This window comes from Citrus sinensis, chromosome 5, assembly GCF_022201045.2.
Source record: "Citrus sinensis cultivar Valencia sweet orange chromosome 5, DVS_A1.0, whole genome shotgun sequence".
Classification (NCBI taxonomy): Eukaryota; Viridiplantae; Streptophyta; class Magnoliopsida; order Sapindales; family Rutaceae; genus Citrus; species Citrus sinensis.
In genome coordinates this window covers 38,864,981-38,998,145 of record NC_068560.1, presented here as the reverse complement: position 1 = coordinate 38,998,145, position 133,165 = coordinate 38,864,981, and the positions used below count along the sequence as shown (strand labels likewise).

Genomic DNA, 133,165 nt, shown 5'->3' with positions numbered 1-133,165 from the left:
CCTAAACCCTAAACCCTAAACCCTAAACCCTAAACCCTAAACCCTAAACCCTAAAACCCTAAACCCTAAACCCTAAACCCTAAAACCCCTAACCCCAAAACCCCTCACCCCAAACCCCAAACCCCAAACCCCAAACCCCTAAAACCCTTAAACCCTAAACCCTAAACCCTAAACCCTAAGACCCTAAACCCTAAGAACCTAAGACCCTAAGTACCTAAACCCTAAACCCTAAACCCTAAACCCAAAACCCAAAACCCTAAACCCTAAAACCCTAAAACCCTAAACCCTAAACCCTGGCCCGGTGGGACCCGACGAAAACGGAATCGGAGGCCCGGATCATGAGTTATGGCCCCTTCTTTGCGGGCCCCGAGGCCGTGCGCTATAGCCCCCTAGGCTACCCCCCAGCCGGCCGCACCCACCCGAACCTCACCGAACGCGTCCGTCGCCTCCCGATCCCGCCCCGCGGTCCCCCCCGGTTCATTAACCGCCCCCCGGTCCCCCCGGGGGGCCAAAACCGGCCAAACCGGCACAACCGCCCCGATCATGCCCATTTTTCGGCGTTCAAACCGCCGCACGGCTACCCACCTATCCTGATGCCCCCGGACCCCTAGTCCCGTGGGACCTGACGGAAACGGAATCGGATGCCCGGATCATGAGATACGGCCAAAACCGTCAAAACCTACTGAGCGCACCTTGAACATGCCCATTTTTCGGCGTTCAAACCGCTCCACGGCTACCCCCCCATCCCGATGCCCCCGGAACCCTGGTCCCGTGAGACCCGACGGAAACGGAATCAGAGGCCCGGATCATGAGTTACGGCCCCTTCTTTGCGGGCCCCGAGGCCGTGCGCTATAGCCCCCTAGGCTACCCCCCAGCCGGCCGCACCCACCCGAACCTCACCGAACGCATCCGCCGCCTCCCGATCCCGCCCCGCGGTCCCCCACGGTTCATTAACCGCCCCCCGGTCCCCCCGGGGGGCCAAAACCGGCCAAACCGGCACAACCGCCCCGATCATGCCCATTTTTCGGCGTTCAAACCGCCGCACAGCTACCCACCTATCCTGATGCCCCCGGACCCCTAGTCCCGTGGGACCTGACGGAAACGGAATCGGATGCCCGGATCATGAGATACGGCCAAAACCGTCAAAACCTACTGAGCGCACCTTGAACATGCCCATTTTTCGGCGTTCAAACCGCTCCACGGCTACCCCCCCATCCCGATGCCCCCGGAACCCTGGTCCCGTGAGACCCGACGGAAACGGAATCAGAGGCCCGGATCATGAGTTACGGCCCCTTCTTTGCGGCCCCCGAGGCCGTGCGCTATAGCCCCCCGGGCCACCGCCCACCCGGCCGCACCAGCCCAAACCCCACCGAACGCGTCCGACGCCTCCCGATCCCGCCCCGCGGTTCCCCCCGGGGCATGAACCGCCCACCGGGGGGCCGAAACCGGCCAAACCGGCAAAACCGCCCCGATCATCCCCATTTTTCGGCGTTCAAACCGCCGCGCGGCTACCCCCCCATCCCGATGCCCCCGGACCCCTGGTCCCGTGGGAGCGGACAGAAATGGAATCGGATGCCCGGATCATGAGATACAGCCAAAACCGTCAAAACCTACTGAGCGCACGTCGAACATGCCAATTTTTTGGTGTTAAAACCGCCGCACGGCTACCCACCTATCCTGATGCCCCCGGACCCCTAGTCCCGTGGGACCTGACGGAAACGGAATCGGATGCCCGGATCATGAGATACGGCCAAAACCGTTAAAACCTACTGAGCGCACCTTGAACATGTCCATTTTTCGGCATTCAAACCGCTCCACGGCTACCCCCCCATCCCGATGCCCCCGGAACCCTGGTCCCGTGAGACCCGACGGAAACGGAATCGGAGGCCCGGATCATGAGTTACGGCCCCTTCTTTGCGGCCCCTGAGGCCGTGCGCTATAGCCCCCTGGGCCACCCCCCAGCCGGCCGCACCCGCCCGAACCCCACCGAACGCGTCCGCCGCCTCCCGATCCCGCCCCGCGGTCCCCCCCGGGGCATGAACCGCCCCCCGGGGGGTCGAAACCGGCCGAAACCAGCCAAACCGTCACAACCGCCCCGATTATGCCCCTTTTTCGGCGTTCAAACCGCCACGCGGCTACCCCACCATCCCGATGCCCCCGGACCCCTGGTCCCGTGGGACCTGACGGAAACGGAATCGGATCCCCGGATCATGAGATACGGCCAAAACCGTCAAAACCTACTGAGCGCACCCCAAACATGCCCATTTTTCGGCGTTCAAACCGCCGCGCGGCTACCCTCTTCTTCCCGATGCCCCCGGAACCCGGGTCCCGTGGGACCCGAAGGAAACGGAATCGGATGTAGCTAAAGCTATTCTCTTCAAATATTATCAGACTAATTTCCAAATTAGCATATTTGAATATTTTACCTTCAACTTAAAAGCTATTGGCGCCTCGACCTTTGGGCTCAATTTTTGGTATTTTGAAAACTATCAACTCCGCCCGACAGTTTTGGCCGTATCTCATGATCCGAGCATCCGATTCCGTTTCCGTCGGGTCCCACGGGACCAGGGGTCCGAGGGCATCGGGATGCGGGGGTAGCCGCGCGGCGGTTTGAACGCCGAAAAACGGGCATGATCGGGGCGATTCTGCCGGTTTGGCCAGTTTCGACCCCCCGGGGGGCAGTTCATGTACCGGGGGGGACCGCGGGGCAGGATAGGGAAGCGGCGGACGCGTTCGGTGGGGTTCGGGCGGGTGTGGCCGGCTAGGGGGTGGCCCGGGGGGCTATAGCGCACGGCCTCAGGGGCCGCAAAGAAGGGACCGTAACTCATGATCCGGGCCTCCGATTCCGTTTCCGTCGGATCCCACGGGACAAGGATTCCGGGGGCATCGGGATGGGGGGATAGCCGCGCGGCGGTTTGAACGCCGAAAAATGGGCATGTTCGGGGTGCGCTCAGTAGGTTTCGATGGTTTTGGCCGTATCTCATGATGCGGGCATCCGATTCCATTTCCATTAGGTCCCACGGGACCAGGGGTCCGGGGGAATCGGGATGGGGGGTAGCCGCGCGGCGGTTTGAACGCCGAAAATGGGCACGATCGGGGCGGTTGTGCCGGTTTGGCCGGGTTCGGCCCTCCGGGGGGCGGTTCATTCCCCGGGGGGGACCGCGGGGCGGGATCGGGAGGCGGCGGACGCGTTCGGTCGGGTTCGGGCGGGTGCGGCCGACTGGGGGGCGGCCCGGGGGGCTATAACGCACGGCCTTAGCGGCCGCAAAGATGGGGCCGTAACTCATGATCCGGGCCTCCGATTCCGTTTCCGTCGGGTCTCACGGGACCAGGGTTCCGGGGGCATCGGGATGGGGGGGTAGCCGTGGAGCGGTTTGAAGGCCGAAAAATGGGCATGTTCGGGGTGAGCTCAGTAAGTTTCGACGGTTTTGGCCGTATCTCATGATCCGGGCATCCGATTCCGTTTCTGTCATGTCCCACGGGACCAGGGGTCCGGGGGCATCGGGATGGGGGGGTAGCCGCGCGGCGGTTTGAACGTTGAAAAATGGGCACGATGGGGACGGTTGTGCCGGTTTGGCCGGTTTCGGCCCCCCGTGGGGCGGTTCATACCACGGGGGGGACCGCGGGGCGGGATCGGGAGGCGGTGGACGCGTTGGGTGGGGTTCGGGCGGGTGCGGCCGGCTAGGGGGTGGCCCGGGGGGCTATAGCGCACAGCCTCGGGGGCCGCAAAGAAGGGACCGTAACTCATGATCCGGGCCTCCGATTTCGTTTCCGTCGGGTCCCACGGGACAAGGATTCCGGGTGCATCGGGATGGGGGGATAGCCGCGCGGCGGTTTGAGCGCCAAAAAATGGGCATGTTCGGGGTGCGCTCAGTAGGTTTCGACGGTTTTGGCCGTATCTCATGATCCGGGCATCCGATTCCGTTTCCGTCAGGTCCTACGGGACCCGGGGTCCGGGGGCAACGGGATGGGGGGTATCCGCGCGGCGGTTTAAACGCCGAAAAATAGGCATGATCGGGGCGGTTGTGCCGTTTTGGCAGGGTTCGGTCCCCCGGGGCACCGCGGTGCGGGATCGGGAGGCAGCGGACGCGTTCGGCGGGGTTCGGGCGGGTGCGGTTGGCTGGGGGGTGGCCCGGGGGGTGGCCCGGGGGGCTATAGCGCACGGCTTTGGGGGCCGCAAAGAAGGGGCCGTAACTCATGATCCGGGCCTCCGATTCGGTTTCCGTCGGGTCCCACGGGACTAGGGTTCCAGGGGCATCGGGATGGGGGGGTAGCCGTGCGGCGGTTTGAACGACGAAAAATGGGCATGTTCGGGGTGCGCTCTGTAGGTTTCGACGGTTTTGGCCGTATCTCATGATCCAGGCATCCGATTCCGTTTCCGTCAGGTCCTACGGGACCAGGGGTCCGGGGGCATCGACATGAGAAGGTAGCCTCACGGCGGTTTGAACGCCAAAAAATGGGCATGTTCGAGGTGCGCTCAGTAGGTTTCGACGGTTTTGGCCGTATCTCATGATCCGGGCATCCGATTCCGTTTCCGTCAGGTCCCACGGGACCAGGGGTTCGTGGGCATCGGGATGGGGGAGTAGCCGCGCGTCGGTTTGAACGCCGAAAAATGGGCATGATCGGGGCGGTTTTGCCGGTTTGGCCAGTTTCGGCCCCCCGAGGGGCGGTTCATGCCCCGGGGGGGACCGCAGGGCGGGATTGGGAGAAGGCAGACGCGTTCGGTGGGTTTCGGGGGCATCGGGATGGTGGGATAGCCGCGCGGCGGTTTGAACGCCGAAAAATAGATATGTTCGGGGTGCGCTCAGTAGGTTTCGACGGTTTTGGCCGTATCTCATGATCCGGGCATCCGATTTTGTTTCCGTCGGGTCCCACGGGACCAGGGGTCCGGGGGCATCGGGATGGGGTGGTAGCCGCGCGGTGGTTTGAACGCTGAAAAATGGGCATGATCGGGGCGGTTGAGCCGGTTTGGCCGGTTTCGGCCCCCCGGGGGGCGATTCATGCCACGAGGGGGACCGCGGGGCGAGATCGGGAGGCGGCGGACACGTTCGGCGGGGTTCGGGCGGGTGCGGCCGGCTGGGGGGTGGCAAAGAAGGAGCCGTAACTCGTGATCCGGGCCTCCGATTCCGTTTCCGTCGGGTCCCACGGGACCAGGGTTCCGGGGGCATCGGGATGGGGGGGTAGCCGCGCGGCAGTTTGAACACCGAAAAATGGGCATGTTCGGGGTGCGCTCAGTAGGTTTCGATGGTTTTGGCCGTATCTCATGATCCGGGCATCCGATTCCGTTTCCGTCAGGTCCCACTGGACAAGGGGTTCGGGGGCATCGGGATGGGGGATAGCCGCGCGGCGGTTTGAACGCCGAAAAATGGGCATAATCGGGGCGGTTGTGCCGGTTTGGCCGGTTTCGGCCCCCCGGGGGGCGGTTCATGCCCCGGGGTGGACCGCGGGACGGGATCGGGAGGCGGTGGACACGTTTGGTGGGGTTCGGGTGGGTGCGGCCGGCTGGGGGTTGGCCCGGGGGGCTATAGCGCACGGCCTCGGGGGCCGCAAAGAAGGGGTCGTAACTCATGATCCGGGCCTCCGATTCCGTTTCCGTTGGGTCCCACGGGACTAAGGTTCTGGGGGCATCGGGATGGGGGGGTAGCCGCGCGGCGGTTTGAACGCCGAAAAATGGGCATGTTCGGGGTGCGCCTGAGTAGGTTTCGACGGTTTTGGCCGTATCTGATGATCCGGGCATCCGATTCCGTTTCCGTGAGGTCCCACGGGACCAGGGGTCCGGGGGCATCGGGATGGGAGGGTAGCCGCGCGGCGGTTTGAACGCTGAAAAATGGGCATGATCGGGGCGGTTGTGCCGGTTTGGCCGGTTTCGGCCCCCCGGTTCATGCCCCGGGGGGGACCGCGGGGCGGGATAGGGAGGCGGCGGACGCGTTCGGTGGGGTTCGGGCGGGTGCTGCCTGCTGGGGGGTGGCCCGAGGGGCTATAGCGCACAGCCTCGGGGGCCACGAAGAAGGGGTCGTAACTCATGATCCGGGCCTCCGGTTCCGTTTCCGTCGGGTCCCACGGGACCATGGTTCCGGGGGCATCGGGATGGTGGAGTAGCCGCGCGGCGGTTTGAACACCAAAAAATGGGCATGTTCGGGGTGCGCTCAGTAGGTTTCGACGGTTTTGGCCGTATCTCGTGATCCGGGCATCCGATTCCGTTTCCGTCAGAACCCACGGGACCAGGGGTCCGGGGGCATCGGGATGGGGGAGGGTATCCGCACGGCGGTTTGAACGCCGAAAAAGGGCATGTTCGGGGTGCGCTCAGTAGGTTTCGACAGTTTTGGCCGTATCTCATGATCCGGGCATCCGATTTTGTTTCCGTCAAGTCCCACGGGACCAGGGATCCGGGGGCATCGGGATGGGGTGGTAGCCGCGCGGTGGTTTGAACGCTGAAAAATGGGCATGATCGGGGCGGTTGAGCCGGCTTGGCCGGTTTCGGCCCCCCGGCGGGCGATTCATGCCACGGGGGGGACCGCGGGGCGGGATCGGGAGGCGGCGGACGCGTTCGGCGGGGTTCGGGCGGGTGCGGCCGGCTGGGGGGTGGCAAAGAAGGAGCCGTAACTCGTGATCCGGCCTCCGATTCCGTTTCCGTCGGGTCCCACGGGACCAGGGTTCCGGGGGCATCGGGATGGGGGGGTAGCCGCGCGGCAGTTTGAACGCCGAAAAATGGGCATGTTCGGGGTGCGCTCAGTAGGTTTCGATGGTTTTGGCCGTATCTAATGATCCGGGCATCCGATTCCGTTTCCGTCAGGTCCCACGGGACAAGGGGTTCGGGGGCATCGGGATGGGGGGTAGCCGCGCGGCGGTTTGAACGCCGAAAAATGGGCATAATCGGGGCGGTTGTGCCGGTTTGGCCGGTTTCGGCCCCCCGGGGGGCGTTTCATGCCCCGGGGGGGACCGCGGGACGGGATCGGGAGGCGGTGGACGCGTTTGGTGGGGTTCGGGTGGGTACGGCCGGCTGGGGGGTGGCCCGGGGGGGCTATAGCGCACGGCCTCGGGGGCCGCAAAGAAGGGGCCGTAACTCATGATCCGGGCCTCCGATTCCGTTTCCGTTGGGTCCCACGGGACTAAGGTTCTGGGGGCATCGGGATGGGGGGGTAGCCGCGCGGCGGTTTGAACGCCGAAAAATGGGCATGTTCTGGGTGCGCCTGCGTAGGTTTCGACGGTTTTGGCCGTATCTGATGATACGGGCATCCGATTCCGTTTCCATCAGGTCCTACGGGACCAGGGGTCCGGGGGCATCGGGATGAGAAGGTAGCCTCACGGCGGTTTGAACGCCAAAAAATGGGCATGTTCGAGGTGCGCTCAGTAGGTTTCGACGGTTTTGGCCGTATCTCATGATCCGGGCATCCGATTCCGTTTCCGTCAGGTCCCACGGGACCAGGGGTTCGTGGGCATCGGGATGGGGGAGTAGCCGCGCGTCGGTTTGAACGCCGAAAAATGGGCATGATCGGGGCGGTTTTGCCGGTTTGGCCAGTTTCGGCCCCCCGAGGGGCGGTTCATGCCCCGGGGGGGACCGCAGGGCGGGATTGGGAGAAGGCAGACGCGTTCGGTGGGTTTCGGGGGCATCGGGATGGTGGGATAGCCGCGCGGCGGTTTGAACGCCGAAAAATAGATATGTTCGGGGTGCGCTCAGTAGGTTTCGACGGTTTTGGCCGTATCTCATGATCCGGGCATCCGATTTTGTTTCCGTCGGGTCCCACGGGACCAGGGGTCCGGGGGCATCGGGATGGGGTGGTAGCCGCGCGGTGGTTTGAACGCTGAAAAATGGGCATGATCGGGGCGGTTGAGCCGGTTTGGCCGGTTTCGGCCCCCCAGGGGGCGGTTCATGCCCCGGGGGGGACCGCGGGGCGGGATCGGGAGGCGGCGGACGCGTTCGGTGGCGTTCGGGCGGGTCCGGCCGGCTAGGGGGTAGCCCGGGGGGCTATAGCGCACGGCCTCGGGGGCCGCAAAGAAGGGGCTGTAACTCATGATCCGGGTCTCCGATTCCGTTTCCGTCGGGTCCCACGGGACCAGGGTTCCGGGGGCATCGGAATGGGGGCGTAGCCGCGTGGCGGTTTGAACGCCGAAAAATGGGCATGATCGTGGCGATTGTGCCGGTTTGGCCGGTTTCGGCCCCCCTGGGGGCGGTTCATGCTACGGGGGGGACCGCTGGACGGGATCGGGAGGCGGTGGACGTGTTTGGTGGGGTTCGGGTGGGTGCGGCCGGCTGGGTGGTTGCCCGGGGGGCTATAGCGCACGGCCTCGGGGGCCGCAAAGAAGGGGCCGTAACTCATGATCCGGGCCTCCGATTCCGTTTCCGTTGGGTCCCACGGGACTGAGGTTCTGGGGGCATCGGGATGGGGGGGTAGCCGCGCGGCGGTTTGAACGCCGAAAAATGGGCATGTTCGGGGTGCGCCTGAGTAGGTTTCAACGGTTTTGGCCGTATCTCATGATCCGGGCATCCGATTCCGTTTCCGTGAGGTCCCACGGGACCAGGGGTCCGGGGGCATCGGGATGGGGGGGTAGCCGTGCGGCGGTTTGAACGCTGAAAAATGGGCATGATCGGGGCGGTTGTGCCGGTTTGGCCGGTTTCGGCCCCCCGGGGGGCGGTTCATGCCAAGGGGGGGACCGCGGGGCGGGATCGGGAGGCGGCTAACACGTTCGGTGGGGTTTGGGCGGGTGCGGCCGGCTCGGGGGTGGCCCGGGGGGATATAGTGCACGGCCTCGGGGGCCGCAAAGAAGGGGTTGTAACTCATGATCCGGGCCTCCGATTCCGTTTCCGTCGGGTCCCACGGGACCAGGGTTCCGGGGGCATCGGGATGGTTGGGTAGCCGCGCGGCGGTTTGAACGCCGAAAAATGGGTATGTTCGGGGTGCGCTCAGTAGGTTTCGACGGTTTTGGCCGTATCTCAGGATTCGGGCATCCGATTCCGTTTCCGTCAGGTCCCACGAGACCTGGGGTCCGGGGGCATCGGGATGGGTTGGCAGCCGCGCGGCGGTTTGAACGCCGAAAAATGGGCATGTTCGGGGCGGTTTTGCCGATTTGGCCGGTGTCGGCCCCCCGGAGGGGCCCGCGGGGCGGGATCGGGAGGCGGCGGTCGCGTTCGGTAGGGTTCAGACAACTTCGGCCGGCTGCGGGGTGGCCCGAGGAGCTATAGCGTATGGCCTCGAGGGCTACATAGAAGGGGCCGTAACTCATGATTCGGGCCTCCGATTCCGTTTCCGTCGGGTCCCACGGGACCAAGGTTCCTGGGGCATCGGGATGGGGGGGGTAGCCGCGCGGCGGTTTGAACGCCGAAAAATGGGCATGTTCGGGGTGCGTTCAGTAGGTTTTGACTGTTTTAGCCGTAACTCATGATCTGGGCATCCGATTCCGTTTCCGTCCGGTCCCATGGGACCAGGGGTCCGGGGGAATCGGGATGGGGGGATAGCCGCGCGGCGGTTTGAACGCCGAAAAATGGGCATGATCGTGGCGGTTTTCCCGGTTTGGCCGGTTTCGGCCCCCCGGGGGTCGGTTCATGCCCCGGGGGGATCGCGGGGCTGCATCGGGAGGCGGCGGACGCGTTCGGTGGGCTTCGGGCGTGTGCGGCCAGCTGGGGGGTGGCCCGAGGGACTATAGCGCACGGCCTCGGGGGCCACAAAGAAGGGGCCGTAACTCATGATCCGGGCCTCCGATTCCGTTTCCGTCGGGTCACACGGGACCAGGGTTCTGGCGGCATCGGGATGGGGGGTAGCCGCGCGGCGGTTTGAACGCCGAAAAATGGGCATGATCGGGGTGCGCTTAGTAGGTTTTGACGGTTTCGGCCGTATCTCATGATCCGGGCATCCGATTCCGTTTCCATCTGATCCCACGGGACCATCGGTCTGGGGGTAAAGGGATGGTGGATAACCACACGGCGGTTTGAACGCCGAAAAATGGGCATGATCGGGGTGCGCTCAGTAGGTTTTAACTGTTTCGGCCGTATCTCATGATCCGGGCATCCAATTCCGTTTGCATCTGATCCCACAGGACTAGCGGTCCGGGGGCAAAGGGATGGTGGATAACCACACGGCGGTTTGAACGCCGAAAAATGGGCATGTTCGGGGTGCGCTTAGTAGGTTTTGCCGGTTTTTGCCGAAACTCATGATCCGGGCCTCCGATTCCATTTCCGTTTGGTCGCACCAGACCAGAGTCCGAGGGCATCAGGATGGGGGGGTAGCCGCACGGTGGTTTGAACGCCGAAAAATGGGCATGAACGGGGTGCGCTTAGTAGGTTTTGCTGGTTTCAGCCGTAACTCATAAACCGGGCCTCCGATTCCATTTCTGTTTGGTCCCACGGGACCAGGAGTCCGGGGGCATCGGGATGGAGGGGTACCCGTGCGGCGGTTTGAATGCCGAAAAATGGGCATGATTAGGGCCATTTTGCCGGTTTTACAGGTTTCGGCCCCCCGGGGGCGGTTCATGCCCCGTGGGGGACCGCAGGGCGGGATCGGGAGGCGGCGGACGTGTTCGGTGGGGTTCAGGCAAGTGCGGCCGGCGGGTCGGCCCCCCGGGGGGCTATAGCGCATGGCCTCGGGGGCCGTAAAGAAGAGGTCGTAACTCATGATCGGGGCCTCCAATTCCGCTTCCGTTTCGACCCACGGGACCTGCTGTCCGGGGGCATCAGGATGGGGGGGTACCTGCTCGACGACTTGAACGCCGAAAAATGGGCATAATCGGGGTGCGCTTAGTAGGTTTTGTCGGTTTCGGCCGTAACTCATGATCCAGGCCTCCGATTCCGATTCCATTTGGTCCCACAGGACCAGGGGTCTGGGGGCATCGGGATGGGGAGATAGCCGCGCGGCGGTTTGAACGCCGAAAAATGGCCATGATCGGGGTGCGCTTAGTTGGTTTTGCCGGTTTCGGCCGTAACTCATGATCCGGGCGTCCGATTCCGTTTCCATTCGGTCGAATGGGACCAGGGTCCGGGGGCATCGAGATGGGGGATAGCTGCGCGGCGGTTTGAACGCCGAAAAATGGGCATGATCGGGGTGCGTTTAGTAAGTTTTGACGGTTTCGGCCGTAACTCATGACCCGAGCCTCCGATTCCGTTTCCGTTTGGTCCCACGGGACCAGGGGTCCGGGGGCATCGGAATGGGGGGGTAACCGCTCGGCGGTTTGAACGCCAAAAAATGGGCATGATCGGGGTGCGCTTAGTAGATTTTGACGGTTTCGGCCGAAACTCATGATCCGGGCCTCCGATTCCGTTTCCGTTTGGTCCCAAGGGACCAGAGTCCTGGGGCATCGGGATGGGGGGGTAGCTGCACAGTGGTTTGAACGCCGAAAAATGGGCATGATCGGGGTACGCTTAGTAGGTTTTGCCGGTTTCGGCCGTAATTCATGATCCGGGCCTCCGATTCCATTTCCGTTCCATCCCACGGGATCAGTGGTCCGGGGGCATTGGGATAGGGGGTAGCTGCGCTGCGGTTTGAATGCCAAAAAATGGGCAAGATCAAGGCTGTTTTGCCGGTTTCGGTCGTAACTCATGATCCGGACCTCCTATTCCATTTCCGTTTCGTCCCTCGGGACCAGCGGTTCGAGGGTATCGGGACGGAGGGTAGCCGCACGCCAATTTTAACGCCGAAAATGTGCATGATTGGGGCCTTTTTGCCGGTTTATCCGGTTTCGGCCGCCCGAGGGGCGGTTCATGGCCCGAGTATGGGCGCCGGCCACATCCGCTAGGGGCCGATCCTTCCCGGGGCATGAACAACCTCCCTGGGGGTCGAAAACGGCAAAATCCTTGGAACGGCCCTGAACTTGCCCCTTTTTTGGCATTCAAACCGGGGCACGGCTACCCCCCCCCCCATCCCGTTGTCCTTGCCCGGCGTGCCCCGTGGGACGAAGCGGAACCTGAATCAGAGACCCCGATCATGAGTTACGACCTCTTCTTTGCGAGTTTTAGGGTTTACAAATAAATAATCATACATTGAAAAATGAAAAGGAAAAAAACAAAACCATTCAAGAACAGTATGCTACATCCCGCTATTTACAAAAAAAAATCAAACACACAACTAAGCCAAGTAAAAAAATTCAAAGTCTCAAACACAAAATCATAGGAAGTTGTCACGAGATTAATTGATTACCATGAAGAAGTTACTGTCAGCTACTCGGGACTAGTGGATTATCAAATTCTTGTGTGCAACTAGCCAGCTGGACATGATAAAGAGTTCAAGATGCGGTTGGGTCTCAGATTCAGGCTCGGATTCAGCTGAAGGCAATCAAGACGCGGCGCTGGATTTCGATTGATTGGCGTCAACGGCAGTTGGGTTTCGTTCGCCTTGGTTTCACTCAGATTCAGTTGAACGTGATAAAGCCAAATTCGACTGTAGTGTGGTGGTTGACTTGCAGGTAGGCAGTGGGTGAATGGGTTTCGTTCGTTGGTAATGGGTTGTTTGGTTGTTTGCTACTTTGTTGCTAGTTTGAGTTGTTTCTGTGGGAAATTGAGAGTGTGAGTGGTGAGCTGGTTATGATTAGGTTTGGAAATTGGAATCGAAAATTATCCTTGCCCTAACTTAAGCCCCGAAAGAAATCCTAGAAAAAAACGGGCCGTTAAACTAATCTAAAACACATCGTTTAACTAATACAAAAATGCACCGTTTGGCGTTAAATTCCTTTTCTCTTTCACAGCCTCCATCGAACGCACCGTTTGGCGTCAAATCCCTTGAACTTCTTTCTTTATTCTTTCCTTCTTTCATTTTCCCTTTCACAGCCACCATCAATACACCATTTTCCCAGCCACCACCACAAGTTTCTTGAACTTCTTCCTTCTTCTTCTTCGCTAATTATAGGCTACTATTTGATGTGGAAAGCTATAGGTAAATTTGTGGGAAGAAATGGCAAATAAGGGCTTAATTTCTTCTTCTATCTATTAGACTGTTACAACCAAGGTGAATTATTGCTTAATGTCTTCTTCTATCATTAATACGAGCAAGGTGAATATATTTTATTCACTTTTCTCTGTGAATTTGGCAATAATTTCGATCCCTATTATTTAATTGAATTTGAATTCTGAAATCTTTCATTCGATTCAAATAATTAATTAACGGTTTGTCTGCTTTGTACATTGAAAATCTTCATATGTATAATTGTTTATTAATTAATATGGAAGCTATAGTTTGTTAATGACTATTATTAAAGAAGACAGTACCAATAAGGCTTGTTCCAAATTGCCAAAGATGACAGTACCTCACCTTACTCAAATCTTCTGTCAAAAAAATTTTGCAACCACTGTAAACCTGAAACTCATCTGCTAAAAACTCATCTTTATTTAAGTTTTTGCTTTTGTTTTATCTCGGCCAAATCTTGTCTCCTAGAAAGAAGATAACAGTTTAGGGTCCTGTAGTTGGGTTCTATCATTGGGTTCTGTAGAACGTGTTGTGCAAATTTTATTGAACTCGCAAGTGCACGAATCTATTGTAGAATAGATAAATGATGACCAATATCGATCCAACGAGGAGGTGGATTTTAATTGTGTAAAATTAATTTTTCTAAATGGGTGGTTGGATTTGTGGTGAAAGTGACTTAGATTATCCTAAAATTGAAATTGAAATGGCGAGAATAAATTGAAGAGAAATCTATTGAAATGACGTACTTTGGTATCTAGATCCGTATCAACATGTACCATAGGCTAAATATTCCTTATTAGTGCCAATTAAATCATGAGGGGAGAATCCACACCTCATGAACCATACTCTAATCAATATGGTGCTAATGGTTTATCATGCCAAATAATAATAACTTTGTACTAAGGAGCCGGTGAAATCAGGGCGGTATCTAGACAAGATTATTATTATTTATTGATGAAAAGTCAAAACATCCACAATAATTAGAGGGGAAGAGAAAGTAAATTTACCAAATAAAGCTCATGTCACATGTTGAGACTTCACCTTTAACCCAAGCTTGAAAGAAAATTAGTTACTCATAATTGAACTAGGGGTAAAATGGGAATTTATTAAAATACGTAGAAAATACAAGATGGAGAAGGAATTACAAAAAATGGAGCCCAAAAATAGATTCAGAGATATCAAATTATGGGGGCAGGCCCCCTTTTTATAAATACATTGAATAAATCATGGTCATCGGATTAAAAACATTTTGGACGCTCAGGATTGCGCCACATCATCAGTCAACAGTACGCGGTTTAACCACGCGGTTTGAACAGTCAACCGGCTTGAACAGTGACGCGGTTTGATTGAAAATAATCTTGTGTATGTGCATGTACCGTACGCATAATTTTTTGTCCTCTAACATGCTACCACGTCACCAATCAACAGTGCATAAGAATCTTTTCCAATGGAATCGTGACACCTCATCAGTCAATGTCACATCATCGGTCAATGCCACATCATCGATCCATCTATATGAACAGTATCGTGAACAATAACGTAGACAATACCGTACATGTGAATAGTACCGTACATGTGAACAGTTACATTTTTCCTTTTATGCTCCTCCTAAGGTTTTCGATTGTCCTGAGTTCAAAAGTGATGTCCATTTTGCCGTCTGATTTCTCGTTCATTGTGAAATAACCTTGATGCCCCCTAAAATATATAAAATACTTAATTAAAATAAAACATACATAATTAATCACAAAAAACTTAAATACATAAAATTAAGGGTGTTAGTAAAACTTGAAGTGTAAAATGACGATTTTCTCATTTATAAATATACATTTTCTAACACTCAATAGAAAGCTGAAGAGAAAGCCGGTCAAAGAAAATTGTAATACAAATCACAAAAAGGTGTTGTTTTACAGGATTGAAACGAAAAAAAAAATACAAAACGTCTTTTTATCCAAGTTTCGGGGTTTGTCTCGGGGCAAACATCATCGCCAAATTGAAATTATGTTTTGAGTTTTTTAATTTTCAACCTTTTTTTAACAATGCAGATCCGATCGGATGATTCAGATCTACCCGAATCCGATCCAATCCGAATTAAATATTTTTAATGCCATAGAGAGCTTGGGTTATGCGGGAAAAGAAACCTTAGGCGGCGTTTGTTTTTTTGTCTTATATCTGAATAAACCTGAATTAATCTGAATTCTGAATAGATCTGAATGTCTGAATCTGAATAATATATTTATTTTTTTGCCTGAATCTCAGAAAATAAGTATTAAATTATTTTTTTTCAACTTAAAAAGCTAAAAATATATATTTTTACATTTGTATCCTTATTAAATTTGAATGTCAAATAAATAATATATTAAATATCACAATATTTTAACATTTATAAGTAAAACTATATTCAAGTGAATATATAATTATTTTGAAATTTTAATATATAAAATACCATAAATTTCAAATTTTATCATATATAATATAAGAAAGAAAAAAACAAGAATATTTTTATGTGGGATAAATGTCTATGGGTGAATTTTGGAATAGATATGAAAAATGAATTATAAAGTATGGATATTTTTTACATTAGTAAGTAATTGACTTAATTCATATTTTTCTATTAAATAAAAAGCTTAAAAAATTAACTTATTTTATTAAGTCAAAATTATCTAATAAGTCTTATTAAATTATAAAAATAAACACTTCTAATTAACTTAATTAATTAAATTAAATAACTTTAAGTTATTAAGTTAAAAAATAAATACCACCTTTAGTGTGTTTACGTTTTAGTTCTCTGAATTCTCACTCACATAATGCAATTCGAACCATCATCTTACAAAGCACTTTTGACATGTCATTAACTGAAATGTTCGGTCCACCCCGTGAGCAACATGTCAAAGTACCATGCCTTAGATATCCATATTCCACAGCAACTAGCCAACTAGTACAAGGGTGTGCTCACTAAACGACAAAATCTGGGGTGCGCAGTCGACTAGTCTTGACCATAAAACAAACACAAATACCTTTTGAAGAAGAATACAAATGTACCTTTTGAAACTAATTTATATGGGTCCGTGCAAAATTCAATATTTCTGCCTTGATAACTCTTAAAAAGATCAGCATCCACGCCTTGACTGATGCCAGTCTTTGACTATCAAATATTCACAATAGGGTCTTACCACATCCTGTTGAATATAAGCTATAAATAATGTATAAATCAAAATGCAGATGAACATTGAGAATACTCCAAATGCCGCTTGAGCAAGAAACCACTTTATCTTTCTAAAACTTTCTGGCTCTTAACTGCCAGAGCCATGTAAGCTTTAACGAGCTCCTCCTTAACCATGAATAATATGGAAGCTGCAAAAACACTCTGTACTATCTTTGTACTCATCCCTTTGTAAAAGCCTGGCAATCCTTCATAATGGATCATTTTAATTATAGCATCAAGGGTACCTGTAGTGCACAAATATCAGTTACCATATTGATAATGAGCCATGGAAGAGTCATCAAAACTCAAAGCACATAAGAAAGCATGAATTCTTTTACTTAAGATGATGCAAACAAAAGTTTAACAGTGTCCCCCTCCAAGAAAAATTATTGCAGAATAACAAGGTCGAAACATAGCAACCAGATATACACAGCGGCAAAGCGCAAAAAAGTGGAAACCCAAAATGATGTGAGCAGTGCACAGAAGACGCAAGAAAAATAAAGATGTGTGAATTCATATAGTGACAGCTAGTCCCTCTATTTAGAAACACCATTTCACCACTTGCCATTAAATTTTTTTGTTAAGTTGGGATGTTGACTAGCACTCACAACTAGAAAGATAACATTGTTTTCAGTAATATTATCAATCCTATTTATTCTATTCTTAATCACTTCTAGAATACATATCCACTTAAACTGAGGCATTTGATATAGAAAGGAACATTGTGTGTGAACTAATTGACCAAACTTCATTAAGAAACTTGACAAGAACATCCTAAATTTTTCTTAATGCAAGCATGAGAAGAGATGACTAATTAGTCAAATTTACATGACAAAAAACAACATTTCATGTGCGTCTAAATTCTCTGGGTTAAAAAAAGCTGCCTCAGTCAACAGAGATTCCCCAACAGAACTTGTTGACAAGTGATCATAATTATAGTGCTACAATTCTCAAAAAAAAAAGAAATAGATGATCATCATCATCATCATGATGTTGAATGAAATGCTGTTGAATGCATTAAAAAAGCAAACCTGAGTATCTTAATGAGATATTCCGACCAATCTCCTGCTTTGCTTGAAGCCTTGACTGCATATTATTGAAGAAAAATGATTGAGATGATTTCAAATATACAATCGCATAACTGAGTGTTTCTGTTTTTGTGTTCAGTGAATGAACTAAACAAGATAGCTAAAGTAATATCCTTTTTTTCTCCCAACTGCCAAGAAGATAACTGCAGTAATATCTACTACAGATTATTACTGTGACATTGGGAAGTATGAAAAATAAACAAATAAAAGGCTACAAGTGAAAAAGCAAAAAACACTGCCCATTATCCCCATCTAAAATATCCCAGACCAGAGAACTTCACCATAGGAGAAGTGCAAAAAGGCGTTAGATTGACTTTAAATCATAAGTAGTCCAAGCACTTTCATGATCTACATCTCATGACAAAACAAAGTATTAGTATTTTTTGTTGAATGAATAAAGAGAGTTACTAAAAAACAAGACGGCTAAAAGAATATCATTTTCTGCCAAGAAGATACTAATATCGCTATTGATTAATGCATATTTAGTGCCAAAAAAAAATAAAGAATAAAAAATAAAGGCCTTTTTCTTTTTCATTATGTAAGAAAGACTACCCAATATCCCCATCTGAAATCTTCCAGGCCAGAGAGCTCCGTTGCAAAAGTGCTAGAATATCTTTATAGGTTTGGCTTTCAAATCATAAGCACTTTGAAGGTCAAAATCTTACTGACAGGGGATTTCAATAAGAAAGCTGTTTTTGGAGGAAAAAGATGCATTATATAGAAATGATGTGAGGCAGTTGTTTCATTGAGGCTAGAATATCAGAAACATCTAACGACATTTATTTCATCTGCAAAAATTCGAAAAGATGAGCGCGTGGAAACTTTCACAATGTGCTAAAGGCTCAAAAAATGAATGCCCAGGCCTAGAAATGCACTGAAGAATGACAGAGTTTGATTGATTTCTCTGGTAGTCTGACATCTTGACTATTACAGTAAGATTTGCAAAAATGTTTAGAATTGATTCAAGACCAATCGATTATGATTCCAGTCCTGAAAGAATAAGAATTATTTCTTTATGAAACTTTTACTGATAAGAGTTTCCTTAATGTGTTAGGGCATGCATTAACAAGGCCCATCACAATACAATAGAATGCTGAACAAATTGCAGGTTCATCCACACCATAACCTGGTCAGAATATGAAGCAAACTAGGAATGAATTTTACCTTGACAACCAACAAGGGGTATGTTGATACAGTTGCTCCCAGTTTGGCTAAGGCTCCTAGTAGGAAAACCTGTTCAAAAAATAATACCATAAGAAATATGAATTCCAGCAAGACCAGATTGATAAAAATTCTGGTCCTTTGATCACAACTGTATTCAAGGCCAGAAGGACATGGCAAATTATTAAGTCAAAGTTTTTATCCTAGTTCCCAGTGTAGGTCTCATATTGCCTTTACAAGAAATGAGAGTCCTATAAAGAAAAGGTGCTGCATATCTTATGAGTCTTATACCTCCAATGCAGATACATTTTTTAATCCATGCTTGTTAGCAGCTCGTTTAGACCTTAGATGCTTCAACGAGCCTTCATATATCATGAACTGGATTGAGGGATTGCACACCTACCAGAGGAAATCCTTACAATAGTAAAATAACAAAAAATAGCATTTTAGTCCACATAATTATCAATATGTGGCTAACCATAATAAGTGTAGGGATTATGCCTTTCCAGAAACCAGCAACTCCTGTTTCATTGTAAACCTCACGTGCCTACAAGCAAAGTAGAATATAAGAATCGACATTGAGAAAAACTAAAATCACCCATGTAATTCTGCAGTCGATAACCTAAGCCAATTAGTAAAATAGTATCTTGAGAGTCACAGCAACAAAGCTTCTGACCATTGAGAAAGATTTCAGAATGGCAATCAGTCAAAAGCCTATATTTATGTATACCATGTATAATAAAATAATATGCAAGTAAAATGCTATAAATCTTTTACACCAGTGTCATTGTCATGCAAAATGCTATGATCAGGCAAAAAGTAATTGGAACGAACCGCAGGGAAAGTTCCATACGGACGAGGTTTTATTAAATCAAGTTCAGCCAATTTGTCTTGCAAAGTTGAACCAGTTGAACTTTCTAAAGCTTCCTTCACAAGAGCTTCCCTCTTTCCCTCCATGATTTTTCTTTCTGCTTGAGTATGCGTCTTGAGTCAAACAAAGAAGGTCATGATTGACTGTTGTTAGATTTTGAAGCATGTACACAGAAAAGTATGTCTACTGGTCATGCTTGGGATATAATCTTAAATACAAAATTCAAAACCAGCAGAAGCACAAACCTTGAATGGTCAAAGTAACATGCCATTCACCAAATAAGAAAACTAAAGGAAGAAAAAAGTGTGTGTGGTTAGGACATCAAATTGCACCTGCATTCGGGTCACAAGAACCCATATTGGGTTTGTGAGCAATACATTCAATGACCTGCCAGTGTAAAGCAATTAAGTTAAGAAATTGATAACAACATATGTACAAAGGTAGCATTGTTATATTCTTTTAGTTCAAGTGAGATTTATGTTCAGGTGAAATAAAAAGTGTTTACCCAGCAAGGGCTGCAACAATAAGCCAAGAAAACATGCCAACAGAACCATCCCCGCGTCCTCTGGCTTCACGCGCAACCGCAAAGGCCTCAGCCTTATTTTTGAAAAGCTGATAAAAGTAGTAGTAAATACCCTGGGAGGCAGCAAACAAACAGTTAGTACTAAGACGGTTAATTTAAGAAAGGGACAAGGACGAGAGTACAGAACCTGAGAAGCAGCAGTTCCGACAAGAGAAGGTTTAAGACCGCTGTAAAGGCCCCCCCAACCTTCAGTTTTGATGACCTGACAGTGGCAATCCAATATCAAATATAAGTAAGATTGAACTAAGCTATCAATATAAGTAACAACGTAATTAGATAACTCTAACAGTAAGAGGAGTAAAATTACATTTACATACCTCAAGGATCTGACGAAGCGTGCTGCTAGGAGCAGCAGCAGGGCAATTCGGGAGGCCTTTCTTAGCAATTCTCTCTGTTTGTTGGCGAGTATTCACCTAAGCTTCAAAAATAAAATTAATTGGCAAAAGAGGTATAAAATTGAGTTTAGTTAGTTAGATAAAATTAAAGGCCGAAAGGTGTACGGGTACCGTTTGCAGAGGATAAGTGATTGTCTGAGCAATAATACCACCACCTGCTCCGGCCAGCCCATTTGCTATGGCGCTGGACATTCTTTCTTTCTTGTAGACTTTTCATACTAAAATTTGTCATAAGTCTCTAGTTATTATATTCTTCGATGTGAAAAGTACATTTTTAAGGGTGCAGTTATGTTACAATAGTGATATAATATTATTATTATTTTTAATTATTAAATTTTATTAATGTAACTGTATAATTATAAATTTAATTATTGATTGTATCTGTAGTATCATATTACGATTACAATATAATTTTATCCCATTTTTAACCCTTTAATGTGTGGGTATTTAACTGATATGATGGAGGCGACAACGAGTTAATTATCCGCGGTTGAAAATTTCCTATTTGTTTGTTAAAACTCGTAATTTTTTATTTTACACATGGAAACCGATTGTTATTGTTATAACTATTATTTAACTTAGAAAGCCATAGACTTTCAACTGCACAGTTATTTAATACTAACTATAATCTTGCACAGCGACTTATTTTATGCGACCCCAAATTGGCCCTCAGTTTGATTTAAATGCCAAGTTGTTGTTTATGTAAATAAAAATATGTGAAAAATATAATTTTTAAGTAGATAATGAGTTTAAAAAAATAATTTAAAAAGACAATCCATTAAGATTTAGGTCAAAAGTTATAAATGTCGGTTTTTTATTTTTTCCCTCAATAAAGATGAAATTGTGTTATGATGAACAGTTGTTAACATATTTTTTATTTGAAAAAAATCACAATGATGAAAAAACAAACAATTAATGAAATTTAAAACGAAGTGTACAATGCTGGAGAAGCAGGACAAATAAAGGGGGAACGCGGAATGTACACATACATAAATAGTATACACAAGGCGGATAGTCAACTTGAAGGAATCAGAGGTCAGCGCGTGGGAGAGTAAATCTGCTTTCATCCTTTTTGTATGCTCTATTCTATCTGTTATCTTTCTGAATCTGCTTCGTAACTAATCAGTTTGATTTAGATTGTAAATCGAAGAAAGCTAAGCTAGACTAGTAGTAATTTTCGGGTCTTGAGAATCAGTGATGGTTAAGGAGACGGAATATTACGACGTCCTAGGCGTCAGCCCAACGGCTTCGGAGGCCGAGATCAAGAAAGCTTACTACATCAAGGTTTCCTTCTTTTTTTCTTTTTTCTTTTTTCTTTTTTCTTTTATGGATTATATAGAATTATGAATTGCTTTGTGGTTCAAAAATCACCTAAAAACTTCTGTCTGCAGATCCCATGGCTGCTGCAGGGAATTAATTTTTATATTTTTAGTACACTTTTAATTTAGAAACTAAATTGTTGAGGGATTGTTTTGTTCATAGAATAGATTGATTGCTTATTCTTTAATTACGAAACAAGCAACTGATTATCCTTCCACATGGTACTTTGCCTCTCTCTCTTCTTCATGTTCATTTTCAGTGATGTCTGATTATTGTAGCCTACCGCTTCAATTCTAATGCTCCCACTAGCTTCAACTACTGCTGTTTTCTCTATGCTTATCTGAATCATAGAAATAATCTCAGTATCTGAACAATGTTATCTGAGGTAGAACCTTTACAAATCACCTTTGCTTGTGGCTTTCAGGCACGTAAGGTTCACCCTGATAAAAACCCAAATGATCCTCTTGCTGCTCAAAATTTTCAGGTAAGTTTTACCTTTTTTTTATTATCTGTCATGTTATTGAGCTTGTGCCTACCTTTTTTATATAAATTTGACGAACTTGTTTTAGGAGACCCATTATGACTATGACCCTTGGTAAATTTACCAAAGAGGAAAAAGATTTATTTGATGTTGTGGATGACTGGTTATGGAGGGACCAATTCGTTTTTGTAGGTTGGTCTGGTCTATTGCTCTTTCCTTGTGCCTACTCTGCTCATGTCCATTTTGATTGGGGAGAAACTCTTATAGACTATGCTACTTTCTCTTTCACCAATATGCATCTTTCATTTGACAGCTAGCTTTTTCAATTAGCACAATCATTACTTTAAGTGAAAATACATAATAGTTCATTGTTATTTCTGACCTGGGTGTTATTTTATCAAAATATGCAGTGCAGCCTGAAAATGGCTTTCTCGATTTTTAATGTTAGAACAGTTCCACTGGTCTGATTAATATCAATTGCATACTGATTATGTGGCTAAAAAAGAGAAAGAAAATCCCAAGAAAAAGTGATCATTTGAGAGTGCTAATAGGTTTTGGCTTTTGAAGTTTATGTTTTTTCTGTATCTGTCTATTTAGTTTTTTCATTATTTCTGGACAAATTGCTAAAAAAAAACTAGTTATGGGTGAATGTTTGTAGAAGTTCATGGAGGATCTTATAATTTAAAAACTTGAAAACATTTTAAACTCTCCTTCGTCTAAGGTCAACGAAACCTCACGAATTTCCTTCTTTGTCCTTGCTATTATTGGCATGATAAATGAGAATTTGGATCCTAGTATTGAGGTCTCTATGCTTCTTAGTTTTTTCAGATTTTAGGCTGTTGCACATATTTTGAAACCAAGAAGTTCAATATGGTTTGTTTCACGGGTCTTGACTCATTTAACTTTTTGTTTGCTTGGGCTTAGCCCATTAGACTTCAGTAATTCTGGTCGATAGTACATTCAAATATTTTCAACACCCAGTTGCAATTTCAGAACATTTTAATTTGTTATCTGTTGGAAACTTTTTCTTTTGCTATTCAATTTCTTTTTCCCTCTATACCATTGCATTTTAGCTTTGTAAGAATATCCTTTTTTGAAGTTGTTTCATCTAAATTCAGGTTTTGGGAGAGGCTTACCAGGTATTGAGTGATCCAGCCCAACGGCAAGCATATGATGCTTATGGGAAATCAGGAATCTCAACGTTAGTTTCTTCTTTTAACCTATGATAGATTAATTTCAAGGTTTATAGGCCGTCTGACTCTTCATGCATTACGTCCCCAGATCATTATATATTTGTTGTAGACTTGTTATATTTTTTATGCTATCATTTACATGATTTCCTTTCATTGCAGTGAAGCAATTATTGATCCTGCAGCAATCTTCGCGATGCTTTTTGGAAGTGAGCTTTTTGAGGATTATATAGGTCAGCTTGCCATGGCTTCAGTGGCTTCTCTAGACATTTTCACTGAAGGGGAAGAGTTTGATGCTAAAAAGTTGCAAGACAAAATGAAGGTAGATTCCTTTCATCATGCAATCAGATATTTATATCCTATCTTATAGTTGTGTGTGTGTGTGTGTGTGTGTCTGTTTCTTGTGTCACTAAATACTCTTTTTAACTGCAGGTTGTTCAGAAGGAAAGGGAGGAAAAACTTGCAGATATACTAAGAGGTCGACTCAACCAATATGTACAAGGGAACAAAGAGGATTTCATTAATTATGCTGAAGCTGAAGTTTCAAGGCTGTCTAATGCTGGTAATGATCTGTATTTCAAGGGCCATGATAATATGTTTGTCTAAAAACAAGAGATGAAAATCCAGACAAAAGATTCTCTCTCTCTCTCTCTTTCTATATCTTGTTTCTACGTTTTCAGCTATTTAATCATTCATGATAGTAGGTATGATGCAAATAATTTATGCAGCTTCAACATCCCCTAGCCTATGGAATTTTAAAAAATAGCTGCCATTATTGCTACCATTATCTTTTTGAACAAATAAAAGCAAAGAAAGAAATGTTTGTGCCCTCTGGTTCTATTTATCTGTTGCATGTTTGTACCTAGACTTATTCATGGGCAATTATTCTCTCTGACTAGTTTTATGTTCTGGTATCTACAGCGTATGGTGTTGATATGTTGAATACAATTGGCTATATATATGCAAGACAAGCGGCAAAAGAGCTTGGGAAGAAAGCTATATATCTGGGGGTGCCTTTTATTGCTGAATGGTTTAGAAACAAGGGCCATTTTATCAAATCTCAAGTAACAGCTGCAACAGGTTAGCAGATATTTCTGCATTCAGTGATCAACAATAGTTTTCATTGGGAAGTCTTTTTGGCCTCTGCTCTGGTCCAAGTGCGTGTTTGCCATTGGGTGTGAAGTAGCATTAACTCTTGTACTGTTTTCATTTTCTCAGGGGCCTGAACGTTTTCTCTCTCACTTTGTCTCTGATTTGCATGTTTGATTGAATTTTGTTTTTGCCTTTTTCAGTGACTGATGTGGTTCATAGAGACATGTCAGGGTTTGGAAGAAAATTTTAATGTGAGCTTTTAGTGGCCTCCTAGGCATGCAGTGTAAGGATGATGGTTTTTAATAAATTACCGGCTGATATTGGTAAAACTAATTCCCAGTAGTAAAGGGTTGGGGTGGCTTGATGTTTGTCTTTTAAATCCCTGATCTAATCTCTGTAAGAAATAAATTAACTGCGTCAGAAAGAATTCTTGAAAGCTAATGAAGTTTCCACTGTTTTTAATTTTCTTTTCCTCGTGCTATTAGGTGCCATTGCATTAATCCAGCTGCAGGAGGACATGAAAAAGCAGCTTAGTGCAGAAGGAAACTATACTGAGGAAGAGCTTGAGGAGTACATGCAATCGCACAAAAAATTGATGATAGATTCACTGTGGAAACTTAATGTAGCTGACATTGAAGCCACACTTTCCCGAGTTTGTCAGATGGTTGTCTTGCTAGTTTCTTATTATTTGTGGTTTTTGGCTTACATTTGATGAGATACTAGGTTGTTTTATTTGTTGTTAATCTATGATGATCTATTGTAGGTTCTTCAAGATAACAATGCCAAGAAAGAAGAGCTTCGTGCGCGAGCAAAAGCATTGAAAACCCTCGGCAAAATCTTCCAGGTATTGGTTCTGGCTCCTGTGATACTCATTTTTTCTGCATTTCCTTTTCCAGTTAAATTATCTACTAAATGCCTAACTGCTTTTGAAATCATGGCACAAATACAGAGAGCCAAGTCAAACAATGGGAGTGAGGGTGAAACTGTGCTAAGTGGTGGAGTGCATAAACTGAATGGAAGTGATTCATGCTATGATGCTTCTTCTCCCATTACATCGCCAAAATCTACAGAGCATCAAGAATCATCCCAGTCTGCTTTTGCATCTCAGGTACATTTTTTTTCCCCCGCTTCCTGCTGAGTTCATTAGTTGTATTTCTATATCACGTGGTAAACATTGGGTGAAAGGTTGTCAGTGAAGTACAATGGTTTTGACATTGTTTATGGGAAACAGATTTGAATTTTCCTTTCTTATCTTGTCTCATCCCTTGCCCAATCTCACTTCAGTTGTTACTGAATTTTATTAGTCTCTTGTTTCTTACTGAAAATCAAAATTAGAAAAGGGAAAAAAATTGAGAGTTCCAATATCTTTCTACATAACTACAGATGCAAGATAAATTTACATTTATCCTCTTTTTTATTTATTATTTTTTTCTTTTTCAAAAGGTAGGGGTGGGCAAATTAATTTTTTTGGTTCTAAACCTCCCTAAGATTCGAATTCAGTGGCCAGCTGAAGAAAGCTACTTGAAAACCACTTGATAAAGCTCTCGGGGGCAAGTTTAAATTTATCTATCAAGGAAGTGATTATAGGAAAATTATCTGGGATTGCAAGTGCACACGTTTTGATCTGTGCATAAAAGTGTTGTAAGAGTTACAATGGATTTATTTTTGTCTTAAGAAATGCCCATATACTTTATCTGTGCTTGGTGGGTTGGGACTCAGGGAGTTTTAGAGGCAATTAAAGAGCTTCTTGTATTTTAATTTTCTATTTATCATCTCATTTGCTCTTTATTTTCCCTCTATTTTCCCCTTATGCCAGAGCCCATATGTGGAAGCCCCCAACTTGTCAGATGCTCAGTTTGGTCGTGACTTCCCAATACCAACAGCACCACCTGGTGCTCAAGGACATTCTTCGACAGGCAAGGAATAAAGATGAAGAATTTGATCGATTGAGCCATGTTTGTCAAATATATCTATGATGTGTATGATGTTATGGATGCAGTAGGGAAAGCACTCAAGCTTGCATTTGTTGGATAAGTCTGTACCAGTAGACGATGTTGGAAGCACAACCCACTTCTAAGTGATAGGATTAGCGTATTTTATTCAATCTGTGGGTCATGCATATACATAAAATGGAAGGTATTGCAGAAGATAGTTCTTTCTATTGATTCAAAATAGGCTTCCATTGGCTGCCTACTCATCATTTGAATTGAGTAATGTATTCCATTGCATTGATTTTCCTGTGTGTGTGTGTGTGTGTTAATGAGTATGTTTCAGTCACGCTCACAGATGTACATTTATTTAGATTGAAGTTTTTGCTTAGTGTGTTATGTATCATTGCGATATATTGATGATATCGTAATGTAATTTGCCCACGGAGTGATATTCTGTTGCATGTCTAGTTAAAGCCTAAAAGGTTCGTTTGCTACAAAATGGAGGATGCCGTTAGAAATGTGATTAACTAAATGTCAAAGGGAATTTATAAAACCAAAATTGCATCTTTACAGTTTTAGTTGTGAATTAACCCTCCGCGGAATATCCCCTTCTTTAACTTTCATGATATATGTTAATGATATAAGGGATGTTTATTTTCTCACTTAAGTTTTTCTGACACGTTAAATGAGTACCATGATTTGGTGAAAATTATATTTTGTCACTTAACATTTACACTGTTAGTATTTTACCAGCATTTCGCTAAAAATAAATTAATATTAAACGAAATATGAATTAAAATTTATTTTGCTTTTAGACTGTAAAAGATGATTTTGTTCTTTGAAAGAAAAGAAATTATGAAAGATATATTTATCATTTGTCCACTAAAATTTTTTTGACATATCTATTCAGTATCAAGATTTTTTAAAAATTATATTTTACCATTTAATATTTAAGTTATTATCACTTTGCCACTAAAACATTAAAAATAATTAAATATTTAACCTAAAATGTAAAAAATGATTTTGTCATTTGAAAAGAAAGAAATTATAAAAGAGAAATTATACCAGAAAATTAACCATTATATTTTAAAAAAATAGCTACTTTTTTTTTATTGTATAAACATATTGCTGTGCATTCAAATACCAAATTTCAAGTAATATAAGTCGAACAATTTGGTTTTGATATTATCATTCAAAATCAGCAAATATCATACAAGCCATTTGAAACACTATAATGACAAACAAAAACTCCAAATTTAACACTTCATCAATAATTGTGTTAACATTTTGGCTTCAATGTAAAATTTCTCAAATGCTCTTATGATATCATCAAATTTTTGTTGTGTTAATGTTTTGATGGCAAAGTAATAATATCTTAAACATTAGGTGACAAAATGTAGCTTTTAGGAAACTTTAATACTGAATTGATATGTTAGCAAATTTTTTTGTGGACAAATGATAATATTTCTTTCATAATTGAATGATCCGATTTGGTTTTAACATGAGATTCCTTAAATACCCTTATGAAACAAATTTTTAACGGCATTAACAGAATAGTAGTAAATTGATAATAGTGTAAACATTTGGTGGTAAAATGCAATTTTCACAAACTATGATACAAACTTAATGTGTTAGAAAAACTTAGATGAAAAAATGATAATATCCCAGACTTAATATGATTAGGCAACGATAGAAAGAATCTTGTGTTAGCCTAAAAATGAATGGAGGGCCGTTGAATTTTATACTGTTACATACCACAAAAAAGAGTCTAATTGTCTAAGACTTACTTATAGGAGAAATTGTGGATTGATTGTCCTCATGTGGGGTATTTTACACAAGCGAATTAATAATTTATATTAATTTTAGGTTAAAATTACTTAAAAATAATATTATTATACTCATGGAGAATTAATAATATTAATATATATTATCTTTATTTGCAAATATAATATTATCATATTTGTTTAGTTTTAATAGTATTATATTTATTTAATATTAATAATCAATAATATTATATAGTTTATTCCAAGAAAATATTAACTTCGTCTTTTCCAATGACAGATGGCATCGGTGAGTGGCGACAAAAAAAAAATCATGTGAATTAGGCTCAATTTTAAATTAAGTTGGACAACTATAGATTAAAAATTACAATATTATATCAAAATGTGCCAACATGATTGGTGTAGTTATATCTAAGAATTTTCATAGAGCTTAATGAATTTTGCATATTTAAATTCACATAGAGATATAGTGGGTTAATATGTGAGATATTTTTGATATTACTCAAGAGAGTATATCAAATAGATTAGGAAAATTTACTATCAACATGAGTAATAATTCTTAATAGCATAGATGAAGGATTAAATTGGATTAGTTATGGTGAAGTCGAATGTTCTAGTGTCTTAATCTCTTGGTGATTTCATTATTATTTGTATATGTATTTAAATTTTAGTTATTTTATTTTATTTCAATATTTAGTCCAAATTATCTTAAACGATTGTTCAAATAAATTAGGGCTAGAATAATTTTAGTAGTTAATAGGATAGACAATCTTTCTCGAACAATACTCTATTTTACATTATATTACTTGCGCTGACTATTCACTTGCTAATTTACACTACATATTGTATTGTATTAGAAGTTTAGAACACTATTTTTATGCCAACTTATATTTGGCTGCAATTTCTAGTTGTATTTCATGGCATTAAAAGGGTGGATAATGCAATAAAAAAAGCATGAAATAATCTCATGTGGATAGGATTTAGGCTATATTCATTAAAATTTTGTTCATATTTTAAATTTTAATCATATTACTCTTATTATTCAATAATTTATAATATATATTTATATTTAAATAAATTTAATTTAAATAATAATATAAAAATATTAATAAACATAAAAAATTAATAAATAAATGATTATACATTATTTTACTTTTGTTACATAAAATCATTTTGATTATTATACTTGAATATATAAAACTATTTTAATTATTTAATCATTTATTATTTATTATAATACTAAATTTTAAAAATTAAATTAAACATTTATATTTGACATTAATAAAAAATTTAATTCATATAATTTAATATAATATATTATTGTAATATAATTTAAATTATATTATCATTTATTTTATAATAACAAAATATAAATGATATTATAATGTAATATTATAATAATATAATTCTTAGTATTTTATAATTTGATGGTAGTATATTGTTAAACTATTTTTATATTATAAAAATTAATATTTAAAAATAATTACTTAATAACTAATTTAAAAAATTCATAATATAACATTAAAATATTAATAATTTTAAATAATATTAATTAAATGTTAATATTAATATAAAATAATACTACAAATAATATTATATATACTACTGTCCTAAACATAATTTGATATTATAATTTAATACAGTATACCCTGAAATAATGCCCCATAATATAATACGATTAATGGTTTAGTACAACGTAATCACACTAGCTAAACTTGCAACGGCAGTTATTTATTGAGTTGTGTTGTAATTTTGGAATAGAGGGAGAAATGAGAAATATTAGTGTTTTAATATTTTTGTTTACAAGGTTATTAAACTGACGAGGTCAAGTGTTGTAAACTCTTATTAATTTAATAACAATTAATGGATAAAACTTACGTAATAAGAAAGAAAAATTTGGAAGTTACTACTTGGAACATGAACGAAAACGGTCAACTGCAAATTGGGGGAAAAAAAAAGGTTTTAATTGGTTAAGAAAAAAAAAAAGGATAAATAATATAAAATGGTAAAGGTGTGAAAAAGCGTCGAAGGAGAAAAGAAGGTGTAGATCTTAACACAAAACTACAACGGGAATTAGGGGTGTGAAGAATTGACTGATTAAGAGAGGCAGATGAGGGATATAACTATCTAAGATAGAGAGAGAACAACTGTCGGGGAAGAGAGAGAGCACAGTGAAGAAGAACGACGGCGGCATTTGGGATATAGAGCTGTAACTGTAACTTCCATCCTGCCTGTGCCTTCCTTCCTTCCTTCCGCAGCCAATCCAATCTAAACCATAAAACGTGTTGCACAACCCAAGAGTCCGGTCCAGATCTCCTTTTTTTTTTTTCTCCTCCTTCTCTGATTTTCGTAAGTACAGATAGCGACACAGATTTGAAATTTCTCCCAAAAATAATCACTGTACATCCACATTTACATCATATATTGTATACATCTTATTCAAGTGAGGTAGGCGGAACGAATCAAAAGAAGAAAATTTCAAAATCCATATTATAACCTAGCGTGAACTTGAGATCTCTGAAATTGAGTACAAGAATTACTGATGGAGACCGAGAAGAAATCGTCGGTGGTGTCGGATGTCGGAGCCTGGGCCATGAACGTCATAAGCTCCGTTGGGATTATTATGGCCAACAAGCAGCTTATGTCCTCCTCCGGCTATGCTTTCAGCTTTGGTCTGTGTCCGATCTGATCTGATCTTTTTTTTCAGTAATAGAATTAATTATTATGTCATTACTACGTAGTTTCTTTCATCTCTTCATGGATTCGCTAGATTCATGCACTTTGCCGCAAGTTTCTTTCAATGAAAATTGCAATATATACCAAGGATTTAAGATAAGGATAAACTCCAAACACTATGTATTAGTATTAATTAATACTTTTTTTCCTTCAATTTTCAGCCACAACTTTAACCGGGTTCCACTTTGCCGTAACGGCATTGGTTGGTTTGGTGTCTAATGCAACTGGATTATCCGCATCCAAGCACGTACCTTTGTGGGAGCTCCTCTGGTTCTCAATTGTTGCCAATATGTCTATTGCCGGCATGAACTTCAGTCTCATGCTCAATTCTGTTGGTTTCTACCAAGTATGTCTTTTTTTTTTTTTTTCAAATTTCATTTGTATTTTGGAGCCAATTCATATTTCAAATATTTCAGTAGGATTAATACAGACCCACAATCTGAATACAGGTTACCACTATTAACAATTTTCACTCTATTTGTTAATTAACACTTTCTGTTTTTCACAGATCTCCAAACTTAGCATGATCCCAGTGGTTTGCGTCATGGAATGGATCCTCCACAACAAGCACTATTCAAAAGAAGTGAAAATGGCTGTTGTGGTTGTGGTTATAGGTGTGGGTGTTTGCACAATAACCGATGTCAAAGTTAATGCCAAAGGTTTTCTGTGCGCCTGTGTAGCAGTCCTCTCTACGTCTTTGCAGCAAATTGTGAGTATTTTTGCTATTCTATCTGCTCACCGTCTAGTAGATCTCACCCAATTTCATGATCGTAGTCATTACTCTCATTGGTTTTTTTGTAATTCTTGTTCTGCCCTAAATCTTTTGTAGTCACGGTGAGGTATTACCATTTTTCATTCAATATAATAGTTATTAGTTAAATGATAGAAGATTAAATAATTGATTCTGTTATGTATCGAACTGTCAGAAGTATGTTAGTAGTTTTCTTGGTTTCTAGTGAGCTTATATAATAAGCCAATGACAACAGATGTTTGTTAATGCACAGTTCTGCTGAGTGAGAATCATTTATCATGGATCAACCACTGAACCACTGTGAATGTTTTATATTTGTGCTTGAAGATACAAAGTCTGTATTTCTTTCCTGTGTGTTGACAGTAATCTCAAACTAATTGGAGTTGTTTACAAGAATCAGTTTTTCTCTATTTTCCCTCCCTGCTGAAATCTCCTCCTCTGTAAAAGATGCATGGATAAATAGTACGTCATATTGGAAATTATTGGTGCTGTAAGTCTAATATTCAAACTTTTCTAGGTTGATATTGTTTAACTTACATAATAAGTGCTGTGATGGCAGTTTGAGGTTTCAAGAACCAAACTGGGATTCCTAATTGATTCTGAACTTTAAACAAAAAATAATCTAAAATAAGCTAGTATTTGTTCGGTTGAACGTGGAAGACTACTGGCCTATTTCGTAGATTTTACATGTGTGTGGCGAATAATCGGACTCAGATTTAGGATTGGAAAGAAACTACTACATATTGGAACTGGCTGCAATTATCCCCAAAGGATTTCTCAGTTGTTTTTGCCACTTGTTGTGGAGGCAAGATGTCATGGGTTCAAGTCCAAAGGAATACGTTTAATTTGGGACAGTGAGTCGGGGTGTCCAAGGTAAAATAGAAATACAAATCCCAATGTTATGTGTCACTCATCTATTGGATGATTAATTTCTTAACTTTTGAAATTACTATTCTACCATCCAATAGTGAATACCATATTAGTTGAGAGTCAAGTAGGGACTCAAATGTTGGGATCCTGCCATTACTCAAATAAAAAAAGTAACTGGCTACGTTTTACTATTTAGCACCATAACATGTATGATAAAATTTCTCTTAGCAGTTTTTTTTTTTTTTTTGGTTTGAATGTGGTTGTAGATATGTAGAATCGGGTAATCTTTAGATAATTCAAAATTCTTGTTGATGTGTTTATCTTATCATTTCCTGACTTGGTATGTTGGTCATGACCTCCAAAAATAAGTAATACCCTTTGGTGGGGGAAAACCTCTAAAATGAGAAAATGATATGATTGCAAGGAGTTCACTCTAAAATACCTGCAGAATACTAATCCTTGCATGTGTTTATTTTCAGCTTCCATAGCCCTAGGCAAAGTTAACATATTTCTGATTTTCTGATGTGCAGACAATAGGTTCCTTACAGAAGAAATATTCAATTGGCTCTTTTGAATTACTGAGTAAGACAGCTCCAATTCAAGCCGTCTCTCTACTTGTCCTTGGTCCATTTGTTGATTACTACCTTAATGGAAAATTCATAACAACCTATAAGATGACTTCTGGGGCCATTGTGAGTATTCCTTTTTTCTCTGACTTCAGTTGCTAGCCTTCTGGCTTCTGTCTGCATACATTTACTGATCCATATACAGGAAAAACTAATTTTAACCCTTATCTAATGACTGGTTTAAATGTGTGCAGCTTTTTATATTTCTATCATGTGCACTAGCTGTGTTCTGCAATGTGAGTCAGTACCTGTGCATTGGGCGATTTTCTGCAACTTCATTCCAGGTTTTAGGTCACATGAAAACGGTTTGTGTTCTCACATTGGGATGGCTGCTCTTTGATTCTGCACTGACTTTCAAGAATATAAGCGGGATGATTCTTGCTGTTGTTGGTATGGTAATATATAGTTGGGCTGTCGAGGCTGAAAAACAGAGAAATGCCAAGACTTCGCCCCAGTCAAAGAACAGCCTTACAGAAGAGGAAATCAGACTTCTGAAGGAGGGAGTAGAAAACACTCCCGTTAAAGATGTTGAACTTGGTGAGACAAAGGAGTAATATAATTTTTTTTAGCAGGTATTTCATTTGTTTTAATTCATCTTAGTCTGTATCTTTTACCTGATTTATGCAGCAGGACGACATTGATCCATATGGACTCCTCCACACATATTTATTTTAGAAATTGTGGTTATGATTAATTGAAAATTTTGTTTCATGTTTAATTTATCTCACTTTTCCCTGGAGTATGTGTGATGCTCTAAGAGATCGGCAAATGATTTTAGAATTGGACGATAAAATGTAAATTTCAGGTCATGTTGATGTTCAGATTGTGTTGATGGTTGTGTTAAGAAATGTACCAATGATTTTCATGTGATCTGACTCAAATGTGTCAATGGTTAGCAACCTCAAGTGAGCTCGAACTGTCTGTGGAGTTAATATTTTTGCGGAAATATGACCAACGAATATTGGGTTGGAAAGTGTTGTTTCAAACTTGTGAATGAATATTTTCTTTTCTTATTGAAGAGTGGCCTTCAATTTATGATTTTTGGCGACTTTGAAACATTGAAGTACTTAGCAATGACAATTTACCACCTTCTGTCTGTTTTGACCTCAAATGTCTCACGTTATCGCATTGTAGCGATATTTGTTGAGTTACCCAATCGAGTTTCACAACCTTTATATGATCGAACCTGCTTTTATATTAAACATTATGTTTCTCATTTTGATAATCTCTAACTTAGTAAACGATCATTTTGATTTCGATTTGACAATATGTCTTCGGTGTTCTTTCTGAAATCTACATGCATATTCTGTTTAGAAACTGGGTTAGGAATCAACAAAGTTTAGATACAAAAGTAACAACCTTTATGGTTTATTTATAAACTTTGTTAGTGATCCACTAACTTCGGTTAGGGAAAAAATAATAATCTTGATCCTTGATCAATGCTCAGGAAGGTAAAAACTATCTCAAGGGCACGGACTCTCAGCTTGTAATCATATATGTGCGCAATGCTTTGGCCAAAAAGGTCAAACAATTTCCTATTTATTTAGGAATGCCAAAATGTCAGCCTTGTCCTAGACTTGGCAAAACCTGAGCCTAATTGGAGCATGTCTTTTGTCGAATCGGGCCTAAAAGCCAGAATTTTCTATTTTTTATTTTTTTAAAAATTTTCATTATATTTATAAATTTATAGTTTATAAACTTTCGTTTTTATTATATTAACTTTTAAAATTTATACTAAATTTTAAATTTCAAATATAAGTTATGGGTAGGTTAAATAAACATTAAAATATACACTTTAATTAAAATTTAGTATAAATTTTCAATTAATCAAAGCTAGGAACATGAATCTCATATCCTAATTTTTAATGTGAAATTCTAACATATTCACAGCAAAGCCACATTGACAATATATTGATAGAAGAGAGATCGATCAACAAGAAATTTTTTCATGACAGAATGCGAATATAATACATAAAACTAATAGAGTGGACTTTATCATTTAGGATATATCGGTAAATGGGTCGAAACAAAAGTCTAGAACAAATAATAGAATGAAATAAATAATGATGATGATGAGGAGGAGGAGGAGGAGGAGGAGGAAGTGTTAAAAAATAATGTCATTGACGACGGGGATGATGAAGAAGAGCAGAAGCATTGTCATTGTCATGGTAAAACTTGGAAATGAGATCAGGAAGCTGCATGTAATGAGCGGAGGGATTGCCGGTCTTGAGGAGAAGAAGAAGATACTGAAAGACATCAATCTCGCAGGCAATCCTTAAGGCCCCGTCGTATGAAAAACCAAATTCTTCCTCTGAAAGTTTAAGCAAGTTCTCGAAGAGGTTTAGGTAATTGGCTTCCATTTCAAACTTGAACTGCATGTCTTTTCCCACGAACACACGTACATGACCTTCTTCTGCCTCTGAATCTGAAGGAAAACTCTTTGCTCCGCAGCACCACTGCTTCCTCACAATACCTCTCATATTATTAATTTATAAATATCATATCTACCTTCCTTCCTTCTTGTTTCAGTACTAGGTAGTAGCTTTTGTTTAGCTCTGGTTCGGAGATTGCTTTGGTTTAATCGTTGCCACCCTACCTCCTACGATACGACCTGATGATGATCGTCCTAGTAATTTTGATTGTATTATATATATTGACGAATGAATGTGTTGTACTACTAGCTAGACACACACATACAACAAAGTGGGAAGGGATTTTATAACTTCATGCATGTGATTAATTAATCATGTTATATAATGAACTATAACATGGAGGCGGAGGTGGACGTGAAGCCGCGGAGAGTGAGTTGCCTGGGGCCCTCAACAACTTAAAAAGAATACTAATTAATAGTTTTGAAGTTAATTAATAATTATTAGTCTATCAGAAGCAGCTGCATGCTGATTAATTATTGATTGCTATAAATTGTTAGTTAAATTAATTAACATCATGAAATTGTATAATTAACTCAAGATATATAAGTGGAGGTGAGGTTTAGCCGAGCAACGATACGCCAGGCTAGGCGCATGCTTTAAGTCAGAGCTCAGAAGGTTTGGAGGTGAATGAATTGCTGTCAACATTCGCATATCTATATCTATATATATATATATATAAAGCTCGAACTAAAAGAGGTGATGTGATATCATTATTTCTCATTTTTTTATATTTTCTATTATTTAATAAATTGGTTGAGATTAAAAAAAAAGATATTATCATTTTCACACCAAAATATTCTGACACATCATGTCAGTATCAGGGTTTGGTAAAACTATCAATTTACCACCAAATATTTAAACCGTTAGCATTTTCCCACCATTCCGTTAAAACCAAGTTAATATGTAACGGAAAATTTTTAAAAGGTCAATTTTACCCCTAGAGCATAAAAAACCATGTAATTAACCTTTCATGAATTTTGTAATTAAATCATCATTTGTTATTCTTCCTTCTTAAAAGACAAAAATTACCCTTTATAAATTTTGTAAAACTGACCGTGTGGTGTTAGGTACTTCATAAATTGATTTAATTTATTTAATTTTTAAAGGGCAAATTTATTTATTTAATTTTTTGTGTAAAATTATTATCATCATATCAAAGATTAAATTACTTCTTTTGCACATTCTTTTTTTCCCTTTCATAAATTGATTTTTAGTAGTATAATAAATTGTCTTTAGCTCGTCAATTTAATAAATAAATTTGCCCTTTAAAAATTAAATAAATTAAATCAATTTATGAAGTACCTAGCACCACACGGTCAATTTTATAAAATTTATAAAGGGTAATTTTTGTCCTTTAAGAAGGAAGAATAACAAATGATGATTTAATTACAAAATTCATAAAAGGTTAATTATATGGTCTTTTATGCTCCAGGGGTAAAATTGATATTTTAAAAATTTTCCGTTACATATTAACTGAGTTTTAACAGAATGGTGGGAAAATACTAACAATTTAAACGTTTGGTGGTAAATTGATAGTTTTACCAAACCGTGGTACTGACATGATGTGTCAGAATACCTTTAGTGGAAAAATGATAATATCCCATAAAAAAATAACTACATTATAAAATATTAAAAATAGAAAATAATTATTACATTACAAAAGATTACATGTCTCTTCCTCTTTTTATTTAAATTCAATAATATATAATCATTAATAATAATTAATTATAAGTCTTGAAACATTCATTTATTTTATTATGCCAACAATTAAACTTTAGTGGCTTAAATACATCAATTAATTAATATAAGAAGGAATGATCCTTCATCTTCCCTCAATAATGTCATTAGAGCCTAATTTTAATGTCATAATCTCATATTTAATTATGCAACCTTTTGTTTAGTGCCTTTTGGCTTCTTCAAACTCTATAAATATTAAGGCAGTGTTTACTTTCTGGAGTGGGAGTATAGAGTGTGGATTCCTTCCACTCCAATGTTTACTTACCTTAAAAAATGGGGGAGTGAGAGTGGGAATCTGTGGGTCCCACCCAATTTTGAAGTGGGTAGTGGGATTCCCACTCCCATGGGGGGAGGTGGGAGTGGGAATCCACTCCCCCTTCTTCCCATTTTATCCTTATAAAAATAAATAAATAAATAATATTTAATAAAATAAATAATATCATATTTAATAAAATAAATAATATTTAATAAAATAAATAATATCATATTTAATAAAATAAATAATATCATATTTATTAAAAATAATTATTATATCATATTTATTTAATTAAATTTAATAAAATAAAAATAAATAAATATTATATTATATTTAAATATTAAACATTAATTTTAATAAATATTAATTATTTATTTAATTAATAATAATAAATATTTTATTCTAAAAAAATATTAATTTTGTACTATATTATCAATAATAATATTTCATTTGTGTTGCTATTATTAATGATTTTTATTCACATAATTTAAATTAAAATTAATAAAAAAATTATGATTTACATAATTAAGAATATTAGTAATTATTATTAATTTATAAATATAATAAAATATTTATTTTATTTTCTAAATATATTTTTTATTATTTTTTTAATTACAAATTATAATTCTGTACATAAGGATAAAATTGTAATTTAAAACAATTTACTCCCAATCCAAGACAAAGTAAACAAATAATTAGGATTCTGATTGACAATCCATACTTTCATTTAGTCTAAGTAAACACCCTACTCCCACTCCCACTCCACACTCCTAATCCAACGATTCCCACTCCTCAAGATTCCCACTACAATCCAAAAAGTAAGCGCAACATAAGTAGTTAAGATTTGTGGCATCATTATTTCTTATCTTTTTATATTCTCTATTATCTAATATATTGGTTGAGATTAAAAAATAATTACATTACAAAATATTAAAATAGAAAATAAATAGAAAATAATTATTAGATTACAAAAGATTACTTGTCTCTTCCTTTTTCTATTTAAATGCAACAATATGTAACCATTAATAATAATTAATTATAAGTCTTGAAACATTCATTTATTTTATTAAGCCAACAACTAAACTTTAGTGGTTTAAAATACATCAACTAATTAATAAAGAAGGAAGGTTCCTTCATCTTCCCTCATTAATGCTACTAGAGCCTAATTTTAATGTCATAATCTCATATTTAATTATGCAAACTTTTGTTTAGTGTCTTTTGGCTTCTTCAAACTCTATAAACATTAAGTATTTAAGATTTTTTATGTTTGGATTTTTTATTATTATTTAACCCACATCCTTTTTAGAAATGTTCTTATGTTTTTATTTTTTGACTTATTTGAATTTTTAGTATTGTATACTTCATGGAGTGCTCTTTTCTTCATAAGTTGAACAATGATAAAAATAGTTGGATAATAAGAGTTAGGCTTTGTAGGATGTGGAAGTCTATTAATACCAAGAAGAATGGATAATTGATTAGTGTGAACATAATTTTTATTGATGAAAATGTTATGTACACTTAATTATACACATTAATATATATTTTTAAAGTTAACAAAAAAATAATTAACTTTCATAAATAACATTAGTTTTATAAAGCTGCGTCATCTTTAAAAAAAATCAATTTATATTTTTTATCAATTTTATCAAGTGCAAAGTAAAAAAAAATACTAAATTCTTTTTTTAAAGCTGCGCGAAGCGGTTCTATTTCCTAGTAAAGAATAAAGAAATGTTTGTTTAATTGATGGAGAAGAATTATAAATATAGAGAAAGAAACGCAGTGTGAAAAACTGAAAATAATGGAGGAGAGAGCTTGATATGGAAGTCAAGGCCAGCTAAGGAACCGCGTATAAAGCGAAAGATAGATAGCCATTTGCAGTTTGCAAACTCAATTATTGTATTTGTCATCAATAAGGCTGACCGACTCCCCATCCCAATCCCCAATTCCCATCCCATGAGACAGGCGGCGAGGTGAAGACACAAGCGAGGCTCATCCATCTTAAGTCATTAATAACAATAATAATAATGAGATGATGAAATAAGAAGAAGAATATGACAATCTCATCTTCCCATCCCACGATAAACACAAATGCTCACTAATTAATTTGTGTTACGTAATTTTACAAATCCAACTTAAAATGTTAAAAGGTTATCAATTATGATATCACGAATAGGGATGGCAAACAGTGGGTCTGGGCCGGGCTTTTTCAAGTCCATGTTCAGGCCTACTGTCAGTTAAGATTGCGGGTCTAGGCCGGGCTCGGGCTGGACTTGGGCTTTATTTATTTATTTAAAAAATTTTAAATTATTGTAAATTTGAAATAAATTAATGATCAACAAGTTATTACAATCATAGATAAATTAAAAGAAAATGAATATTTCAAATTAAAATAATAAATAAAGTAAATAAAAGCTCATAACTTTAATTTTCTTTAATACTGGATTTTCTAATTCAAACGCTCTCTTAATTAATTGACACAAAAGAGAGAATTTAGTATCATAATTTTAGTTTTTTTTAATCATAATTGATTTATAATTATAAGTTAAGAATTTAAGTTTTCTTTTTTATTTTTAAATTACTTTTCAATTTTAATTATATTATTCTAATTTATAAAATTATTTTTTAAAAAAAGTAGTGGCCCTGGGTTTTGTCCGAGCTTTTTTTTCATGGGTGTTGTGCAAATTTTAATGTACTCGCAAGCGCACGAATCTATTGTAGTATAGACTAATGGTGACGAGTGTCGATCCCACGAGGAGGTGGATTTTAATTGTGTATAGAATTAATTTTGTAAATGAGTGGTTGGATTTTTTGGTGGAAATGATTTGGAATATGCTAAAACTTAAATTAAAATGGCGATAATAAATTCTAAAATTGGTATTGAAATGGCGAGAAGAAATTGAAGAGAATTCTATTGAAATAACGTACTTGGGTATCTGGATCCGTATCAACATGCATCATGGGCTAAATAATTCGTATTAATGTCAATTAAATCATGAGGGGGGAATCCACACCTCATGAACCACGCTCTAATCAATATGGTGCTAAGGGCTTATCGTGCCAAATAATAATAACCTTATACTAGAAAGCCGGTGTAACCAAGGCGGTATCTAGACAAGACTATTATTATTTGTCGACGAGAAGTCAAAACATCCACAAAAATTAGAGGGGAAGAGAAAATAAATTTACCAAATTAAGCCCATGACACATGTTGAGACTTCACCTTCAACCCAAGCTTGAAAGAAAATTAGCCACTCATAGTTGAACTAGGGGCAAAATAGAAATTTATTAAAATACGAAGAAAATACAAGATGGAGAAGGAATTACAGAAAATGGATCCCAAAAATGGATTCAGAGATATCAAATTAGGGGGGGGGGGCCCCCTTTTTATAGATACATGGAGTAAATCATGGCCATCGGATTAAAAACAGTTTGGACGCTCAGGATTGCGCCACGTCATCAGTCAACAGTCCACGGTTTGACCACGCGGATGAACAGTAACACGGTTTGACCCGACTTTGAACAGTAACGCGGTTTGGTTGAAAATAATCCTGTGTGATGCATGCACCGTACGCGAGATTTTTCGTCCACTGATATGCTGCCATGTCACCATCAACAGTACATAAGAATTTTAGTCCAACAGGATCGTGACACCTCATCAGTCAATGCCACATCATCGGTCAATGCCACGTCATCATCCGTCTATGTGAACAGTGTCGTGAACAGTAACGTATACAGTACCGTACACGTGAATAGTACCGTACATGTGAATAGTGTCATTTTTCCTTTTATGCTCCTCCTAAGGTTTTCGACCGTCCTGAGTTCAAAAGTGATGTCCGTTTTGCCGTCTGATCTCTCCTTTATTGTGAAATGACTATAATGCCCCTAAAATACATAAAATACTTAATTAAAATAAAACACATGTAATTAAATCACAAGAAGGTTAAATATATAAAAGTAAGGGTTGTTAGTAAGACTTAAAATGTAAAATGACGGTTTTCTCCTTTATAAATATGCATTTTCTAACACTCAACACACCCCCCAACCAGCTTATTGCTAGTCCCTAGCAAATAAAGCGAAAACAAAATTCAAATTCAAAATAATTTTTTTTTTGTTTTAATAGAAACACTCGTATTTATTCCATCAGATTAATGATAGCAATCAAATAAAAGTATAAGCATTATCTCCAGTCTAAAGCAACATCACACCCACATCAACCATCCACATGAATTAGCCCAGTAGACTTTGTTTTAGCTACTCTCAAGAATGACATGTCAAACCCCAAAATCTCACTGGAAGTAGTGACACTCTCACAAATAAATTAATCCCAATAAAAATAGTCACTCCAATGAATGGTAATTGAGAGAGAAAATAATAAAGAAGTGATATCACATGCTCTCACCAAGATGAAATAAATATGCCCTCAGCTTAGAAATAATACGATCTCAAGTCAAATAAAATGTTAGTCAACCCACATTATTTATCTTTTTTTTTTTTAATTATGCATCACTACATCTTTTTAGCCCATATAACTAGCTTCTACTTCAAACTATAGTTCCCTAAAATCAAGAAGGACTTTTATTAGGACGAAACGTAGGCTAGGGACATGGCTAACAAAGAAGGAAAATAAGGAAAACAAAGTGTATGTTTGAGAAAAATGCAGAGAATTTTTTTTTTTTTTTTTTTGGAAGTTGCAAGGTGGATTTCACCTATTTTTATTCTTTTGAAACAACAACTTTTGTTTTTGTTTTTATTTTTGTTTTTTTTTTAATTTTTTTTTTGCTTTTATTTGGCATAACTTCACTGACCAAAATAATTATTTACATTTTCTCAAACATAAATAGGTGATGGAACTTATAAGATATCGGGTAATACTCCAAATCGAAGTGGGTCAAGATGATAAGTTGACAAAGAAAAGGTTTTTTTTTTTTTTTTTAAAGGCTCAAAAGGGTTAACTATGGATATTAAATAAAAGGGATGGCTTGAAAGGCTCAAACAGATCAAAGATGGCCTCTCCATCGTCTTTTAGGGCTCTAAATAATCTTCCATATCTACTAGTTAGATGGGCCTCCAAATGTAGCAACACACTCTTTTTTCTTTTTTTTTTATTTTACAATTTTTTTTTAAGGGTTAACTCAAAAGTAATTTAGAGATCGTGTATAAAATAATAAACTGCTAAGCTGTATAAAGAGTGGGCAAAAGGGTTATTCTCCAAGAAAAATAATAGGCTCAAAAACTCACTTGGTACTTATTATGACATGTTCATTCCTTCAAGCAACTCACATTTGTCTCCGACATCAACATGTAAAGTAGCAAACATAGCGTAACATCACTTAAGACCAAAGATAATACAAATACTAAAATTTGAAATTAATCATGTCATCCAATGTTAAAACAAATCACACATTTTTTTTTTAAACATCATTCTACCCCCCAACCTATTCTAAACATGAAAGGAAAATATGCATGCAGAAATGTGAAAATGATGCATAAAAACTAATTAGAAAAGTTACACGTAAAATGATAGAAAACGAAAATGATTTTTTTTTTTAAAAAAAAAGAAGATGCGTTTCTAGAGGAACTACACTCCATATTCAGCCATCTTCGACTCAAAAGTTGGAAAATGTATACTTATAGAGGAGAAATTAAAGAAGAAAAATAAACATAAACACATAATAAAGAAAAAGAAAATGTCTGAATTTTTTTTTTTTTTTTTATAAACGATGAAGATGCGTTTCTAGAGTAACTACACTCCATATTCAGCCATCTTCAACACAAAAAGTTAGCAACAGTTAGTTTCTACAACAAAAATTAGTAAAAACTTAACCAAAATTCCACAATTGTCGACTATTCCCTCCCCCCAACCAGAACGAAACATTGTCCTCAATGTTTGAAAGGAAAGAAGTAGAGTTTAGAAGACATCACCTGGGTGGTGCAACACAGAAGAAAATATTTATAGGCGGAGAGTTAAATCTAATTTGTACTTCTTACTGCTGCTACTGTTACCATCATTATTTGGACGCTCCAACACGAAGGTCCAGGGGTCTGGCTCCGATCTATAAGCTTGTAACAGATCAAGTAGCTCATTAGCAGTGTGAGCACAAATAAAAAGTTTTTTCACATTAGCGGGAATGAAATAGTTTTTTATTGCATGGTTAAGAAATGCGATAAAGCCATCATAAAAGTTATTGACATTTAACAAACCGATGGGTTTTTGGTGGATGTGCAGATGGGCCCAAGATGCTAGCGTGATAAGTGCCTCTAGTGTTGCAAGATCTCCTGGAAGGAAAATAAATGCATCAGCATGATTAAGCATTTCAGTTATTCTTTCTTGCATACCTGAGACGACTAACTCTTCTCCAGTTGATGAGTCAGACGAACTGCCCAATGGTTTTAAGACTCTTGGGATGATGCCTAACACTTGACTTCCTCTGATAAAAGCTGCTTCTGAGACCATTTTTGATAACCCTCGATTACCTCCTCCATACACCAAGTGTAATTTTCTCGCTGCTATGCTTCGACCAAGATCTATGGCTGCCTCAACGAACTCTTTATGTTTGCCATAGGTAAATCCAGAAAGCACACAAATGTTCTTGAATTGTCTATTGGGAGTAGCTGCCATTGTGATACTTCTCGAAAACAATTTGTGAGTGCTTGACAAAAAAGAAATCACATTTAAGAGTCTCGGTGATAGTGGGTCATGGTTGTGTATGAGGTAATATGTTAGTGTCAAATAACACGTAAAGCACGTGGCTCGCGAGTCAAAAAGAAAACAGTAAAAAGGAAAAAGCAAACAGTAATAAAATTATTAAAGACAATAATGCAAACAATAAAACAACAGTGAAATGAAATAAAATAACAGTAAAGTAAAAGGATATTTACACGTAGTTGCGACTGTGGCTCACATCTTCCTCTGGTTTTACGTCCAGAAACGGCTTGAACGCCCTCTATGGGTCGAGGATAGGCTTCCTATCCAGTTTTCTTATAAACTGGCAAACAGGGTCGTTTATAGTCAGATTCCCGAGACTATATCGTGCATGCTCTTTCTGGAATAATGGCCATAACTGGAGAATCGCTCCTTGCACATATCCACTAGGATGCGTTTCAAGAGACAAAAGGATATCATCCAATGACTCCTATTTCAAGTCATCCCTAATGAATTGAATCTTATCTTCCCTGTTATCAGACACCATTCCTAAAGAACATGGGTTTTTATTGCAACTCATTCTGGCACACTTATGACAAGCAACAGAAATTCTTCGAGCTCGTCGTTTTCTTGCATAATTTCCTTTACCACAACCAGGCATGTATGCAATAAATTTTGGAGGTAACTCACCTGCCGATCGTACTTTAGCCTCGATTAACCAACGGATGTCAGCAGGTATGTTATTCTTCATGAGTAATCGCATGCGTTCGGACCGAGCTTTATAGATCGTAAGGAGGGCATTCTGAGGAAGTGAAGGGAATCGCTTGTGAAGCTTCGCTAGAATCTCGTTTCTGTCCATACCTTCGCCTCAGAATATCAGTTATTATGGGAAACTGAAGTAACCGACTTGATTGTCACGGAGTACCGTTATCCGCCACTTCACAGGGGTAACAAACTAAAGCACATAAACAGAAAAAAAAATTAAAACACACAAAGAAAATTAAAATCGTCCTCTTATTGAATTTACCTCAAGCTCCAACTGGATGTCGTAAACACTTCTCTCAATGTCTCTGAGTTGGCTTTCTAAACCCTCAACATAGGCTACTAATTCTGGTGGTTGTAGAGCCCAAATGCGTTGTGTTTTACAAAATTGAATCTGCCTTTTGAGATGAGTTTTGACACGTTGAAGTGGTTTAAGAATGTTCAGGAGGAACGGTCTAAGTATGAGACTCATGATTAACAATGATAAGAGAAAACTTAATGGTAAAATAAACACACTTATGCAAAAACAATTTCAATTAGCAAAAGAATAATAATAAAAAGAAAGAAAGAAAAATCAAATCAACGAAAAGAAAAAAAATCAACTCAAATTTGGTGGGTCACTCAAATTTATTTCGGTGTCTTCTTCATGTGGTTGGTACTCTAGATATGGCTTTAATCTTTGACCATTAACTTTAAACGTGACACCATTCTTTGGGTCTTTAATTTCAATTGCCCCATGTGGAAAAACAGTATGAACAATAAATGGGCCAGACCAACGAGAGCGTAACTTACCTGGGAATAGGTGCAAGCGAGAATTGAATAAAAGCACTTTCTGACCTGGAGTGAACGATTTTCTCATAATTTGCTTATCATGGAAGACTTTCATTCGTTGCTTGTAAATCTTGGCATTTTCGTACGCGTCATTGCGAATTTCTTCAAGTTCTGCCAGCTGTAATCTTCTTTCTGAGCTGGCTTGCTGCATGTCAAAATTGAATTTCTTGATGGCCCAATATGCACGATGCTCGAGTTCCACAGGTAGGTGGCAAGCTTTTCCATACACTAGCCTGTAGGGTGACATCCCAATCGGGGTCTTGAAAGCCGTTCTATATGCCCATAATGCATCATCAAGTCTTAATGACCAATCTTTCCTGTCTGGCCTCACCGTCTTTTCTAATATGTGCTTTATTTCTCGATTGGAGATCTCAACTTGGCCACTGGTTTGTGGATGATACGGGGTCGCCACTTTGTGTGTGATTGAATACTTTGTCAAAAGAGCTTTGAATGCTTTGTTACAAAAGTGGGCACCACCATCACTGATTATTGCTCGAGGGAATCCAAAGCGTGAAACAATGTTGCTTTTCAAAAATGCTATCACCACCTTGTGATCATTGGTTCTACATGGAATTGCTTCTACCCATTTCGATACGTAGTCAACACCAACCAATATGTATTGATGGCCAAAAGAAGGGGGAAAGGGTCCCATGAAGTCGATACCCCATACGTCAAAAATTTCTACCACTAAAATTGGATTTAATGGCATCATGTTCCTTCGTGTAATGCTCCCCATTCGTTGACACCTATCACATGAAGAACAGAACGTGTAAGCGTCTCGAAATATAGTTGGCCAATAGAAACCACATTGTAAAACTTTAGTCGCTGTTTTCTTAGCACTGAAATGGCCTCCACAAGCTTGTTCATGGCAGAATGAAAGGATATTTTGAATTTCACTTTCTGGGACACATCGTCTAACAATTTGGTCTGCACAATACTTGAACAAATACGGGTCATCCCAAAAGAAATTCTTTATTTCCGCAAAGAATTTGATCTTGTCTTGCTTGGTCCAATGCTCTGGAAGTTTACCTGTAATAAGATAATTAACTATATCAGCATACCAAGGTAATACTTCCACACTCATTAATTGTTCATCTGGAAATGACTCATTCAATGGTAATGATTCTGTAATTGTGTCAAAATGGAGACGAGAGAGGTGGTCCGCCACAACATTTTCTGTCCCTTTTTTATCTTTGAATTCCAAGTCAAATTCCTGCAAAAGTAACACCCAACGAATTAGTCTGGCTTTTGCATCTTTCTTTGTGAGAAGATATTTAAGAGCAGCATGATCTGTGAATATAATTATTTTACAACCAATGAGATAAGATCGAAATTTTTCTAATGCAAACACTACTGCTAGCATTTCTTTTTCAGTAGTTGAATAGTTCAACTGTGCATCATTTAATGTCATACTAGCATAGTAAATAACATGGGGAATTCGATCAACTCTTTGTCCTAATACTGCTCCTACTGCATAATCAGATGCATCACACATTAGCTCAAATGGTAAGCTCCAGTTTGGGGCCTGAATGATGGGTGATGATGTCAACAATTGTTTTAATTTTTCAAACGCCATGAGACATGAATTATTAAAGATAAAAGGTACATCCTTAGCAAGTAAATTGCATAAGGGTCTAGAAACTTTGCTAAAATCTTTAATGAAACGTCTATAGAAACCAGCATGCCCAAGGAAAGATCTTACTTCTCTGACTGTTTTGGGTGGAGGAAGATTAGAAATGAGATCCACCTTGGCTTTGTCAACCTCAATACCTTTGCTCGAAATGATGTGACCGAGAACAATACCTTGTTTTACCATAAAATGACATTTCTCCCAATTTAAGATCAAGTTCTTCTCGATACATCTCTGCAGAACTAGTGTTAGATGATGTAAACATTGATCAAACGAGTTGCCAAAGACAGAAAAGTCATCCATAAAGACTTCAAGGAATCGTTCAACCATATCAGAAAAAATGCTCAACATGCATCGTTGAAATGTAGCAGGTGCATTGCATAATCCAAATGGCATTCTCCTATATGCAAATGTGCCAAAAGGGCAAGTGAAAGTAGTTTTCTCCTGATCTTTTGGTGCTATGGGGATCTGATTGTATCCTGAGTAGCCATCTAGAAAGCAATAAAATTCATGACCTGCTAATCTATCAAGCATTTGATCAATAAATGGTAAAGGGAAATGGTCTTTACGTGTGACAGAATTCAACTTCCTATAATCAATGCATACACGCCATCCTGACTTTTTGGGGACAACTTGTACAGGACTGACCCATGAACTATCAGAAATTGGGTAAATGATACCTGCATCTAATAGCTTAAGGACCTCAGTTCTAACAACTTCTTTCATGTTAGGATTTAACCGACGTTGCATCTCCCTAGTAGTTTTAGCATTTTCATCAAGGTGAATGTAATGCATGCAATCTACTGGGTTTATACCTTTAATATCTGCTATGGTCCATCCTAATGCTTCTTTGTGCTCTTTTAAAACATCCAACAACTTACCTTTTTGTTCGTCATTTAGGGATGATGAGATGATTACCGGCAGAGTACTTTCTTCTCCCAAAAACGCATATTCCAAAGTGTTAGGCAATGGTTTGAGCTCGAGTTTCGGTGGTGATTCTGATGATGGGATGAGTTTCTTCTCTGATGGTGCTAGTTGTTCAACTCTTGACTTCCATTTATTAGTGTCCATAGATGGTGCTGAGTCAAGTAGGGCATTGACCTCTTCGACCGATCTGTCAATATCAAAATCAAAACTAAAGTGAGTTAAACATGTTTGTAAAGGATCACTAAGGTTTGAAACAAAAGTATCATCAACTAATGCTTCAATTAAATCCACATCAACAATTCCATCATCTGCACTGTGAGGTTGTTTGGCAATGTTGAAAATGTTTAGCTCCATAGTCATGTTGCCGAATGACAACTGCATATTTCCAGTCCTGCATTGAATGTGAGCATCCGCAGTTGCCAAGAAAGGTCGGCCTAGAATAATGGGGATGTACTTCCTTGAATCCTGTATTAGTTGAGTGTCAATTACAATGAAGTCAACAGGAAAATAAAATTTGTCTACCTGGATAAGCACGTCCTCCACAATACCACGAGGTATTTTCGTGGACCGATCTGCAAGCTGTAACACCACTGGAGTTGGGTGTAATTCTCCCAGTCCAAGTTTCACGAATACAGAGTAAGGCAAAAGATTTACACTAGCTCCTAAATCCAACAAAGCATTCTCAATTGTGTGGTTCCCTATACTACATGAGATAGTGGGGGAGCCTGGGTCTTTGCATTTTAAAGGAATTTTATGTTGGAGTATAGAACTAACGTTTTCTGTTAAAAATGCCTTCTTTTGAACATGCATATTTCTCTTTTTAGTACAAAGGTCTTTAAGAAACTTGGCATAGGATGGAACTTGTTTAATAGCATCAAGCAAAGGGATGTTAACACTTACTTGTTTGAAGATTTCGAGAATCTCACCTGTGGATTTTCCCTTCTTGCCTTTCGCTAACCTCTGAGGAAATGGAGCTTTCGGAACGTATTCTCGTGGGTTGGTTTCTTCTTTCTCCTCCAGTGATGATTCCTCAACATTCACAGGTACAATTTGATTTTCTTTTGTCACCGGCATCTCCACTTTGTTGTCGACTTCTTTTCCTTTTCGCAAAGTCATTATTGCTTTGACCTCTCCATGCTGCTGTGGTGAACTGGTACTCGCTTCATGCACTCCTTTAGGATTAGGCACTGGTTGACTTGGAAATTTTCCTTTCTCAACAGTCATTGCCAAGGTCTGAACTGAAGAAGCGAGTTGTCCCACCATCTTCTCGAGGCTTGAAACTGATTGAGCTTGTGAATTGAAGCCTGCTCTCAACTCATTTCGTAGTCCATCAATGGTGCGATTCTGTTGCTCAATCGTGGAGTGAGTAAGATTCTTGAGATTCTGGAATGAATCCTCCCATGGTCTGGGCTGAGAGTAATTCTGGTTCTGATTGTATGGTCTAAATGGTGGCTGAGAGGCTTGAGGATTTTGTGGAATTGGTGGAGCTGGAGCTGTTGGTCCATTCTGTTGGAATCCTTGAGACCATGAAAAATTGGGGTGGTCTCTCCATCCAGGGTTATATGTGTTGGAGTATGGGTTGTAATTTGATGGCTTTCTCATTACACCTATGGCATTGGCTTGATCTGAGTATGAGTCATGGTCATGTGGTTCTGTTGATTTAGCAGTCGATAACGATGCTATTTGTCGAGCAAGACCTTCAACCATCTCCTTGACTTCTTTGATTCCCGAAGTTGACTCGCCAATTTGAACCTCATTTACTCCCTTAATTCGTCTAGTATTCCTGAGTGATCAACTCCGTTGTTGGGAATTATCCGCTTGTCGCTGGAAGAATTCCCAAATCTCTGATGCACTTTTTGACATTAGCTCTCCTCCACTTGTTGCCATTAGCCATTCTTGCACATTCGGCAATAATCCCTCCAAAAAGTATTGGCATTGGTGCCATTTCTCGTACCCATGATGTGGACACTTCAAGAGTAGCCCATTGAATCGCTCCCATGTTTCGAAAAACTGCTCGTCCTCTCTTTGGGTAAACTCCGAGATTTCCCTGCGAATAGCATTGGTTTTATGCACTGGGAAATATTTATTCAAAAATTTAGTTACCATTTGTTCCCATGATGAAATGCTATTAGCAGGCAACATATTTAACCATGAACGAGCTCTATCCTTTAAAGAAAATGGGAATAGTCTAAGTTTAACATCATCATCTGAAAAATTCTCATATTTGAATGTTTGACAAATGGCATGAAAATCATTCAAATGATTATATGGATCCTCATTTTCTAGGCCATAAAATGTAGGGAGACAATTTAACACACTAGGTTTTAATTCAAAACTCCTAGCAGCTACATTTGGGTATCTTATGCATGACGTGCTCAAATTAGCTAAGGGACTAAAATAGTCCTTAAATGGCCTCTCCTGTGGTGCTTGTAAATCCATTTTATTTTTAACGTGTTTGTGTGTGCGAAGTGTTTTTTCTAATTCAAGGTCTATAGGTTCAAGATTATGTAATAATGACCTACGACCATGCATGCAAAATAAATAAAATAAAAATAAAGATGCAAACAAAACAAAAAATAAAGATGGGAACAAAACAAATAAAAATAAAGAAGAGTGAGAATTACGATACTAACCTTATTGCGCTATTACAACCTTTTTATAAAAATACACAAAAATAAATACGTGAAAGAAATTAACTAAAAATTAAATTAATAAGATAAACAAAACAAAAAAAAAATTACAAAGAAAAATAAATGGAAAATTAAATTACAGAATTTTAAAGAAGAGAAAAAGAAAAGAAATACTAACCTTTAAATGTAGATTTACTTTTTTTTTTAATAATTAAAAAAAAATACAAGAAAACAAATAAAAGAAATTATTCACAAAAATTAATTCTATGAATTAAAATTACTTACCTCCCCGGCAACGGCGCCAAAAACTTGTTGTGCAAATTTTAATGTACTCGCAAGCGCACGAATCTATTGTAGTATAGACTAATGGTGACGAGTGTCGATCCCACGAGGAGGTGGATTTTAATTGTGTATAGAATTAATTTTGTAAATGAGTGGTTGGATTTTTTGGTGGAAATGATTTGGAATATGCTAAAACTTAAATTAAAATGGCGATAATAAATTCTAAAATTGGTATTAAAATGGCGAGAAGAAATTGAAGAGAATTCTATTGAAATAACGTACTTGGGTATCTGGATCCGTATCAACATGCATCATGGGCTAAATAATTCGTATTAATGTCAATTAAATCATGAGGGGGGAATCCACACCTCATGAACCACGCTCTAATCAATATGGTGCTAAGGGCTTATCGTGCCAAATAATAATAACCTTATACTAGAGAGCCGGTGTAACCAAGGCGGTATCTAGACAAGACTATTATTATTTGTCGACGAGAAGTCAAAACATCCACAAAAATTAGAGGGGAAGAGAAAATAAATTTACCAAATTAAGCCCATGACACATGTTGAGACTTCACCTTCAACCCAAGCTTGAAAGAAAATTAGCCACTCATAGTTGAACTAGGGGCAAAATAGAAATTTATTAAAATACGAAGAAAATACAAGATGGAGAAGGAATTACAGAAAATGGATCCCAAAAATGGATTCAGAGATATCAAATTAGGGGGGGGAGGCCCCCTTTTTATAGATACATGGAGTAAATCATGGCCATCGGATTAAAAACAGTTTGGACGCTCAGGATTGCGCCACGTCATCAGTCAACAGTCCACGGTTTGACCACGCGGATGAACAGTAACACGGTTTGACCCGACTTTGAACAGTAACGCGGTTTGGTTGAAAATAATCCTGTGTGATGCATGCACCGTACGCGAGATTTTTCGTCCACTGATATGCTGCCATGTCACCATCAACAGTACATAAGAATTTTAGTCCAACAGGATCGTGACACCTCATCAGTCAATGCCACATCATCGGTCAATGCCACGTCATCATCCGTCTATGTGAACAGTGTCGTGAACAGTAACGTATACAGTACCGTACACGTGAATAGTACCGTACATGTGAATAGTGTCATTTTTCCTTTTATGCTCCTCCTAAGGTTTTCGACCGTCCTGAGTTCAAAAGTGATGTCCGTTTTGCCGTCTGATCTCTCCTTTATTGTGAAATGACTATAATGCCCCTAAAATACATAAAATACTTAATTAAAATAAAACACATGTAATTAAATCACAAGAAGGTTAAATATATAAAAGTAAGGGTTGTTAGTAAGACTTAAAATGTAAAATGACGGTTTTCTCCTTTATAAATATGCATTTTCTAACACTCAACAATGGGCCCTTGTCCAGGCCCTCATGTGTGAGGGCCGAGCCTAAGCCCGCGGGCCTAGACTGGGCCCGAGCTTTTTTGCCACCCCTAATCACGAATAATGTTATCCTCCACTCACACTCTTTGATCCGTTAGAACCGTACTTTGCTCTTATGTATTTTGAAATGAATATGAAAAATTACCAACTGCCACTTACTGTACCTTTTCGAATAATTGATAATATCATTGTGATTGACTGACTGACATGCAATAGAATTTAAAATTGCTAAGTAGAGAGAAAGCTGTGAGAAATAATGAAGAAAATTGTTTAGAGAGAGAGAGAGAGAGAGAGAGTTAATTTCTCTCAGCTTTCTCTCAATTATCTCTCCATTTAGCACCACTTTTCGAATTATTTAAATGAACTAACACAAATTAATAGGTACATTTATTATTTTGAATGAAATTTTAATTATACACTTTGATAAATTATTCTTATAATAAATTTTTTACATTCACATTTCATAATATATATTTTTATTTTAAATTTTAATTAAAAAATTAAAAAAAATAAGAGTTAAGAATTACAGATAAAGAAATTATATAATAAGAAGAAAAAATTTTAAGAGAAATTTAATATTCTAGGATTTATTTTTTTGATATAATTTTTAAAAAGGATGGTTAATTTTATATATGAATTGGCATTTTATCAATTAAACTAAGGGAATTAAAAAAAAATTCAAAAGCCAAAAGGGGGTGTTATAAGCATTTTAGATGGATGTTAAAAATCTCCACTCTAAAGCAAATGGGTTTGTTTGTCATGCAATGATCATAGCCAAAGATTGAGAGTAGTGATATTCAACCCCACATATTATATCACAAGATCCCACTTTCTTTTATGAGTAATGATACAGCCACAAACTCTTGTACAAACTTATTTTGTACAAACTTATTTTGTACAAACTGACGTGGCATTAATTCATTGGTTGAATGAAAATATAAATTAATAAAAACAAATCATGTGGGCCAAGTAATATTTAATTCAACCAATCTTATCATGCCACATCAGTTTGTACAAAATAAGTTTGTACAAGAGTTTGTGGCTGTATCATTACTCTTCTTTTATACCCTATGAATTTTTAAAATACCCCTTTTATCTCATAAACCCTTTTTTTGCACCCTTTACTTCTAAATTTCTTTGTGTTTTGTCATAACTATCTTTTTCTTTTTAAAGAATCGTATCAACACATTTAAATGCAAGTGTATCATCCATTATTTATTTTTTTTTCCTTTTTTAAGATCAACTGCTAGATAAGTGTCTATTAGAGGCTCTTTAGACAAATAAGCTTTTAAAGTTTAACATTTTGGAGTGAAAAAGAAATAAATAAATAAAATAAAATAAAATAAAGCTAAGATTGTGTTGTACTGCTCATCAAATCACTATAGACTGAATGAAATATTTTGTTTCAAGTAATTAAAACATTTGGGGTATTGAATTATTTATCAATTAAAAGCATAACAATATAACAAGAGAAGGAGAGAAAGCAAATAAAAGACACAATATTTAAAGATGAATTTTATTCAATCTCAAGTCTATACATATAAGAAGATGAATCCTTCTTTTATAGTCTCATAACCATACAAATGAAGTAAATAAATATATCATTAGTCATAATTTCTTATAAGATAGTAAAAGTTATAGGAGATGAAAAGTTATTTGGTGAAGAGATAAATATTTCCTTTGATGAACATCCACATAATTATAATTATTTCATAATACTCCTCCTTGAATGTCCATCCTACAAAGAATGTCTTATTAAAACCTTTGCCAGTGAAAACCCTATTGGAAAAATATTAGCTAAAGAAAAAAAAATACATTATTCATCTATCTCTTATAGAGGTGCAAACAGCCTCATTATAATCTTATTAGAAAAAACCCAATCAAACAAAAGCCTAGTGAAGGAAAAAAAAAGTACAATGCATGTAGTCTCCCATATCAATAACTCCCATTGTTAAATATGTTCCCCCTCAAAATAACACGGGTACTTCAAAGATCAATTATAATTTGTTGTAACTAACAGTACTTTGGTGAAAATAATCTGTAGGAACAAAATCATCTTTTGAAAGTTTAAAAGTATATAAACATCATTTTAATTAAAGAATATCATCATTTGTAATTTTGTTGATCTTCTTCAATAAAACCGAGTTTTATAGTTGTCCTATAAAGGACAAACATGCAATTTAAGAAAGAGAGATCTTTAGCCCTCGTAGAGGCATATTTAGCAGAAGCTTTGAAAAATCTCATTTGGCCAATCATATAATTTTATTCAGGATTATGAAAATTTTATTATAACAACTAAATTTTTGTGGACAAAAGTCTTATGTCAATTTTAATTTTTCTCTTGCACCAAAAACTAATTTACTGTTGATGAAATATTGATGAGATGCTTATATTATTTCCAAAAGAATGAATAATCCCCTTAAGGATACTAAATAATTTTACTCTTATAGGGAGATGATAATAGAAGAGAATCATAATTTTTTTCCCATCCTTCAGGACACATGAAAAAACATTTTAACAATACGTTAATTAATCCTTCAAGTATTCTGAATATACTTTCAAAATATATTTTCAATATCCTGAATTTAAATTGGCATGATTATTGCTTTGTTACTTCAAGAGCATTTTGGAACCATACAATATTCTTTATGATTTCTTTTTATGAGCTTTCAAAGATATTTCTTCAACTCTTGATAATAATACTTTTCCTTCATATTGTTTTATGAAACAAATTTATAGTCATCTTTTCATAAAATTTATAATCTTTCCTCTCATAGGAAATGATATATGATGAAGGAAAATTATTATTTTAATTTTACTATCCTTCGAACACAAGATATTGAGTAATATCACCAATTTTAGTATAGCTCTTTAGGAACATATTTTATCTTAACTTATGCCTACAAAGTCATTGGAAAATTGTATAATTGTAAATTAAATTATATTTAGCATAAAAATGAAAATGTAAAAATCAGTGTGAAAAGTATAACACACTCTTAACATAACTTTAATTTCTATTTATATTTGCTACTGCAGGAGCATATTTGCACTATAATTTCAAAATTTCTCCTTGAGATAGTCCAATTCAAACCTTTATGATTAAGATGAAAGAAGAAAAATTTGTCACACTAACTTTCTAGTTAGAGACTGGTGCTGATAACTTGTTAAACTATTTATCAATTAGAAGGACAACAATATAACAAGAGCAAGAGAGAAAACAAATAAGAGACACAATATTTAGAGAGGAACTTTATTAAATCTCAAACCTATACGTATAAGTAGATGAACCCTCCTTTTATAGTCTTATAACCATACAAATAAAGTAAATAATTAATAAATGGATACATCATTAATCATACCTTCTCATAAGATAATAAAAATTATGAGAGATGAAGAGTTGTTTTGATGGACATCCACGTAATTACAATTATTTCATAACATGGGGCTTATAATACGCAAGTAAAAATATAAAGAGAAAAAATGCTGGGTTATTGAGTTTGATTGGAAAGTAAATACAGCACCGTAACCGTTGCTGTTTATGATCGTTTCAATAGTAGTGGGCTCTCATGAGATGAAATGCGGGGCCGAATAACTACGGCCGAGGACAGTTTTGTTAAGGCCCAACACAAACACTACAAGGCCCAGACATAAACCAATAAAAAAAAAAAAGGACGGCGGAAGCAAAGCTTTAGCAGTACAAAGATGGCAGAGACGAGACGACCTCAGTTTTGATTTGATTGTTTGATTGAATAAAGACAGAGCTGAGAGCGAGCGGGCGAGAAATGGAAGATGATGAGATGAATTCACTGTTTGAAGGAATGGTGTTGTTTACACCATCCCAATTGGCAGCAGAGCAAAGCTTAGAGGAAGATGATGTTCCTAAAGCAAATCCTAATCCTAATAAATCTGAATCACCAGCTAAATCTAATGATATTGATACTTGTATCGAAGCAGCAGTATCATCTGAGCCCCTTGAGGAAAACCTATTCTCCGACCTCACCCTACAGTTACAAACCCAACCACAATCTTCCCCTTCCATTACGTATACGAAAACAAAGAGTTCTAGAAAGAAAAAGAGAGCTGCTGGCTTACGGATCGGATACGGTAGAGATACGACTCCCCACTCTAGTAGTGCACCTGATGATGACGATGCTGGTGATGATGACGATGTTACTTGTACAATTGATGAGGCCGACGTCGATGCAGAGGCCTCCTCAAAGAATTCATATTCAAGCATATCTGTACCTGTAGTAGTAAACGAAATTAACAATAACGATCCCCATCAAAGATTTGAGTATCTAAGAAGCGTGATTTCCGATAAACTCAACCGTGCCCGTGAATTGGCTGCCTCGGTATCTGCTGCACGCAAGGATTCCATCCGCAGAAGGAGGAAAGCCGCCGATGATGTTGAATTGGCTTCCTTAAGGCACTCTCAACTTGAAAAGCAGTTAGATGAAGCCTGCGAGGCTGAAGATTTTGAAGCCGCCCAGAGGATCAGCGACCTCCTTGCTGCTGCTGAGACTCATCAACAATCTCTTCTCATTGCCCTCAGAGATGCCGAAGCTCACTGCGATGCTATTGATTCCAAGATGTACGACGTTCTTGTTTCCCAGATTGCTGCTGAGCAAGATTGTGCCTCCCTGCTCGACCATTTCTCTGCTGTCAGTACTCTTTATTCTTCAAGTCTCTCTCTTTTTTATTTACCGCCCATGTCCATTCTAGAAATTTATTTATTTTTTAATATTTTGATCTACCTGCCTGTCCATACATTCTGATCGCTGTATTCGGATCTTCAGAAACAGATTTAAGATTGTCAGAATAGCTTTTAGTTTCTGCAAAACAAAAATTGGAAAAAAAATTGACAATTTGGTTATCCTCGTTGCTCTTTTATCCCCCAGGATGCTTCAAATAGTGCGGATACATTTTTGAAGAAAGCAGAATCACTATCTTCAGAGGAAATGGAGAAATGGCTTGCATCAACTGAAGCCTTGGAGGGTAGGAAGATAGAACTAGAAATTGAATCGCATTTAGTTAATGAAGCTCGTGCTGTGTTGAATAATTCAATTGAGCATTCGGTTGAAGATGACTTGAGAGAAAAAGAAATTCTTTATAAGAAAAAGGATATTCTGACCAATGAACTGCAAAAACTACTTGCGTTAGTTAGAGATAAAGAGAAGGAGATAGCTGAAAATGACTCTAATATCCGAGCAGTTGAGGAAAGGATCTCCATTGTGGTCTCTGACTTTCAGGAGTACCAATCTAGCATTAATGCAAAGTATGATAGCTTGCAATCTATCATTTCTCAGTTGAACTTGGAGAGTGAAGCGATGTCAATGAAAAAGAAGGAAATCGATAAGTTCCTAAATGATGAAGTAGACAGGGGTACAAAACTGAAGGAACTTGCCAGAGTTTCCGCAGATGAGGCAAAAGAATATCGGGAAGTTGTGGAACTAAGAAGAAGTCTAATGTCATCCATTTTGAAGTCTAGGGAAGATAAAGTGAAGCTTGCCAAGACCGAGGAAAAGCTTTCAGCAGAAGTCCAGACTCTGCAACAGGAGGCTTCTGCCGCAAGAGCTTCTCTACAGGTTAACTTTACTTCCCAATTATTTTATGGAATTTAATCTATATCCTAAAATCTTGTAGCGGTGTTGGTATTAATTTTGATATTTAGGGTACTTTTGAGTTTGAGTTGTTGTGGCTTTTAATGCATCTGTTATGAAATGGAGCTACTAAGTAATCAAGTATAATTGAGTGGGTTGTTGCTGCACATTATTTGCCAAGTAAAACAGATGTTTACCAAACAGTTTTGCTGATATACCTTCAAAATTAAAGCAGAAACACACAGTTATAAAGTCGATGCTAGAATCCTCAAAATGGAGAACATTCAACCCAATATTCTTTGCAATTGTGTTCTTTGGATGCTAAAATGGTGAAAATGTGTCGATACCTTAGATGCATAAAACTATTGTGTGAAGATATGAAAGAGTTGCTTGCTCTTATCTGTTTTTGCTTATGTCTCCTTTTGCATTTGGGAAAGCATGAGAAGTTACTGATCAATTTGCAATTGCTGACATTAACTGATTTATATTGCCTTCATTCCACATTTCTGTCTTATCTGATGCTTTTTGCTGAATAGATGTCCTTCTTCACTTTTCTTAGGAACTATCTTCAACAAAATCAAACATCCAGCAAAATATAGCATCCTTCAAACAGAGAATTTTTTTCATAGACAAAAGAGTGCCAGACCTCGAGGCAGAAAAGAAAGTTGCTGCTGCTGCAAGAAATTTCAAGGAAGCTGCGCGACTAGCTGCTGAGGCAAAGTCATTGAGTGTTGAAAAAGATGGCTTGCAGCAAGAAATGGAGAAGGCCGTTTTGGAGCTTGAGAAGCTTGAAGAAAATATCGAAGACACTATTAACCGACTGCAGGAGATTGAAGGACTAATCTCATCCAAGGAAAAAGAGGTGGCTATGGCCAGATTCCAGAGGTTACGTATAGTTGCTGGTGCTGCCACAGCAGAAAGATCAGCAGCCTTAGAGTTGGGTGACCTTGAAGAAGCTAACCTTTTACTTGCCGAGGCTGAAGCAGCAGGTCAAGAAGCTAAAAAACTTGAAGAAGCTAACCTTAAAGAGGAGGAGTTTACAAACCTACCAGAACACTTCATCTCCATGGAACTTGTAACCAACTTTGGAAGGAAGCAGCTAGCAGAATTGGTGGCAGCCATCCATCTTTCAGCAGCCTAGTCGGCCTATTTTTGGACAATTGTGCAAAGCCTTTTGTGTGGCATTTGGGGCAGCCATTATTGGCAACATCATACTTCCTTCAGTATTTCTGCTACTCGATTCATCAATTTCTTGGATGCTATGAGAAGTGACTCCCCGTTGCACTCCCATTCAGGTCTGATTGTGGGTTTTGATTTTTGATCCTTGCTTTTCAGGTATCTTGTTATCTTGCCAGTTATCACTTTGGCATAGCCATTGGGCACACCATAAAAATAGGCTGAAAATGGAAATTTTTTAAAAGAAAAAATCTGAATCATCTTTTGTGTTCCTGTGTATCTACCAAGCAATTTTCAGTAACATTTTGTGTTTTCCATATTTGGTCTCCTTGTCCTATATTCCTATACAATAGGATCAATTTCAATTTGTTCAATCTTGTTAGCAATAACTATCATATAATTTGGTTCCAAAATCATTTGTACTGTGGCAATTAGAGCTTCATAAACTGTTCTTTTAAATGGATAATTTAATTGGTTGATTTACGTGCGGCGCTGCACCAATTCTCTGGAATGAATGACATTGTCGGTTATGAATGTATGCAAGTCTTAACCAATCTCCTGTCAGTCCATGAACCACTCATCGCAAATGCTGTAAGTTGGGCTTTCAATAAAACACAAAAATAAATAAATAAAGACTTGCTATTACTTTAGATACCCTTCCATCCAACAGAAAACCGTCAACCCAGTCACGTTTACGAATTTGTTTTTCATAAAACAGGACGAAGCCCACTTTTATTGCGAATCAAAAGGAATGAGAGAGAGGGACTCCTGAAAATAATCATAAATACAAAGCGGCCATATTTTCATTTCAACCCCTCTTCCCTGTGTGAATCAAACCAATAAACAATCAAGGAGGCCTTTTTTTGCAATTTCCTTAACAGCCTCAAACCACCGGAGTAAAGCTAGATCTACAGCCTGCAGAGTTCACCATACCAGACGCTAGATGTCAATTTGTCAACTTCACCGGCCAATTCTAATGACAATCCAATCCGCATTCCTCCAGGAGTGGACCATCTGGCTTGGCGAAGAATGGATCAATCCTAATCCACAACAGGGAGAAGATGGATGCAAGCAAAATTGACCACACTACAACGATGGTTGAAATCCTGTTATGTCGACCGATGAGACCCTTAAGGAATGGAAAGAGGTGAATTATAACCCACAAGGCAAAGAAGAGCTTTCCAAACAGAAGCCCCCATGACTCATGCCCATTATTGATAGCATTTGAAACTCCAGCAACCATTCCTACCAGGTTGATTATTAGCAATGTTGTTGGAGGAATTAGTAAAGTGGTCCATTTAAACGCATATAGCTCGGAGAAAGCTTCAACATCCCCTGCTTTTGATGTCACAGTGAAGTCTGTATCAACACCTGCAAGAACTTTTAATAGCCCCTGGAACACGGCAACTGGATGTGCTGAAATCCCCCCAATTACCCAAAATTGCTCATTTCTCCACCATTCATCAATACCAACCCCGCTCCACCTCATTTCGAGGATGCTCGTCGCAAAAATACACATGAAAAGTGACATAAAATACAAGCCAGCAACAGCGGTCAGCTGCAATATGAACAAAAAATTAAAGAAAAGTAACATTCATTAAGTCTATATCTCAAGCAAAATTTAGTAACTTAAAAAAGCGAAGCCATCCTTTCACCTCTGGAGTAATAAATTTTCCAGTCAGCAAGCATACGGCTGGAAGAGCACAATAGACCAGCAAAGGAATTGAAGTAAAGGGATACAGACAGGCATTTATATAAGAGAGACGCTCCAACCACTTCAAACCCCCTCCATAACCATACCAGACAGGACAATGTCTACTCAAAAAAACTTCAACTGATCCAAGGGCCCATCGCAATACCCAGTGCAGACAAACAGAAAGATTAATAGGCGCAGGTCCTTTAAAAGCAGGCCTATCAGGAATACAATATATGGACCTCCATCCATGACAGTGCATTATTAAACCGGTCAACATATCCTTTGTAACCGAACCATAGATCCAACCAACCTGCATTGTACGAAAAGTTAGCAAAGCTAAATTAGGATGTCAACATCAACATCTAAGTGAAACATCTTAGTACAAGATTTCAAACATTGATCTTACCTCTTTGCCCCATTCTGTCTTAACCTCATAGCCACAACTAATGACATGGATGGCTTCTTTCAGCAGAGATGCAAGGCTAGCACTTTTTGGTGTCCCACCATCCTCCAGCAGAGTAGATGCCACAAAAACAGGAGATTGCCCAAACTTCTTTTCCAACTCCTGATGAAGCAGCGTATCGGACTTTTCACCTTCAGCTCCTGCATTCAAAGCCTTCAAAGTTAGATGGCAAAATAATTGACTTTTGCCGGAGAAATAGTGTGTGTGTGTGTGTGTATTGGACTCGGTATATATTACTCGGCGCACACACACACACACAATTGAGAAGGTGAATATATTACAAGTGACTCTTTATAAGCATACAGAAATTTACCGACCAAAATTCACCAAGAGCCTAGAACAATAAAAGGACATAAAAATAAAAAACATAACCCTATTTACAGGCATAATTTCATCCTGACAAACATTAATATCCAGCTACTCCTATGTATAGGTTTTATCAAAATTATCCTGAAAGTCTACAGGATGATATCACACCTCATAGTCAAGTCCAAAATTCAAAACCAGCCTAATCAATAGACAGGTGGGAAACATCCAACTAATATTTACTAACAAAATAAGTCAATAGGAAAGCCTGAGTGAGTTTCCAGCCAAACTTTTTCAGTTGCTTAAGCAACGCATTCTAGAAATTGCGGCTCTGTCAATTCTTAAATATCATGGAGCAAAAAGGAAGGCTAAAAACAGCAGTAGGCAGTCATAACTGATTTAGATGTATTCCACATTGACAGGAATTACCTTCAATGCCCTCTTCAATACCCTCCCAAGCACACATAGGAGCTGTATCTTTCATTGCAAATTTTTTCTTTATTTCGGACTTTGGTCTGTTTATCTTCTTCTTCCTCCTCCTTCCAGAACAACAGTGTCCACTGCAGAACCACTTAGGCAAGCATTTGCTAGTTCTAGTTGGTGACTTTTTGGTTTTGGGAGCATCATAACCATAGAATGCTTGCCTTCTGAAAACACACCCCGTCCCAACATTTATGGGCCCTTGAATGCCATCCAAACCTTTCATGTTAATCTAAAGTGGGAGACAAACATTAGTTTTTCATAGTAGAAGAAGAACTTGCTAAAGAAATAAACCAATCAAGGTTTTTTTTTAAAAAAAAAAAAACCTGTAGATGCATGCTTACATCAAAGAACACAGTTTTCCGGTTGGCAAATCGATCATCCTGGTTAATACCATCAAACCTCCGTGGGAACTGTACATAGCATACTCTCTTTCCTAGCAATGGATCCATCATGAAGCACATGGCCTCTCTAAGAGCTTTACTGTTATTAATGTAATGATCACAGTCCAGATTCAACAAATAAGGGGAATTTGTGAGCACAGCAGACACTCTGACCTGTTTAGCAACAAGGCCGCGAGAAAACACAACAAATTATCAAGTTTCAGTGAAATGCACTATAATATGACAAAACTGATTCTTTTACCTTTAGATGCTTACCAAAGCATTCATTGCTCCAGCCTTTTTGTGGTTATTAAACCCAGGTCTCTTTTCTCTGGAAACATATACCAGGCGTGGTAATTCATTTCCATCGGTGTCAAGCCCAACACTTGGGCCAAGAAAAATCTACGAAGTCTTATGAAAAACATGTTACGCCAGAATGGGTTGTGATGGATTTCACATAAAAAGAAAACCAAGATACATGTACCTGAATCATGGCAGGATGGTCGCGGACATTATTGCCCGGTCATGGAGTCCCATCTTGCATCGTCCACCCTTCTTCTGGGACTATTTGTGCCTTCGCTACCAAAGCATTTATCCGAACCTTAAACTGTTCATATTCTCTCTGGAATTTTGATAAGCATAAGAGATACTGTAGAAGCACAGAGAATGACATCATGAACATGGTGTGATGGTGAGCAGAAAAGTATTTACCTTCATTGCTCTTCGTTCCCTCACAAATGATGCAAGAACCTTATCTTTGAGGTAATCTATCTTCTGAGCAAAATACCACTCTGGTGCCCTGGGCTCAACTTTAAAATTTTTACAGAAAGGAACCCATTTCCTTGCAAATTCAGACGTTTCTGATAGTGCCTCGAATGTGAGCATGGCAGCACCGTCATCAGAAACATAACATGATACCTTGTCAACCGGATAGTCCACTGCAAGAATGGATAAAACTGTGTTTGCAGTCACCAATGACGGTTCTTTTATTGGGTCAACCGTACTTACAAAAATATCAACTGGCATTAGTTTAGAAGGCTGGCCTGGTTTCTCATACCTAACAGACACATAGAGGCAAGAGGTGTAAATTTATTCAAAAGCAGGATAGTTAGCTCTCGAAAACACGAATAATGAACAGATTGCTCACCGCAGAGACAATCTGTCCAGATAAGTTTCCCTGTCAATAGGGAGCCACTTGGGAAACTGATCAAGAATCCATGAAAGAGCAAACCAAACTTCACAGATAACCGATATAACCCACAGTGCGTATGCGTCCTTCACAGGATGCATAACACGATAATGAAAGAAGAACCCGAGAACTACAAGTCGAATTATGACGATCATCCGGTAAGGGTTGATTTGGCTGGACGGAATAGGTATCTTTCTTGACAATGGCTGTCTTGCCTCATCCATTCTGATCCACAAAGGAAAAAGCGCAGCTTCACATAATCAGAGATCCGTGGGATATTGAATTGATTAAGAAAGGAGGAGAATCAAAGGGAAAACCTTAAAGCAATTGGCATGTAGAGTGGATGCATAGTTTTGATAGTTTTAATCAAGAGCGGTAACATCAAAGATGAGACAGAATAATCACTAGGAGAATTAAATAATGTTACAATTGAGGAAAGAAATAAATTACATGAGAGAAAATGTAATTCATGGATGCCATTAATGTTCTTACTAATCTGTTGTTCTAATACAGAAAATAAAAATAAATTTTGGAAAAGAAAAATCGATGTAGCTTGTTATACAAGGAGGGTAATAAAAAAACACAAGAAGGATTGTACTGACAATGGAAAATCGGGAGCATCAATATTGTAACCCCAGTCTTTGCCGCCAGTGTCATTATTCAACGACTGTAGCTTTTCCTGTTTTTGTTTCCAATTCTCCACTCTCTCCTTCCAAGCAACACTACCATAGCCATAAGCAGCCAGGTCCTTGGAAGGATCCAAGGATCTGGGTTGCACTGCCCAATGAAAATTAAACAAATGCCAGTAAGGAGAAAGAAAGGATACTAAGAACAGGAAAGGATAAGCAAGGTCCCTCCCCTAAAGTTTACCAGGATCTGAATAAGGAAAAGGATGAATCCTTTTGCCCCCTCCCATGAAAGAAGGTACCAAAGCACGTTGTTCATGGGGAGTATCATCAACCAGCTGACCGTTGGTAAGCATAGGAACTTGAGGAAGGGGCACCTTAGGCAAGTAGGAATCAGAAGCAGGGCCATAGCTGATGTTACCACCATGATCATGAAGCATTGCTTCAGCTCCATGCTGCCGTCTATCAGTCCCATCAAAATTTAATTCGTTCTCCAAGTCATCAATGTCATCCTCTTCTTCATCACCCTCAACTCTGGCACTACCTGCCGGTGAATTCAATTAACAAAACATGCGTACGATCATACGTTTAAATACATATGTACGTACATCTATACCTAATTGGAGGATTAGAAGAAGAGTGGAACAAAAAGGTCAGTAAACATACCCTTGAGACGTCTGAATCGGGTCTTGCACTGAGGACAGACTTGATTTCCTTCTCTGCGTTCGTACTCGTAGCAAGTTCTGCATATGGGAAACGCACACTCATTACAGGCCACGAACGGGTCTCCTCCATCCACAGGGAGACCAACATCATCTCCACATATATGGCATTTTTGTCCACCTAATTGCTGCAACGGTCTAGCCTGCTACAAATTCAACATTAAATAAATTAATAAAGCATATCTCTATGTTTATGTGAATGAATTGTGTAAGAGCAATCTTACTGCAGATTCTCTATCTCTGCGTATAATTATGAGTTCGTTCCGGTTGTGAGAGCCGGCAACCAAACCCGCACTGACCTCCATTTTAACCTTCTGTTTCTTCTACTTTTTAGTGATATACAGTATACATGTAATATGGAGATCAAATTTTGATATGGACTTGGAGTTGGAGACAGCTTAATTTTATCAAATAGCAATAGTATCGGCGGCTATAGAACAGAGTACAGACCAATATCTCCAAATATTTCATCATGCTTAAAAATCTCACTGTTGCCTCTATGATCTTTTATATTGATTAAAGTCTCAAGATCTCCAAATTGAAAGCACCCTCCTATTCGTTTTGCGGCCCCTGGCCCTGCTTCCTTTTGGGGTACAATTCTTTGCTTCTCATAACATATCAATTCAATCAACAATCAGTTATAAATTAAGGCCTGCCTCCTAACTATTAATTGTTTTACCATTCCTTATTAAGGTAAGGTACAGCTTCACTTCAATAAATCTCATTTCAGCAAAAGATAACCGAAGGAGATGCAATTTAGTTAGTTTTTTTTTTTTTTTGAGAAAAAAGTAATAATAATAGTTCCTACTACTACCATGGTATGCGTAAAACGCATAAACAAAAACTAGAGTCCAGTCCAGCGTTTGTACCACTCGTTTCTATCATCTACATCTCCGCCATATTGTAAACTAAAAACACTTTTTTAAAACTAATTACTATAATTAGATAGGAAAAAAATAAATTGTGAACACGGAGGTAGAGTGAGTGCCAGATTTACAAATCTTTCAGGAATATATTATTCGTTTATCTACTATATCTGTCTGTCTTTCACCTCGACCAATGATTGGTTTTACAGAAGTCATCACACTTTTCTACCAGAATATTTAATGTTTAGTGGCATAGTTTCTTCCGCCCATCCTTAAACCCTATGCTATAGATCTTCGAATTTATCAAAATTTGAGAAAACTATTTATAACTTTCCAGAAGTTGAATAAATTCTGAATACTGAATCTTGTACCAAATCAGCATTATATATATATATAGTAGTTTTCTGGTCTAGAATTTTTAAGTGCGGGAAAATCCAAAATAATTTTAAAATCGCATTAAATTTTGTTGGGATGGTCGTGGATGAGATTAATATGAAGTCAAAGAAAACGGTCATTAGAGGCGACATCAGTAGTGGTCGGTGATGGCTCTCTGATGGTCAAGTCGGTTAGAAGTTGAAGGAGATGAGGGGTTTTAAAGAAACTCTTGGATAAGAGAAATTTTGAGTGTTTTTGAGAGTGAAGACTTGTTTTTTTTTTGTGTGAGGCTAAAATGCCCTTATAAAGTGGACTAAGGGTATCTTTATGTCCTTTTGGACCGTCGTTGACTATTTCCCTCCTCGAATAGAGATTTAACAATAATTTAACCTTTCTTATTGAGACTCTTGGCTTCTTAAAGTTGGATAGTCTTTGCTGACATCACGTCTCTAGTCTTGAAATGAGCCAACTGGGCTAAGAAGTATCTGATTTCATTGTGATGGAGGATAATATATATATATATAAATATAGAAGTGTTCTAATCTAGGTTTTAAAATGTGGGAAAGTTTTAAAATATTTTGGAGATTGATGTTTTACAATAGAATAATATTTGATCTGCTTGAACCTCCACATTTTAATTTAACCTAGGAAAATTATCTACTGACCATTTAATTTTGTAGACATTATTGAAAATACACAAACATTTTTTTAGCAGTAATTCATATGAAGTGTACAAAATATAGTTCCACTGTTAGAAGGCTAATGCTAAGTTACATGCATGTACCTTACACCCCTCTCACATGAATAGTGAATGATGTGGGTCCACTCACTATTCATGTGAGAGGGGTGTAAGGTACATGCATGTAACTTAGAGGGATCCCTGTTAGAAATATGTTGACGTTGGAATGGTAAAATTGTCATTCATTTTTAACAAAAAGAGGTCAAATCAGATAAAAATTATACGCCACAAATTATCAAAATCAAAATCCCTTAATTTAATTAAAAAAAATATGTTCAGCCCTAACCCTAACTCAACAGCCACTCATTACTCTATTTAATTTATAATCAAATAATAAGAAAAGTATGTATGGCTGGCGAAAGGTAATTGGTGGTTGTGGCGTTGTGTGGTGGGGCGCAATGGGGTGAGGAATGGGCATGTTGGACCTAATCGTCCCCATGCCTCGTGACATGGAATAGTGCCATAGAGGTTGATCATGATTGAAGTCGATAATGAGTGAAAGGCAAGAGAGGAGATTGTAATTTTTAATTGAGAAAGAAGAGAAGATACTACAATTAAGAGAGAGAGAGAGTCGAGACTGTAATTTTTATTAAAGAAAGAGAAGAAGTTGATGATAACCCAAAAAAAAAAAGGTGAAGAGGTATAGTTTGGTGCTGGTGACGCAAGAAGGCCCGTTTAGTTTTAAATAAGATCGATGATTAGCCTTGTGTCTTACTGCTGCTAATTCTTTCTTTTTTTTAAAAAAAAAGAAAAAATTGATTCTATTGCAACTTTGCTTGAATTCTTTTTATTTTTTTTTTTGGTTTAGTGTGCGGTTCTAATGTGGTCATTGGGTTGAGTTCAGGATTAGATTTGGGTTTTACTTCTTTTAGTTAATTTTGTTTTAATTTTGGTAATTTTGTTTCATTTATTGTAATTTTCATTATTTTTGTTTCATTCATTGTTTAATATCTAAATTACAAACAAAAACCAAAGTCGTCTAATTTTTCTGTCATTTAGTTAGGATAAAATAGTAATTTTACATTAAAGGGATGAATTAATCATTTTATCAAAGATTATGTTAAATTCTCTCATGGACTTTGGATGATAGTGGAACAATGATATATTCTGTAAACCTGGTGGATTGTTACTTAAAAATTATTTTTGTGGTTTTTTAATAAAGTTTGAAAGATTAAGTGGTCGATAGATAATTTTCTTTTAACATATCTATTTCCATGAATTCCGTTATTAACAATTTAATTTTTTTATTTTCTTTTGTCTCTAACCAGCTCTCTCTTTCCCTCTCAATTAGACATTGCCTTCCAATATTACTGATCATAGCAGGAACAAGACTTGCTTCTATAAGATGGCTTCTTCTTTATATATCAAGTACTTCTAATAATACAAATAAATAGTAGACAAATAAATAATTTAAGCAACAAATACAATGACATGTGAGAATAGATATCTCTTCAATTCGTTTGGTGTTTTTAATAATACTTTATGGCAGATGATCTCATTCATTGCCTACCACCGTAAAATGTTGTACTCCATGGAAAATCTTTTAGCTTCGTATTTTTTGCCCATGTGTCAGGAGAACAAGTCAGAATCAGAAACAATGACGGGAATACAATGCTTTCAGTTGCCGCAATTTGTGAGCAATGTTATGGCAACTGAAATGACGTTGAAGACGCATATTTGGAAGGGGTTGCAAACCAATGTGGTTGGATACTTTTGCATTGAGGTCGCTCGATTTGGGAGAGAGTGTGTGTGCAGGCCACAAAAAAAAAAAAAAAAAAAAAAAAAAAATGTTAATAAGAGTAATTATGGAAATAAAGAGATTACTTAAAAAGTGAGGGTGAATGAGATGAGTAAATGGAGTTAAATATCATTACTCTTTATAATAACCCCCTGTAAGCATGAAAAACCTGATGACGACTGCTCTTTTAGCTCATAAGTATCTCACAAAACAGTTAATGGACCAGAAATTTAAGCATACTTCTATTGCTAGACGAAATTACATAAAAGGACAGCTATGAATTTAAATAAATTAAAATATCTTTACAATTATAAATTACGAACCCTCCCATCTTCAAATATTGATTTATGCTATAATTAAATTTTTTTAATAAACTCAAAATAATTTTAAGACAATGAAGTAATAAATTACCTAATTGTATTATTATTATTTTTTAAAATCTAATTAGCTCCATTATAACATTTTATCCTTTTTCATAATTTTAATAGAAGTAAGGTTATAAATATAGTAAGTAGGGTTTCATAAGGTTTTTAAAGAGGTCTTAGGAGCTCAACTCTAAGTTTTTAGTTCATGAAATGTTTGTGAGAGATATTTGAGAAATAGGCACTTAACTCATCCAACCCATCTAAAATAAATGCAGATTAGGCTTATCCCAAAAACTATTCTCAGTTGTTTTAATATAGTTACAAAATTAATTAATTAATTAATTAAAACAAGTGAAAAAATAAAATACAAACAATAACTATCTCTCAAATTTCATTGCAAGTTGTGAAAATTAACCGATGAATTGGTAAATTTTTTGCCAATCCAATGTAATCTACAACAAAATCACGCGGACTGGAAGCACTTTTGCTCAACCCCCCCCCCCCCCCCCCCCCCCCCCCCCCATATTGTCCTTCCTTTAACTCTTTTTTTTTTTTTTTGGGGGGGGGGTCAAATATGGACTTTACAGAATGCAACTTGATTCTATATAAGAATAAAGAACTGATGCAACGGAAAAATATAAAACAATGGGGTGATAGAAAAGGGTAAGGATATTTTCAATATTTCATTTAGTCTAAGAATATTCGGAATAATGAAATAAATTAGAATTTACATTGATTAAAATTCAATAATAATCAATATTATTGATTCTAAAGTTACAAACGACATATATTTATAGTGATTTTAACCTAAGATTCTTGTCTAAATTAGGGATATAATAGTGAATACTAAACAATAAAATTCTAAATAGTCAACTAGAGATACATTAATTAAAATAGTTCTAAGTTCTACAAATTTTAATTTAATTAGGATTTTTTTTTTTAACTTTTCAACACTCCCATTGGATAGAAAAAAATTCATCCTCGAATTTCGCTTGTTATAGTCCCCAATATAATCTTCGTTTGCCTTAAAATTAGTCTTCAAAATATAACTCCGGTGCTGATGAATAAACTTGAAATTTCCAATCTTGGTGTTTACATTCATCCAATTTGTCTAATAGAGTGGGATAAAATCTTCAACCAACAATTTCTCTACCCATCTCTTGTCGAAACGAGAGCTACTATTGAGGACAAATGAATTTTCCTCATAATCTTCCGCATTCAGAAAAATCCCTTTCTTCATATCTTCAAAAATGGACTAATCAAATCTCGGAGCGGATTGAAATCAACAATTGTATGTTGAACAGTTCACGTAGATGTGAATGGCTAAATAATATTTTCATCAGATTCGTTGTCATTGGCCTCAGCAATCAATCACGCATCTTTCTCGCTCAAACACATACACATCATAGTTTTATCTCTCAAAAAACATATCTATGAATATGTTTCATGACTCAAAAAACATATCGTTCTCTAACAATTATCCCTCCGAACTCTCTCAAAAATAAATTGTTTCATGACTCAATTTTTTTTTTTTATCAATAACTTTTTTTTCAGTTCTTTTCTCTCCTTTTTTTTTTCACGCACTGTTTATTTTTTCCACTTTTTTTCTTTTTTTATACTTTTAAAAAAAAATGAAAAATCTGAAAAATTAAAAAGGGCAAAATTGTAATATTAGTCAAACCCTAAATTTAGAGCTGGCAAAATGGGTCATCGGATTATTTTCGTGTCGTATCAAATTTAGTTCGACCCAAGCACGACCAATTTAATAATAGTGTTAAAATATTAAGATCTAAAACCGACATGGAAAATAAACTGGTTACCCAATAACCCACTTAATATCTATATGTTTAACAAAATTTATATTAAACACACACACTCTTATAATTTATTGATATTATAAATTATACATATCACTAAAATATTACACATTTTCTACTATTGAAATTTTAATTATATGTATGTAAATAGTATAATATATCAATATTATAAAATATACATGTCTATTAACATTTTACATATTTACACTATTGGAATTCTAAATCTAAATAAAATTTTATAAATGAAATACTATATATATGTTCATCCTTAAAAAAAATAAAAAAATAAAAATAGATAATCATGTTCAATATTTGAGTTTTGATGACAAGAACCTATAAATTAATTTAAAATAAAAAATATAATTGTATTATTGATTAAGTAAATGTATCAAGAACTTTAACATTAACCCAACACTGAAAAAAATGTGTCAACCTGGATCCAACCCATTTAATAATCATGTCAAATTTGACAACTCATACCCATTTATTCGTGTCGTGTTTATGTCAAATAATCGGGTCGTGTCAACTTTTGCCAGCTATACCTAAACTCACTATGGAGGCGTATTCCAGTCAACGGCGACTAAGAATCTGGTTAGAGACTATGAAGCTGATAAAGATGGTGTCAAGGAACCTGTTGGTGATGGTGGCGAGATCCAATTTACAGCCGCAGTGGGAGATCGTTGGTGGAGGAGTGCACTGGATTTGTGGCCTTTGGGGCTGTGTTTGAGGCGGTGGGTTACTGAAACGGCAGCGAGAGGGGTGGAACTTGACAGCTGGTGTTGTTTGACTCCGATGCTATTTTTCTGTTTGTTTTTTTCTAATTTTTCTGTTTTCATTTTTTTGGATTTTTTTCAATCGATATAAATCAAGAATGATAAATTGAAATTCGAAAATGATACATGGGGAAATGGCAACTACAAACAATATAATCCAAGCTTTTAGCTTTGATAGCAAACATGGATGAAATAATGGAAAAGGGTAGGGATATTTTCAATACCCCATATATTTAAGATGTTAATACTCATTGATTTTACAAAATACTGTCAAAAAATAAAAGTACAAAACTCACGCAGAATCTCAAAACTAAAATTTAATAATAATCAGCACAATTATTTCTAAAGTTATAGAAGACGCCATGTTATAGTGACCTAAACCAAACGGCATAGCAATAAAATAAATATTACATAACTCTTATCTAAATTAAAATTGCAACTTAAATAAGTACATAAAAAATAAAATTCTAAATAGGTAACTAAATACACATTAATTAAATTATTTATAAACTCTAAACTCTATAAATTTAAATTTAATTAGGGTTTATTGCTCTTCATCACTACACCAACAACTAAAATGTGTAAATTCGTCGTTTGTATTTATCTGCATGCATAAGTTGGAGTCGGCATGGCACTGAAATAACATGAATGGAGAATAGATGCGCGACTTTTGCATTCCAGCGAAGGCGACATCTCATCTCAGCCGGTAAAAAGAGGACAAAGGTGAGTTTGTTGGCATTTCTCTTGGACTCGGGTTCGCTAGGGCCCTTTTCGCATTGTATCCCTTTCCTATGCATCATAATAATAATAATAATGTAATACATCAGTATTTATTTTATTTTAGTTTTTGACGTAAATAACAACAATTTGGTCGGCTTTCTTCGCATAAATCAAGTTTGCTCTATTACGTGTACTTGTATCCTCTGAATAACTCCATTTTATTTATTTGTTGTACTCCAATTCCTTTCCTTTTATTTACTTGATACATTAATGAGTAATGAGACTTGAAAGGAACATTTGGCAGCCCTTTTCTTTCAGAAATGGGAAGAAAAGGTAAATAATACAAAGAGAATATTTCCGAGGACCCTCATCTAGGCATCTGCATTCTACGGTACTTTGTTTCTCTCTGTCTCAGCAGTATAGCTCGCCCATAATCAGTTTTTGTCATCATGTGTGTGTGTGTGTGGAACAGTGGATTAAGCAATTTGTAATAACTTCTGTGCAATTCAATTACTGCGTGTCTTGGTGTTTGCTCGTGCTTTTTGCGAACGATCCTGCAAATAGATTGGAAGTTGATGCCAATAAGGTGATCGGGCCTGATTCTCGTTCGGTCCAGCTATTATAGTTACAGAATGGACCTGCACGAAAGAGATTTTTTTCTACACCCCTAAAGTGTCTCATAAAACCCCTTTGCAATTGACTTTTACGTAAATAACCAAATTTAATTTTTTTTATTTGGAATGGTATTTCTCTCAAACACTTAAATAAATTTCATTTTAAAAAATTATTTAAACATACCAATTTTACAATTTATATTTATATTTTAAATTTTATTGAAAAAATATTTTTAAAAAGAATTATAAGAGTTTACACTTATAGAGATAAAAACTATATAATAAAAAGAAAATAATTTAAGATTTTAGGATTTTTATGTATTTTATAAGTAAAAAATTAAAAGAAATATTTTTTAGGGTAAAATTTTTGGGAAGATGATTAATTTTAATCTGTAGTTTATATTTTGGCTTGTATTTTTTTAACTTAAATTAGGATATTTAAGTAAATAAAATTCAGAGGTGCTGTTGTAACGATTTTAGAGGGCTGTTAAAGCTCTGCTCTGCTTGAAATTGAATTGGTCCAGTTGGTCGCTCACTTTGGCCCAACTACATTTTTCAGCTTTTGTGCTGGACAGCCTCCGACTATCAAGGCTGCTAAAATGCAACCCAAATTTTCTAAGTACACCCTCGACAGCCAGGGCATGTTTTTTATTTTATTGAAGTTCCAATACCATTTAACCCCCTTAAATTGTAATGAAATCCAGAATGTGGTTGTATTCAAGAGGAAGTTTCCGTTATATCCGTAATTACTAATTACTAGTTTTTTTTTTTCCTTTGAGAAGACTAGTTACTAGTTACTATTTTTTTTTTTAAAATCTAAATTTAAATCTATTTTCTTAAATATTTTTACCACCTGTGAATGAGATATTTTAAAAACACAGCCGTTACATATTTATCCCTATAAATATTATTAGTAAGAATATACTATAAAACTAGATAGATATGCATTCATTTTTAGTAATAAATTAAAAATGAAAAAAGTAATTGTGGTGCCAAAATTGTTGCTGGAAAAAATCTTCCATGCTCAAGTAAATTTGTGATTTTCTTAAAATAATTTGGTTGCAAAAATAGATAAAATGTAATGAAAATTCTCTCAATTAATTGTAAGTGAATAATGATTCTTGCTAAGTTTGATAACATTCTAGTTTATATCAAAAATTTCAACCATTTTTTACTCTTGTCAACTTTTTTTTTATAGTTTTTTAGAAGGTAGTTGCAACAGTTAGAAGAAAATGATTAGTTAAATACTATTTATAATTTTATATCTTACGTGGTCTAATTATCATAGACGTAATTAATTATCATTCAAATATTTTTAACGACCTTTACAAATTTGAATATATAATTCGAACCGTCATTATCAAGTCCTAAATGAATTGTATTAGCTCATAATCATAGAGCTCTCATTTATTGTGGTGCTATGTTACATATTTGTAATTTTTATGAAGGAGAAAATTCAAGAACTACACATGTACTTCTCAAGTTAAATTATTAAATATTGATCTCTTCACATTTTGAAAATTAAAATAACTATTTACAGTTAATCTTGGAGTTTTAGATTCTTGGATTTATTAGAATTCATTTTTCTTGATAACCTTTATAGGAGATTTTAAAATTAAAAAAAAAAATTGGCGCAACCGGCATACAACTTGAACGTCTTTGGTCTGAGTGGAAAATATTCTAAACGAGAAGGTTGTAATTATAATTAAACAAACCATTGAAACGTAACTTTTAGTTCAGTATCCTTCAAAACGACAATCCTGGTGGTCATAAATCTCAACCTGTAGAGAGAGAGAAGTGCTGGAGGCAGGAGAAAAATCATCTTCAGCGGCGGCAACCATTGCCTACCTAGTCCGCGCGCATCAGGTTATCATTATGAAGCGTCATCGTTATTTGTTTTTTCGGGTTTTGTTATCAGATCAGATTCGATATATCACTGCTGTTGTTCACTATGTCAATTACAACATGAAATATCTTCGAACGAAAAAGGATCGATTCGAAATTTGGATCGTCTTTTCTTTTCCTTTTTTTTTCCTGGGCTAATCGGTGAAACGAGTAACTGATAGAAAATAATCTTCTGATTGTCAGTTAATGGCAGCGCCAAAAAATCGCGTTGGTTGCATTGTCTTTGGAATTCTATATCAACTGCAAAATCGTTTTCATTGCTCTGTATTTTTCTTGTGGGGAATTTTTTACAAACTTTACATCTTTGCCATTTAAATCTAAACAAGCTGGTGCTCGATCCTCATTCAATTTAATCATCTATGTTTTGTTAAATTACATCTTCCCCTTGCTATTTTCTTATTTTCTGTGTACTGCCGGCATGTAATTACATGTTTTTCACTTTTTTTTTTCAGAGGTTGGTTTATGCATCTAAACGTCTCTGCTTGTTTATGGTTAATCTTTATTGTTTGTGTTTTGAAGATGCAGGTTGCTGCGCGGAAGATTCTTTTTAGACCATGGTTTTTTCTACAGCTATTGATCATGAAGACCATGAAGACCATCACTATTTCCTTTCTCGTAAGAGGCTGAAAATTTCGAATTTTGATTGTCAGCATTTTGTTTCTAATCTCTCCGAACACATTTATGCCAACGCTACCTCATCAATGCAACCAAGTGCAGAAGATTGCTCCACTAATGGGTATTACATTTTTGTTCCCTCGTCTTAATTAATTTTCCTCTTGGGTTTTTTGCTATTGCTGTTACAGACCGTCTAAAATTATCATCAATGATTTGTCAGGTGCGTTGTTATGGGGGACATTTCTTCATCTTGTTGCAATTTTGATGAAAAGTTTCATTCAGGGTTTTTCATGAAGATGAGGTGCCAATCAAATGGCACCGGTGGTGATGTTCAACAGTCTTCCAGTAGTGGAGGAACTTCATACCTGGACAAGAGGTACTATGGTTACACCCCGGCTGGTAGTGTGAGTGGATGGATGTATATCAATGAAAGTGGCCAGATGTGTGGACCTTATATTCAGCATCAGCTATATGAGGGTTTATCGACTGGTTTCCTCCCTGATGAGCTTCCTGTGTATCCTGTTGTCAATGGAACATTAATCAACCCCGTACCATTGAAGTACTTTAAGCAGTTTCCTGACCATGTTGCCTCAGGCTTTGCATATCTGAATACTGGCAACATGAGACAAGAGGGCCTTTTTCATCATAGTGCTCCAGAAACTGTTTGTTCTGATTCTCAATTAGTATCACAATCACTTGTCAACTGTAGTTATATCTACAATCCGATGGTGTCAAACCCTGAAGCAGCTAATTGTGTTCCATCATTTTTACCAGGGGTACTGTTTATTTTCTGTTTAAAATGTATTATTTTGTTCTCCTACAAAGTCATTTTGATTGTATTTCACTACATGAAATACGTGGTATGATATGCCTATTGAAGTGTTTTTTTTTTTCATTTGTATATTTTTTCCAGTCAAGTGAAGATGCTTGTTGGTTGTTTGAGGATGACGAAGGAAGGAAACATGGACCACATTCACTTTTAGAACTATATTCTTGTCATCAATATGGATACCTCAAGGATTCGGTCGTGGTAAGTTATAAAGTTATGGCAGCATTTATTATGAAGGAGGCACTGGGCATTAAGTGTATGATCTCTTAATCTCCAATTTTTGGCGAAGTGTTTTAGTCTAATGAAATTTTTTAGAACTGTTTACTGTAAAGGATCATGTTTTGGCACACATTTGTCAGAGGGGAAGAGCACACTGAAGGATATCTGTATATTGTTTGCACACTGTAGGATAGTTGCTTAATATAGTGTTTACCTGTCAGACGGTGTCCTGGCTAGTGACTGGTCCTGAAGTTGTTGTATCTGATGTTATGATCAGTCATATTGTGATTATTAATCTTCAATTGCTTGGGGATATCACTTGGACACATTTGGGTATTCCACAAAGTTCTGTTGTTTCTCACTCTGGCTTTATGTTTATTTTATTATGCAGATACATCATGATGAAAATAAGGTTGGTCCCATCAAATTGCTGTCTGCTATAAATGCATGGAGAATAAATGGACTGGAAACTGTCCATGCATCTGATGCTAAAATTTATAAGGCCGGCTCATCCATGAACTTCATATCTGAAATTTCTGAAGGTGTTTCTTCTCAACTTCATGCTGGAATAATGAAAACAGCACGTAGAGTTCTGTTAGATGAGATCATCAGCAACATCATATCAGAGTATGTTACTTCAAAGAAAGCTCAGAAACACCTTAAGCTTCACCAAGTTAATCAGGCTGCTAACAGTGGCTATTCTGATGGCAGAATGGTAATTTACACAGCATTTTATTTTGCAAGAATGAGCTGTATATACAATTGCTGAACATTTACCATGCTGTGGCCTTATTTTTATCTAATATGTTGCAATACCTTGCTTTGGCAGTCTGAAATTGCCTGTGAGACAGATAATGGATGTGAGAGGAGCAATCATGCTACAACTGGCTTTGAGGCAGCAGCCAGTCACAATATTTCTAATCAGATGTGTAAACATGAAATTCATACACTATCTTCTGCTTGCACAAAATCTGGTGGAAGCATTGAGATCTTCTGGGGGTCTTATAACATTGTATGTAAAATGCTTTTTGATCACTGTATGCAAGTCATGTGGAATGCTGTCTTTGGTGACCGTGTAGCAGAATATTCTTCTGCCTGGAGAAAGAGAAAACTTTGGTCTGGACATCCAAAGATTACTGGACCTGCCAGTGACTATAAGGATGATCGAAAGAGGATGGAGCAAGCACCTTCTCGACATGTAAGTGGTGATCCTATTTAGGGATTATGTAGTCATTTTTTTTTCATATTTGTTACACCTGAAGTCATTTGTAATGGTATGGACAGTTGCTATCTGAGCAGGACTCCTCTGTATCTGATGATGATTGCCCTCCCGGTTTTGGGATGGTGGAAATCAGAACAGAAAATGATGTACAGCCGTATCATTTGTCTTTATCTGTTCCTGTGGGAGAAAATTTATCTAAACAGAAGAATCTATCATGCAATGATCATCTATTACTCGATGATGTAAAATGCATCCTCGATGGTGTGGAAAATGAGCTCTATTTGTCCACAAAGGCAACTTATACTGAGTATGTTGAAATTCTCGTGGAAGATGAAGTGAGGAAAGTAGTAAGTGCTTCAAAGGGTATCAACATGAAAGAGGTAATATGAAAAGTTTAGTTAGACTTCTGCTGACTTCCTGCATATTGCGGTTTTTTTTTTTTTTCCCTTAGCTCTTCAACATTTCAAATTGGTTATGGTAATCATTTCTTGAGGAAACAACTTTGTTGATGCAGGATGTTGTTGACCCTTCAAGTCATGATCTGCATACCTGCCAATGCGGTTTTGCAGATGTAAATGGTGGGATGAGGATTGATTCAAATGAAACATCTGCTGAGATATTTTCATCTGAAGATTCTAAGAGTCTATTCCAAGCTGGAAAACCCCTGTCAAAGGATCTTTTGTCTAATATTTTGGCATGTGCTTTTAAGAGATCATTTAGTGGTTTTGTAGACAATGTGGTTGATGAGCTAGAAACTGATGAGCCGTCTCCACCTGGATTTGAAGACAGTGTCAGAAAACTTGTTCCATCATGTAATGGCAAATTCCAATTTTCATGGTCGGATGAGTTTACCACTAAGATGGGAGAATATGTTGCCATAGCAATGTGCCGTCAGAAGTTGCATGCAATTGTAGTTGGTGAGTGGAAGTCATTGTTTGTTGATGATGCTCTTCAGCAGTTTCTTGCGTTGTGGTGTAATATGAAGGAATGCTGTGAAGCTGATGGCAATGAGAAAGCGGTCTGTTTTGTTTATTATTTTATTTTCTTTTTTAAATTTCACTCTTTAGAGTGAACTGTATATGTGTTGATTTTTGAAGCACTTGATTTCTTATATGTTCCTCGGGTGCTTATTTGGTGTTTCAGGAAGGAGCCTCTAATGCTCACAATGAACATCATGGTGATACCTCTACTGTCGTAGACAAACTTAAAGAAGGATCAAAGAGATTTCACAGTTCAGAAGCATCTACAATGGTTGAAAAATATACGTATCACCGCAAGAAAAAGTTGTTGCGGAAAAAGTTTGGATCACCCTCTAATTGTTCCAATTCTGTTGAGAATGCATTTCAGACTGAACATGTAGAGAAGTCGAGAAAACAGGGAGTTGCTGGAGATGTTTTTGAAAATGCCAAAGTTCAACCCAGTGCTGTATCTTCTAAAAAGATTGGAAAGAACAAGCTAATTGATGCATCTTCTAAGAAGATTGGAGCAAATAAATTCACTTCTGTACCTTCTAAAATGATTGGAAAAAACAAAGTAACCGCTGAATCATCTGCCAGTGCTGGGTCGTCTAAAGTCAAGAGTAAGTTACCCAGTGGCTACTCATCAGCCAAAAGTACAATCAGTCAGAAAGTAATGAAAGTTACCTCTGCAGTTCAAAGTATGACAATTCCTCACTAATGCAATTTGTAGTTGCTATAATTTAGATTATCATACACGTTTAAATTATAATGGTTTTTGTCCATTCTAGGAGATAAGGTGCCTGTGCCAAAACCTTCTGGTGAGATGTTGTCAACCTTGAGCGCTGATGGAAATGATGTAGGGAAGGTTGTTCGTGGCAAAGCCCATAATGTTGGAATTGAGAAAGATTCTATTCTTGATTCCTCTAAAAGCAAACCAAATGGTAATATTGCCTTTGTTGTTCTCTCTCTCCCTCTCTCTCTCTCTCTATATCCATCTATCTATCTATCTATCTATGTGTGTGTGTGTAAAATGAGGATCAAGCTATGAGACAGAAACAGAAATTCCAATATGCTAAGGTACACAAAACACTGTATTGGAATCCTTTTTTTTTTTTAGCTTGGTCAAAATGTGGGATTCTCTTCTGGAAGATTATTCTACACACACACACACACACACACATGGGTGGGGATCCTTCACTCAAAATTTTGACTTAAAAAGGTGACATATTTTTCGTCCATTGGATTCATTCAATCCAATGTAAGGATTTGAAGTAAAAAAGTAGCATTTTTGTCTGTGTCCACCTACTGTTGGATTCAAATCCAATGGCTCATAAAATCTGCATACGGTGGGCCCACCATGTTTAAAAATTAAAAAACAATGAGCCATTGGATTTAATGGCTCCAATTACGATCCTGCACTTTAGAATATATATACATACATATACATATACATATACATGCATACACGCACATATATAATTTGATTTCCTTACTGATACAATGGATTTTTTCTTCACGTGCAGCTACCAAGGAATCAAAACAGAAAAGGAAGCGTACAATGGATGGTTTGGAGTTACATGCTACCAAGGCTCTGAAAGTAGCGAAGGGTACCGCTAAGCAAGCAGCTTCTAGACAGGTTGCCATGAAAAAGACTAAGGCTAGTAAATCCAGAACATCGAATCTCTGCCCAAGATCTGATGGATGTGCTCGGTCTTCAATCAGTGGATGGGAATGGCATAAATGGTCTCTGAATGCTAGTCCTGCTGAAAGAGCTCGTGTCAGGGGAGCTCAGTATGTTCACACCAAGTATTTAGGTCCTGAGGTCAATGCATCTCAGTGGGCAAATGGTAAGGGTCTTTCTGCAAGAACAAATAGGGTGAAGCTGCGCAATCTTCTTGCTGCTGCAGAGGGTGCGGAGCTTTTGAAAGCTTCTCAAGTGAAGGTGATTGACCAACAAAGTTGTTTTTGGAATGCCTTTATCTTCTCTTTAGTTGTTGTAAAGTACTGTGTAGGTTGTCATCCTAAACTATTATATCAATTGTCAGGCAAGGAAAAAGCGTTTACGTTTCCAACGGAGCAAGATACATGACTGGGGTCTTGTTGCACTAGAGCCAATAGAGGCAGAGGACTTTGTCATCGAATATGTAGGAGAGCTTATTCGTCTCAAGGTAGTTTCAATTAAGCTTTTTAAATAATGGCTTCTGTTTTTAGCTGGAATCAACTGTCAGACCCTTTTTTTTTTGGTCACTTTTTCAATTGAATGTACTAAGCTGTCCCTTTTCTTGTGATAGATCACCATTAATTATTTTTTTTAAAAAAAAATTCAACAGATATCTGATATACGCGAATGTCGTTACGAGAAGATGGGAATTGGCAGCAGCTATCTCTTTAGACTTGATGATGGTTACGTGGTGGGTAAAACTACAATAATATGCTACCGTGATTCGACATGTATCTTTTCTTATTTTGTTCGCAGTCCTATAGAGGGATTAAAGAGAATGCTGTCTGATACTCTCAATTGAGCTACAGACAGAGTCAACTTATGTTGGGATGGGAAAACTATCATTTTGTTCATGACATGCTGCATCTTCCACTTTTTAACTTTTTCTGTTTTATTTATTTATTTATTTTTAATAGGAAACAGAGAAACTTTTACAGGATTGAAGGGAATAAGGATTACAGAAGTGAACCAGGGGGGTGGATTGTTTGTTCTGTATTATGGTTACTACTATTTCATTATAGTTTGTCTGTGTATGTGCAGGTTGACGCAACAAAGAGGGGTGGGATTGCCAGATTTATAAATCATTCGTGCAATGTAGGTGCATGAAATGACATGTGAAGTTGGTCTGCTGATTGGAAGTTAGTTAATTTCTGGTATTCTTCATCTGAAATAGTAATTGCTTTTGCAGCCTAACTGCTATACCAAGGTGATAAGTGTTGAAGGTCAAAAAAAAATTTTTATTTATGCAAAGCGGCACATAGCAGCTGGTGAAGAAATTACTTACAACTACAAATTTCCTTTGGAGGAGAAAAAGATTCCTTGCTACTGTGGTTCAAAGAAGTAAGATGGAATTAGGCTTATTGCCGTTCATGCATCCAGTTTTATGATATTACCAACATTCTTGATTGTTCTGATTGCTTTAGGTAATTTTGTAGATTTTTTTAGTGGTATAACATCAAACAAAATTGTATTGGCTGGACTGAGACTCCTTTAGAAGTTTGATGCATTATCTGAAGGCTTTTGTCTATCAATGACACTTGGATTGTGTATGTCCGCATGGAATTGACTAATATTTCTTCTTTATCTTCTGTTAGGTGTCATGGATCATTGAATTAGGAATTACTTTTGTGGTGAAAATCCAGGTATGTCTTTATATAATTGTTTCTTAGACAGGAGTTTTATTTTTTGATCCAATATCCACTGCTTGTGTCTTATAAATGTTTATGGGCGTTGGTTATTCACCTGAGGTTGGTGTATGACATTGTAGCGCTGAGGATAATTGATGTGATTGTTATGCAATTGCCTTTTTGGATCTTTGATGCCATAAAATTTTGAATTCCCTAGTTCTGTTTTACTTCATTTCTCCTTCACTAAGTATTCATATTTACTTTGGTTGTCTATGGTTTAGAAGCTTAATCTTTAGATGCCTTTTGGAGGAAATTTACTTATGGCTCAAAATTGGGGAAACTAGTTCATCTATAGATGAATCTGATTTCTATGGTGTGCAACTTGGTGATCTAACAAGTACTCCTAGTTGTTGAACAAAATGAATGATGTCATTAGGTGAAAGTATCTCTTCTCATTAGTGTATTCTCCAAGAGTTATTCTTCCGGATCATCAGAATATTGAAACTATGTTTTTCTCCTGAGCAATATGATAATTTAACTGCTTTTATGAACCTATTGAAATGCTTCCTGTTATCTGGTGTAATCAATCTGATTTATAGAATTGTTAATCGAAGATTTCAAGGGATTGGCAGAATATTCATGTACAAACTGATATTCAAACACTTGTAAAAACTGATGTGGCATGAAAGTATTGAATATTGGAATGTCAAAAATAAAATAGATTTGTTCAAAGAGATGATGTTGAGTGATAATGATGACATGTAAGTTTATACGAGAAGAGTTTGTATAGGAGTTTGTATCTTAATCCAATAATATGCCTCATATATTAGGAACTGAAAATATTATAATTGCAGAAGAGATTATGGATATTCAGCCGACATAATCTCTTTCCAGTGTAGATGGATGTGCTAAACTTTCATTGTGTGATTAATTTATTTTTAATCCAACTTACAGGTTAGTATACTTTGTAGCTTGACATATTTGGAGGAGCTGAGATTATCTGTCATCCAATAGCTAAAAGCATGATTTTGTTTTTCTCTCCAATGCTGTAAAAGAGCGAATCCAGCCAAGTTCTTGACAGTGTTTATCATCAATTGTATGTTCCTGACACCAAATTGTTTGCATATTCAAATAAATTCAAATTTACTTATTAAACAGTTAGTATCTTTAATTTTTTTAAACGTAAACTTGTCTATGTAGTAGATTACGTGCTATAAGGGGATCCATCACTGACTGATATATATATCATGTTTTAGCCTGCAGTTATGTTGTGAAAATGTGAATATTCCCGTATGAATAGTGAGTCAATAACTTATCAAATGGTCAGTTTAAATCCACTTTGCATGTCAATTTTTGAGTTGGAAATGGAAATTGAAAACTATATCATCAAAATGGTGTTCATAATTTAACTTGTATTTTAGAATAGTGATAGGTACTTTATTTACAAAAAAAAAAATCATATAATCAGTTAGTATTGGTTGTAACAATATCAAATATACATAGTTTGATTTGATTTTGTGTACCCTTGGTGTTTGTGTATCCTTGGTTACATAATTACATATTTCCACGTAATTATTCTGTTTAGTGCAAATAAAAATTTCAAATGCTGCAGTTTGTCCTAATGTCCCTTGGTCTCTCTTGTGCACCTATGTATGAAAAATTGAGGAAGGCCAGAGAACTTTTAACCTTTAGTTAGGAAAGCTTAAGATATGATATTCTAAGTAGGGATGGGTGCTGTGTGTTTGTATCCTGTCAGCTTAAGGTATAACAATATTTGTTGCTTTAACAATATGATTTATTTATTAATCGTGCCAAAAACCCAAACACTAACTCAACATAATTATTAAAATGGTTGTAATTTTGTCATCTGTTTAACATATCTTAATATATTTCACATGTTTTTAGTGTATCTTGTTAGTATTTCTAAAATAATACAATGCTTCCTACTCAAAATACTAATATTTATTTTGGTCCAAACATAAAGTGTGATGAACATATCAGAGTTTCATTGGACAAAAAAACGATTAAGGCAACATGTTAACTCTTAATTGTGCATTGTCAGGTTTGCTTTTTGTGAATTCTAAATCGGAATCCAACACGACTATTTGATGGGCGAACATACACATACACGGCATGATGAATAGTCGTGCCGTATTAGGTCAACCTCAAATCTGCTAGTTTTGTATTGTGTTCGTGTTTGGTTTGACGGGTCATGTCGCAAATTGCCACCTATATGCCGTGGTAGGTTGGCAATGATGGTAATTGTTGTTTTTAGCTTGCCATGAAGGCGTTCTTCTGATTGGAATTTGATATGTGTCTAAAAATTGTCTTGAAAAAACAGCATGGCCTCATTAATGGCATATAGGATGTATCAGTGCCATTTAAATTTGCTTGCTTGTGCTATTTTGTCAGAGCTATGCTTTTAGTTTTGTTTGAATTTGACATTTGTCTCCTCTGAAAGAGTCAATGTCTTCTTTTGATGTTGGTAATTGTTTTTAGTGCTATGAAACTCTGTTGAAGACGTAATGAACCATTTCCGCTTACGTTGTGGGAATTGACACAAGTATTGTCATTTCAGGTTTACTATTACTAGTAGTAAAAGCTGGACGATCTGCTCTGTTGTTCATTTCATATCGAGTTGTATTTGACTACTCTTCGAAGATGAACTACTGACGTGTGTGCGGTCTTGTACACAGATCTCTGTTGCAGATGAGTTTCTCTTCTTAGAAACTGTAAATCAGTTTGTCTTTCCTTGCTAACAACATTTTTGGAACAGCAAATTTTTTGTACAAACATGCATATTTATTTGTTTATTCAATATATAAATAAATGGAATGAATATACAAGATAATTCTTGCAAATGGTGCTGCTACCTCTGCTGGTAATATTATTTGGTGGAGAAAATTGTCATGCAACTCAACATGCATGTCTTTAATTCTTTCAGAGTAAAATGGAGAATTGACAGTAAAACAGAGAATTGAGGACAACTGGAAATCGTTTCCCCTATTTTGCATACAGAATGCTTACGACCGGAGGGCTCAATGCTCATGCTTATTGCTTACCAACCATTGTTTTAAAAACGTTTATGGAGCTATGTTCTGAACATGTCCTGCTTGTCCCTTGGATATGCATAACAAGCAGTCATCTTGAAGGGGCGCTTAGTTTTGAGCCATGGCCTTAATTGAGAATAGTGCGGAACCTACTTGTACTTCTGCTTATCTAGCATTCTATTATTACCAAGGATCTCGTTTGTAATATTAAGCAATAAAAGTTTTCTGCTGAAAAGAAGAGGCAGAGTAGCAACAATGAAGTGGAAGATAATGACCAAGTTTGAGTGCTTTTATGGGATAAAGGATTGACCACTGACTTTAGATGTCATGTCAAGTGTTGGGAGGATTGATTAAGGAATTGAATTAGCTCCAAATTTCAGTAGCCATTAATTTGATTTATTATTGGTGCAGATGTCATCTCTGCATGGGAGAGTGGTGATTAAACAACGATGGGTAGTAAGGAGCTTGTCATGTGCATTTGATAACTGCCAAAGCATTAATTCTTTTTGTTTTTACTTGGCTTGTGTTTATTTCTGTGTCTTTATTTTGTGCCATTCCACTTTCCATTTGGCTGCAGGAGCGGGTCAGTTCACACACTGTTAGCTGCTGGATTGTGGCATTTTTATGCGTTGAGGTACGTATCTGCTTTATTTCCTTAGTTTAACAGCTCATTGTGGGCTGGTACTAGTGGGGGAGGTGCAATCCAAAACGTGAAGTGAAGCGACTCTACCTTAGTGCTGTTTTTCACCTTCATTTCACCTTTTTTTTTAAATATTATTATCAATCCCAAGTTTCCCTTTATTCCCAAGTGAGAACTACTTATAGGAACTTGTAATGAACACTAGGGAGCTTGTAATGAAAAATTGAGAACTTCTAACTAAAAGCAGTAACGGCTCTGTAGTATAGCTGTTCCATTTTAGCCTTGCCCCCCAAGCGGGAACAACTCTACATAGTATAGTCACGCCTGCCAAGCAATATACAAGTAACAAATGCTCTAAAAGTAAAAAAATTACCCTCCTGGAGAGAAAAAGAAATTTTGCTGTAGATCCTTATATTTATGGGTCAGAGAGAGAGAGTTGGAAAGTATAAATGAGGGGAAAACCTTCGTGGATGATGTAAATCTTACTCAAAAAATCCAGGGCAACCATTTTATTTTGTCGGTTTGATGGATTGAGAGAGCACACCGTTGCAAGTTTTTCACTTAAGTAATTAACCAATGTTGTGCTAAATATTAAACATTAACCATAACGTCTTTTAACCCATATAAAATGAGTGTATGTCATCAATAATTGGCTTAAATCTATCCAAAGTGGTTTTGTAAACTAATGTTCATTGGAATTAAAAACAAATATGCCTAGTTTCACACTAAATTTCTTCCCCGCACATTTAGCAGTGTCTATACTAAATCTAAGTGGGTCACTTTGTAAACTAATTACTTGGAGAACTTGATTTCTTTGATGTTTTCATTTAATTTTGGGTAAAATGCACATTTAATGTGATTTTGGTGATACTGAAAGTTAACTTGGCTTCTTTTTTTTTTTCAATCCAAACCTAGGAAACTTGACTTGGAGCAAATAAAAATTTGATTGAAATTGAGATTGTTTTTAACAGAGAAAGAAAAAAGAAAGAAAAATTTATATGAATGGGGGCAGCTGCCACACTTGTCCCACTGTGGCTCCACCACTGTGTGGGTTCTCTATTTTTGCAAAGGCTAACTTGTTTATAGAAGTGTTGCGTAGTGATGATGTTTTCAACTGTTTAACTCAATAGAAAAATGTTGAAATATTATAACCCCCTAATGGATTTTTTTAATTATTATTATTATTATTATTATTATTATTATTATTATTATAATTGCCTGATAACGGTGGTGGGCTAAGTGCCATGGAAGCCCCAAAGTTCCCAAAGTTTGGATCAGCAGCTTTAAGAAATGATTTGAAGGCATAATAAATGTGTAGTAATTAGAGGGAAGACGCCCTTTGTTGGTCCCGCGCTCTGCATATTCCTTGCAGTTGTATTCGACCTTAGCGCATTGGTGAATAACCCTGGTCAAGCTTCTGGTCGTTGCTGTTTGCTGATCTGAATCCAATTAGCCGTGCAACTTTCTTCAATCTGACGGCATGACTTGCATGAGAAGTAACTCCGCCTGTGTCTTGTTTGTTTCATGGATTGCCTACACAGCCGGTCCCAAGCCCGGATAAAGGAGGAGGGTTGTGGCAGGAAGCAATGTAGGATCAAACCTCAAACAAGTTATATGGGCAAACTGAATTTGTTGTTACTTGGATTGAAATTACTTTTTGAGTTGATTTGGTAGTATGATATGATATGAGACGGCAGTTAAAGACTTGTCACATTCATCTTATATCTACACACACACACACACACACACACGGGGGAGATGTTGCACGAGTAATTAAAACAATTTATATTGGTTCTTATGATAATTTACGTTCAATAAAATGTATGTCAAACAATTCATATTCACAAAAATACATTCTCACGCATGCATGGTATGATGTATTACTCAAGTAAAGCCTCTCACACAACTGTAGGTTGGAAGTATGTAGAGAACATAGATTAGGTTTCTATAATTCACGCACAATAAATAAAACCCAGCAAGTGATTGCATTCACCACACACCTGCATGGTTTAAGAATAATGCAGCATGAAGTGTGACCGACATTTGTTGGGGGGGGGGGGGGGGGGGGGGTGGTGGCGTCCTCCTTTATTGTAAAATGTAATTGACGTTTTATTATTATTATTATTATTAAATTGGAGGACACAGACGCACGGTGAAGGACAGGTGAAGCCCGAAGGAAGGCCTTGCCATTGCGAATGAATGAAATGTATAGTAGTGGAGGCAGGCAGCGAAGCAGTAGGAGTGACTATACATGACAAATCCTCAACTCAAAGCATCTCAAGCTTTGAGAGCGTAGGGTCTAGTTCTAATTCTAAGAATCGTTGGGATTTACTTTCCTCTACCGAAGTTAATTAGATAGGATAGGGATAGATTTCTCTCTCATTAATATGAATATGGTGTTAAGGGAGAGTAGTCCCTATAAATAGATAATAGAATTTTTATTATAACATATCAAGTGTATAAAAATAAAAATTAGGCAAATGTGAAGTGTATGGAGCAACGCAACCAAAGAAAGAAAGAAGGCAAAAGAAATGTGCTTGTGCAGCAGCAGAACATATAAAAAAAATACATGATACATGCTGATATTTTGGGATGGGTTTGTACTTATTTTGCACAGCGTGGAAAATAAATGTAATATTTTATTTATTTAATTTGTAGTAATTTATAATTGCTTATTATTAGTGTGTGAAATGAAAGTGATACCAGGGTCCCAGGTCGACCTCCATAAGCCCTGCTCTTCTTTTTAATGCCATGCCATATTGCCCTGATCTTTTTCTCTTTCTCGTTTCTGCTTCTCATAGACCAGTCAGTAGTACTCGTCGTCTTCCTTAATTAGTTCCTTTAGCATTCATTAATAATAATATTATTATTATTATTATTATAATAATAATAACAACAACGACGACGACAACAATAATAATAATAATAATAATACTATATTATAATCATTAATAATTGGAATAATTTTGATTTTCATTTCTTTAACTGGACTGGACGTCTGGACAGTGGAACTCGAACGAACTTTATAAAAATTTGAGAAAAAAAAAAAGAAAAGAAAAGAAAAAGGAAATAAATAAAAAGGATGATTAAAAAAAAAAAAAGTTTTGTGTATGGAATAATGGAGGGACCGAGAGAGTGAGTGAGTGTGAGCTAAGGAAAGGGTGGGGGGAGAGAGTGTAGGAGAGAGTGTATTTCTCTGACTATCTTAATCGGTCGGGCCTTTTTCGCTTTACTTTTGTCTTTCCTTGTCCTTTAGATTTATATTAAATTAATTAATTAGTAAAAGAAATCGATTTTTTTTTTTAATGTTCTCTTTTCTCTCTCTCTTTTGTTTGTTTGTTAATTTGTTGCATCAGAAGAGCAAAATCTACATGGTGTCAGCTTCTGGTTAGAGGCCCCTCTTTTAAAAAGCAATTAGCAAAGCCTCCGTCTGGGTCTGGGTTGATTGATTGGTTGGTTTAATCTAATCTCATTATAATCCATCTTATCCCAACAAGAACAAGAACAAGAAGAAGTGAACAAAGCAAAGAAATGTGAGATCATGTTGTGGGTGGCTTAGGCTCAGGCTCAGGCTCAGGCTCAGGCTCATTTCAAGTTTCAGCAATCTCCATTTCCTCCTGATTAGTTTAGGCAAGTTTCTTTCTAAATTAACAAACTGAATTTGTGGGATTTAGTGGTAGTAGTTGCATTCATACAGCTTGTGAGTGAGAGAGAGCGAGTGGGTGCGCGCGTGATTATGGGGTCTGAGCAGAACAGGTTCCCTCTCCCTCAGCAGGAACGGGTATGTATCTCTCTTCTCCATTCTTCAAATTTATTTTATATTTGTAAGCCAGATCTGGCCTCTTTACTTTCTCTTCTTCAGATCTGTTCATTCGCATTTGCTTTCCTATCTTTCCAACACGATCCGATTTCGATTTTAACTAACATTCCCGTTTTTATTTATTTCTTTATTTATTTTTATTTTTATTTTTATTTTTATTTGTTGTTCATCGCATATTGTAATATCCCATGATTTTTTTTTTTTTAGTATAAATATCGCTGCCAATTTTTCTTTCTTTTCCCCCACCCCTAATTATGTGTGCAAGTAAGCAAGCAAGTAATATGGACTTATTTATTAATTATACCCATGCATTGTATTGGCTGCTGCTTGCGCTTTCATTTTCAGTTTTGATGGAATGTCAATCAAGTTTTCTTGAAATCTACTGCCAGTCCCACCTAACTTCTCTTTTACTTTCCATGTATTTCAAAGTAAGCGACCAAGTAAAACTTGTAATTTTTGCACTTAATTTTTTATCATTTTATTGTTAATAAGTTCTATCAGACAAACAGTCTCTTATCACCTTCCTAAAGATCTATCTATTAGCATAAAAAAGAATTGGGCTATCAAATGTTCTGGAGAGTCCAATAATTACAATTTCAAGTTTAGGTCCATGTTTGGCAAAACCTTTGAAATAATTATCAAGCTTAACCTTTCAATCAGTTAACCCATAGAATTCATTTTGATACCTGAGTTTGGCAGTGACTAATAATTTTCCATAAAAATTACATGCATTTCAGGGTTTAGAATGATATGATGTCTAAGTCTTTTGGGAGAATAAACATGATTTTTGCTAGGATGGGATTGCACTCTAGTGTTTAGATGAAACAAATCATTCCCTTTTATCTCTTTCTCCATGTGCACACATATCATAGATAGTTTTATTAGTTCTAGATCGATTATCAGCAGCAATACCAAGTCATTTGTATTTTTCTGTCCCTTTGTTTCTTCAGCCAAACACAAAACATATATGTAAGCAGGTTTCACTCATGAATTTCAAAATATGAATCTTGCCCTGAATTTCTGAAATTCACTTAACCCCATTGCCTGCTTAAAATTAAGAGATATATCTGTAGTCCTCTTAACTTGTTTTGTTTTCTGGTTTTTCTCTTTTTTGTCGTGCAATCTAGTCTCAATCATGCTTGAATTTATTTACAGCGAAAGAGATGGGGAGGCTGTTTGGGGGCATTCTCGTGTTTCCGTTCACAGAAAGGTGGAAAGCGTATAGTACCTGCATCTCGTATGCCTGAGGGCAATGCACCTGCAGCCCAGCCAAATGGACCTCAAGCTGCTGGTTTGCCCAACCAAACTACAACATTAGCTCCATCCCTTCTAGCTCCACCTTCTTCACCTGCCTCTTTTACAAATTCTGCACTCCCTTCAACAGCACAGTCACCCAGTTGCTTCTTGTCTTTATCTGCTAACTCACCTGGAGGTCCTTCGTCTACAATGTTTGCCACTGGACCATATGCTCATGAAACACAATTGGTGTCTCCTCCTGTTTTCTCAACCTTTACAACTGAGCCATCAACAGCTCCTCTCACTCCTCCGCCAGAGTTGGCACATCTCACTACTCCTTCCTCCCCAGATGTGCCCTTTGCTCGATTCCTTACATCTTCTATGGATCTAAATGGCACTGACAAGGCAAATTATATTGCTGCAAATGATCTTCAAGCAACTTATTCACTTTATCCTGGAAGTCCTCCCAGCAGTCTTATATCACCAATTTCAAGGACTTCTGGTGAATGTCTATCATCATCTTTTCCTGAGAGGGAGTTCCCTCCCCAATGGGATCCTACCGTTTCTCCCCAGAATGGAAAATATTCTAGGAGTGGTTCTGGAAGACTGTATACACATGACACCACTGGTGGCTCCAGGGTCTCTCAAGACACAAATTTTTTCTGTCCTGCTACATTTGCGCAGTTCTATCTGGATCACGATTCCCCATTTCCTCATACTGGTGGAAGGTTAAGCGTTTCCAAGGATTCAGATGTTTACCCAAATGGTGCAAATGGGAATCAAAACAGGCATACCAAGAGTCCCAAGCAAGATGTGGAAGAGTTAGAAGCTTACAGAGCTTCATTTGGATTCAGTGCGGATGAAATCATCACTACGCCTCAATATGTAGAGATCACTGATGTAATGGATGACTCATTTACCATGATGCCTTTTACCTCAGATAAACCTGCCTTTGAAGAAAGTTTACCTGCATCAATGGATGGACAAAAGCCTCAGGGAAGAGAATCTAACTTGCTGAATCCAAAAAACCTTAAATCTGATTCTGATCTTATGAATGGGGGCATACACCATGAACTGACTGAATCAAGTGATGGATGTGAAGGTAAACTCTCTTAAATAAATCTAAAATGTTACTAAGTCTGGAAAAAATGAAAACGGGAAGCAAAAGAAAACCACTTCAAAATTTTTTGTCAATTGTCTGATATTTATTTCTCCTGACAATGTGGATCATTTTTTTGCACTTCATTTTCGTTTTAGTTTTTCAATCAGAAACCTCACCTTGTAAAATCGGTCACTTTACAAAATAATAAAATTTATAAAAAGGTCGTATGATTTGAAATTGTTTATTCCAAGATTAGGTTTGGGTTTGATTTATACTCGAGGGGGTGTGGGGTTCAGCTGGTCTGGGTATTAATGAAAAAAAACTACTTTTCTGAAATTGTGTTCAAAGGCTTTCTATTTCATTTCATTGGATCTCCGAGCTGTGATGTGTTCCTGCATACCTTTAACTACAGGAAATAATGTTCTCTCATTGCATGACTTAGATAATAAACCAAAGAGACAATCTGGCGATGTCTCTGGAGCGAGTACACCTGGCAATCAAGTGCTAACAGATGAAGAGGATATTTTTTCAAAGATGAGGACATCCAGAAACAGCAGAAAATATCACCAAGGTTTGTCATGTTCTGATGCTGAAATTGACTATAGGAGAGGAAGAAGCTTAAGAGAAGGTAAAGGAGATTTCTCATGGCATGGCTAAGGATCAGAGGAAGGCACATTTTATCACTTGTTTGCATATGTGTTAATTTGCTGGTTTCTTTTCTTAAGCTTTTTTGTTTGGGAATCTCTGTGATAGTTGGAATGATCTTGACCTGTGATCTAACCATCTCTCTCTCTCTCTCTCTCTCTCTCTCTCTCTCTCCCATCCCTCCCTCCCTCCCTCGGGTGAAACCTGACCCGCTGATTGGAAATTGCATCCTCCGTGATCCCTAACTTGCAGCCTCTCTCTAAGTTACATATTTACTGCATCTTATTATGCATATTTGCCTAATTGCAATTTAACTTCCTAGTGAATGATTAAAGGGAATGTCTACAGCAACATTAAGCTGGTCCTATTTTAGCACTTTTAGGTGCTTTGTGCGTGTTCTCATGTGATATTTTAATTGCTTTTGCTTGATTATAGCATGTGGATGGCAAGTATTGAAGTTTGGAAAGTTCTACCCGAGTACCTTTTATTTATTTATTTATTTTTTTTTTTTCTGAAATAAATATTGATGTTTAGTGATATTGAGATCCATAAGGAGACTGGAGACGGATATTTGAGTTGTGCTTTTGATCCTAAAGCGGAAACCTAGAGTTGTGTGTGGTGTGTGTGAGAATGACTTACAAAAGCCTCTTCATTACTCGGGGGAAGTTTGACTTACGCCATTCGATCTCCCATCAGAATGGCTTATTACATGATTTAACATCACTTGATCGAGGTGCTGCTCAAGTTATTAGCATATATAATTCATCCAGAGCAAGAATTAATTAAATTGTACTTGGACGTAAATAAAACGGGCCAAGTTTAAAGTTTCTTTTCCCTTCTCCAATTTAAAAATTGTTCCGAAATTTGATAATCATGGGCATGGCAAAATGCTCCTGTAAATCTGAATCAGCTACTTTAGGAGAACGGAAAGGAAAAGAGACCGATAAAAGCTCCTATATTTAGACGACTCTATTGACCCTCAATCGTCTTCCTCTTTGATGCACGGCTCACATATCGACTCTGAAGTCAAATGTGAGCCTTTTAAGTACGAAGAATGTGTATTAGTATATCATCACTTCTGCGTAAATGATTTTGGGTGCATTTGAATTAAGGTTGGACAGTTGTAACTTAAAAATTACAGCACTAAAGTGTTTGGTAAATACAAGTTACTGCAGCTTCAGCTTGGAAACTATATTGATATGATTTTTCACTTATATAATGAAAAATTTATTATATCTTTAATAATTTTGATAAAATTATTATTTAAAATTTACATTTAGTATATGTTATTAACTTTTGTTTAATAATTATAATTTTTTTTTACAACAGTTGTAGTTTAAAAGTTACAACACCCCAATCTCAAACATACCTTTAGAGTCCACCAGCTCTTTTCAATCAGGTCCAACAGGTTCTGTCTTCACTATGCTTGGAAAAGGCTTACTCTGGCAAAAGGGAAAAGGCTTACTCTGGCAAAAGAGAAAAGGATAAACTCTATGTCGATATGTTAGCAGCCTGAAAGAGCTTCATCACCTAACAAAATGAAGATCCAACCAAAGACTACCGTTGATAAAATAGAATCCATGTCATCAGTATCCCATCGGTCATTTCCTTCATTTAAGTCTTCGTCTACCTGAATATCAAAATGTTTTATTATGGAGGTAATTTGATATTTTGGACTTTGAAAACTTCAATTTAACTCCATTTTTGTTGAGAAGACAAAAAAAATTAATCTACCTTTATTTTCTCTTATCTTTTAAATAAAGATGGAGGTGATTTGAGACTTTCAAAAATAAGGAGATGATTTGGAAGATAGTCAATTCACGTGGAGAATTTGAAATTTACCGTCAATGTAAATACTTGAATTACATAACAGTTTACTAGAACAAACCCCTGGAAACTTGGTTTCGGGCGATCGCTCTGGAAACTAGACACTTGGTGCATGCTGTAACTTTTCAGATATTATGAAGAAGTTCTGCCTTTATCTCGTCCAAGTATCCACGTGTGTTTTTGTTTTCCATGTTGCTTGGAGCAACATGAAGTGGCGGCATCTTGTCTTCAAGTTCCAACCCTAGTGCAATACCATTATGGTCAACAGATTGTATATGAGATATGTAAATTTTAATGAACTATCAACCAAAAAAACAAGAACATAAAATGGAACTTGAAAACTATGACCAAATAGTTATCATGCAAATGCAGTGTACATCGTAAACACACCTTTCTTCCTTGCACATTGTTGTCTTATTGTTACACCTCTCAGGCAATTTGCAATCGATGTTAACATTTTGACTTGAGTAGATGAGGAATAGTTCAATTAACAACACATAAAGAGACAATATAGTCTAATAAAAGGCAAATTTACAAAATTAACCCAAAACTTTTGTCAATTTTCAGAATTAGCCCTCCCAATTTATTTTTATCAACATTAGCCAAACAACATCCTAAGTGGTGAAAATACCCCTCTCATTCTCCAAGCATCCTCTCCCTCTCTAACGAACGGTTCTCTCCCAAGTTCACTCATCGCTGGCGACAATTCGGAGTCCATTCTCGGCAGCCAACATCACCAAAATTTCGACAAAGATCTGAAATCAACGGTTAGTTCAAAAACCCTAGATTTTATTGCATGTTCTATTGTGTATTCTTCTTTTATGTTGTTTTTTTTTTTTTTGTTTTATTAGTGATAGTGAGAAAAGATTGAATAATTTGTGATGTTGGTGGCGTGGGTGAAGTTGTTTGTGTGGGTGATGACCAAATTCGTGGGGGTGAGGGGTGCTGGTCATGGCTAGGCATCGCACTTGATCAGGGCTTCGTAGGTGCGCTATAGGTGCGATAGGCTACCTATGACACCAAATTTGTGCGACAGGTGCCTATCGTACCAACATTTAAAAGCACCAAAACTCTCTTGTCGCACTGAATCAAGCAAACAAACGCCTTTAACACCTGGTGATGCCAAAATAAAGTTTAAACAATCTAAGAAACATTTCATCAAACACCTATTGTGTAATATTTCTACAAAATCAATTTCCTTTCAATTAGCGTCCTAGGTTTTGGGCTCTAATTCACTTTGTTAGGATTGTGTCAGATTGGTGTTGAATTCGGATATATTCTGATGTATTTGATTGGACTTCACTTTTACTGTTGCCGTCGCCGTTCGCCGCTGCAGATGATGATGATTCAAGAGGAAAAGCTGCGTTGGGTTTGATAAAGAGGGAGAGAAGTTGGGTTTGAACAAATAAGGGTATTTTGGGGTAAAAACCTTGTGTTTGGCTAGTTATGATAGGAAAACGTTTCAAAGGCCAATTGTGAAAAATGACAAAAATTTTTTTTTGTAAATTTCCCTTAATAAAACAATATAGATTTTGAATACCTCCATCCAACAACAGTAGGGGAACGTTGAAAGATCTCGTATCCAACACATTCAGCATGACCTTTGATGGAAAGACTAAGATCTTGTTTGGGATTGAGGTGTTGTAGCTGTGCTATGAAAAAAAAATTATAACTATGAAATAAAAGTTAATAATATGTAGTAAATATAAATTTTAAATAATAAATTTGACAAAATTATTAAAGATATAATAGATTTTTCATCGTACAAGTGAAAAATTATATCAATATAACTTTCAATTTACAGCAGTTAGTTTACCAAATACTTTAATACTATATTTTTTAAGTTACAGCTACCTAATATCAATCTCAAACACACCCTAAAATAGTCTAATCTATCTCTTGGAAAAAGAATCAGCATCAAATTGAAATAGCATAACTTGAGCCATAACTAGTTTAGGGTTAAACCAAATACTGGTAGCTCTCATCATCAATTCCATCTTCGAGTGGAACATTCAGAGAATAGTACTTGTCTATTCCAACACCAATATCATCCTGATGGCCAGTTCCCATAAATAATCTCCAAAAATATGAATAGACAGTCATAAAAACTCTATCAGTGGAATAAAATATGTCATCACTAAGATGAATATCAATGTCAACATGAACGACAAGATCATGATCTTTAAGGAGTTGAAGAATAGCCAAGACAATATCATTAACATTTAAAAGGCCAAAGGCCTCGTATTTCTTACAATGACGAAGGCCACCAGCCTAGGGATGGCAAGTTGGTTTATCCAAATTGGATATCCATATATTCAATCCAATTAGATTGGATAATATCCATCTAAAATCTTTTTGGATATGGATATGGATATTTTAAAAAATATTTAATTAGATATTGGATGGGTATAAATATTTAATGGATATCCAAAATCTAATTAATTTATCCATTTAAAGTTAAAAAAATTTATATTGTTAAACTAAAATGAAAAAAAAAACAACAAAATCTAATTTCCTCTTATATTAATTAGTGAAAAATTTAAATTCCTCTTATATTAAAATCTAAAGTTTTCAAAATTACCCTTTAATTTTTTAACTTATTTAATGCCACTAATAATTATTATTTTATTTATTGATTTAATATTATAAATGGACCTCCACCGGAAAGTCACCGGACCACCACCGGACATCGCCAGACCACCGCCGGAAGGTCGCGGGATCATCAATGTATCTCCTCGAATCACTGCCGGACCTCACCGGAAGGTCGCCGGACCATCGTCAGCTTCGCCAGACCTCCGCCACCAGACCGCCATTTTATTTTTTATATATATTATTACTAATATAAATAGTTTAATAGCCAAATTTGATATTGGAATTTTAACTATTTGATATTATTATTTTTATATAATAAAAATAAAATATCCATAGATATCCATGGATCTCCATATCTATATGGATAAAATTCATATCTATGTCCAATATTAAATACTGAATATGGATATGGATATATTCATTATGGATAATTATGGATTTGTATTTGGATGGATATTATCTATCCATAATTAAATATTTGCCATCCCTACTCACCAGCCCTATGCAATTAGTAGCAATATCAAAACACCTTGGTTCAACTTAAGGGCAGCAGCAAACCAGCAACAGAAGTGCCAGCACAAGCTTGACAAAATGAAGAAAAACGGGGCAGTCTTCACCAACTTTGAATCTTTTCAAGTTGCACGTGATCATGACGATTCAAGTTTCAAGCGAGCCGTGGTGGGCAAGAAGAGCGTGCCTCATTCTGACTCTCTGAGGTTTCATTGGTGGCCTAGCCCGTGCGTGGTAATAATTACCAACTTCTGGGTTGTAAAGCTAACTAATCTTTCTCTTCAAGCCGTCTACCCCCCCTCCAGATGCAAGAGAATTCCCATTTCCCACCATCATTCCATTTCAACCGGTACCATGATACTGTGACCGTCATCAAATAAATACTTTCTTTTTTCTTTCTCTCTTGTTTTACCTTAAACCGGCGAAGAAATTATTAGGTCTCAAGAAAGAAATATACCTTAACTTCGAGCGGCGAATAAATATTTAAAACTTAATATATTTAAAAAAAAAAAAAGGGGCCAGACGGAGACATGCTCGAGTGATTGGTACTACGTGTGTTAGCCAATAGTAAGTAATACTGTCGATTCCAAGAAGGCATTTGAAATAACAAACAAATCCTTGTCTCTTTGAGTAGAGAAATCAATGGTCATTTTCTAAATCATCTTGGTCCAATAACTAAATTACAATTTATTCAAATAATTATAGATTTGATAATTAATTAATAATTGTTTCATTAAATTTCCGTAAACTGCACGAGGTTTAAACTTTAAATTTGCTTTGCAAATTGCACATCACAGTAGAAAACAATCCACGAGCCGGCATCCCAAAATCAACCAACTTTCACGAGAGCGAAAAATTGAATACAAAAATGAGTGCCATTTAACTTTAATTATTTTTGTACCTAAAAATAAGTTAATATACAATTTCAAATTAGCACCTATCAGCTTAGCTACGCAGTCGGTGGTAAAATCTTTAGTTCCAATGATTACATGCCCATTATGTACTGACCAATTTGACGTTGCTATTGCATGTAAATTGTAAAATAAATACTATGGAGTAATAAGAAGCTGAATTCACGAATACCGGTTCCCAACAGGTGCAAACCTGTAAATAGCTTGATTCACAGCAAGGCTGTTGGTTAAGCCAGGTCGGAGGTGAAGTTCTAGAAGCAGCTCCATACAATTATTTTTCCTGTAATTGGGAAGTTGCACCGTCCCTGTAAAGCCAAGCGACCTTCCCACAATTTAAGCTATTACAAATGCAAAAACGAGTTCAATTCTCATTACCAAGACACAGGACTAGCAGCAACTATGACAATAATAATAACCAAAACCCATACGCACACCAACCCCGTCACTCAAAACTTCAGGTATGTCATGACGTCACTATCTTCTATTCAGAAATTTTAATTTTTAAACACCCAGGCCTGGGAACTTCCATCTCAGCTTAATAATTTGAAGCAATTTACACTAACAAAATAATACTCCATACACTTTATGCTGGGAAACATACCATCTAACGTATAACATCCTCTCTCCATGCACAAACAATGCAAGATCTAGTAACCTCATGTTGTTGGCCGTGTCATTGTAGACAAACCGCGGCCCACAGGAATAACTCCCCCTGGGTAGCCTTCATCAGATTCTTCCTCTGAAGAAGCTGCACAATACACAATAAATGTAAAATTGAGAGGAACAAGTCTAATGAGATCATACCTAAAAATAAAAAAAATTCTTCAAAGCCTCCCCCGGCACGTAGCAAATTTACGATCAGATGCAACGGTAGCAAACCTAAGAATAAGCATCAATATCTTTTTGACAGACAATGAAAGAGATGTTTCATATCTGAAATGCCTTCAGTACACTGCCCAGCTATTTCACAATGATCAATCCATGAATTCAGAGGTTGCTTATAGATTGCTTGAGAGCACATCTGAAGCAGTTCTCAGAGATTTCAAACTCGGTGGCTTTTCCTTATTAAGAACAATAATTTGAAAAAAAAAAAAAAAAGGAAAGAAAACTGGTGGTTGGATGAAAAATGCAATAAATGAGACCGGAATTTCACTCATCTAAATGCAGTAGGCATGGGGAAAATCAGAAAGATATGTCCTTACCAGTTTCTTCATCTCCAGCCTGAGCACCAGCAATTCCAATACATGAATATAACGAATCCTCATCAACTCTTAACTGCTCATATGCAAGGTATATGTCCTCAACAGAAGCAGCTTCATATAGTGACATAAGATCTTTAATGCATGATATATCCTGGCAGATACATCCACACAAAACCAAACACAGAGAAGTAAGATCTTTAATGCATGATGTATCCTGATAGTATTTTATTACTAGAATAAGCTTTTGACAGAGATTTCCAATTTACCATCCTTGCGACAGAAGAAGCAACAATATATTTATTAAAAAAAGACCATATACAAACATTATAGGAAAAATTAAAGTGATAAAGTCAGAAAATTATTTTATCACTTGAATGACACAGAGATTTCCAATTTACCTTCCTTGGAACAGAAGAAGCTTGCAGGTGAGCCAACAATCCAAGCCAATATGCATTTGACTTAATTTCAGCTTCATGTCTCATGAGGAGGGTTCGTTTTGCCTGTGGATTGCAATGGATGCTGTTATATTGAATTTGCCAGATGTTTGCCAAAAAGATGGGAAAAAAAAAAAGTATTCAGATAAATTCAAACAACTAACCCTGTCTAACTCCCTTTGGACAATCCTGTTGCTATGCAAACCTCTAAGAACATTCTTGCACGCATCAACAGCTTTATGTACCTGAATGTCAAATAGACACAGAGCTGGTCAAGATTCAGAGATTAGAGAAGAACACTGAAAGTAGATACATGGAAATTGAACTCTCACCTTGCCTGGGGGTGATGTAACAGAAATCACATACCATCCAAGCTTAAGTCTATCAAACAAGTTTAATTCAAACGATACATCATAAGTTAATCCAAGGGAATCCCGAACTGTTGTAAAAAGCCTGTAGAAAGCACAAGGAAAATTTTGTGTTGATAATAAATAACCACAAAAAAATTCTATTTAGCAGATACTCATTGTTTTTACAGACAAAAGAAAAACTATCAAATCACATATCCAAAAACAACCTACAGGAGGCACACTTGCACCCGCTGGTGAACATTGATACAAGATGATGTATCAGCAAGAATGAATGTGCTAGATATGTACAGTGCTACTAAAAGAACTACCTAGAATTTATGATCTCAGCCAGCAGCCCCATTGTAATCCCAAAGAAAAGCGGATGACTGCGAAGCTTTCTTTGTTGATCCTTCTCAATATCCTTCAGCATCATAGATTCCTCGGATTTTGGTGGCATATCTGCAAAAGCATTGCAGCTAACAATCAACGGATTGGTCATATCAAAGTAGAAGCTCCTTAAGCTTCAGAAACTAAACATATCAATTACTCAAATAGAAATAGTATTCTATTGATTAATGCATGTTAAAAAGTAAAACCTTCACAGCTTCACCATGTTAAACTAAAATAGCAACAGAATTCACCAACTACAATATACTGTCTTCAAGATTTGTGTCTGCTGTGCCAAGTGGAATTTTTTGAGTAATTAATGATTATCATCTGTTTTGTTTAAATTTTTTGAAATCTCTGTATAAACTTTTGATACCCAAAAGAAAGTTGCAAACAGGACTTCTAGAAACATGGTGGATAAAATTTAACAGTCTTTTTGGACAGTATTCTCTTCCATTTTCCTTTCAAAACTTACCGAAGCTACATGAAGTATTATCAATTGACTTGAAAAGATCCATGCCATCAACTGTAAAACCCCAACGATTTGGTGCGGGACCTGCAATGTACGCACATGCTCTTTCATCTGTGTCCTTCAAGAATACCTGATAAAATCCAAATAAATTGCTCTTCATGTGATTTTACGAAGAGATTCATTGTCAACCAGTACTTCCAAGAAGAAGCCAAACTTGAAGTTGAGATTCAATTCTTACTTGTTGGAAGTGCAAGTCAGATGGAGATGGGCGAAATAAAATTGGACTATATTCATGCTCTCTCTTTGAGTCATTTGTTGCTCTAACTGTGCCTAGATAGTCAAGGATACAAGACTCAATTTCCTCTTCTGAGAAGTCCCCGACAATACTCACCTGTGGAATCAATACTTTAAACAATAAGAAATCTCTTATTCAGAAGCAATATTCATAAAAAAGTATTTCAACACAAGATAACTGCCTACCTCCATGTTGTTACCCACAAATTGATTCATTACCGCCTCTTTTACCGATTTCAAATTTAAATTTTCCAGTGATTTAGGCGTAGGCTCTACAAACCGCTCATCTCCATTCAACATTGCCAACATGAGTTTGTGGGCAGTTGAGCGTTCTAAGCTTTTGGGAATAGACCGATAATAAGACAGATACAACTGTCTAGCTCTGTCAAATGCATCATCCAGCCAGACACTATGCTGCAAGTCATCAACCAACATTACATCACTGATTGAAAAGAACGAATTGCTGTACCATAATCAAAGTACCAACATGCTAATATGATTTTCTTCTGTTGCAGTTACACAATGCCAAAAGAAAGACGCAATATTTACAACAGAACAATTATGGTTAACATAGATAATTAGAGATACCTCAAGCACCATATGGAGTAACTGGAAAGCTGCACGCATTCCATTGTCTCTTAGAGTAAAACGGAATTCCATAGCAATAAATTCTTCAGTGGACTCCAAAGAGCAATTTATTAGGTGGTTAACACAAAAAAGTTCTACCTGGAAAAGCAAATTAGACCATATACAAGACAATTAGCATGCCAGTGGGATGGAGAAATCATAGTCCAGAGAAGCACTGCTAACACCAAATTACATTATAGGATGGTAATTCCAACATCCAGAGGAAAGGACTAAGAGATCCATTCAGTTAATTAAAAACTAATGCACCAAATTTAAATTTGTGAATAACTTAGCCATAACTCCAACCCATGATTCAAGCTTCAAGGTCACAAGACCTAACTAATTGCACATGTTTCTGCCTCTCATTTTCATACTCTAGCTTTTACGTCTTTCTTCAAAGTATAATTTCGCAACAAAATCCCGCAAATATCACGATATTATTTATAATTAATCCATCAGTTCTTGCCTCCAACAAAGCAAAATGTTGACTCTGCCAATGCATACTAGTGACTTAGTTGAGAAAATGAAGAGTTACACCATAATCTTACAAATCCCAACAAGGCACAAAGGAAAATTGGGTATTGCTCTTGTTACCTGTTCCCTTGAAAACTTGCCCACACGACCACCCTCACTTAGTGTTCGAACACCCACTATAACAGCTCCTCTTGACTCTGAACTTTCAGCTGCTCGTCCACCACCAACTATGAGCCGCATAACACCTCCCTGAGCTTCACTTTTAGAAATCTGAGACATAAAGAGGGAATAAATGGAGAAAGATATGAACAATGACAAATTCACATACCCACCAATACGAACACTAGATAAAAATGAGCTGTGGATCAGAACTATCTTTCTCATTTCAAGGCAATGAACAATACCACCCTAAAGATATATTTACTTCATAACGAGAACAGAAAATTACACTATTAAAAGAGAGGGATCAGGAAAGAAATGATAACAGCACTGTTAACCAAAAACCTAACCTCAACACAAAATGTTTCTCAACAAATTATATGCTTACAATCCAACATTAAAGAAGATATGGTGGAAGGAAATGTAAGCCATACCTTATAATTAATAGGAATTCCATTAGAAAGCCGAAGTTGAGTGATCCCGGATTCCTTGTCATGCACTTTTGTGACATTTAGTTCAGGTCTAGGAGGAATAAAGGATGGCCTGCACCGCAGCTTTAACTCCTCTAGCTCTGATGCAGATATTAATTCTTTTGGAACCTCAAGCTGTACAAACAAGCAATTACTTGAACAAAACTTTTCGAGCAGACTTTCTCATAAAAACACCATCCAAATGAATTTCAATGTATAATCAAGCAAAGTTCCAAAGGGTGGTCACCTCTGGCTCAGCCTCGATAGGCTCCTCCATTCCTGATTTTATGGCATCTACAATCTCATTTGGGGATATCTTGAATTCAGTTTCACCAATTCCATCAATGTGAACCTTCTTTGGAACACATGCAACAATTGCTGCAGGAACCGGTGCAGAAGGTCTTCCAAAATCCGAGATAAATTCTAATACCTCGGCACCAATGGAGTTAACCTACACCACCAAAAGAGTATAAATGACAAATTGGTGAGAAAGTGATCACTGTTTGCAGTTTCAACTACAACAACTGAAAAAATGCAACAGCCCAAATGCAGAAAACAAGATGATTTTGTAAGTTATAGGCATCAATACAATCAGAAAATCAACCTTTTATGCACCTGCATCAGCATGATGGTTTCAGGACATCTTGAAGACAGATGAAGATACATATGTTGAAATGAAATCAAAATTTGATATGAAATTTGTTCAAGAAAACTATAGATAGACTTTTTCCCTCCAACTTATGAGGTCAGAAAATCAACCTTGGAGACAAGAGTGCCAGAGAAACTAAAGACAATGATTACTTAAAAGAAAACCTTTAAATCAAATCAGTAAATCAGTAAACCATGAAAAATTACATGCAAACCCTAATGCTTAATTCTAGCAATCATATCTTAGATGCACAGAATGCAATCAGCCTGAGGTTGCTCCTAGATCATAGGTAAATTTCTGTCAGTTAAATTGACAAATGGTAATTCTATGTACGTTTATATACATAAAAAGAGGAAACACAAATCACAAACCACAACTGCTCATTGTTAATGGTAAACATTACTTCTTCAAGAGTAATTGTTCCAGCGACAGCAACCAAACTTGCATGTCCTTGTCTCTGATCCATCACTGTATGGCCTAGGGCATCACTCTCCATAATGAAATCCAAATTATCAACAGATGAAATATTATCAATCATGGCTGCAAGGTGTTCACTATCTTTCAATAGTGCATCCATGTAGCGAGTCAGTTCACCATTGGTGACACCAAATTCTTTCAGCCTGCGAACCTGGACCAAGCAAAATGTGTCATATAACAGCAAAATAAGCTAATTAAAAGAAAATCAACTATAAAAGCTTCTTCGTCCTTAAACTTCAACCAAAATTGTAAAAAAAACCGCTAAGGCCCAGACATTAAAGTGGTCAGTAATCATGTCTTTTCAAATGAAATGCCACCAATGTTTCATGAATAGAAAATGGAAGGGGAAAAGTAAAAGGTATACCCAGAAGGTAAAAGAAAATGAAAGTAAGAAAAGAAGACAATTGATTATCTCATCTCCTGAACTGGTGCTGTTAAATCATTGCATAATTAACCCAAGAAAACAGTGAAAACAACATCAGAATCAGTTAAACATATTTGAATACGCACACACACACACAGAGAAGTTGTTAGAAGGTACAAACCTCTTGAACAGCAACTCTAACTGCACTTTGCCAATTCTTGGGTTCTGCGGTTACAGTGAGGGTTGTGACAGTACATCCTTCCCTTCCAGAATCACTATGATCCATTTCAACAGAGGTAAATGGTGGATTTGAACTCTGAAAATTTTCATGAATTAGCTTAAGTCTTGAAGGGCTACAGAACATGGTATTACATGTATAGTACAAACACATGACTTATAATCAAAATTTCTACATCTATATCTTTTCCTATGAGGAAGTCTCAAATGTTTGGTTTCAAGATTCATTTTTCTACCTGTAAATACTTCTCAAAGGTAGGACCACGAAGTTTATTGATGATCTCAGTTGTTGATGGTCTGCCACTCATGACAATTTGGATAGACAACAGTGCAATCAATTAAAACCATAAAGAATACAATCAATCAGAATCACACACATTTCTATAAAGAGGCAGCATGACTAGTTTTCAATTCATTTTTCCCCCCAGTGACTGGTGAATACTGCTTATAATGAATCATCAACCAATTTAAATTTTTTTCATATAAGCATTATATATTCATTGCTTAAAACAAATTTTACTTCGAGGACTTAGAGAAGAGTTACAAGCAAAACACAACTCGTAACAAATTGAGAATAACCTGCCTTGCAAATCAATTGTTCAATCTGAAAATTGTATACATAATTCCCCACACACCTTGTATCTTGTATTAATTCGAAAATGCAACGCAGATAGAAATATTCTCTTCATCAAAACATTTCGCAGGTCACCATATGTTCGGACCTTATTCACTGGAATCTGCAGCAAAGTTCACAAAAAAGTTAAGGGGTAAGAAAAAGGAAAAGAAATCAATTTACCGAAGGTTAATTTGGACTAGTGCAATCTCATATCAAGAACCAGAAGTTTTAATTTAGAAAGCCTAAAAACATTACTGCCCCTGACAAACATTTTTCATTGTAACAGTGAGTGTGCAGGATCATAAGGCTTGCAAGTGGCCACAAGAAACTCACCAAAAAAAAACACCAAGATTGTTAGAAGTTTGCAATTTCTTATAATGACTATTTTGTCCAAGATCCACAGTTTGTTTCTAACTCTCCTACCATGGTTAGCAGCTAATCTCCTTCTCTTTTCCACATAAAAATTTCCATCTCAAGATATAGAATCCTAAGAAGTTACCCTTCCTATTTTTTCAAGAATTTCTCCTAGATCTATGCTTTGGCTATTAAATCAGGAAGAAACTAGAACATTCTCTAGGGAATACAACAAGACGAAATCAAAAGAGACTATTTATAGAAATCAGCGGAAACACAGACACCCTCATAAAAAATGCAATATTATACAACGTGACAACTCAAGATAGAACCCAAATCGCCAGAATTCAAACCTTGCAGAACATATTAATAGAAAAATTTTGAAGCAGCTCATGCTGAAAAATCTGTGGGGGGGGTTTTACATCTGCACCACTTCCAGACAGAGACCAATTATGCTCCACAGGCGGACGAACTGCATGTCTTTCCCTTCTTATAAGTTTAGATTGATCTGAATTTGATGACCTTTCATGAGATAAACTTCCAGGCAGCCCAACTGAGAGCTTAGGAACAAGAAAATTAGCCATTGCACCGAATGCACTAGAAGTAGGAGTAGATGCAGAAGCTGTCTCGTTTTCATTTCCAGTATGTCCAAAGACAGCCTGTGAAGAAGCAAGAAATCATATTCAAGATAAGGACTCCAAACATAAATTTAGAATCTATATTGGTTCACATAAGTCATGTGATACAATTTTAGTAATTTGTGACATACCTCAATCTGATCAATTGTCTTTGAAACATTATCAATATCCCCCACAATGTATAAGGTTGCATTGGCAGGGAAATACCAACGTTCATGGAATTTCCTTATTTTATCAGCATCCCATTTCTTAATCTGCTCTTCTAATCCAATTGGGAACCTTTTGCTTAGCTTGTTCTCAGAATGCAAGTGTTGTAACAACTTTGTTCAAAAGAATTTGACATCAATATTCTAACCAGAAAAGTGGAAAAAAATTGATGAAAGAAAAAGTGAACATATACTTTTCACACCTGGCAATCTACACGGTACTCAATTGTATTCATCATCTGTAGTTCTGATAGAATTGCACGTCGTTCTTTTTCAACTCGAGAAGAAAGGAATTTTGGATGGAAAGCTATCTGTACATATCAGAGAGATGCAAAAATATGTAAGACATTAAATTTATCATCTTCAGTTAAGTTATTTTAAAAAAAGTTGGATCACACAATAAATTCTACCATTCATACCTCATTCAAGGCATCCAGTACAAGAGGAAGTAGATCTTCATCTGAGTCCTGGCAAGCACAATAACATGCAAGTCAATTCTGGGACATTGCATTGGTATTTAGGATATAACTACCAACACAATGTGCAGATAGGGGGGAAAAAAAAACGTGAATTCAATAACTTATACACGAGTTGCCGAATCAACAACTCTTGATCAGTAAGCACTCAGAAATTTGTGTTTTTCTTAACATTTGAGCATGTACAAAACAAAGTGCTATGAAATTATTAACATAAACTACATAGATTTCTTAGCCAAAGGCAAAGGAAGAAGTTGTCATTTTGAAAATGGAATATTAACTTGTATGATTTCCCTTTTTGGTCCCACGCGAAATGGCCATAAACCTTCTAGGAGAAAATCAGATCAAGAAACACAAGAATAGAAGGAGCAACCAAAGAGATTATTAAAAAATTAAAAATTAAAAATTAAAAAAAAAAAAAAGAAGAAGAAACCTTTGTATAAGTAGGTGAATGGATGTGAAAAACTGTATGGTGGAAATCAGTGTAAGCATTGGAACGAGCTCCTGTCCCAAGAAGTTTCTCACGTTTCTTACTTCCGAGGAATGCAACATGTTCAATCATATGCGCAATTCCTTGCTCATCATCTTCCTCATCGATTGATCCAGCATGAATTTCCATATGTGCTTCAAACCTGAAATTCCAGAATATTTCTGTAAAGTTTGAGAGTGTAAATCGACGGTAAATCCGCCATTAAGGGTGATTCTTGCACACAGTAAAAGGGTGCTGAAACAAGGAACTTTATTTTGTTTTCCATTCCTTTTTTTTTGGTTGTTTTTAACTTCCCGATAAATTCTATAGATCTTTTTCACCTAAACAATAAATTAATTACAAGCGCTAAAAAAACTGCCTTTTTGCTAACATCTAGATCCTTAAAAGCATGAGCTATACCTGCTTGCTGGAACTTTATTTGGTAGAATAAGATAACGAAGCCCATTTCTCAATTGTCCTCGGTACAACTTTGGGTGAGAGGGAAGTTCAGCATTCAAAAATGCCTCAAATTCTGATCTTTCTAGTTCAGGATACAATGGATCTAAACTCTGTCTCTCAATAATACCATCTGGCCAGGTTGTACTAGCAGCATGTGGCTCATCTGGACCCACAGTCGCACAGGGAACAAGAACATGCTTGACCTGAAGATTATATAGATCGAAATCAAATAAAATTATCTACAGCACGTGTGAGGAGGGAAGATAGCAAGCACAATAGAATCATCCAAAATTTATGCTCTAGTGTTACTAACAAAAAGAATCATTAAGCTTGATATTTGTAGAAACTTTCAATTTTTAGTAGTTCATATTTTTATTTTTGTATTAGTAGACAAATGAAGCAATAAGTGAACTTCAAGAATACAACTTTAATTTTTTGGAATAAAATCACCTTGTTAGGAAACATAACTATAGCTTGTAAATCGATTTAAGATTGATAAAGTCTTAATTTAAAAAGAAACTTTCAAAATAAAAGTCAAATACATTGCATATAGTGAGAGGTAATTGACTTGATGTAATTAGGGAAAAAAAGAGAGAGAAGAGAGAGAGAATTGAAGAAGCATGCTTACAGAATCAGAGCGAAGTAAATGAAATGAAGATTTATCAAGAAAAGCTCTTGATATTGAATTTACAAGTCTGGAACGACTTATACGGTTGATTATGGAGCAGGAAGTGCAATTAAATTGTTCTCGTTCGGCAAGTATGGAATTGGAAGCTCGCCTCTTCCGAGTATCAAGCTTGTGAACATGGAATGCTGATTCGCCGCCAGCAACTCCACCGGACCACCTTCATTCACCAAAATAATTAATTAAAATAATGACTTCTTATCCATAATTCAATTTGCAAATAAAAAAAAAATTGATTTAAAATTGAAATTGAACAAATTAGGTACCTGGCAGGAGAAAGGAATGAGAGACGCTTGGCGGTGAAACCGGAGCGAAAAGATAGATGACTTCGCGGCCGCACAATCCAATTTCCTTTGTCTCTTCGACTAAACGACGGACGGATTTGAGGCACGCTAACGCCCGAGACCAGAGAGCTTGATGACGTCGCCATTTTTGGATTCTTATTTTATTTATTTGTTCGGCAGACTCACTCTCCGGCTCGGCTGCTAGAGATTAACTACTACTAACTATAGAATAGAATAGAGAGGGAAATATTGAGCCTTGACCTTTACAGGATTATATATGATAGAGTAAAGACTATAGACGGGGCGAGAGATTGCAGCATTGAAGGAAAAGCAAGCTATCGGGTGCGAGATTTTTCACTTAGGTGTACAAAGTTTGTTTGTATAAGTTAGTTGTCTGCTCAGATACGTCTCCTCCATCTTTACTTTGACCCCGTCAGATTATAATGCCTTGATTCATCGACCGTAAATTATTAATCGATTCTACGTGCTACTTCACAGCATATATTTGCCCTCACCGACCGGCTTTATCGAGTTTATTTATGGGAATTTTGCAGTTTCGATGCTTTTTTGTAACCAATAACTAACCTCCCATACATAAAAGGGCGCAGAAAAATATGAAATTTAAATTAGCATTTAATTTCGTATATGTGATTGGCTAGTTTCCCATCCTCATAGTTCGCGGGACCTATTCGAGAGCAATTAATTTCAATTCTAGATAGAACTGTAATTATACAACTTGTAGAACTTCGTGCTAAAAAGAGTACTTATAAATCAAAGCCTTATATATGTTTACATTATTCCACTTACATAAACCACTTCTAATACATAGTCCTTTAAGTACGGGTGTTCAATTATTCAAATTTATTGTGTTTTATTAAACACAAATTTAATCTGTTATATTTTATATTTTGGATCTAATCTGAACCGATCACCAATTAAAATCTAATATAATCCAAACCAGCAAAAATTAAATTCAATTCAATCTGATCAATCTAATTAAAATAAAATTTACAAATAAAAAATTGTCAATAACTCTTCAAAGTTCTAATTACTAATAATAGAAAATATATATATATACAATCAACCCCTTTAATACTTCATGATTCATGTGTGTTTATTATCATATGGTTAAAAAAATCGAAAATTGAATTTAAAAGCAAACATTGGTTGCAACTTGTAGTTGATATGCAGTACTACTATTATACCTTTATAGTTATACAAAATTATTTTTTTTTTAGGGAAATTAGGTTTTTTTAGCAAGTTAAATATAAAGTGAAAATGCAGCTTCTTAAAAATAATTGGTTGAATTTGTTTATATTGAATTTTAATACATAGAGCGATGAACCAAAAGTATATTATTGTCTATTCATAATTATAGAAATTAGTTTTTTTTTTTTTAAGGAAAGTTAGGTTTTCTTAGCAAGTTAAATATAAAGTAAAAATGTAGCTTTTTAAAAATAACTGGTTGAATTTGTTTATGTTAAATTTTAACACATAAAGCTATGGACCAATCCAATAATTTTGAATTTTGAATTTTTCATTTTTCAATGCAATCAAAAGGTCAATCCGACAAAAATTGTATTAATTTAATTGGATTGGATCGAATCTTAAACATTATACTATGTAACACACAACAATTAAATGCTTATTATAAACCCATTGTTGCTTGTATACTCATATTAAGGATGGCAAAATCCACATCTAGGTCCAAGTTTGGCCTTTCAAGTTTTGGACGTAAATAGGAACCTAGATTTTTTAACACCATGACTAGTTTGAGTTCAACTTAAAAAAATCTCGGTATCTAGATTTTGGGTTTTCAACCTCGATAGTTGTTTTGTTTTAGGGTTTGTTTTGTTTACTTTTCTTTCTCCAACTTTTTGCTTTTATATTTATAATTAATAATAAAAATTAATTAATTAATAAATTACAAAACATTATAGTTTGGGTTCGGTCAAACCTAGCATTAGACTCGAATACATCCAAGTTCAAGAAAATGCCACTAGGTTCCGCATTCTAATGCATCTAGAATGAGTTGAACATGGCTCGAATCGCTCGAATTTGCCATCCCTAACTCGTAGATACATACGTATGTACATACATATGTGTGTGTGCATGCCTCCACTTGTAATAAAAATAATAATAATAATAAACTCAAATATCACCCTATGATATCTGCACAACTTCCTTTCTTTTGTGATAAATTTAGAGTTTGCAAATAAGGGAGAACAAAATTCTAAAAAACAATAATTGAGAATTGAGAGAGCAACTTACTTTAGTCAAAGCTAAATATTGAGGTCCTGCATATATAATGAGTAATGATAGATATCCCAAATTTTTTATTCCAAATGATGTGTCATTAATTGAGTGGTTGATAATTTTTTAAAAGATTTAAGTGAATTAGTTATACTATTATCAATTGTCCGAATTTAAAATTGTGACATTCTAAGAGAACCTCAACAAAATTCAAATGAGTTGAACTTCCAACACCTCTTTAAATTTTTTACGAAACCAATTTTTTTATATTTATAGCTCTTTAATTAATTTTACTATCATTTAAAATCAATTAACTAAATTATAAACATACTTTGAAAAAAAGCCTTATTTTTAGGTGGCTTATTTATTCATTGATTAAAAATTATTTTGATTTATCAAAAAAAATCAATTATATCATATATTAGAATTTAAAGATAGTTAAGGTTCATGATTTGTAAAATCACTTAAGTTTAATTAAATTTATAATACTTCTTCTACGTAATTTTTTCTAGCTATAGAAGTTACAAAACAAAGGGGTTTTATAAGGATATCGAAAGAGTATGAGAAGCATTACTTAATTCAAATCGTGGTCTTTTCATCTTTTTGCCCCATCATAAATTGAGAAATATTTACAAATAGACTCGTTGTTTTGATACGATAACTTAAAATTATTAGCATTTAAAAATAAATATTTTAAATTCGTCCTAAACGCGAACTTAAAAAAGGAAACCCCATTAAAGTATTTAAAAATAATGTATATTTCTTATAACACCGCTTGTAGTCACAAATCTAAATTTGATTAAAAGTATTCCTCATTAAACCATAATCTTTCAATTATCTTTCTTGCTTTTCACACCCCACAGCCATCATTCATGGGATTTTTTTTTTCTTGAAAAAGATCGTCTTCACAAAATTGTCTACAAAGTAATCCCTTCTATAAAAAAAAAATTACAGATTTTTTGGCTATATACATTTATTCTTCTTATTTTCTCACTCTTGGCTTAAAATTAATGGAAGAAATGTGCTTAGTTTCAGGTTTAAGACGTAAAAATGGATATATAACAAGGGTATTAAAATTCTTTTAGCAAAAGAATGTACTTAACGTGTTGATTTAATTAAAAATACTATGTCCCTAAATGTAATTTTAAAAAAGGTTAGAGTTATAGTCTGCAAATATATAAAAGGAGTTTTAAGCCATTTTTTAGGGGTGCTTTCTAGTTTCTTGCTATAAAAAAAAGGGTAGTGATTTCTACCCCACACCTTTTGTTAACCCACCCTACTTCTAGAAAATAATTATAAAAGTTCATATAAATTTTAAAAATTTTAAATAAAGAAGAATTATGGAGAATTAATTAATTAAATTTATCTTAAATTTTTTTATTGTGACTTATATATTTTATTGTATTTAATTCTTGAGATTGCTTTAGCCTAAATTTAAATTGATTATTTTACCCTTATAAGATAAAATTACCAAAAATTTACTAGTACCTTATTGGTATGATTATTAATCTTTAATTAAATAACATAATGTTCTTATGGTATAATACTTTTGTAAATTATTACACTATCAAATTTACGTAATTTACATGTAGGGTATTGAAAATTATTAGATTTTATTTAAAAATATTAGATTAATAGTCACAAAATTACATGTAAGATTGGTTTAGGTTATGGCTCGAGGGTTCAAAATTTTAATTAATTATTTTTTAAAAAATTATCTAATTGATAGCTACACATCGTTATCAACTATATAATGGACTATACCAAAAATGTAGAAATCACGGTCAAAATTTGAAATAATCATACATTATTAAGGCTGGCTAAGTTACAGCATCTGTAACTTACAGATGTTGCTTCAGCCAACCCCCCAATCTTGCATTTGCATTGCTTTTTCTCTGAAAGTCAGGACACGTGTGCTATTTGCTTTGGGTGTGTATGTTACGAATGCTGTAACATAGCAACCTCCCATTATTATTAAAATAGTCTTCCAAATTAATCTTTATCTATGAGAGTATCATAATTCAATCATTATGGTTATAATTAGTTACATATAGACAAATTTGGGGGGGGGGGGGTGGGGGGGGGGTGTTCACGTGACATAATTGAAGTATTAATAAAATATTAGTAAACAACATAATAAATAACAAATTATAATATAAAAAATTATACTAATTTAGTATTTTGAGTTTTTTTATTTAAATTAAATTTATTTTTATTTATAAATTAAAAGGTCCGGGTCAAGTCGGTGTTTTTTTACTAAGTCCTTATCAAAGTTTAATCTATGCATGTTTTACATTTTTCAGGCTCATATCTAGGCCCAACCCCATGCAGGCTAGGCTCCAGGTCCATGAGCCTAGGCTGGTTGGCCTGAGTTTTTTTGCCAGCCCTAGAGGGTGGCAATGACAGGTACAAAAAGAAAGAGAAGGAAAAAAAAAACAGCAGTGAGGTACAATTAGCTAACAGAAATGGTGGTTGTAATTGTAGTCCTCTCAACATAGATTTAATGATATACTGTGTATTCTTATGAGTGTGTAAGTCGAGAAGGATAACTAAAAAATTAATTGAAGAAGTAGAGAAGAATAACTAAATTAAAAAATTTAAGTGAAGACTTTTTGGATATTTTGAAGAGTGTATAAAGTAAAATTTAATTCTTTATATTTTAAAGATGAGTGTATGTTCAGATAAATATTTAGAGTATAAATACTCCTACCAGGGGCGGATTTATTAAGGGACTGACATGGGCTATGGCTCCTGTAAAAAAAAAAAGTTTAATATTTAATATTTTATATTAAAATAAATATATATTAATAAAATACCTATTTTGTAGGCTTGAAAAAATTATTTGGCCCCTCCAGCCAAAATTGGCTTGTTCCGCCCCTAACTGCTGCCCAAGCTCAAAATATTTATATTGGATAATACATATGCAATGCAATTAAATTATCAAAACAATCTCTCATTTAATGAATGTGGGAGAAATGATTAATGTAGAGACATGGTATACAGGTGATAATTGGTATTTGTTGGTGGTAAAATTTGCGTCATACAATTATAGTGTGACATGTATGCAAAAGCCCCCATGTCCAATATGCCCTTACAAGATGTGAACATAAAATTGAACATAAAATTGAAAGAGCAAGAGTATCTCATGAAGAGAGAATGAGCCACTTTAATAACCTGAAAAATGCAGAAAATGTCTCGCAAAATATTTTAAAGTTACCACATATCAATAGAAGATCATTATAACGGTGACAACCCTCCACCAAAATTGTTAGGCATCAACACAATGCAGTTCCCACCAGGGGTCCAGAACCACCCCAAAATATCTCTTCAATAGTCACATGTACCTAAAATAATAGAGATTAAGACATGTTATCAGTAGGCACAATCTTTCAATTGATTAGGTGTTTAACCCTAAAGAGCCCAAAGAACTCAAGTTAAATAGTTAAATTGCTCCATAGCCACTACCTGAGGAGAGGAACAACTTATAACAATTTGCCACGTGTCCAAAAAAAATTAAGATGTCCTCATGGCACCCTTTTATAAGGTTAGGTTAGTCCAACAATTAAGATAAGATTTATCATTCCCACAAACACTCAAAATTTCTCTTGTTTAAGGTTTTCCCTTAATCACATTATCTTCTTCCGCCTTCATCTAACTTGACCATCAGAGTGTTGTCGCCAGCTACAATTGGTGTTGCCTCTAACGACTACTTTATTTATAGGACCATCCCAACTCTGTCCATCCCAAAAAACTACTTTTGAGTGATTAATCACTGAACCACCTCTCAAAGTGAAGCTCTCATGATTTTTTTGCCTGAACCAAAATGAGACGAAAATTGTATTAATCTATTATGTTATCATATAAGATATATCGACAAACACAGATTACGTGCAAAATCCAAAGTGTCGTAAAGCCAGTGTATTAATGATAACCTATTGTAAACGTTAGGAGGAAAAGAGATTTATTCCTAGACGGTTGGTAGCAGGTTTCGGGTAATACTTGGGTTCAATAGAACGCACACAGAAACAGAAACAAGTGCATATGAAATTAAAATAGCGGCCCGATGATGGTGATTGGTGAAACATAGAAAGCTCTGAATGCGTTTTGACCGTTTACTAATCGTTCATGATATGTACGAGTTGTTTGTCACGTGTAGAAAGAAGGAATGGAACACGCGGAATTAACGAGTGTTGTAAGGACTGACCAAATATTACATCTATAGAACATAGTAGATCACATTTTCGTCTCCGTGACGGTGACCGACAGAGCTTGTTCGCAACATATTTAAAGAGTGCCCCAGTGTCTCAGTCGTGGATGTGTTTGGAGTCAGACAAGTGTCTATTTGATTATTTTAAAAGTTTCATCCCCCACTTGGTTTACGTATGACTCCAAACTTATATTCATTACAACAAAAATATCATTTTTAAATTATAAATTTATCCTTACAATCCATTGTTTCCTTTTCTCTTCGTCAATTTTTGTCCACCCACTCGGCCACTCGGGCCCTCATGCCTCCGTCCGTCTCGCTAAACGCACTGGATTTCTCCATTTCATCAATCGGAATTACCCTCTCTCTCACCCATCAATCATCAATAACTCTTCAAACCACTTTCATTCTTTCCCGACAAAAATACACACCAATTAAAAGTTGCTCCAATTTTTTCAACCCTAAAAAAATGTCTTACATCTGCTTATAAATAAAATTTTCGGTATAACACCGGGAAAAAAAGGAAAAAAAAAAAACAAAAGTTTTGCAAATTTCAGGATGGTTATCTCTTAAGCTGGACTTGTCATAAAACATTTGTCGTAAGCACTTATTAAATTAAAGCTTCATAGAAGAATATTTAATAAGGATATTACGATAAATTCAGTAGCCATAAATGAATTAAAAAGGAAAACACGTGTCAACACAAGAAACCAACAACTGAAACAGCGCCCTTTGCTGGCACTACTCCAAATTTAAATTTAAATTGAATCGAGTGTTTATTATTTCCCTTAATTTAATAATTTACCACGTTTATTATATTGCTTGTTCATTTCCACGTTATTCGGCATCTAATAATTGGGAGAGATATTTCCTTCAACTAAAAGCTGGACATCAATATTTAAACTATTTAATGATAAATATTAAAAATTAATATTTAATGATAAGTATTCATTCACTATAAAATATCTCAAAAACAATAAATTAAATTTTAAATAAAAACCTACCCGTAACGTAATAAATTAATAGATGAGAATATTTAAATCTACAAAATTTTTATTTATACCTATTTTAAAAATAAATTTGTTAATTTAAAATTTTAAAATTAACCTTCACTAATATTTTTCTCTATTACATATTCTCTTTAATCTCACATTGTGCAAACTAAACATTCAAATTTAATCTCTTTTAAATTTTTTTAATCTTTCTTGGTGTATATGATAAAAATTTGTTGATATTTATTTTTCTTAATTAATAATACTAATTATTCGTAACTAAAAAATATATTTAAATAAATTAATAAAATTATGAAAAAAGAAAAGAAATAGTTAATTAATAATTTTTTAAAATTAAAAATAGGGTGTAAAGATAAAATTGATGGATTGAAAATAACTCCATCCTAAATTAATAATAATATCTGGATGATTTTTTCTGCTCTCTGGGGCGATGTAAAAAGACAAAAGTTACTAGATTTCCAAAAGACCGGAATGGTCTGGATTCGTCTTACATTGCAAATTGCAACTATCAAGTCTCAAGTAAAACAGCAGGCGGGAGGAAACATCCCAAACGCGCAGCGGCGGCCGCCTCTGGTATGGGAAAAAAAAATGGAGAAAGACAAACAAACAAGTGGCCAACGCCAAGCAACCACCGTAACTTCCTATATATCCATAATTTTTATTAGAAATAAACAACTCTTTCCTTCCTGATCGAAACCGCGTACTTTTAACATTCTATCCCAATTCTCAAATTCTCAGGCTGAAGTAACAAATAGTAGCTAGGTATATCTTCCACGTCTATCTGACTACTCATTACGTATAATAAAAAAAAACAATATCATCTTATTCCCTCTTGTCATTTTTGGAGCAGGTGTATATATATAGCCTTTCGCAGCACACACAGTTGAACAACGTAACCTTAATTTCGTTTTCATCCATTAGTGGTCCTAATTCCAAAGTTTTGCGATCAGTTGTTTCTCTTGTTGATTTCATCAAGTGCTAGAGCTGTCATCTCAGATTCAAAAAAGCCAATCATAATCATGAAGTCTGAGGCCGCTACGGCCCATAGCCATGGAGGTAGAGGACAATCTTCTTTTGAAAGATTACGTAGAAAATTGTCATTCTCCCCAAAGACAAAGAAGGCAGACAACAAGGAGGGCTCTCTTTCACTTTCACTTGTCTTAAAGGACGAAACTGAAAGCAGCAGCGGGAGCGACGAGGAGCTTCAGAAGAAGGTGTTCAACTTCTTTGACGAGAACGGAGATGGAAGGATAACCGCAGCAGAGTTACAGAGCTGTTTAATGACGGTTGGCGGAGGCGGGGAACTCTCCATCTCCGTGGCTGATGCCGAAGCTGCCATTCAATCATCCGATTTAAACGGAGATGGGGTATTGGACTTCGATGAGTTTCTGAAGCTGATGGAGGGTAATCAGGAGGAGGAGGAGAAGAACTGCGAGCTCAGGGATGCTTTTGCGCTCTACGTCATGGATGGTTCCAATAGCATCACCCCGGCTAGTCTCAAGAGGATGCTTACCCGTCTGGGTCTCGGTGAGTCCAAGTCCATTGATGACTGTAAAGCTATGATCAGACCCTTTGATATCAACGGTGATGGCGTCCTCAGCTTTGAAGAGTTCTCTTTAATGATGCACTAATTCTAGCTATTATTTCTCTCTTTTCATCTTGTAGATATATACACACACGCGCGCACACTAGATACCTTCTCCCTCCAGTCAATGACTTGGCTTCCACTTCAATTATTCTAACCGTTTGTTTTTCCATCTAACATTATCCATTCCTGTACCTGATTGTTTGTTCAATCTGTTTATAAATAAATAATTATTGACTCGATGATGATTGATGAATGAACTCCATCCATTCCACTCTTATTCAATGTTCAATGCCGTCTCTGTTTCCATAACACTTTCGATATAACAAAACATTTTGATACAACCCTTAAGGCAATACATATCAAGAAGGGTGGATTGGGTTTATTACATACATTAAGGAAATTATGTACCTCACTGCATACATCATCCCAACAACAACATAGACACTTCTTTCTTGCTATGTTTACATTCATTCATTACACGCCATTAACCATTTCAGTCAAAAGGAGAAAAGTAACAGAACAAAAGCACTCATCTCCTATTTGAATCATATTCCATTGAGAGTGATGACGACTTTGCGAGGAGTGGGTGCATCGCGATGCTCGCACAGCCATATTCCCTGAGGGGTTGCATAAAAGATGGAATTAAGATATATTACAAGTTGGGCAAAATTTAAGGTAGTGATCAGATCAAGCAGTTGTGTAACACACAATCAGCACTAGTGAGTAGTGACGTGAGCAGCAACATACATCCATGGAGCTCCTGAAATTATCATAGTTGGGAAATTATAATAATTGTTGTCGATGAAGATGGGGGAAAAAAATAAGAGTGGCAATATCACTACCTTAACACGCAGTCCGTTGTGAGTCAAGGTAAACATACCCTAGTGTAATAAATTAAACATCAAACACCATAAAGAGTACTGGATCACATGACCACAACATTCAAGGTGATTCCTGGGATGGATGAATTTTGCAGATGTTCATAGAGTCAAAGCTCTCAACAGTAAACCACTTTTGACGTTTTACCTTACGCTAGGGACAGGACATGAGAGCTCCCCAAAACATTAGGTTCTAGAAAGAAATTATACCAAATGTCAACTTTTTGTTAAAAATTTTTCAGTATTTATCAGGAGTTCCTGAAGGATATCCTCTGGGTGACTTGTCTACCCATCTTTGCCACTTATCCGGTGCTTCTGCCAAATTTTATTCCTAACCGTCTTCTTATTATGATTACAGAAACTGGACACACTTCTTTCATTACAATGTGTTCGTAAATAGCTTTCAACGTGTTCGTAATGGTTACTTGAAGTTCATTCTATAATTGGCATTGAAACTAGACTGATAAGTATTAAACTTCCCCAGACCATGTTCGCGTTGTTTAAATACAAAATCTATTCACATGAAAATTAGATTTTGACCATAGAAAACAAGACAACGAATAATTACGGAAACCTAAACCGTTCCTACACACCTGCCAAGTTCCCATGTTTAGCTGCCCATCTGTGATTGGAATCCTGCAAGAGATAAGGACTGCAATCAGGCAACAAAATTTGAAAGCAAAGAGGCAATTCAAAATCTCTAAGTGTAGAGAAGGGATATTCTCACGTGAGTGTGCAACCAAACATTGATGATTTAATATGTGCTGGCATGTCATCTGGGCCTGCAACAGTTAAATCAACATAAGCACCCAGCAAAATTATGGACGACAAGAACTACAAAAGCGATAAGAAAAGTTTATGTAACAATGCCGCTGAGATTGAACCCAAAAAAAAACCACACAAACCTTCGAGGGTATGCTTCCAAGGAGCTGATCTCCCCTGTAATAAAGACACGAAATAAAGCTACTGAAGCATTGAGCAAATGTGAAACGGAAAAGATGTCGAAAGCACTGGCCAAAGCCCAAAAGAACCAACCTCTGGGACTATTTTGTTGAGGAAAGTCTCGGTGTCATCCCGAACATCAGAGTCATAATTCTCATTAATAGTAAGAGAGGCACTTGTGTGCAGCACTGAAATGTCAAATAATAATAATAAAATACAGAACATTGAAAACATGAAATGATAAGAAAAAAAATTATTAGTGAATAATATCAATAAACCAAACACATGGGGGTAGGGGGCTTACAAAAGAGATGCGCAAGGCCACACTTGAATTCTGACAAGTCTTGCGCGATTTCCTTCACTATCTGATTCCATACATAAATTGTAATTTGAAGAATGAAGAAGTGGGATTCGGGGAGGGGGGGGGGGGGGGGGTGGTTGAAAGTAAATAAATAAGGTTTTTAAGTAAGTGAGATTAGGTTTACAGTTTACTTTCCTTTACTTTACCTTAGGGGTAATGAGATGACAGCCACGGCGAAGTGGAGGGAGAGTTACAGTCTTCTGTGCCCACCTAGGATTAGAAGCCATGGGATTGGGATTGGGATTGGTATTGGAATTGGAATTTTTTAGGGTGCCCGAGCCCGGATTTTTTGTGAACAGGGCTTTTACACGAACCGGTGGCGATGACGGTGGCTTCACCTGTACGGCTGAAAACAAAGCGGAGGCCGAGGAGCTGCTTCGCAATTGCAATTGCATATTTTGACACTTTTCTCTCTCCTTCTTGTTGTGGCTAAAACTAACTCACTATAACAAAGCCCAACCCAACTCAACCCCACCCCCAATTGTACTTTGTACGCAGTAACAGCCGAATGATGCCATTGGCTACCATTGGCTATTGCTAATGCAGGCCTCGGTTTATTCGAGCCTGGGCCCTGTCCCTGTTATGGCTGGGGCCTGGGGCCTTCATTCGAAGAGCTTTCACCTTATGCATAGAAATAGAAAAAATGTCATCTTCAAATATTCGTCGCTCTCATCGCCATTTACATGCACTAATGTAAGGTACTCATGGTGCATTCAGCAACTGCATTTTAAAGTATTGTAACCACCCAAGCAGATTAATTGAATGCATATCTCCGAATGGCACTTATGATATAAAAACTAAAGATATAATGACATCACTTTCATAATTTGAGATCTTTTACGTAATTTTGCGACATGAAAATAAAATTTTGATATCCTAGTAGGGCTGTGGTTAAAACAGTATAAACAATTTATTTGATGAGTTTTAACAAGATTGGTATTTGGTAAATTATTTAAAATCTATTTATTATATAAGTTTCTCTATTTTGACAGTAACTTTTAGAATCAAATAGAAGTTTACTTTTTTAAAACAATTTATTAGATAAATTACTTAGCTCTTTAAAATTCATATTACAACCTTATTATTTTATTAAAAAGAAAAATGTTATTATATTATATTTTTTCATAAACCCTACTATAAAATCATAACCCTATAATATTTCTTTACTTTCTATGTTATTTATGTATTATGCTATGAATTTTATCAAATTTTCTACAATATGTTATAAATTTTATTGTTGTTGTTGTTCTTCTTCTTCTTCTTTTGACAAGAAAGTGTGTCTTTCATTAATGACTAATAAGGGCCAACAATATAGTGGCACACAGGCATAAATACATGATTACATTAAGCTACAATATTTAAGATAAGACCTATGACTCAAGCCTGAGTTAAGACAACTCTTAACAATTACAAACCCAAAAAAAAGGAATTTTGCCTATTGGAACTACTTAAAATACAGAGGAATTTTACGGATTGCTGTCAATCTCAACAAATGCGGGTGAAACTTCTTTTCCTAGTGGCAGAAGAAAAATAATAATACAAAACACAGTACGTCATAACACAATACTAGCTACAAACACAATAAAAAAACCACAACATAACCACCTCATCTAGAATATTCCGAACAAATCTCTTGATGTGAACATAACCACAACATAACCACCTTATCTAGAGTATTCGCATCAAGTCGTCAGAATATCAATGCACCACTATTAGAGCCCTTCATCAACTCCAACACAGGCACGCCCCTCTAATTTGAACATTGACGTGATTCCAATTCAAATTTTGAGTTGATACCATCTATGACCATACAGGATCTCAAGAGGAGCAAATAAACTGTTGATTTTTTAATCCAATATTGTTGGATCTTTAATCCAACGTTAGGCTTATATGTGAATAATTATGTGTTGCAAACTATCATATAAGGTTAAGCCTAATTAAAAATGATCTATTTAGGTTTTCGGTATTATGCGCTTTAATGTATCTAATAGGGTGTGAGCCTTTAATGTAGAGAGACCCAATATTATTCTAATTCTTTGATGGACAAAATTATGAATACTCAGTGACAACATGAAATAATTGTCTATATCACACGTATCTTTTTTTTTTTTTTAAATCTTATCATCAGAGAAAGAGCGTATAGAGAACTAAATGACTCTCTAGGAGAACGTGTAAATCTGGAAGGCCAACCACACTACTTTAGAGAGGAATTAAGCGTTATGAATTTACGTACATTTCAGCATAATTATGTTATTGATTTTTGATAATACAACATAAATATTTTTGGGTTTATAGGTGATGATTTTCACAAAAGGTTTTCTCTTGCCCCAACATAAATAACAACCAACAATTAACAAGGAAAACAACTACCATAAAGAAAAAAGAAATAGGAAAACAGAAAAACTAGGAAAACTTAAAACATAAAACATAAAAATAAAATAAAAGGGAGACTGAAAATGAAATAAAAGAAAATTAGCCAAATAAAAGTCACTAGCTAGAGAGGAAAAGTCCCTCTCTGGCCAGAGAAATCCTTTTTGCTGGTAGCGATGAGTTGTTGGGTTGGGGTTAATGACTAGAAACTGATGGTGACTAGAGCGGTGGTGGTGGTGAACTCCAGTGGCAGCGACTTGTGGAAGCTTATGGACAGGTGGATATGAAGATTTTGAGTGTAGTGGCGATGGTGGTATGTCTTGACTTGCTGTGGTTCGATGAGAAAAAAATGAACATAGAGTGGTGGTTGGAGAGATTGCAGCAACACAGGAGCTTGACAGGCTAGCTAGGTTAAAAGGAAAAGAAAAATTACTATAAAGTTTATTAGATTTTGATTGATTGAGTTTTTTCAATTTATGTCAATTTGTGTGTTTAAAAAAGAAAAAAAAAGTTTCCATAAAATTTATTAAATTTACTAAAAAAAATAAAAAGTAACTTAAACTTGTGTTTGTTTTGGACATTGTATAATAAAACGATACTTTAATAATAAAAAGGGTAAAAGCTTGTTTAGTCCCTATATTATGAGGTTAGTGTCCATTTAGTCCCTGTATTTTTAAAAACACCTCAAAACGTCCCTACTACTAAATATTGACACTTATGCCATTATTATTTTTTTATTTTTAACTTGCTTTTACAATATTACATTTTTACAATAATGTTTCTTTTGTGGATATTAATAAAAAATTAAATTATCAAATTAAACTCAAAAATAAAATAAAAACAAAAAAGGTATATATTAATTTTTGTGAAAGCTCACGTATGTCTAAAAAATTAATATCGTAAAAAATTACATTATCAATTTTTTTAGAAAAATTAATATTTTAACTCAAGAGTGTGTTCCACAAAAATTAATATATTTTATTTTATTTTATTTTATTTTTTGGTGTTAAACTGGTAATTTATTTTTTCTTTTTAATAATGTCTAAAAAAATTATTATAATAGGGTTATTTTTTTATTTTTAATAATGTCTAAAAAATTATTATAATAGGGCAATATTATAAAAATAAGTTAAAAGGAACAAAAGATAATGGCAAAAGTGTCAATAATTTAATGGTAGGGATGGTTTGAGGTATTTTTAAAAATATAGGGACTAAACGGACACTAACTTCAAAATATAGGGACTAAATGAGCTTTTACCCTAATAAAAATTACCTGATATATGTAATCTTCTTTTGAAACTCATAACAATTGTGGTAATACAATTTACCAAACACCTAGTTTCTAATTTTTTTAGCGACTTATTTTCTCAGCACAACAAAAACAACTTATTTTATCAACCACTGCAATCCCAAGCTCAAATACTAATTAAAAAAGTAGTTTGATATTTGACAAATTATATTGTTGTAGTTGTTGTGAATTTAAAAAGCAGTGTACATGTGTTTGACAAATTTTATTATGAAAGTGTTGTTTATGATATAATTGGCAAAAATTGACATTAATATAAATTTTCTCTTATTTGTACATAAGGATATATAAAAAATTAAATATAATTTTTTTTTGTTAAAATACAAAGGTTATATTAGAAATTTTAAAAAAGTATAATGACTTATTTGATAAGTTGCTTAGAAAAAAAAATTGATGAAATAAGACATGAGAGATCATTTTTGTCAAAATAAAGAAACTCATGAAATAAGCAATTTTTTTTAAAAAAGTTAACAAACACCATTTTCTTTAATACTTATGAAATAAGTTACTTATAGTATTTCAACCTCAATTTTAAATGGAGCCTAAGTTTGAAAACGATTTTCATTGATGAGTAAGTTTAATTACCAATGATGGGCTGGTTCTTCCAATTAATAAAGGAAATTCAAGGATTAAGATATGAGAGATCCACTAATTTTATGGGTATTAATATTTCCACTACACTATTTTTAAATCCATCCCACTTCTAAAAAATAATTACAATAAGTTCACATATTTTTTAATAAATACAAATCAACAAAAAGTCAAAAAAATATGGACAATTAATCAATTAAATCATTCTTATAATTTTTTTTCACTTAGGTTTCTCTGACCCTATTTGGCCACTAAAGTTGGTTTAAGCTAAGTTTTATTTGATTATTTTAACTTTACAACATAAAATGACCAAATTATTCCAATAATCATGTTCTCAGAAAAAAAAAGTTGAGGTATTTCACTTTGATGCCTATAATCTAACATTAAAAAAAAAGAGTGATGATACAACCATAAACTCTTGTACAAACTTATTTTATACAAACCGATGTGTCATCAATTCATTGGTTAAATAAAAATATAAAATAATGAAAATAAATCATGTGACCCAAGAGATATTTAATTTAACCAATTTTATCATGCTACATCAGTTTGTACAAGATAAATTTATACAAGAGTTTGTGACTATATCATTACTCTAAAAGAAAAAGTTAAATATTAATAGTCACATTGATAAAACAATACTAATATGTCATGCAGAAACAATGAATTTTGAATAAATTAAAATAATGTTAAAGTTTGAGTAAATTTTTGGGTAGTTTAATACTTCTACATTATAAGGGTAAGAATAAGATAACCAATTAAAATTTATATTAAAGCACTTTTAGCAGTCCAAGTATAATTAAAATATCTAAGAAAAAATAAAAAGAAATTAAAGTAGATTTAATCAACTAATTCATCAAATTTTCTTTTATTTTAAAAACTATTGTAATTATTTTCTAAAATTAAGTAAATATATAAAAATAATACATATAATGAAAAACATAAAAGTAAATTAAATACAATTGGTGCACTGCAGAGGAATAAATTAAAGTATCTTATCATATACCCACGACAAGTTTCTTGATATATCAATTTATTACCAATATTTGTTTGACAACTACATTTTGTCACCATATGTTTCAGTTGTCATCGTTTTACCGTTAAAATCTTAACATTATTAAAAAGTGATTGAGGTCAAAATGGTATTTGAGGGATTTCAAGATAAAATTATTTCTTATTTTCCTAGTTCTTTTACAAATTTTTATCTTTTTATTAGACATCCGATCTATTATGAAAATATTAAATGTTTTAATATAATAAAATTTCAATAACTAAAATGAAAGAAAATAAAAAAAAATGGCACGTAAATCGAATATTTAGAGATTTTGATGTAAAATAATAATCAATATCCCCGCGATCTTAGGAATTTTTTTAATAGTGTTAAAGATTTTGAAGGTAAAATAATAATTTTGATGCGTGAGTTAATGTGGAAGAAAATATCCCGTTAAATTAATAATAAAAACAGTGGTTACGTCATTACGCAGAGGCAGGCGCAGCAAGAGAAAGTGAAAGAAAGAAGAGCAGAACGGCCAAAGGTAAGTAACGGGGCATGTGAGGTGATCAGTCATTGCATCATCTCTAACTTCAAGCTAATGGACGGCGTGAAGAGGTGGCGGTGGTGGGCCGTCTTTATATTGGGAGCGCTGATAGGATCGCAATTTGCATGCGGCGGTGGTAATGATTCCACGAAAGCTAACCATGAAGCTCTCGTCTCTCGTATTGCCTTTGGTTCATGTGCTAACCAAACGGCTCCTCAGGTTTACACTTGACTTGACTGCAGACATCTAGCTACCTAGTAATGAATCGAATTTCATTTAATTTAATTTGGGATTTTGGTAAATTGATAAATAATACTCTTGTCTCTTTGTGTTTGTTGTATGCGCAGCCCATTTGGGATGCGATTATAAAGTTTGATCCCCAAGTGTTTATTTGGATGGGTGACAATATATATGGAGACATCAAACGTCCTTCTAAGATGTTTGGGAAAGAAAGGACCATTGGACCCTGGAAGAATGTTCCAAGGTTTGTCCCTACCTCTCAAGACGAAATGAACTTTAAATACCACATCATCAAGAATCATCCTGCCTACTCTCGTTTGCGCCACAATCTTAATACCAAGGTACGTATATACGTGAACGTGTTCATTCACTTTCACTGTATAACAAACTAAGAATCATCACGAACTTAATTAGTTAATTAGTCACCGCGTCTACACTTACTGCTCATCGTTGTCGTTGTTGTTTTATATATATATATATATATATATATACACACACACACACAATTTTATTCTTGTAGATTATTGGTACATGGGATGACCATGATTATGGATTGAATGATGCCGGTAAAGAATTTCCTGCCAAAGTTTCTAATCAAAGGCTTCTCCTTGATTTCTTAGATGAGCCTCTTGACAGTCCACGGTGAGTGGTTCCATTCATATGTATGATCAACAACTTCTTTTTTATTATCATCCTTCCTTTCATTTCTAAATTTCAATTGCTTTGCCTTTTCTTCATATTGTAGTCGCATGCAGGCTGGCATCTACACATCATATACATTTGGACCTGTCGGTAGACAAATCAAGGTATTCAAACCAATTGCTTACAACTTTTATGCAAATCACTTCTCTTGATAACTAGGTCTGACCCTTGCTCTGATTTGGGGATATTTAATTAATGCTTTCAGATAATCCTGTTAGACACTAGATACCACAGAGACCCTTTGTCTAGTGATGGAACTATTTTGGGGAGCACACAATGGACATGGTTGGAAAAAGAGTTGAACGGTCCATCTTCCGCCATTACCATAATTGTATCATCTATTCAGGTATCTGAAAATTTTATCGATTACAGTACTTTCAGGTTGCGTAATTACATAATTTTGTATTTTATTGTCAGCGGTACTCCTTATTAGAAGAGGCTCCTTCGTCCTTAGTTGCTTGGCCTATACACATAGTACTAACACCACTTCCCTTCGTACCATGGCTGTGATTGATTTTTCTACCAGTGGTCTTAACTAAAAGTAACATGTGGTTTGGTTGATTCTGAGTGCCAATGCTCATTAAGCCTCTCATGTGGTGCGCCTGATGATTGGGAAATTTTTCAACATTAGATGTTGGTTAGATTTGTTATTCTTATGGAAGTTTTCTTATTTCACCATACTTTGCAAGTTTACAGTTAACTTTCTCTCTGATTCAGGTTATATCAAATCTTTCGGCTACCACCGGCCCCTTGTTTTATATGGAGTCTTGGGGACGTTTTCCTAAGGAGAGGGATCGCCTTTTTCAATTGATTGCTGATAGTAAGGTGATAATTACTGATACACTCCTCACGTTGTGTATCCCGAATTCAGCTGAACTACTTTTAATTCCGATCAATAATTTCTGCATTGGAGCTTCTTATTTTATCTTTTAAACCATCTTCTGTTTCTGTGCATTTTTCTCCCCTGTTCTGTTCTGTTCTGGAACTAGAGGATGCTTCGAAGCATCAATTATCCTTCTTACACTTACTGTTTTCTCTTGCAGAGGAATGGAGTCTTCTTTATTAGCGGGGATGTTCATTTTGGTGAAATTACACGTTATGACTGTGATGTTGGATATGCACTATACGATATTACCTCAAGTGGGCTCACACAAGCTGTTGAGAAGGCAGTCCCAGCACCATTTCATTTCGTGGTGAGATTTCTAGCTTGGTGGACGCCAAGTACAATGAGAGTTATAGGAAAAAATTGCAGACACAGATCATGCACATATGGTATGCGTGTCATTTTTTCCCTGTAAATCTTTATTCAGAAAATTTCATGAGTTCTTTGCTCATCAATTTATCATAGGCCAACCAAATTTTGGAGCCATTGAGATAGATTGGGATGCAACTCCAGTGGCCTTGAAAATTGAAGTTAGGGACACAGATGGAATTCCTGCAATAGGTGTAAATATTTCATTATCAGAACTACAAGCACAGAGTGTAAACTCTGCAGCCACCTTAAGAGTGGGAGAACATCAGAAGCACTGCTCTCTTGAAGTTGATCTGCCGTGGATTGTCAGATACCGCCTGACTATTTTATTCTATTTTTCTGTGGCTGGTATGTTTTTTTCAACACTTGGCAGCATTTTTTTGAAGTGTATAGCACACAAATGTGAATTTTTTTTTTTTTCCTTTTTTGATGCATGATACATGTTATTTGAGGAGCATTCTTTCCTAATAGTGATTTTATGTTCAATGTTGCAGTTTTGCTTTTTGCTTTGGTAGGACTCAATTTTGCAGCTGCAGTAGTCTTCAGGCTATTCCTCCGCAAATGCAAGCTTGACTAAATATGTGATTTTGATTATATTCTGACATTCTTATATTCAGCATCACGAAACTATGTTCTGACTCACTAATTGATTCTGTTGAGTAAGCTCAAAAGTATGGAATTTTTTTTTTTCCCTTATGGTAGACATAATAGCCCCACTTGTATCATATGTAATCTAGAAGGGAATTCTCCAAATCTCAATAATTTTTTTCAGTATGTAACGGAGTGGCTAGTCCAACGACATTGAAGAAAAGAAATTATTCTTTTAGCCAGATTTAGAGCCTTTAAGAATCCAATTTGCAGCAAGACAATACATTTCAAATTTCTTAGTGACATAAATTTTGCCGGGAAGGTCGCGCATGTTTATATACCAACTTACCAGCTTGATTCCTTTGGTTTGGCAGAGAAGGCTAAGGCGCAATTGAGCTGCATATGTAATTTGTTGCGCTCATAGCTTCACGAGCAGATTTTTGGGAGATAGAAAACCAAAGTTGCTATCGTGACAGTGCATGAGGGCAGTCCCACTCTGAGCTTCTAACGAGGAGGAATTGGAAATAGATAGGTTTGTTGCAGCTGCAAGCAGCAATGAGTGAGTATGCTGCACGTTTCCTGCTCATGTCATGTCGAAATCTTCCAAATGATGTCCATCAATTTCAGAATGGAGAGCTCTAATTCTCTTACTATCGGTTTAATTATAAATCCAAGCCAATTCACGGAGAAGTCTACAGTGATGTTTATATCTTAATTCGGATCAGTAGTGGTAGCGATATACTTTGAGGAGCTGAGCTCTTATAATTAAGCTAATGCTGCTTGCTATAATGCGGCGGCTCTGCCCTCAGGCCGCCTGAGGTGTGTTTGGGATTCCTTATGTTTGGGATTCACTTATAGATTAGATTTTGAAATTGTCCACTTTGCAAACAATTTCATGACATGTTTGGAAAATTTAGATTATTAGACAATTACCTTATGGTGGGGCGCTATGTACTCTCAACAATCATTTACTTTTTACACCTTTTTTTAAAAATTAAAAATCAAAATTTTACTCCAATTACTCTTTATAATTCCAAACATAACCTTGTTACAAGCTTGACAAAGTTCCAAATATGATCCCATTTTCGTTTCTCTCATCTTTTCCTATCATGCCCATATGGCTTTACGAAAAAATGGGTTGGGAAATATGGAGGAAAACAATCTAATTTGTGATCTAGCCAGAGCTCATCATGGAAACCCCAAAATTCCCAAAAAAGAACAAAAAAAAGGCATTGGCTCATATCAATCACCGTTCAAGAAAAAGTCAAAAGAAATTCCTACACGATGAGTTATTGATACGCAAGAAAACTGTGACATTTGAGTTTTGAAAATGAAGTTGGCTGACTAGTTTAATGCGTGCTGCAACATATTTGTATGAAGGACATTTTGACCCCTCCAAAAAAAACAAAAATTGACAATTTGTTGAGATGAGTGATGAGGGGTAAAACTGTCTCTTAATACGCTTTCATTTTGTATCCAATTATTTAAAAGGTGGGGTGACGAATGTATGTATGTAATTTGATTTGATGACATTTATGTAATAAAATATTTTATAAAACTAAGAGTATTTAGAGTAAATTTTAGAGCACATTTAGGCTCGTACTTACTTCTAAAAAATAATATCATACATATTTGGTAAATAAATTCATCCTAAATGTGCAGGGTTTGCGCACAATGACTAAAATATTCACATTTTGCCAAATAATTTTTGTATTAAAAAATTCTAATTATTTTATTGAATAAATATTACAAATTATAAAAGTTTATCTTTGAATAAACGTAATATATTCTGGCTCCGTTTGATACAGCTTTTCAAGTAGAGGTTTTTTTTTTTTTTTTTTTTTTATGAAAAGAAGTAGAGCTTTTATAAATAGAGGTTTTACCAAAAAAAAAAATTGTTGTTTAGTTGTTAATGAGAGCTTTTATTAAAAATTTACGAAATTACTTTAATAGGTAAATTTTTTAAAGTTATGTTATGAAAATAATAAAATAAAATTGTCAAACAAATAGAGGATATTTTACATATTTTAACATTTATTAAAAGCTTTTCAACATTTACTCTCAAAAGTCCAAAATTTGAGATTTTGTTAGTAGAGGCAAAATAGCTTATTTAAACTTCAAAATCTCTATTAAAAAAATAACTAAACAACAAAAAATTATTATAATAAGAGTTTATGAGATTAAATAAGTATTTATGGTTATTAAATAAGCTATACATACACTTTAAAATGTGTGGGGCTATTCGCACTTCACTATATATATTTTGAACACTTTAATTTTAATAAAAAGGTGAGCCTATTTGAATCAACCAAATTCCTCTCCACACCCATTTTAAAAAATAAATCAATTATTAAAAATTTAAAATTTAAAATCTCAAAATTACTCTTTACTAATCTCCTTCTCTCTCTATCTTACAATTATATATTCTCTATATTATCATGTCCTGCAAACTAAACACTCAATTTCACTTTCTCTTAAATTCAATTTTTTTCACCTTTCTTATCTTAGTAGATCATGATATATATTTTGTACTTTCTATGCAAGTATTTTTTTCCTTGATATTGGTTTTTGTGTTTGGTAAAAATTAATTTATTGATATTCATTAACTTTCAAGACTGATAAAATATTTTTGATGTTCAATTTTAAATAGTGAGTTTTGTTTCTCTTATATCAATTATTTGTAGCCAAAAGAAAATATATAAATGAATTGATAAGAACTTGTGAAATTGAGAAGACAAATAAAGAAAAGGGTTAATTAAGTATTTTTTTCAAAAATTATTAGTTCATAAAATTCTTAATTAAAAAACTGGTATAAAGAGGAAATTAGTAGGTTCAAATAACCACACACTTAACAAAATTTTATATTACTAAAATATAATATAATTTACTATTAAGGACGCTAATATATTTTAAGAAAAGTTTAGTACCCTTAAAACTCATTTGTTACATACTATTACAGGTAAAAGAATTAAATATCATAATTTTTTTCCCATCATCATCTGATTTAATCCATTGTAAAGACAAAATACTGAGCTGTACATGATCGAGGAAGTCATCAAGCGGGCTGCACACTGTTTACCTCAATGTGACAAAAAATGAAAACACACGAAGAAATAAAGTTTCGTGGGGGAAGAACAAATTTGAATAAGATTAACAAATTACGCCATTTATATAGAAGGATATCAAATATAAGGAAAAGTTGAGTCAATCGATTACTTGGGCATTATGAATTATCCTGTAGAGAATGATGAAATATTTTGTGGGTGCAATAAGAATCAATAATTATTAATATGAGTTTAATAAAAGAATATTTTAGTACTTGTAAGAGTGTGTGACTAAAAATTATTTTTAAGATTTATCGAATGAGTGTGCGTAATAAAGTATTAGAGTATTCAAAATAAATTTTAAAATACGAATAACTCAACCTTAAATAATTTATAAGTATTTTAGTTATTTTAATTTGGGCGACTGACTTTCGGTTTCATATGATTCCCCCACCCCTGTTGAGTAGAGCATTTTTTTTTTGAACTGATTAAGCATCAGATTACTGTATTACACAGAGATATATACAACTGTTATGACAGCAGGTCATCACGCTGATATTTACAATCAGATATATATACATGGGACTTACATTATTATATTTTTAGTCTATGAAGCACATGCCCAGCCAAATATCTCTTACAGAGGAGGGATGTCTCTACTCCACTCGCATTTCACAAGAGAGAAAGACGTTGTAAGTAATCTCCACACAATTATATTTAATTGAGAGAGGTTGAGTCCGTAGGGACTCAAACCATTACCCTTATAGTCATGTTTAACTTTGAGGGCAATGATTCACCACTGGACTACAAGCCCAAGCCCGTTGAGTAGAGCATTAAAAGCTTGATTTGAGTTGCTTTTGGAAATTAGATTTTCAAGGAGGGTCCGCCGAAGGAATCTCATTTTGTCATGTGTA

At 36.7% G+C, this 133,165-nt stretch overlaps 11 protein-coding genes across 32 annotated transcripts; 7 read left to right on the top strand and 4 right to left on the bottom strand.

Moving 5' to 3' along the window:
- Window positions 1-15,957: 15,957 nt before the first annotated feature.
- LOC102609743 (peroxisomal nicotinamide adenine dinucleotide carrier) lies at window positions 15,958-20,454 on the bottom strand. The gene is made up of 11 exons (XM_006494356.4): window positions 20,299-20,454; window positions 20,110-20,205; window positions 19,920-19,994; window positions 19,715-19,845; window positions 19,542-19,596; window positions 19,173-19,322; window positions 18,817-18,885; window positions 18,630-18,737; window positions 18,342-18,410; window positions 17,121-17,175; window positions 15,958-16,334 (listed from the first exon to the last, which is right to left on the bottom strand). The coding sequence occupies exons 1-11, from the start codon at window positions 20,377-20,379 to the stop codon at window positions 16,153-16,155; spliced, it is 1,071 nt and encodes a 356-aa protein (XP_006494419.2). The 5' UTR covers window positions 20,380-20,454; the 3' UTR covers window positions 15,958-16,152.
- A 614-nt stretch (window positions 20,455-21,068) lies between these two features.
- On the top strand, window positions 21,069-26,589 carry LOC102610057 (chaperone protein dnaJ 10-like). 3 transcript variants are annotated; one of them, XM_025093988.2, is made up of 11 exons: window positions 21,069-21,222; window positions 21,324-21,471; window positions 21,932-21,991; window positions 23,107-23,189; window positions 23,341-23,500; window positions 23,611-23,740; window positions 24,100-24,258; window positions 24,756-24,934; window positions 25,034-25,114; window positions 25,220-25,378; window positions 26,087-26,589. In XM_025093988.2, the coding sequence occupies exons 2-11, from the start codon at window positions 21,385-21,387 to the stop codon at window positions 26,195-26,197; spliced, it is 1,209 nt and encodes a 402-aa protein (XP_024949756.1). In that variant the 5' UTR covers window positions 21,069-21,222; window positions 21,324-21,384; the 3' UTR covers window positions 26,198-26,589. The 3 variants fall into 3 exon arrangements, with proteins under 3 accessions (XP_024949756.1, XP_024949755.1, XP_052296780.1); XM_025093987.2 differs by having other exon boundaries at window positions 21,079-21,238; XM_052440820.1 differs by lacking the exon at window positions 21,932-21,991 and having other exon boundaries at window positions 21,107-21,471.
- A 3,373-nt stretch (window positions 26,590-29,962) lies between these two features.
- Window positions 29,963-33,683, top strand: LOC102610764 (UDP-rhamnose/UDP-galactose transporter 1). The gene is made up of 5 exons (XM_006494360.4): window positions 29,963-30,654; window positions 30,880-31,064; window positions 31,227-31,427; window positions 32,870-33,031; window positions 33,160-33,683. Exons 1-5 carry the CDS (start codon window positions 30,525-30,527, stop codon window positions 33,517-33,519), a joined length of 1,038 nt encoding a protein of 345 aa, XP_006494423.1. The 5' UTR covers window positions 29,963-30,524; the 3' UTR covers window positions 33,520-33,683.
- A 22,518-nt stretch (window positions 33,684-56,201) lies between these two features.
- LOC102611063 (uncharacterized) lies at window positions 56,202-59,667 on the top strand. The gene is made up of 3 exons (XM_006494361.4): window positions 56,202-57,178; window positions 57,416-58,102; window positions 58,677-59,667. Exons 1-3 carry the CDS (start codon window positions 56,300-56,302, stop codon window positions 59,256-59,258), a joined length of 2,148 nt encoding a protein of 715 aa, XP_006494424.2. The 5' UTR covers window positions 56,202-56,299; the 3' UTR covers window positions 59,259-59,667.
- Window positions 59,668-59,933: 266 nt separating this feature from the next.
- LOC102611367 (probable cellulose synthase A catalytic subunit 3 [UDP-forming]) lies at window positions 59,934-66,136 on the bottom strand. The gene is given in 13 exon segments (XM_025093984.2): window positions 59,934-60,851; window positions 60,949-61,299; window positions 61,396-61,592; window positions 62,188-62,470; window positions 62,583-62,795; window positions 62,898-63,023; window positions 63,106-63,243; window positions 63,333-63,678; window positions 63,769-64,035; window positions 64,413-64,587; window positions 64,681-64,980; window positions 65,103-65,304; window positions 65,383-66,136. Coding segments are annotated over 13 exon segments (3,264 nt in total). The 5' UTR covers window positions 65,464-66,136; the 3' UTR covers window positions 59,934-60,266.
- An 8,728-nt stretch (window positions 66,137-74,864) lies between these two features.
- On the top strand, window positions 74,865-87,663 carry LOC102611958 (histone-lysine N-methyltransferase ATXR7). Of its 15 annotated transcripts, none has more exons than XR_003063147.2 (19): window positions 74,865-75,031; window positions 75,596-75,806; window positions 75,906-76,461; window positions 76,599-76,715; window positions 77,125-77,448; window positions 77,563-77,931; window positions 78,018-78,335; window positions 78,470-78,973; window positions 79,099-79,612; window positions 79,703-79,855; window positions 80,438-80,856; window positions 80,960-81,082; window positions 81,245-81,325; window positions 81,676-81,729; window positions 81,824-81,975; window positions 82,230-82,277; window positions 83,318-83,358; window positions 84,325-84,503; window positions 84,841-87,663. XR_003063147.2 is itself a non-coding variant. In XM_015526127.3 (17 exons), exons 2-16 carry the CDS (start codon window positions 75,625-75,627, stop codon window positions 82,249-82,251), a joined length of 3,888 nt encoding a protein of 1,295 aa, XP_015381613.3. In that variant the 5' UTR covers window positions 74,865-75,031; window positions 75,596-75,624; the 3' UTR covers window positions 82,252-82,277; window positions 84,841-87,663. The 15 variants fall into 15 exon arrangements, 1 of the variants encoding a protein (XP_015381613.3); XR_008054723.1 differs by lacking the exon at window positions 84,325-84,503 and having other exon boundaries at window positions 83,217-83,358; window positions 84,841-85,768; window positions 85,890-87,663; XR_003063145.2 differs by having other exon boundaries at window positions 83,217-83,358.
- Window positions 87,664-89,082: 1,419 nt separating this feature from the next.
- LOC102611659 (uncharacterized protein At1g76660) lies at window positions 89,083-92,890 on the top strand. Its single transcript, XM_025093991.2, has 3 exons — window positions 89,083-89,733; window positions 90,928-92,110; window positions 92,553-92,890. Exons 1-3 carry the CDS (start codon window positions 89,689-89,691, stop codon window positions 92,765-92,767), a joined length of 1,443 nt encoding a protein of 480 aa, XP_024949759.1. The 5' UTR covers window positions 89,083-89,688; the 3' UTR covers window positions 92,768-92,890.
- A 5,650-nt stretch (window positions 92,891-98,540) lies between these two features.
- Window positions 98,541-109,734, bottom strand: LOC102613059 (stromal processing peptidase, chloroplastic). 4 transcript variants are annotated; one of them, XR_008054720.1, is made up of 25 exons: window positions 109,361-109,734; window positions 109,038-109,254; window positions 108,371-108,612; window positions 107,915-108,113; window positions 107,425-107,472; window positions 107,209-107,316; window positions 106,931-107,119; window positions 106,515-106,820; window positions 105,827-105,928; window positions 105,136-105,270; window positions 104,517-104,741; window positions 103,712-103,915; window positions 103,429-103,599; window positions 102,956-103,105; window positions 102,323-102,460; window positions 101,921-102,148; window positions 101,679-101,831; window positions 101,444-101,570; window positions 100,911-101,040; window positions 100,564-100,684; window positions 100,396-100,476; window positions 100,196-100,297; window positions 99,798-99,948; window positions 99,197-99,343; window positions 98,541-98,933 (listed from the first exon to the last, which is right to left on the bottom strand). XR_008054720.1 is itself a non-coding variant. In XM_052441121.1 (24 exons), exons 1-24 carry the CDS (start codon window positions 109,522-109,524, stop codon window positions 99,252-99,254), a joined length of 3,783 nt encoding a protein of 1,260 aa, XP_052297081.1. In that variant the 5' UTR covers window positions 109,525-109,734; the 3' UTR covers window positions 98,541-99,251. The 4 variants fall into 4 exon arrangements, 1 of the variants encoding a protein (XP_052297081.1); XR_008054722.1 differs by having other exon boundaries at window positions 98,541-98,917; XR_008054721.1 differs by having other exon boundaries at window positions 98,541-98,900.
- A 7,614-nt stretch (window positions 109,735-117,348) lies between these two features.
- Window positions 117,349-118,678, top strand: LOC102613838 (calcium-binding protein CML39-like). Its single transcript, XM_052441836.1, has 2 exons — window positions 117,349-117,613; window positions 117,702-118,678. Exon 2 carries the CDS (start codon window positions 117,871-117,873, stop codon window positions 118,480-118,482), a length of 612 nt encoding a protein of 203 aa, XP_052297796.1. The 5' UTR covers window positions 117,349-117,613; window positions 117,702-117,870; the 3' UTR covers window positions 118,483-118,678.
- A 6-nt stretch (window positions 118,679-118,684) lies between these two features.
- Window positions 118,685-121,085, bottom strand: LOC102613360 (uncharacterized). 2 transcript variants are annotated; one of them, XM_006494366.4, is made up of 8 exons: window positions 120,767-121,085; window positions 120,564-120,624; window positions 120,353-120,447; window positions 120,223-120,256; window positions 120,045-120,099; window positions 119,911-119,953; window positions 119,148-119,199; window positions 118,685-119,056 (listed from the first exon to the last, which is right to left on the bottom strand). In XM_006494366.4, exons 1-8 carry the CDS (start codon window positions 121,013-121,015, stop codon window positions 118,914-118,916), a joined length of 732 nt encoding a protein of 243 aa, XP_006494429.2. In that variant the 5' UTR covers window positions 121,016-121,085; the 3' UTR covers window positions 118,685-118,913. The 2 variants fall into 2 exon arrangements, with proteins under 2 accessions (XP_006494429.2, XP_006494430.2); XM_006494367.4 differs by lacking the exon at window positions 119,148-119,199 and having other exon boundaries at window positions 120,767-121,080.
- Window positions 121,086-126,333: 5,248 nt separating this feature from the next.
- Window positions 126,334-129,449, top strand: LOC102614143 (uncharacterized). Of its 2 annotated transcripts, none has more exons than XM_006494369.4 (9): window positions 126,334-126,644; window positions 126,773-127,006; window positions 127,186-127,307; window positions 127,411-127,471; window positions 127,573-127,713; window positions 128,085-128,192; window positions 128,411-128,639; window positions 128,716-128,967; window positions 129,114-129,449. In XM_006494369.4, the coding sequence occupies exons 1-9, from the start codon at window positions 126,480-126,482 to the stop codon at window positions 129,194-129,196; spliced, it is 1,395 nt and encodes a 464-aa protein (XP_006494432.2). In that variant the 5' UTR covers window positions 126,334-126,479; the 3' UTR covers window positions 129,197-129,449. The 2 variants fall into 2 exon arrangements, with proteins under 2 accessions (XP_006494432.2, XP_024949760.2); XM_025093992.2 differs by having other exon boundaries at window positions 126,535-126,682.
- The last annotated feature ends 3,716 nt before the right edge of the window (window positions 129,450-133,165 follow it).

Coding starts and splice junctions, on each gene's coding strand:
- LOC102613838 (XM_052441836.1), top strand. CDS start 117,871: ATGAAGTCTGAGGCCGCTACGGCCCATAGCCATGGAGGTAGAGGACAA.
- LOC102611063 (XM_006494361.4), top strand. CDS start 56,300: ATGGAAGATGATGAGATGAATTCACTGTTTGAAGGAATGGTGTTGTTT. Junction 57,179..57,415: donor TGCTCGACCATTTCTCTGCT/GTCAGTACTCTT, acceptor TTTATCCCCCAG/GATGCTTCAAATAGTGCGGA. Junction 58,103..58,676: donor CCGCAAGAGCTTCTCTACAG/GTTAACTTTACT, acceptor CACTTTTCTTAG/GAACTATCTTCAACAAAATC.
- LOC102610764 (XM_006494360.4), top strand. CDS start 30,525: ATGGAGACCGAGAAGAAATCGTCGGTGGTGTCGGATGTCGGAGCCTGG. Junction 30,655..30,879: donor CGGCTATGCTTTCAGCTTTG/GTCTGTGTCCGA, acceptor TTCAATTTTCAG/CCACAACTTTAACCGGGTTC. Junction 31,428..32,869: donor CTACGTCTTTGCAGCAAATT/GTGAGTATTTTT, acceptor TCTGATGTGCAG/ACAATAGGTTCCTTACAGAA.
- LOC102609743 (XM_006494356.4), bottom strand. CDS start 20,379: ATGTCCAGCGCCATAGCAAATGGGCTGGCCGGAGCAGGTGGTGGTATT. Junction 18,886..19,172: donor CGTATGGAACTTTCCCTGCG/GTTCGTTCCAAT, acceptor CTTTGCTTGTAG/GCACGTGAGGTTTACAATGA. Junction 17,176..18,341: donor ACCCCTTGTTGGTTGTCAAG/GTAAAATTCATT, acceptor AATAATATGCAG/TCAAGGCTTCAAGCAAAGCA.
- LOC102613059 (XM_052441121.1), bottom strand. CDS start 109,524: ATGGCGACGTCATCAAGCTCTCTGGTCTCGGGCGTTAGCGTGCCTCAA. Junction 101,571..101,678: donor CTGACTTGCACTTCCAACAA/GTAAGAATTGAA, acceptor GGATTTTATCAG/GTATTCTTGAAGGACACAGA. Junction 101,041..101,443: donor TAATACTTCATGTAGCTTCG/GTAAGTTTTGAA, acceptor ATGCTTTTGCAG/ATATGCCACCAAAATCCGAG.
- LOC102614143 (XM_006494369.4), top strand. CDS start 126,480: ATGGACGGCGTGAAGAGGTGGCGGTGGTGGGCCGTCTTTATATTGGGA. Junction 127,472..127,572: donor CTGTCGGTAGACAAATCAAG/GTATTCAAACCA, acceptor TAATGCTTTCAG/ATAATCCTGTTAGACACTAG. Junction 128,193..128,410: donor AATTGATTGCTGATAGTAAG/GTGATAATTACT, acceptor TTTCTCTTGCAG/AGGAATGGAGTCTTCTTTAT.
- LOC102610057 (XM_025093988.2), top strand. CDS start 21,385: ATGGTTAAGGAGACGGAATATTACGACGTCCTAGGCGTCAGCCCAACG. Junction 23,741..24,099: donor TTCAAGGCTGTCTAATGCTG/GTAATGATCTGT, acceptor TGGTATCTACAG/CGTATGGTGTTGATATGTTG. Junction 24,935..25,033: donor TTTCCCGAGTTTGTCAGATG/GTTGTCTTGCTA, acceptor GATCTATTGTAG/GTTCTTCAAGATAACAATGC.
- LOC102613360 (XM_006494366.4), bottom strand. CDS start 121,015: ATGCAATTGCAATTGCGAAGCAGCTCCTCGGCCTCCGCTTTGTTTTCA. Junction 120,257..120,352: donor TCAACAAAATAGTCCCAGAG/GTTGGTTCTTTT, acceptor TCTTTATTACAG/GGGAGATCAGCTCCTTGGAA. Junction 119,057..119,147: donor ACTACTCACTAGTGCTGATT/GTGTGTTACACA, acceptor GCAACCCCTCAG/GGAATATGGCTGTGCGAGCA.
- LOC102611659 (XM_025093991.2), top strand. CDS start 89,689: ATGGGGTCTGAGCAGAACAGGTTCCCTCTCCCTCAGCAGGAACGG. Junction 89,734..90,927: donor CTCTCCCTCAGCAGGAACGG/GTATGTATCTCT, acceptor ATTTATTTACAG/CGAAAGAGATGGGGAGGCTG. Junction 92,111..92,552: donor ATCAAGTGATGGATGTGAAG/GTAAACTCTCTT, acceptor TGCATGACTTAG/ATAATAAACCAAAGAGACAA.
- LOC102611958 (XM_015526127.3), top strand. CDS start 75,625: ATGGTTTTTTCTACAGCTATTGATCATGAAGACCATGAAGACCATCAC. Junction 81,083..81,244: donor GAGAGCTTATTCGTCTCAAG/GTAGTTTCAATT, acceptor AAAATTCAACAG/ATATCTGATATACGCGAATG. Junction 81,976..82,229: donor TGCTACTGTGGTTCAAAGAA/GTAAGATGGAAT, acceptor ATCTTCTGTTAG/GTGTCATGGATCATTGAATT.